This window comes from Seriola aureovittata, chromosome 23 (genome assembly GCF_021018895.1).
Source record: "Seriola aureovittata isolate HTS-2021-v1 ecotype China chromosome 23, ASM2101889v1, whole genome shotgun sequence".
NCBI classification, from domain to species: domain Eukaryota; kingdom Metazoa; phylum Chordata; class Actinopteri; order Carangiformes; family Carangidae; genus Seriola; species Seriola aureovittata.
This window is the reverse complement of record NC_079386.1, coordinates 11956914-12101092: the sequence shown is the minus strand read 5'-3', so window position 1 is coordinate 12101092 and position 144179 is coordinate 11956914. Positions and strand designations below refer to the sequence as shown.

The window sequence follows — 144179 nt, the reverse complement described above, 5'->3', positions numbered from 1 at the left end:
GAGACATCAGAGTTCTTGTGCCTTCAGGGGTTGTGTAAATGTGAGTCATGCCATGATGGGGCGACTTGTTCAGGGTAACATGGCCCTTATAACTTTCATTTCGTTTGGGGAGTTCAGACATTTTTGACTTCCTCGTTCCTACTCTTTTCTGAGTGGCAAAACGAACTGAGATAAAAATACAAAAGGGGGCTGAGATTAGATATTAAGGGGATACGAGGTGACGTCTAGCTGTGGAATTTTGGAAAAACATAACAAAATTGAGACGAGGGAGAAACTGGATGGTCCAGTATGTGATGTAAGTGCACTGCAAACAGAACATACTATCACCAAATCATAGCAGCCAGTGGCTTGCTTCACCATACCAACTTAAAAGGTCCCATATTTTACACTTATATGTAAGTGTTGATATCCATGAAAAGATATATTTGTGGTTTTAAGTACCAAAAACAGTCTCAGTGTAATTGTACATCTTCTCTCTCAGGCTTCTCTCTGGAGCTCTAGTAGCAACAGGTTGGTGAGCCAATCAGAAGAGTGGTTCTGAACCTCTCTTCTGATTGGCTGATTTTCTGAGTGATCGAATAAAAATATAGCAGATTTCAGGTAAACACTCAGAGAAACCAAATCCTGCGAGGCTCGGACGATGGGTGCGGGTGGGATGGGTGCGGGGCATAGCTAAGGAGCGGTGACTGCTTTGTTGTGACATCACAAAGTTACAGACGTCCTGATGGCTTGTGTTAAAGCTCTGTTTCTGAATACAGGCCGTGTGTATTTCTCTGTGGAATGAGCACTTACCTAGGTACCTAGACCTGTTTTATAATAAAAAAAGACATGGGAATCTCACTTTATACAATATGGGACCTTTAATAAGGTCATGACATGTCAGTTTTGTATTCACAGTTTGTTTCCACTGCCCCTAGGGCTGTCACGATACCAGATTTGAATTCACAATTATGTTTTTAATGCGATATCTATAGAAAATTTAAAAAAACAAAATAATAATACTAGCGGTCAGATTCATTTTTACCTTTGTTTATTCTGTGCTTTGTCTTCTTTTTGTCAAATGAATTAGACTCAAATACAAGTGTACAGAGGTGCAGAGAGAGTCTGTAACCATAGACCTTGTGCAATAAGAACAATTACACTGAATGGCTAGTGAAAAGCCAACCAGATGCACTAATAAACAAAAAATCCACAAGGCCTAACATCATATTATCATTTGTGTATCAATAACACTATATCAATATATATATATATTTCAAATATCACAATCATCACCTCAAGAAAATTTCTGCAAGGTGAATTTCCTATTGTACTAAAACAAATGGAGACCAGTAGTTGCCTGAAGGATGTGAAATCAGTCTGAAAGCGTGGTTTGCTTTGAAAAATTGTTGGCAACAATGTAGCTTGCATCATTAGTAGTTAATGGGCTAAAACATGCAAAAGCTTCAGTATGGTCCTTTAATTGGTTTTTGGCGACATAATTTATTTCATTTTTGTGCTATTAATCATTTTGCAAAAAGTTTTTTAAACCATTTCACAAAGAAGACGGAGAGGAATAAAGTATGACTCCTCTCCTCGAGTGTTCTGTAACGCCCACTTTCAACACATAAAGCCGTTTCCTCGCCCTAACCCCATAATGCTTTTGACTTCAACAGTGGAAAGTGAAGCCAATAGGAGACTAGCCACAAACCACTAGGGAGAGATGGGAGTAAAACCTTTGGGTAATGCACTCCACACAATGGCCCTATTTACTGAGGCACCTGAAAGAGAGCTCCATGGTGCAAAACAGCACATTACTGTGTAGGAGGACTGTGTAGGATTTCAGACCAATCACGCGGTATCCTTCACGCGGCTGACAATAAACGTGCGAGAGGGAAAGTGGATAGTGGCAATTCTGGGGCGTGCATGTGCGTAGGTTTGTGTGTGTGTGTGTGTGTGGATGAGAGGGAATCTGCTTCTTTTTTTTTTTCCATATAGATCAAAGACAGTGTGAGGATATATGTGTAGGTATGCATGTGTTGACAGCTGCAGTCACCCTGCTGCGCTGTTACATAATGTAAATACCAAATAGAGAAACTGTACACCTAAAAATGGCTGTTATAGTAAAACAACATTGTTACTTTACTTCGAGGAATACTTTATGAGTAGAAAGCAAGAAAATCAGTAGTCCATTTAAAGACTAGAGGGTTTTTATGAAACGTGACAGAGGAAAATTTGAACCTTGAATACATTTCCTCAACTTGGTAATTGTTCACCTCTTCTTATCTGCACTTTCTCGCTACACCTCAAATTTGGCAAAGTAATCGAAAATGAAGCAAAATTAAATAGACCGATGGAATGCATTTTCAAGTAAGCCACCCAGCCCTATGCATGTGTGTGTGTGTGTGAGTGTGTGTGTGTCTGTGTATCCATTTACTTGTCTGTATACCTGCCTGTCCCTTTGGTTTGTCTGTCATTGTGTGCCGTGGTCCATTTGGCCCCACACAGTAAGAAACAGAGCGGTTGGTGTTACAAATCCCATCTGAATTCCTCAGTGAAAGGGGATTGAGTGCCCACCTTCTGACCGTGCATTCCAAAAAGCAGTAGGGTGCCCTCTTTGATATCTGCCCGCAGAACAAAACACAGCTCCTTTGCCTATAAGGTGGCATTTTCTATCAAAGCAAAGGCCATAATCCGGACTTATACACTAAATCCTATGTACACTGACATAATGCCCCCTAAGCTGCCTAATTCCTTCTAGAGCCCTCAATGTTTTCTCCACTGTCGCTCTCTTTTTCTGTCTGTCTTGCTCTTTTTCTCTCTCGTACTCGCACTGTATCTTTCCTTCATGTCTCTCTTCTCTCTATCCCTTTTCACATGGCTGTCAGTTCACCCACTTCACAGTATTGTTCTTGTTTTTTGTTTTTTTTTCCTTCCCTCTATTCATCTTCCGCTCTGGCCTTCTCTTTGTTTCCCCAGCACATATTTATACTCTTCACCCCCTTCCCCCCTTTTTTCTCTATTAGTTTTTTTTTTTTTTCCCCATCTGTAGTCCCATCACAACAACAACAAAAACAACACCACCAATATTCTGTACTTTCCCCCGAACAACTATTCAAGTGCTGCTAGGTTGCTAGGATACCCCGCGGCCATTGTGATTGGTTCTCATTATAGCTGGGATTTGCGTTTAATCCAGGCTATGTAATTGGCCTGCTCTCCAGTGTTCAGGCAGGCTTAACTCCTCAGACGAGCATGCATTTAGCAATGATGCAGTGCTATCATGTATCAACAAATACAACAAGCTAATACAGATAGAAACACACTCAATTCCAGCTCTGTTATTGCGCTCTCTCTGAGCAACGGCGAAACAATCCGCCCTTTGTTCGGCACCACCAAACCCCGCTCGACAACAACCACGGTCAAGCGCGTACGTCACAACGACGCTGAGAAGTCAAGTACCTCGTGACACGTGGTCGGATTGCACTCACTTCCACGTCACGTTCTGCAAGTGGTGGGGTGGAAACGGGTGGTCATCGTGACCACACCGCACACACAGGATGTCGAGGCGAGACGTTGTCACATCAGAGCAAGCTGACGTGTCACACATACGTGACCACGCGCACACGTACGGGCAGGGGTGACACATGTGAGATGACTGTCACTGTGGCAAAGTGGTGATAAGACATTAAAATGCAGCAGAGTGTGTGTGTGTGTGTGTGTGTGTGTGTGTGTGTGTGTGTGTGTGACAGAGAGACAGCTTACGTTGACAGATATTGACTGGCTTGACAGAGATCATTCTGTTCTGTGTTATATAAACCTAAAGCTGTCTGATGTACATGAAGCTATATTGTTGCACCGCCCAAATCAATTATCCAGACCTGACATGAGAGCCTGATGTATTCACACAGTTACGTGTGACACAACATGAAAGCTGTGTTATATGACAAGCATTAAAGGCCTGGTTCGTTATCTGGCCTTAAAGACAGCTTTGGTACCTACATTTTTAGATACGGGCCTCTCAAACTCCTGTCCCCTCTCGTCCCAGTGGAGGTGAATGGCATCTAAATGATGAATGAATGGGCTCAAAAAATGGCATCTGAAAAACTCAACAGTGACTTTTCTTTCCAGGAATAGTGTTCTGGTTATTATTTTAGTGGAAAAAGAAGTTTCAGAGAAAACAAAGATTACCCTGAGTAACCTGAAAAGAAAAACTACAATTGAGCTTTTCAGATATAAGTATTCCATTCACCTGCATTGTGTTGAGGTGGAGGCAGAAATATGACTAAATCAGAAATATTCATATTTGAGAAGCGAGTACCATTCATTTTTTTTAAATTTTTGTTTAAAAAAAAAAATGACATAAATGATTAATCAGTTATAACAATGGTTGCCAATTAATCTTTTGAAAACTTTTTTATTTTAAGGATAAAGCTAAAACATAGTTAAATTGTTTTTTTTTTTCTTAAATAATCATATTTTTTCACCAAAACTATACTGTTTTGCAGATGATTTGACAGCCCACTTGCAATACCTTCATGGCTCACCAGGGGCCTGCAGCCTTCAGTTTGGGCACCACTTAACTAATCATTTCAGTTTTTGAGTACTGATTGTATTCTGGATGTCTGAGGAAATAGTAATGCCATGTAAAGTGGAGACCAAAAGGGATCCAACAGGAAATGTTTGCTCCGGGGCCTCCTAGAAGGTTATTTGTAGGTATTTTGTAATTTGGGTGAACTCACCCTTTAAAATGATCTTTTATTATATCTCACTATAACAGCATCTGATTTGATACTATGGAAAATTTATGGCTAATTTGGTCACAGATCATGTTTTCAGCTAAACTCAACCTTTAACTGCCACTGTTAATCTGCTACCACTTAAATAATGTACTTGCAGCTATATTTATCTGATCGTGTGTGTGTGTGTGTGTGTGTGTGTGTGTGTGTGTGTGTGTGTGTGTGTGTGTGTGTGTGTAACGGTGTCTGGGTTTGTGTCCCACCCAAGTAAGCCTAGCAGACTATTTACGTGCTAATGGAGTTATGGCTCCCATATAGCAGCCATCATGGTGTTGACTAGTGCTGATACACACATGTGCACGTAGACATGGCTTTGCAAACGCACGCGCTCGCACACGCACACACACACCTAAACACACACACATAGTGACAGCTGCTGGTTATAACGGACCCAAGCGCAAGAATTTTTATGGGACCCACCCTCACCCTGAGATGTATGCATCTGCACTGAAACACAACTGAACTGCACCAAACACTGTGAAGAAAATGAAAGAATGACATCACAGCCCTGGCTACAAATGATGCTATGATCCAATGCAATCACAAAACATCAGCAAGTTAACAAACCAACTAACTACTACTAAAAAATTGAAATCACAACAGCTCACATTGTTTTTTTTGCATTAGCTTCGCCCACATCAATATGTAACCTTTCTAACACCAAGGGGGGAAAAAAATGTATTTCCAGGCAATTGACTTTCCCTCCACAGCAGACAGAGATTATTGGGCACAACATCCAGCATGCATCTGAATATAAAATGGGAGGAATATAAAGCATTTGCATTTGTATATATATTACACATTTACACTGGTTATCATAATTTCATGGGTTACAAAAAGGTCTAATAAAAAATAAACTTTGAATTTCAACTGGAAGAAATTATCTGCTTTTGTAAGAAAAAATAAAGTAACTGTCTGGAAACTCTTTTAAGTGTATTAAGTACAACATTTCAAGCCAAGAAGGAATGAATTTGGAAGGATGAATAAACATCCAGTTATTTACCAGTTGTTATGCTGTGTGCATATTCAGCTGAGCATGTGGAAATACATGTTTTGTATGCTAATGATTAGTACACAGTACAATATGCGTACACATCTAGGCTCTTGTGTGATAAATACTCCCCCCATACAACCTTGATTAATAGCTCTGAGGATGCATGTGGTGATGATGATGGTGGTTCCTAAATAAGGATTAGCCCGTGATGGCCACATTAAAGCTGCTAGTCAGGCAGAGGAGCACTGGGTCATGGCGTCGACTGCGCCTGCCATTCATCTTCATTCTGCGATTTTCACTCCATCATCGCTGAAGGTCAAGCTGAGAGATACATGTGAATGAAACGCTCCCCTTTTTGCAGTCAATTATATGTTCATGTGTCAAGGACGTGATTGAGAGGATGTGAGAGTGTTGGATTCTGGCGGCCCTGTGGCATTTTTCAATTTTAAGGTGGGGGCATCACGCTGGCTGATATGGAGCTATATCATGTGAGGTGTGCTAGTGGGGAGATAGGAAAACGTATAGCCTCATAAAATGGGCTTATCCTGCTTTCTTTCTGTCTTCTCAGTTTTTGTGCACAAGATAATAAGACATAAGAGGAACCTGCTTTGTGTGTATCTGGCCGTGCCTGTCAGTGATGAACACACTTTTCTTTTTCTCAAATTACAGTGGTGTTTGAGAAAGTAAACCTAATCACGATATAATAAATGATATCTTAAAGGATCTGTTCAACTAAATAAAAATATGAATATATTCATTACATTAGCCTTTGGTGGAATCTAGTCATGCAGATAGCAGAAGTGGATGGAATTCCATTTGTGCTGATCAAACCGTTGAGAAATTACACTCGAGTCAAGATGAGACAATGTCCTAGCGATACTGGCTAATCAACAGAGCACTGCACTAACAGCATTCAGAGGGACTATTTCTTCAGGAGAATGTAGAAGCTGCTCAAAGCGAGGCCGACTGTTTGTGGATCGTTTCTGGAAAGATGAGAACAAGAGACACACAGTCCCAGATGCGTCGATAGTTGAAAAGCTATGCACTGTTCTTAATTGGAGGTAGGGGAGTTAACCAGAAGTGCAGCTGGCGGAGCAACCAGTTAGTCCTCACTATCAAAGCCTTCTCTCTTGTAAAAACCAAACCCTACTGTGTTATAAAACACTTCCGATAAAACATGAATCCCTTTCTGCGGCTTCTTCACATTCTTTTTTTTTGATGTGGACTAGGCTCATTTCTGACCCCTTGTGGCCTGATGACATGTTCTCGCCATCAAAAAAAGCCTGTTTTTTTTTTTTCCAAAGCTTTTCTGAAATACGTTGCCCCTGACCAATCAGAGCTAGCTAGAATGGGGTGGGCAAGGCCAAATGGCTGTGGGATGTGTGAAAACAGACAAGGCTCAGCTCTGTTTTGAATGGTTCCAAAAGGTTTCTTTGGCATCAAAATGCTTCAGTATCTTTTCTATTATTTCATATTAAGAGTTAAAGCACATTTCTCCCAGTTTTCCTTTTAGAGAGGTTTATGGGTGCCAGTCAGAAAATGAACTATGACGGCCTACTAAACTAAAGTATGAGGCCTTGAAGCTTCACAGAGCAGTTTTGGACAGATGTAGAAGAATTGTGGAGGTTTTTCATTGTTCAATTGTCATTTAATATGACAAATGTTAAATACAAAAAAATACCAAGTATGAGCTGATGTAGTTTAGGTTCAGTTGTAGTCACATGCGAAACAAGAACTAGACTGTGTTACCTTTTCGAATGAGGTCTCATAAATGCATTTTGGTCTTACAGTTCTTCTGTTATAAGCTTATTACATTTACATATGCAAATGGGTGCAAATTAGGTCTAAAACAGTTGGGCTCTAAGAGGATAAATATGTTTGTGTGTATTTTGGTTAAACTGACCCTTTGGATATGGTAGGAAGGAATTTATCAAACATCATGTGACAACCCTTTGACACAAGTGTTTCCTCATGGGAGCACTTGCAAAATCAGGTTGTGACCTTATGAAAAACGGCAGCACTTCACCTCATCTGCTTGACTGAGGTAGTGCGGGGCAACTTCTAGGTTCAAATTCATGTAACTATGTTAGAGTGGAGCAGAACCGCAGATAGAAAAAAAAAAGAAAGAAAGAAAAAAAAAAGAGTTCACATGCTCAGCAAACCTTCCAAGAGTGTGTAAAGGTTACATCAAACAGTGCTGCTGTCCATCCAACTCCCCCACCGCAGTCTCTTCTCAGCACAGCTCAGTTGAGTTGCCGTTTTCATGTGTCTGACTTGTGTTGTTGTTGTTTTCTCCTGTGGGCTGAGTTTTACACAGTCTGTCAATCTCCTGAGCGTCACACATTATAAGGACCAGTGGAGTGAGACACCAAGAGTGATCCCTCTGGGGAACAACTCTTCTCCCACCACCCACCCTCCACCCCACCCACCCCCCCCTCTGTTTGTCTGTCTTTATCCTCCAGCCTTTCTCTTCCTCTCGCTCTCATCTTTTTTTTTTCTTCTTCTCACTGCGTATCCTTCCTTCTTCTCTTCTTCGTCCTCTCCTCTTCCTCCGACTCCAATCGGCAAAACTCCCCAGACTCCTGGCCGAGTTTGAGCGGAGGCAGATCCCCTCTGTTTGGAGAGGCTACGCTATGTGTGTTGGCGCGCTCAGTGCTCGTGTGGTCGGCCAAGCCCAGCCAACTTCCCCCAGCATGCATCACAGCGAGTGTGCAACTAATGAACACCACTGAAGGAATGTGCCCGTTCCCGTACCCTGCTTTTTTTTTTTGATAAGTTTCATTCTCAATAGGGGCACTGTTTACAACCATCCCGCCCGGAACAAGGAGCGGAAACATCGACTCAGATGACCGTGAAATGTTTGTGGAAACCCTTCAAATGAAACTGGGACACACTCCAAACCCTCCTCTGACTTTTGAGGAAGAGCAGTCAATGAATCATATGAAGACCCCAAGTGAGAGAAACAGGAGCTGATAAGACTTTAAAAACACAGAGAGCATCCTGACCCCCGTGAAACACCCGACGGGAATGACTGCAGCCTGAAAATCTGAGAAAGTCAAATGAAAAACAGTCCAGAGTCTAATGTGGAATTGCTCTTACAAGTGACTTCATTTCGAAGGATTGTGTCTGTGCACGAATATGGAGAGGGGGGAAATGCGGGGGAGTGGGAGTGAGAGTTAAGGAAATATAAAAATGCATGGCTTTTAACTCGAGCCTCTGTGTGAATAGCCCCGGCATTCTTCTGGATTTAATGAAAGCTCCCAAAGTGAGTGAAAGCCTGAAATAGCATTACTCGGAACACAATAGTAGCCTTAACTGTAGGTATTAAACCTTAACAGCCGAGACCTAATTGGCTGACCAGTGAATAGGCCAATGGGTGGCTGACTCTAAGGCAGCGATGTCAGAATGCCTGAGCGGCCAACAGCTTGCCCTTGTCTCCTTCTTTCTCCCGCAAATGAGAAAAAGTTGGACGTCCCTCTTGATTGAACATCCGTATCGACTTCACATCTTCCCCCATGCCCGTTCTTTTGTTTGGGAGCTTTTCTTTATTGAAGCGCCTGTGAGATTCTTTATTGAACGTGGGGGACCTCAGCTTCATTTTTTTGACAAATGTGACCACTATCAGTTCTTTCATCTATGTACAGCGCCAAGTTTAGATCTATTCGGCAGCAAACTCTTCTTGGTTGCACATTGCCGGCTGCATTTAACTTGCCTTCAAAACCAACACAAAAACACTCAGTCAAGTGGAGAGAGCATCAGACTCTTGGATCTTTTACCGCAGAGGGTGGAAGGGGGAGGGGGGGTCCAGGGTGCATCCAATCACTGACTCCAATGAAGTGAAGTACTCCCTGGCCGATAGAGGAAGAAGACAGTGGAATGGTGGAGTACAATCATGCACTGAACACCCCTCCCCTCCCTCTCCTCCCCTCCCACCCTCCGTTATCCAGCCAAGTGTGCTAATCAAAACCTTGTGTGCCTGATCAATACCAGTGGACTACAGATTGCACTCCTGGGGAACTGGTGGAGGCTAGAGGGGTGTATCAAAGGCCAGGGGAGAGGGGACAGATAAGAGAGAGTGTGAGGGCTGGGGGGGGGGGGGGGGGGTGAGCGATGCAGTAACCAGGGACAAGTTGAGTGATTTGAGCGGGTATAAAGTCAGACACTGCCAGGCCCAAGGAGGGAGAAAGATCATACACACACACACACACACACACACACACACACACACACTGGTAAGTCATTGAAATGGGACAGGCCTGGTGTCTCTCCTGCTTTACAAAGTTCTGTTAAAATGCACTTTACCTCCGATTTAACCTCCTATTCAAGTATTTCTGACCAGTACAAACTAAGCCTCTTGAAAATATTGGTCTCAGCGTGTGTTGTGATAAAGGTCACAAACGTAGCTGACGTACCTTTGCCAGCCTTTTTGCCAGAAATGTAAAAACCCCCGAACTCCCCAACAAGTCCTCCAACCTGAAAAACCATAGAGGTCATTTTTTTCATCCCTCATCCCCATAGGACTGTCTCCTGAAATAGCGCCCCAACGGAGGAATGCGTACTGGGACCTTGGTTGTCATGGTTACAATAATAAACACGCCGACCGTTGCAGTGGCGTATCTACCTTCGTCGCCATAGTTACTATAAAAAAGGCCAAGGTTTGGTTAGGTTTAGGATCTACAAACAATAAGAAAGTGGTTAACTCTGTCGAACTGTCATGGATAATAGAAACGTTTCCAAATTTCCACGTGGGAATTGAAGATCGCTCGCCTGTGTCATATTCCTGTGTTTTGTGGACCCATCCATCCACCACAACTTCCTTCAAACACAGACGTCGTACTTTTCACCGCACTTTTCCTTTTGCTGCTGTCGTAATTACTACAAACTACAACAATACGTTACTATCGGTCATAGTAACCTGCTGCACAAACGACCTATGGGCTCTATTAGAGGACAGTTTCTAACTCTCTGTTCATGTTATCATTCAGGTGATCGCACATTAGTTGATGACACTGACATATCTTTTAATTGTGCTTTTAAGATAATTACACAAGCATAACATAGTACAAAATACTATGGCTCCAACTAATGACTATTTTCATTATTGATTAATCCACAGATTATTTTGCCAATTAACTGATTATACTTTTGTGTACAGACTGTGTGCAAATAGCAAATAAATAGCCATCAGAAGGTCTCAGAGCCTACGGTGACTTCTTAAAATGTCTTGTTTACCTCCGCCATTAATCTAAAATCCAAAAGTATTAAGTTTTCTGTCTCATAAGACCAAAAAAATCCAGAAGATATTCACGTTTCAGAAGCCTTCGCTTTAAAGAAAATGACCTAAACATTTAATCAATGATGAAATGGTTGCAGATTAATTTTTCTGTCCATCAACTAATTTACAGCATCTTATTGAGAGTCTCAGTGCAAACCACCCAGGAATTGGTTTTGATAAGCAGGCAGCATTTAGACCATATGCTTTATTTATGCGCTTGTCTGATAACCAGAACAGGAAAGAAGTGTGTTATACTGGAAGACAAAATAAGAGACCACAGAAATGACCTTTATGCTGAAAACCAAACTGTATTAGTTTAAAGGTTCTGTCTTCGTACGCATAGTAAAACACTGAATGTATCCTACAGCTCCGGTTCTACAGCTTTTGATGATATCATCAGTTTAATGATGATTTTCATGATGTTTTCATCAAAATTTCCACGACAACAAGGCAAACCAGACCAAAGATTATGCGATCTGATAAAGAGCTCTTAATCGACCGCAAGTGGTGGCATTATTTTGTCGGCCGCTGAAACTCACCATTTTGTTGCCTGCCAAAAGATGTTACAATGGAACAGGGCAAAGAAAAGCATTTTTCAGCGTAGGGGCGGCAAACACTTAGAGAATGATCTGAGGAGATGGGAAACTATTGACACAAACATTTTCAAAATATTCTGCGTGCTCTGGGACGCGGTCTAACATTCCCCACATTCTAAGTGGCCCATTATGAAACGGACATGGGAGGACAGAAAGAGAAATCGCTGCGGAGAGATTCAAGTATGAGTCGACAAACTTTGGCCCCAATAAACACACTTTTTACTCAGTAATTACCACTTAAAAATGTTTTAACACAGTGCATTAATTGATCAAAATCCAGCTTCACCGGATCCAACTGCATTCCTCAGCTCCAAGTGTGAAGTACATGGATGCCAATTTCCATAACTGCACACAGGATCACTTTTTTTTTTTTTTTTACAATCTCGCTGCCAAAGCTGAAGAGTGCAGATTTGTCTTCTTCATGATCTGCTGAACACTTTCTCTTATGAATGTATTAATACTAAACGGTGTAAGAGAAGGCCTGGCTGTAATTGATGCACACAGATCTACAAAAATTAACAATGTTCTTTAATCCGTCTGTCATCTTTGTGTGCTTTGAAACAAAAGAGATCATGGAGGGGGATTTAAAGCATTATACCTTTAATTCTAATCACATCAGTAAAGCCGAAGCCTTTTATCCTTAAAATATTCCTGTTGCTATTTTCAAAGAATTCAACCTCATATCCTGAAAAAAAAAAAAAAAAAAAAAAACGTGCCGCTTTTTGATGTTAACCAAGTGGCGTTCGCTACGTTTGTGGATAAACAGGTGCTAAGTGCGAAGGTTTGAGATTAACATGAGTTTGTTAAAAAAAAAAAAAAAAAAAAAAAAGTACAGTTGATAATCTTTGCAATGTTTCCAGAGGCATGTCGGCGTGTATGAAAATCGGGGGGAAATATAGCAGGCAGCTTTGGAATGAAACATTAATCTAAAATAATCTATTGATCACTCCTGATGATCACATTAATCTGGACAAATCACTGTCATTGATACCACCACATAATGGATTAGGACCAGCCGAGCCGAATATATGCCAACGTGAATGTAACTGCACTGCGGGGGCTTTAGAGGAGCCTAATAACTACTGTGAAGTATTGAAAACAAATTATATAGATAATTACTGATATTAGGTGATAAATGGCTATTGAGATTGAATTGAAAGGCACTTTTTTTTTTTGCAGTCCTCGCATTTGAGCCAGGAGGAGGGAGAGAGAGAGAGAGGCTCGCTTATCCGCTAATGACACAAACAGGATGTTGACTCCCTAAATGTGAGTGCCAAATAAATATTCAAGCTTTCCAGAATTTAATTTTTGAACCAGATCCTGCCACTTTGTTGTTGACAGCTGTGTCCTCAGTGAGACATACCACCACACAAACAATAATAACAGCGAATATGAACACTGCAGGAATTATTATCTGTTAGTTTTGAGCCTCTTGAACGCAACAAGGACTTATCTCCTAATTAGTTGTAATAACAGCAGCTAGTTTTGGCTGCTGTCTGGCATATGTCTGTTTTATCATGCCTGGAGCGGATGCATGAGACGTGTCTCTTTGGGGAGAGGGCACACCATTTTCTTTTATTTTCTTTTCTTTTTTTTTTCTTTTACTTTACTGGCAATCTTAGGCAGGGCTGCATGCTGGTTTGGGGTGTTATTCATTGAAAATCAATATTTTCCATTTCTGAGGATGCAGAATGAATTATTACTGAGATGAGCATTGTGGAAAGATTGAAGGCTTAGTCTGAGGCATCACTCATCTGAAGACTTTCACAAGGACATTTACTTCTTTTCCCTCGGAGTTAACGCGGCGAACATGGATCTCGCTTTTTTTCTCACCACTGTCAGGGCACATATCACCCTCTGTCCTGAAAACTATATCTCAAAGCAGCAGCAAGAAACGATGCACAGTCGAATGAATAAACCTCTTGAAATTCCCCGGGTTTTTGGACATTAAATCCTTTCTGTGGATAGTCCTCAGGGTTAGGGTTATCAGATTTTCTAAGGGTTCTTATTTTAGGCCGGTTGGGGGGCGAAACTGCCATTTTTAATGAACGTCTCCCAAGAATGCCAACCGTGTAATTCGACAATGACCTCAAATCCTTTTTGGAAATGATGAGCTAAGCATAGACACACTCTAATTAACGAGCCACTCACAATAGAGACGAACAAATTATGGAGCCAGTTGGAAATGTCAAGATAACCAATTATCAAATGAAAATGGCCATTTGGTAGTTCCTTCTGGCCACAGGTGATGAAGCCACCTGAAATAATGGGGAAAGCAAAGGCAAAATGGGTTTTTAGACACTGTCATCGGAGAAGTATTAGATTAGCCATAAATGTAAAACACCTTAGGGGCCATATTTGGCAAGATAGATTTCACAGGTATCCATACCATGAAATTAATGATCATTGGCTTCTTACGTGACAGATGTGCTACACTTGTAATGATATTTTTGGCACTATTTGTCAGGACATTACACTGACCCCTCCAAATTCTCTAATCCATTGTTATGGTATATGGCCAAAAGTATGTGGACAATGATTTTTTAGACGCTGGTTCACCTGGGGGTCAGCACTCAGATCTGCTGTGTGCAGCTTGATGAGGCTTCCGTCAAAAATTAGACTAGGCACGATGCTGGGATGCGATGATGGGTTCCTGGATGTCCCCAGCAAAAAGGGGAATCATTTATTTTCCACGATAGTTTCATCCATAAGTAACACAACGACAGAATTTACGGCTATTTTGGTCATGGGTTTCAAACACTGCCATGTCGCGTCCCCAGTGGCATCCAGGGGTTATCGTTTACAATATCTGCTCCACTGCTGTTGTTGTGATGCGCCTACTCAGAGATTAATGAAAAAAATTCACACAGCAACAAATATTTGTTATTTATCATTAAAAGTTGTCTCATATTTTACCATGCATGTGATTAAGTCCGATACAGAGAACAGTAAAAAGAAAAGCCTAATGTTTGGCAAATCATTCGATGGATTCACCTCGTAATTGATGACACATGATTCTCCCCAACATGATAATACAATGTAATAATAAAAACTGCATGTAATAATAAAAACTATTGGTATCGATACTAGAATTGGATCGGATTGGATCAGAATTGGTATTGCCCAACTCTACTCTGTAGGAGTAACCAGTTACCAAAATCTCACAGAGGCTAATATGGCTGCATGTTGATGATCATGAGATGTTGAGCTATTACACATAGGTAAAAATGTTCAGATTTCCTCGTACTTTTGACTTTTCATCAAATGTAGCCCTACAACATTTAAATGCCCATTTGTTAATTGACCCCAATTTATTAATTCTATCCTCACTGGTTTTGTTTGCAATTCTGTTGGCTACACAGATCATAATCGCTCCTGACAAAGGTACCAAGACCTGCACTGTTCTACAGACAGGACCCAGGAGATAGACATCATGTTTTAGTGAAGAATGGACTTCTGAGTGACTGGCAGATACCTCACCGAGACAGAGAGCTCTGGCGGGGCTCCAGAGAGAGAGAGAGAGAGAGAGAGAGAGAGCGAGGAGGAGAGTGTTTTTCTCAGAGCAAAGGTAGCATTCAATGAGAGCTTCACTGGAGAGGATGAGATGCCCTTTCTGTGTGCGATGAAGGATGGACAGAAGGGGGGGCAGAGAAGTGGAGGAAGAGAGAATGAGGTAGCAAGAGAGAAAAACAATGAGGAAGAGAGAGAAAGGAGGAAACTTTTCAGGCTGTATTTTCCATTCAAAGACATTTTGACAGGGCAGAGCCCACTCTGTGGCAGGGAGTGGAGCCATTTTGAAGTCTCCTACCGGCAGCTTGAGGGAAGCGGGGAGCCAGAATAGATATATCTCGGGCTGCCTGGGTGTTTTTTTTTTTTCTCCCACCACACTTTCTTTCCTGTTTTTGACAGCCAGCTTCGAATCGCCGAGCAGGTGTCTTCTTATTTTCTGCCGAAACAGTGGGACAGTGCACACAAACACTCCGACGCTGTTCATAAACAGATAAACACACCCGCAGACCAGACAGGCAGGCAAACACACACACACACACACACACACACATACATATAAACATAGCAGTAGCACTCAAGAAGTAACTATGCATTGGAAATGACTACTCTTCACACATAATGTTTTCCACACGGCTGCTGGAGTTGAGGGAGGGCGCGAGTGAGGGGGGGCAATCTGTGACACAAAATGAGTGTCACAAAACAGAGCTGCTATTTTCACTTTAATGCATGCAAATAACAGGCAGCCATTGACACAGGGGCAAGATTTAGTAGGCTCTGCGATTTTTAGGTCAATGCAAAGGGAGGGGTAATTCATCCTTTTTTTATTCCCTCAACACATCCTAATAATGTGGCTAGTGTTGCACGCTCCGGCTGGGTATTTCTTCTGTCATTTTTGCTTTTTCGGAGGGTAGGTTGGGGGTGAGGAATTAGAAGGTTTATTTTGCCCAACTTCCCTTTTAAGTGTCACATTTTCAAGGCTCTTTTCTCTGTGACAAGTGCCGAGCTCATTGAGGATCAGCGGCGTATAGGGAGGAGTACAGAGTGTTGACACTGGAATTATCACAATACGAGTTGCCTCGGACCACATTCGCTCCCAATCAGTCCATTCATAGCCGCCACAGCCACCCTTGTCCCACTGAAAAAAGGTCTCTGAATGGCTGCTTTCAGCGGTCCCCCTTTGAAGTTTGAGGGGCCTTTTGAAAAGCAGTGTGTCCCTTGTGTCACTAGTGTCAGTGATTAAGTTGTGACTGCGTGACTGACTTGTCTGGGTGGGGGTGACTAATGCCTACAATGTATATGCCCCTTGTACTGATGGGAGTGATAAGAGGGCCAGTACTTGTAAACACTCAGTCCTTTTGAGAGCTCTCAATTACAAGAATAAAAAAGGAAGTAAAAAATATTTTGATTATCTTAAACATATTTAAAAAATTCAGCCCATTTTAACAGCTATGTGTTTATATTCAGTGTTGTTCAGTGTTTCCCTTTTCTCAGTAATTAAAAATGAAAGGGATGAAATTTATTAATTACATTACAGTTACTAATTCACTGGAGAGACTGGTGTGAAGCATGTCAGCTTGGCGCTGGAGACTGTTAGCTGCTACCAAAAGAAGAAAAATGCAACTCAAACGTTGTTTTAGTCACGTTATGTCTTATCAGCTAGCTTGCTAATATTAGCTACTGGCAAGTGAACATTTGGGGAGTTATCCGAGTTGTTTTCGGGTTGGAAAGTGTGTGAACCCTGAGGCTAACATTACTGAGCTAGCTGTAGATGGTCAAGAAATACCTCAAAAAGCATAAGCTGTGATGTAACAGATTACTTTAGTTAGTTGGTTGTCGATGGTCAGTAAAGACCTTAAAAACTGTGGTCTTGGGGCGTCGTGTGGTGTAGTGGTCTAAGCAGGCGCCCCATGTGTAGAGGCTACAGCCCTCGCTGCAGTTGGCCCCGGTTCGAGTCCCGCATCGGACGGCCTTTACTGCATGTCATTCCCCCTCTCTCTCTGCCTCCCCATTTCCTGTCTCTCTCCACTATCCTGTCCAATAAAGGCCCAAAAAAATATACTTTAAAAAAAAAAAAAACTGTGGTCTTGCTGCTTCTTTGGAGCTGGTCCGAGTATAAAACTAATATAAATAGTTAGTTATGTTGATAAGCGATTAAAAACGAATTACATTTTCAATAAGTGATTTATAATGAGTAATTGATTACATATTTCAAATAATGCCTGACACACTGAGCTTGTGTTAACATATCTGATGAGTAAAACTGATTCTGACATATACTGTAGCACTTCAACATTTAAGACTGTCTGAATGTGACTAACAGGACCATGTGACATTAGGTCAACTGTCATGAGTTAAATTACTCATTCCACCATTTCTGAAAGCTTTGTGTCTTGGTTCATTGCATTATTTGCATGACTCAGGTGTGTTAATTCTCTAACATGACACTGGCTTCAGTCTGTGTTCTTCCATGAGTGCGATTTCTAGCACATTTTTAGCCATATACTCATATTCTGATTAATAATGCAAAACCAACAAGCTGTATCAATCTTGCTGTCAAATCAATGGCAGATATGACTCATAAAATGCAGCAATGTTCTCACTGGATTTTATGTTCAGATTTTTTTTAAATGAACAAGAACAGTACACACCGGTTCCTTTTTTTTGTATTTAAATGGAGCCATCCATTTTACCCCCTGTGACTAGCTGAATGATCTGGGCATATTGAAACTTTCTGAACCAATTCTATTGTGCATTGTGATCTCCTCAGCAGTTCTCGCAGATCCCAGAGGGAGAAGGCAGAACAAGGCGTCAGGAGTCTCAAAATAGCAACTCGCCAGAGGGAGTTGGAGAGAAAAAAGGCTTGTTGAGCTACACCGCCACAGTGTTGGACGGACGCTTCTTCTCTGGGCTGTTGAGTCACTCCTTGTTGATGTTTCTTTCTGCCGTTCAAAGTGGAGGATGCCATGACATATTACCTCTCGGGCAGCACTACAAAGACTTGCCTAAGTGTGGCCTGGCTGGCTGCCCGCCATCGCCCGACTTTTTACACATTCTTGACGGATGGTTGTATTTCTCTCCTGAGGGCCAGAGAGTACACGGCGACAGGCTCGATGCAGGCTCAACCACCAACAATGACAGACACAGCCACACAGCGCCATACAAGGGAAGACCTACACATATGCATCAGAAATGTGAACCAGTGTTTGCATCCACATACAGTATGCAAAGGCACATATGGACGCAAACAGGAAGGAAGATAAGGGCAAACACATACATAGACAGTATGTTAGGGGGTTAGGCTCCATCCTCTAACTTCAGGGGGTGTACTACTGCAAACACACGCGCGCACACACACACACACACACACACACACACACACACACACACACACACACACACACACACACACAAAAAGCAGAAGCAGTAACAACAGCAGCAGCCAGGTCTATAAAACAGACTACTGTAATGCTATTGCACAATAATGCCATAACATTGCAATACACGTCCAAAAACCCATTGCGAACGGCACAGAAGAACATATCCAAGTACGCACATTTTTTCAGCAAAGGTATATCGGCGTGATGTTAAAAGTGATTGACAGCTGAATATTAAACTGCTGGGCGGCAGCTAAAACCAAATAACTTACCTTGAGCTGCAGATAATGTGCTCCAGTAGTTGTAACAATCCAAATGTGGCCTTACGCTCAGGTGTTGTGGAAAGTCTCTCATGGGTGTTGAGTGAGTTCAAAATGTCATGTGTGGACATGCATCAGAGAGAAGCGAGTTTGTCTCTTCTGGGTCATGGTGTTGCCATGTTTTCATAGTCCGCTCAGATGAGGCCACAGAGATGGGCAGGCACAGACTTTCTCAGCTTCTGTAAACAGAGCTCTTGTTTGTGGATGGAGCTTAGATAGACATGTTGCTTCATCTTGAACTGTGACAGAGACTCTCCGGTGATATCGCCCAGAATTTTGAGCTGGAGATCAGGGCGTCCTGGGTCGAGCTCCTCGGCAAGGTGAAGGGGAACCAAATCAACCGGTTTCCCACTGCACACAACCCGACCACACTCCGCTATGTAATGAAGCCACTTCCGTTTAGCAAACCAAGTCGGTGAAAATCCACGGCTGAAAGTTTTTTTCCCCAAAACGTCTGGCCGGAAAACTGAAGTTGGGTGGCTGGAGAGGCTCCTCAAAGTCAGTCCTAGCCTGACACACCTGTTAGCAGCAGGCTCCTCAGTGGTGGTGACACTCCGGCGCGTGTCGGCTGCAGTCTCCGTCTCTGAGGGAAAATTACTCTCCTGGACTTCATTTGTGCTCTCGTTAGCTGGTGGTTTGCCCCCAAAAAAACCTGCAGTACGTTTTTCCTCCATTGTGACTTTATTCTTCGATTAGCTTTCAATGGTACAGCAGCCGGAAGTAAACTTACGAACCCTACCGTAGAGTTGATATGACCCGCCCTACACTGCGTCTGATTGGCTAACGCTCGTTGCCTTCGCTGATTGGACTGGTTAGGTTTAGGCATGAGGAGTGAGAGTGGTCAGGGTCAAGGTAAGAAGTCATGCTGAGGCAGATTACAACTGGTCATGTCAAAACTTTAACATTATGCTCTCACTACTTCCTGTGGCCACCCATGAGCGTTGATAGGACATAGAGTGTAGTGCGATTGTCTGTCCTTAGATAACTCCACCATTAACCAAGAACTAATGTCCAAAAGCTTTCAAACCACATCACATCTTTCTGGCTGCATTTCTCAACCTTGCTTTATATGCTCACAGATACACACTGGAGTGCAATGTCCTAATTAATTGAATACATTTGCCCCAAGTCCCAAACACCTGGTGGCTCAGCGTCAGTGACAGAAGACACACCGGTGCAATCAGTCAAGCACACACTTCAAAACAAACACAGTCTATTTATTGTATTATTAACAGTTACACAGTTGGCTGTGGACCTGATTTTACAGTTACACTCACGTTTTTTTCTCACATTTCTCTAAACTAACTTTCACACTTTCAGAGCAGTAAACAGGCAAAACATAATAGACTCTTGTTCTGATAAACGGTCCAACTTCATTTATTTTCAGGTGAGCTCTCTATGGAAATCAACATGGGTAAAAAATTCATTCCACAATTCATTTTTTAAATATCTGCTTTAATTGAGCTGTATCTCTAATGTCTTATCTGTTTCTGTTCAATATGCAAAGCCTCTACTTGAACATGCAGCATTTCAAAGTTAAACTTGAAAGAACACTGTCAATTTTGTGTCATTTGAAAATTTGTTCAGAAAATAGACAGACAAAAAAAAAAAAAAATTGACACCTCACTGGAAAACACCGTGGTAACTACATCACCTCCGAATGCCAATTAGCAGGATATTTCAGCCACAAAGGAGGACTTGCAATTGCACAGTTTGGATGCGAGTTTTCAAAGCAACATGAGGCGTAAAAGAGCTCAACAGTTGCCAAATCACCTGCATTCAAAATTCAAGAGGAGCATCAGACACACACACACACAAAAGAAGCTGGAAATTTATTTTACATTTTGAGTGAAAAGAAACATCAACAAAGACGAAAAGAACTGACAGACATGTGGAATTAGGTGTAAGTTCAGTCATGAAGAAAAACTCTGAGCCGCACCTTGTCTCCTCTCCAGTCACGTATCACTCAAAAATTTAAGAAGCAACCGCGTCCTGGTTCAAACAATCCAATCAATTAGCTTAAAGCTAATAGTCCTCTTACCTTAGTTTAAGTAAAGTAAATCACTAATCACCATCCTCTTCACCAATCCACTTAGCTGAATCTGATGCTGTTACCAACATCCAACCACGTTCTCCATCATCACCAGCATCACATCGTCAGAGTGATAGTTGCCACGGCAATGCTTCGTTAAATTCATAGATATGTCCCTCTTTTCACTTCACTTAAATACTACAGATTCAATTGACAACCTTCATGAAAAAGTGACTGAAGTGATCTTTAATAAGGAGCTTTTTAAGCGTTTCAGCAAAGTTCTTGTACATCACGATGTCTTACTGACAGAAAAAGTAGGATCAAAAACTTGTACTCTCTTTATTAAAGGTACCCTGTGGAGTTTTTTGGCCGCTACTATGGCGCAACGTTTTTGTGAGTGGGTCCCCAGGCGAGCATGCACCGCACAGGCAACATGATGCAGATACCGGTTTCACACGCTTCCTCTGATTGACAGTTGATGCCGGTAATGTGAGAAAAATATCTGCAGCAAGACAGTGCAGAAGAAGAAGAAGAAGACCGCAAGCTAGCGAACACGGATGTAAATACAGCGCGACATTAAATAAAAACAAATGATTTGCCAATGTCTTATGAGGTTGCAAATACATTCAACACATTTGTGTGACAAGGATACACACAATGTGTTTTGGTAAGAAACAAGAAAAGCTCCACAGAGCACCTTTAATTGTGATAATTTTTTTACCTAATGAAGATCTAATGATTAAAATGTTGTTAATGAAGAGAGTCCAAGTGACCAACAGTGTTGAAAATTCTTTGGTTGCTTCTCAATCAAGAAGTTTTGTGTGTTATGTATGTGTGTATAAACAAGTGCCAGTAGCGCAGTTGCCAAAGCCTCCTGCTTAGGTGTAAAATATGTTTGCTATCAGGTAAATATAGTAAAAACACCTACATTACAGCTCTTTTATCATCTCCTCTTTGTCTCTGCTTCTATGAATTGCTGTTCTCCATCATATATATGTAAATATTTATGTAAAGACATGTGTTGTTTTCAATCGCCCCCGTATGGATTTTGATGGTTGTGTCCGTTAAAAAAAAATCAAATACAGAAATGAGTTGAATCAACGTAATAACAATAAGGTACAGTCTCATACTTTAACAACCAATCATTTCAATACCTCTATCCTCACATCACTGGACAACAGAAGTGTCATTTCATATCAGCAGCTGACATAATTGCGGCTGCCATGCGCACAGTGTCACAGAACTACAATAAGCATTAACTAACAAATAAATAGGACAGGCGGACATTTCTGCTCTTATTATGTTTATAAAATGGAAACCATTAATTCGGCAGACTGTGCAATCATCCTAGTTTTTTCATCCATTCATTTTCATTTTCTCTTCCCACATTTCATTAACACTTCTGGAATGTCTGTGCATATTCTAAAGTTTTAGCCTTTTTTTTTTTTTTTTGCTGTCCACTCATTACCTAATATTTGCATTATATATTTAATATGGAATGGACTCAGAAATAAAAAAAAATGCTTTTTTTGGGCCAAAAAAAAAGGGAACGATGTATCATCTCTTATCAGAAATTGTTTTAATTTTGTGCTATCAGTCATTGAGTGGGAGTATTAATCACTCTTTTTGAACATCTCGTTTTCAAAAACACCTCGCTCCCACTGATGAGGTCTTTGTAAAGGCGTCGAGTGCTTTCCCTGGCATCGTTTTGGACCACTCATCCACTTGAGAGCAAGACCGATGCTGCACACAAACTATGATAATGATTTTCAGTGATGATTTTTTGAGATGATTTGGAGCCTTGATCTTTTTGGTTCTGATAGTAAACACCGTCTGAGAGATCACCTTCAATGCTCAATTCCACTTTGTATCCGGTTGTTCTGATCGCCTCTGGACCCTCTGGAGTTGTTATTGTTATTCTTCTTTTTTTTTTTTGTGAATTCTTGTTTGATCCAGTGGACTCATGCTGGTTAGCTGAAAATCCAACGAGCGATTAATGGATCTTTTTCAAACTAACTTTCAGGTTGATTTGACTGAGATTTTCAGTAGGGGGAGATGTGTGATTGTGTGATTGTGTTTCTTTGCTTTTCTTTTTTCTTTGTTTTACTGATACACATACCTCAGTACCTATGGATAGAAAACCACCCAAAACGAGGGGGTGTTGTACAATTCTTTATTTTTACTGTTTGGATATTTACCCTGAAGTAAAACAGGTATAGCTGTGATGTTTCGCACTTTTTAAACTGACATGCCACTATTTGTTTCTTACTGTAAATATAATTAATATGTGAATCCTTTGCAGTTGTGAATGTCAAATACGCTTCATTTGCTTTTTACTTGGACAGTTTTAAGGTGAAACTTGAACTTGTTGTGTCTACTGGGTCAAAAATAACATTTAACCTTTGACCTTTCTCTTCATAAAAGGTATAATACTTAAATTACATAACATTTCCTGAACCAAACATACTCATATTTGTCATTCTGATGTAGCATTTTATAATTAATCTTAATGCATTAAAATGTTCTATTTTAATACTATTTTACATTCATTTAGGCTTGATCTTGTGAATTATGTGTAAATATAAATGTACCCCACCTATTATTGAATATTATTGAGCGTGGCACTATTCTACAGAGTTCTGTCTGAGAGAAACTAATCAACTAAAGGATAATAATAACTCCCACTGCCTGGAGTACATGTGCAGTATGACTGGATTTACCTTATCGCTGCTGTACTCTCCCACTGCAAGCCCTTCTGGGAGGGTTTTGGTTTTGATGTGACGATAGAGGGCGCTAGGAAGCAAGGATAAAGCCACTGCTGGAATTCAGACAGCCGTCTGAGCGAGATGCAGCTGCTGAGACTGTCTGCCCCCCCCCCCCCCCCCCCGCCTCCCTCCCTCTCTCTCTCTATCCGACTCTGTCCCTCACTCTTTCACTCACTCATTACACTCGTTCACTGTATAATTTCACAGACACACACAGCGCCGCACTGTCCCTATATTAAAACAGTAGAGCATCCCCACATCTTAAGTTGGAGAAGGAAATAAATACATTAAAAGCACCGCATTTCCTATTCATATATATATATATTTATATATATTTTTTTGTTCTTAACACAGCGGTGCAAATGCTCATACGTGCTGTAGTGGATGAATCCACGCAAGAGCCGAAAATGTGCCCATTTACCTGCCTTTTGCACTGCGCGCCTCTGGAAGGAATCTCAGCGTGATGCTGGACAGAATGCCCTCCAGCATCACAATGAATGTGTTGCTCCACACTGTACCCATCACAAGCACTCGGGTGGCAGCTGTGGTAGGACACACACCGCGCGCACACTGATCTTACACAGGGAGTTGGGTTTGCGCAGTGGCCGCATAAGAAAGAACCCCCCCCACACACACACACCTCCCGCTCAGACCTTGCTGAAAAAAAAAAGAGGGGCCATGCAGAGGAGGGGGGGAAGGGGAGGTTGTTTTTTTTTTTCTGTCTTTATTCCTCTTTATGCAAACGCGTTCATGGTCACAGACTCAGATTCCTGGATGCTGAGTGGACTGAACGGCGTGCACGGGCGAAAGGAGACACCGAGCCCCGCCGCCGCCGCGCCGGAGAGCACAGCCACTGGCGACCACACGCATACATATTAGTAACCACAGGGAAACCACGGCACTGCGCACACAACACCCCCCCAACCCCCAACTCCGTCCCCGCGTCTCCGCGTCCCCGTCCCATCCCGTCTGTCCTGCAGCGGCTTTGTGTTGCGCGCTGCTGGGTAAGACATTCGCAACCGCATCACATCATAGCGGAAAGACAGACAACTTATGTCAGCCTCGGAGTGCGTAAAAGTTACACTCTGAATGTGTTTTGTCGCACATGGAATCTGTTGCGGCAAAAAGCCACATAAGCCCCGCATCAAACTGCACAGGCTCCACCATCCAAAAACCTTTACTACACGATGCCTGTTATTAAATAGTTTGTTGTTCTTCTTTTGTTGGTTTTTTTTATTTATTTTTTTTAAATAGGACATCTCGTCATATCGCGCACGGGATCATTAGGCAGGAGTGTGGTGGGTGTGCTCACAAAAGTGTCGCGCCACGTCGCGTGAAAACACCGGTGAAAACGACCGCATCAAGGCATCTCCACACCTCCTCTGTCCCCAGTCCTCCTAATATTGTCTGCTGGCCTCTGGACCCGGCGATCAAGACCAAAGTCCGACCCTGTTTACGTGCGCCGCTGGGTGAGAAGAAACCGGAGGGGGGGGGGTGGAGAGACGGAGACTGAGAGAGAGAGAGAGAGAGAGAGAGAGAGAGAGGGGAGGGAGAGAGAGACTGCAATATCATTTGTGAATCCCTCTCACAGTGCTGCAGATAGGGGCTGCCAACACATGCGGCGCGTCTGCAGGTGAGAGGAACAGGCAACAGAATATGCTGGACACACTGAGGAATTCAACCAGCGTTTTCCAAAAACAAAAAAAAGAAAAACTGCGTCGGATATACATCTTTTTTTATTTAAAGTTTTTCTTTTCGGTTTCGCTTTCTTCATTTGAAATACAACCCTGATTTTTTTTTTTTTTTTTCTCAGGGGGTTGTGCATTGTGGAGTTGGCTCGCACACACATACACACACGCACACACACACACACAAAAAAAGAACTATATCCACTGTCTGCTGGTTGCAAGTGACTTGGAGGAAGAGAGCAGGAGAGGCAAGCCGGACGGGTCGTTCGCTTCGCATTCACATCCTCAGGATCGGAGAGTTGACGGGCAGCCGCGCAGTCAACGCTCGCCGTATATGATGAGTTTTGGAAACTGCACGGGCATTTAAATGATCCTCTGACATATGTTGGACATATCACCCAGAGAGAGGGGAATATTGCAGCCTCACCCGAGAAGGAGATTCTTACCACAAACTGTGAGTAAAGCGGCGCGCTGTGGACTCTGATCATACTTTCTTGGTGATATGATGTTCGGACTAAATGACATTTTGGCTTTTACGCGCATGAAATTCACATAGGCCTATTGGTGGCACCTTCCAGAGCGCACGGAGCCTCTCTGGTGTGCGTGCGTGTGTGTTTTTTTAAAACACCATTGCGGTTTTTCTTTTTTTTCTTTTTTCTTTTTTTTTTTTTACAAAAACAAGGAAAGAGCAACTAACATCCAGTGCCGGAGGTGGGGAAGCAGGGGAGACAGGGAAGCCCGTGCACTTGCTGCTTTTCACTGCAGCAGGAGCGATGTAGGAAGTCGTCCGGAGGATGAAGTCTCACACATCCCGAAACCGAGGGCTTTGCTCTTAAAGAACACGATATTCCCCCCCCCCCCCCCCACAGTCGGACTTTCCATCAGTGATTAAATCGTTATTTTTTTAAACATTTCTTTTTTTTTTTCAAACCTAAGTGGACATTTTCCAGGGGAGAACAATGAGGACTACTGGTGCAGTGGACTATTTGTACTATTGCATGCTCATCCTGCAGCTTGTGCATCAGCCCGCTGCCAAGCAAGTGCTCCGGTACCGTTTGGCTGAGGAGGGACCCGCTGATGTCAGAGTAGGAAACGTAGCCACCGACCTGGGCATTGTTGCCGGGTCCGGCGAGGTGACATTCACGCTCGAATCGGGCTCAGATTTTTTCAAAATTGACAACATAACAGGTGAGCTCACCACCAACGAGAGGCGGATAGACCGTGAAAAATTACAGCAGTGCCAAATGATATTTGATGAGAATGAGTGTTTTATAGATTTTGAAGTGTCAGTCATCGGACCAGCCCAGAGCTGGGTCGACCTGTTTGAGGGAAAAGTCATCATATTAGATATAAATGATAACACCCCGTCTTTCCCTTCCCCTGTCCTGACACTGTCTGTGGAGGAGAACAGACCCATTGGTACCCTTTATCTGCTGCCCACTGCCACAGACAGAGATTTTGGCAGAAATGGAATAGAGAGATACGAGCTTATCCAGGACAATGGGGAGAACTCAAGGCGCCTGGGCTCCTCTGGGGATTCGTACTCGGGGAAGAGGAGGTTTGAGGAAGGCGCAAGCAGGAGCAGTGTCTTCGAGCTGCAAGTTGCTGACACTACTGATGGAGAGAAACAGCCTCAACTCATCATTAAAGGGGCCCTTGATAGGGAACAGAGAGACTCCTATGAGCTCACACTGCGTGTTAGGGATGGAGGAGATCCCCCTCGCTCCTCCCAGGCCATTCTGAGGGTGATGATCACTGATGTGAATGATAACAGCCCCCGATTCGAGAAGAGTGTGTATGAGGCTGACCTACCAGAAAACAGCTCCCCGGGCGCCCCCATCCTACAGCTCAAAGCGGCCGATGCAGACGTGGGGGTTAATGGTCAAATAGAGTATGTGTTTGGGGCAGCTACAGAGTCAGTGAGGAGGCTGCTGAGGTTGGATGAGAGCACAGGGTGGCTGAGTGTGTTGCACCGCATTGACCGTGAAGAAGTGAGCCAACTGAGGTTCACAGTAATGGCCCGTGACAGAGGCCAGCCGCCCAAAATGGACAAGGCCACTGTGGTGTTGAACATCAAGGACGAAAACGACAACGTCCCCGTCATAGAGATACGGAAAATTGGACGCATTTTCTTAAAAGATGGTATAGCCAACGTGGCTGAGGATGTGGTGGTGGACACACCCATTGCCTTAGTTCAGGTGTCAGACCGTGACCAGGGGGAAAATGGCATAGTGACCTGCACAGTGGTAGGGGATGTTCCCTTTCAGCTCAAACCAGCCAGTGAAATGGAGGGTGAGCAGAATAAAAAGAAATACTTCCTCCACACGTCTGCACCGCTGGACTATGAAGCCACACAGGAATACAATGTGGTCATAGTGGCTGTGGACTCTGGAAGCCCCAGTCTGGCAAGTAATAACTCTCTTATCGTCAAAGTGGGCGACACTAATGACAACCCTCCCATCTTCAGCCAGAATGTAGTAGAGGTGTCGTTTCCGGAAAACAATGCCCCAGGCGAGAGGGTGACAACGGTGGCAGCCATCGACGCAGATAGTGGGAAGAACGCTGAAATAGCCTATTCCCTTGACTCATCAGTAAATGGGATTTTCTCTATCGATGCAGACAGTGGAGACATCCGAGTAAACAGCATTCTGGATAGAGAGCAAACAGAGCGCTACGAATTCAAAGTGATAGCCAAAGATAAGGGCATAAACACCCTTCAGGGCTCTGCAACAGTGGTTGTCCTTGTGGCCGATAAGAATGACAACGAACCAAAGTTCATGCAGGATGTGTTCACCTTCTATGTCAAAGAGAACCTTGAGCCAAACAGCCCAGTTGGCATGGTTACAGTCATTGATGCAGATAAAGGCCAAAATGCTGAGATGAGTCTTTTCATTGAAGAAGAAGAGGACATTTTTTCTATTGAGAACGACACTGGGACTATTTTCTCCACCCTATCCTTTGACCGAGAGCAGAAAACCACATACACCTTCCGAGTCAAAGCTGTGGATGGCGGTGACCCTCCCAGATCCGCCACCGCCACCGTTTCACTCTTTGTCATGGATGAAAATGACAACGCACCAACGGTCACTTTCCCAATTAACAGCTCCTACACCCTCCTTCCTCCTTCCAGTAACATCAGAACAGTAGTCAGAACGGTCTTAGCCACCGACACTGACACCGGCATCAACGCAGACCTGAACTACAGCATCATCGGGGGAAACCCCTTCAAGCTGTTTGAGATTGACGGTGGCTCCGGCGTCATTTCGCTGGTGGGGAAGCTGGAGCAGAAGCACTACGGCCTCCACAGACTGGTGGTCCAGGTGAACGACAGAGGGCAGCCATCACAGACCACCACCACTCTGGTTCACGTGTATGTAAATGAGACTCTTTCCAATTCCACAGTCGTGGAGGCCCAGGTGGCTAAGAGCCTGAGCACGTCTCTGAACACCAACATTGCCGGTGACCCCAACTACGACCTAAGCAAACAGCGGTTAAGCATTGTCATCGGAGTAGTTTCGGGCATCATGACGGTCATCCTCATTATTCTCGTCGTAGTAATGGCCCGTTATTGCCGGCCCAAGAATAAGAATGGCTACGAGGCCGGCAAGAAGGATCACGAAGACTTCTTCACACCACAGCAGCATGACAAATCCAAGAAGCCCAAGAAAGATAAGAAGAAACAGAAGTCCAAACAGCCGCTCTATAGCAGTATTGTCACTGTAGAGGCCTCCAAACCCAACGGGCAGCGCTACGACGGCGTCAACGAGAAGCTGTCGGACAGTCCAGGCATGGGCCGCTACCGCTCAGTCAACGGAGGGCCCGGGAGTCCAGATTTGGCCCGGCACTACAAGTCCAGTTCGCCACTCCCCACTGTCCAGCTTCACCCGCAGTCGCCAACAGCTGGAAAAAAGCACCAGGCAGTTCAGGACCTGCCCCCTGCCAATACCTTTGTTGGCACCGGAGATAACATTTCCCTTGGATCTGACCACTGCTCTGAATACAGCAGTCAAACTATCAACAAGTACAACAAACAGGTAAGAAGACACGTCTCCATGTTTTTTGTTTTTTTTCCCCTTCCACTACTCTTAAATGTCTTCTGTTTCTTCCTCTTAGTGTTCTCTCTACCATAATGCTTTCTGACAGGGCTAGTCTCAGTAGTCTTGTTGCCTTTATGGTGCTAATGTGTGTCAAGTTAGCGGTATTGATCTGTTTTGGTTTGGAGTGCCATTCACATGTAATATTGAAAAGAGAAGAGAAAGGTTTAGATTAGCTAAGGAAGGGGTATTGTTACCACTTGAACAAACACGTCCAACTTTTTCACTTTTATCACGGCGTTGAGGCTGCTTTTTCCGTCAGGGGGTGTCACAGCTACTAACCTTGGCAAATATGTGTCGGAGTGTTCTAGACAGCTCACATAAGGGTTTGGTTTGCAGTTATTTTATCCCAGAGGGGAGCGTGGCGGGGGCCGGCTACACACCCCCTTAGCCGTGTCAAGCCCTGCCCTGCCCTCTGTCTGTGACAAGGCTACCTTTTCTTCTTGAGGAAAGGGGAGAGAAGAAAGAACAAAAAGCAGAAAGGAGAGAAAGGTTTAGATGCAGGCTGAACGCAGCACAAACATGGCTTTGTAAAGGTTTGTGAGTCAGTTTTACAGTCTTGGCTTGAGTACGAACATCTGGCCAGGAGGTCATATTAACATTCCTCTGCACTTCGGGGTCTGCGTCACTTCATTGACCCTGCAGTGAAATCGGACATTTTTATACCCTCTCTCATATTGTGCCTCAGTTTCTTTCACCTCCTTATCTTTCCCCTCATATATAAATGTCTTCCATCTTCTACCTGCTCCTCCTCTCCCCCTCTCTCTCTCCCACCCTCCTCCACGCTTCGTCTTACCTCCCTTTCTGTTTTTCTGCTTTTATTCCTTTTCCCCACTCACTAACTCTTTTCTTCCATTTGTAGTGCTGGAAAAAGGTGTAGGTGGCGTGATGTGATATTCAAATTCCAGGAAATGTGAGCTTTTATCAGTTCAGTCTTTAGATTCCTTTTTTTTTTTTTTGTCTGTTTTTGTACGGTTAGGTGCAACAACAGCGAGAAACAAAGTTAATACATAATGAAGTCAGCTGATTTGCGTCAGGCAAAAGAACACTGTTGTTTTATGTGTTTTCTACGGCAGTCTAATGAATTATTGATCTTTCTTTTACTTGGTGTCAGCCGTTACTCCTTTAGAATTCTGGTGTGCTGTTCTGGATTGTTTCTTCCTTCTTTCTATTTTTTGTTCAACTTCCCGTTTTTGTTTTTCTCTCGATATCTCTACGTTCATGTTTTTGTATTCTGTGCCCCCCCCCCCCCCCCCCAAACTCTCCTCTGGCCCTGTGTAATACACTCTTGCATGTGTTGCAGCCACCCGTGCTGTCTGTTCTCCCCCTGTATTCCTTCTCCTCTCTCAGTGTTTTCAGCCTCCGCCACATCATACCCCTTACAATGCTGCTCTCTGCCTTGCCTTTTTTCTTGCAGTGGTTTCTTTTTTAATCTCCACTCTCATCTCTCTATATCCCTCTCCCCTCCCTCTTGCTATTTCTCCTCTCAAATCATTTCACTCCCCTTTTTCTTCTCTGCCTTCTCTTCCTCTGCTCTGTCTCTAACAGCTTCTAATATGGTGTATTCACTGAGCTGCTTCCCAGGGTGTGAGGAGTGCTGTTGCTTTCGGATGTCTCCTGCATAATTAAAAGGGCACTCTATTTGCTGCTGCGGCAGCAGCATGTATTGTGTGTCACTATGCTCCACTTATATAATTATTTATTTACTCTCTACATTAATGCTGCAGTAACTTTTATGGACTGTGCGTTTGTTAGAATACAGTGTCTTGGACAAAACTAAATCTGCACTAAGAATAAAGAGTACTTCTTCTGATTTGGGGCATGCAGTTTGAATACTTAAATTGTAAAGAAAGTGTTTAGTGGCCTACTGGGCAGTATCATCAATGTTTGCTGTGTGATGTAGCCTGTTAAGTTTTTAATATACAATAGCTAGCAGACATTAAAATTGCCTTTTATATCCCACGGGCTCAGTAAATACTCACTGTTGAGACATTCAGTCGGGGTAAATAGAACGTAATTTAATGGCTTGAAGAGAAGGTGTGTGTTCATGTGCTCCAATTACAGCATTAAACAGCAACCTCGGTATTAGATTAAGTGGTGAAGCGGTCATGCTCTTGATTTTAGGGACGCTGCGTCTAAAAATATTCTGTTGTCAGGTAAGTGCCACGACAGCTAAAGAGATAATAAAACACTCAAGGACACTTGTGTGCCTCAGTTAGGGGAACGATTTCTTCAAAAATCTGGATTAGTGGTAGAAGATTATGACTTCAAAGAATACCATTAACAATATATATATTTTATGATGTTTCATTTCTCCTGGAAGGTAAGGTAATACTGTTTCACTTCCTTGAGAATTCCCAGGGAGGACTCAGTTTATACCACATTTAGCCACAAATGAGGTGGAGCCCTTTTAAGATTCATGACAAGGTAATGATAAAGGATTATTTTTCATTGTGCGTTTTCTCACACATAGACAGGCACTGCATGCATGTACACGCCCTCACCCACAAACCCTTCTCTTTTACTACTCCCTCTCTTTTTGCCAATCTGTGGGAAGAGATAGAGACAGGCACAAGAAAGACGGCCCTGTTAGCGGTGTAGAGAATGGCCCCTACTGTTTCACAAGGGACTTTGGGGTCGGGGTGGAGAGAGAGAAAGACGAGGAGGGGGAGAGAGAGAGAGAGAATAGTGCTGACCATTGACTGTAATCTCTGAGGTATCGGGTTCCGTCTTCCTCTCCCCTCGCCTACCTGATCTTACAATAACTGCACAGGCTCGGGCAGGTAACCAGGCAACTGAGGGAGTTTATCGGCGAGGTGAGCCCTTCTTCTTAGCCCCCCACACATTTAAACAGTCATTAAGCTGAGCTAACATAAACGCCAGCGAGACAAAGGAGACGGTGATAGACTTGTGCAGGTGAAGATGCCGCCAGACCACAGCGGTGAACATCCAGAGGGTTGGGTATTGACATGATGGGAATGGAAAACAAAAAAAACTTCCCTTCAGGAATAACTTGCTCAGGTCAGACGACACAGATGGAAAAAGGGGCCAAAGTCGTCTCCGTATGCTGAGGAGACCGAGCTCCTCTGGAGAGTGCAGGACACTGTTAAGAATAGTTTATGACACAGCGGTGTCTTTTAGCAGTGGTCTGCTGGGGAGGCTGAAGCACAGAGAGGGACAGAATGAGACTCAATAAACTTGGTTTAGAGGGCTAGCTCTGCTCTGGACTGTCCTCTAGATTTCCATCCCCTGCATGACACTGTTGGGGGCCCTAAGGCCTTAAGCAGCTTCAGGGGCGCTAGTGCAGGCCCTTCATCCAGAAGGCAATCGGGCTTTTTTAACAACAGCAGACTGTAACACTGTTGTTGTCTCTGTATCAATCACCCCACCACTTACAGCATCACAACTACAGTCAGGTCCCACCGCACTGAGCACAACATATCTCAGGCAACATATCTTATCCATTCATTTACTGTTATATCTATTTTATGTTTCCACCGCAGGTCACATCTGTAGATGTGATAGGTGCATATATGGTGCATATCATTTTTATTCATCGAGCACTTGCTCTTTTTTTTGTCTACTTTTGAGCTGCTCTAACAAGTGAATTTCCCATGTGGGGATCAATAAAGATTCATTTTATCTTATCTAACTGTTGGGGGGAGGGGAAACCTGCATGTCAGCCAGCAGCTGTTGAGTGCTTGAACAGGAGGGAATCAGACCTGACATTTATTTTATCTTCCTGTAACCCTATTGGTTGCAGCTTGTGCTATTCATATTATTTTTTTATAATATCATGCTTGCTCTATCTGCTCTTTGCATACCTGTGTCCAAACCTTGCATCGGAAGGCTGATGAGTGGTGTATGCACTTAACAGAACACTTAACTTTATTACTTCTGGCAGTAGCTTCTGTTCTATGTGGTGCCAGAAAATAAATGCTGTCCAACCATAATGTAGTGAGGAATGAAATCACTTAGCCATCAAATTAGCACAAGCCATCAGCTTTTGTTTTATCATTGCACTTCAAAGCGCCACTCGTGCCCAGGTGTATCACTTTTAATCAAAGGTGAGCCACAGCAGCTTGTATCCGACGCTCACGCAAAGCGTAGCCCCCCTCAGGGCAGGCAGAGCCCCGGCGCACAAACTTATACCAGGTTATCTCGCCTGAGGGCTGATGCAGCAAGCATAACTGGATGTTGCCCTTAACCCCCCCCCCCCCTCCGCGCGCGCACTCCGGCCAGCTGTTCCTCCTGAGCAGCAACCCTTTCCCTGCGCAAGCTGACTACGGCCTCGATAAAGCAACCGCATTTGCATAGGGCTACAACCCTCACCCCGGCGCTCTTGCACAGGACAAACAATATCACCATGCAAATGGAGGGTCACCTGGATGCTGTCTGTAGCCAAAACATAGGATGTGATTGCCCTTCAGGCTCCGGGGGCACATCAGGAAACCAATATGCAAATGTGGTACTTTGCCTCCAGCCTCATTTGTTTGAACCCTATAAAACGTAGCTGCCTAAACACCTATGAGAAGCCACAACCGACCTAATTTAAACTTCAGTCTTATATGAACATCTGTATGTAGGATTAAGCAGCCTCGCCACCATGTTCTCTGGACTTCTGGGTGCTTTTTTTTTTTTTTACTTTTAGCATTCATCACCACTTGAATTTCACCAGGCACCAGGGTCCCTCGCCGACTCTCGTGTGATTTTTATCTGTGAAATTGTCGAGGCAGTCAGTCACTCATTGAGCTCAATGAGGTAATTAGTTGATAAGAGGTTCCACAGGAGCTTTCACATGTTTGGTCACCCCCCCCCCCCCCCCCCCCCCCCCCACCACCACCACCACCACTGCCCCTCCCACTGTTGCTGATGATACAGGTCAGCTTATTCTTAGCAAAAGCAGAGTAAGGGCCACTTGTTGTCACTGCAAATTAACTTCATTTAAAAAATAAAAATAAAAAAAATGAAATTAGATTTGAATCCAGCTAAGAACTTTCTAGTCAACTGCAACGTCATGCAAGCAATCAGCTGATGATCACGTCAGCAGAAGAAAATAAAAATCTGGCAATCTTGTGTCTAGTAAGAAATGAGATTATGTGCAATGAGCTGGTTTGTTTATTGTCACATTATTATTAGCGCTTGTCCTTTGTGTGTGGTGCTTGCGTACCGTCGACTGTGGCTAATTTTATCAAAATTGTTTTGGATCTATTACAGCTTAATTCAATCTATGGCTGCTCAGGCTTTTGTTGTTTATGTTCTGAGAGGGAAAATGGAAGGAGTAAGAGTGCACAGTAATACTCATGAAATTGCAGCGGGCAGCATTTTCTGGTATAATTTGGTTTGGTGATTTGAATGCATTCGCTCCAAGGCAATTACTAATCTAAGGATTAGACTTACCTGATACGCAGGCAGAAATGGTGGAGACTGGCAGAGGAAGTCAGGGAGATATTGCTACAGTTTCTCCTATATTACTCTGCATAATATGTTAATACTGAGGCCTTCCTTTACCTATAGGGGAAAGCATGAAACGTATTGCTTCATTTCTATGTCTCTTTCTCCTTTTCCCTTCTTCTTTTACCCCCTCCCCTCTACACACAATAAATGCGCCACTGAGCTCAGTTGTCTTCACAAGAAAATAAATACTCATGATTGAATAAGCTGAAGGAGGCCCGGACTCATCCGCAACATTTGTCATGATAAGATGCCGAAAGACAGAGGCAGGAGGAGAAGGAGGAGGAGGAGGAAGCGAGGGAGGTGGGGAGGGGGGTTTGGGGGGAGGGGGCAGTGAGGGAAGAAACAGACAAGAAATTTAAGCCGCATGCCACCTTGATTGCTCTCCACGCCGCTGATTGTAAGTGGCAGTGTCGAGGATGCCACCTTCTTCTCGCCGCTTCTTTCAATTTGATGTCATCGAAAATGGAATTTCATTTCATACCGGCAGCGATCGCATTAGATAGGGCTCACCAGGATAAAGCCGATTCATATTTGCAGATTTGCCTTTCCTGTGGCACTATCAATCAGTGCATGCTCACCATATTGCAGACTTGTTTTTTTTGGGGTTTTTTTTTTTTTTTTTCTGTGGCAATTGTTAGGAGGAGTTCGTACAGCAAATTGACTTTTACAAGGCTCCCAAGGTCTGTGATGCGCCGCGCCAGCCTTGTTGTTTTCTCTATAGTTGTCCTCTTTGTATAGACTCCAGAAACTAGAAGCGGCTAAATGAGAACACCACTTCGCTCCACTGCCGTGTAAACCCTGGGGAATAGTGTGTCCCCCCCCGCCCCCCCACCCATCGCCTATCGATGAGCCGGATCGCAACACGTATCAGACGTGAGGCGGCTGTATGTGAGACTAATAGGCAAAAACAGTAGTGTTTTTGTCATCAAACTTGCTTAAAAAAAAAAAAATCCATATAATGATGTGATTTGTTTTTGTTGTTGCTGTTTTGCAGAAAAGGTCACAGGGCACATTTGTTGTGTTGATGTCGATTCAAACAGGTGGCAGAGGTGTCTTTGCGTCCGCGCTTCCTCTGACGGGCAGAGTTTCCGTCGAGTGTGGCCCTGCGTGTTTTCTCTCCGTCTTTTCCCGCTTCTTACCCCCCCCCCCTCACTGGGGAGACGTCGAGCGATGACTCAGATGAATCACTTCGCTGTCGGCGTTGCTCACACGGGGGCCCAAGGATGTCAAGGGATCTGCCGACAGGGGTCCGTGCACCTTACGTCCAACGATTTAAACACACACCCCCCCCCCAAACCAGCATCGGCCATGTTGTCACGCACCGGCCTTCGTGGTGAAGATGAGAATGAGAGCCGCCAGACACATTGATCCCCCCCCCCCCCCCCCACCTCAAATGCCACCTTTTGCTCTGGTGGGGCCGACTGCAAAGCTCCTTAGCTCAAAGACGAAGTTGTCTATTAAGCAGCGCTTGACAGGTGACCAAAAAAGACACTTTGACTGACGTGTTAGATGGTCCGTAGAAAGACACCGGACTGGGGGGGGGTGTAGGGGGGTCTACACATACATGGTCTACACAATGGTATTGACAGGTGGGGGGGTGGGGTGGGGGGGTTAACAAGTTCAAGAGTGTAATTTGAGCGTATTTAATGGTTCAACCTTCACCCTGGGTTCAGGTTCACATTGATTTCTTTTTTTTTTTAAGGCTCTGACAGACGTGTACCTGTTCTCTCTCTTCGCACATACTTCCCCTTTTTGACTTTGACCTCCCCTCTTTCCTATTAAGGAAACTGCTGAAATATTAAGATGCGCTGAGATCTCCTGACCGCGTTAGACACATTAAGAATTGTCCAGGATAAATAATGCATCTGAAAGCTTTGTGTTTTTTTTATTTTATTTTATTCTTTATTCAAAGGACATACCTTTCTATTAACAGGCTGCAGTCATACATATTTGCTAAGCAGCAGAGTATAATGGATATGACTTGACTTGAGAAGAGGGGGGGGGGAGTAGGACAGCTTGACTGCTTCTATTAGCCCTGTTTTGGTGCGGCTCCCACCATGTGGCCCCCAAATGAGATTATATGTGTATGAAACAGGAGGTAGAGCACTCACCGACCATCCATCAAAGCCTGGGGGGACCTGTGTGAAAGTTTGTGCATGTGTACTCGGCGGGTACACTCGTTGTGTTGTTGCGTGTGTGAATGTGTAAGGGTGTGATAAAGTGTGTGGGTGTACAGTAGGAATATATGTGTGTGTGTGTGTGTGTGTTTGTGTATCCTGTGAGGGCTAGAGAGGAGAGCAAACGGGGGCTCCACAGTTCAGCCTCTCCATCATCCTGCACGGCAGGCACACGCGCTGCGACATGCCTGAGAGGGTTTCAATATCCTGTGTGTGTGTGTGTGTGTGTATATGTGTGTGCGCCTGTGCTGCTGTGTTTACCCTAGGAATGCAGTTCATTATATCTCTGTGTGCGTGTGTGTGTGTGTGTGTCTGGTTATTACATATACTTTCAACACACATGCATACAGAGGCAGATGGAGCCCGACGGCTAGAGCAATACTTTATCTTCGCCTGTTAAAAACCCGCGACAAGCTTGAGTAGCCTGTGATGCGATGCCTTCTTTTCACTCTCAACAATCACAAGTGCCCTCCAGCAAGGCACTGGGAGCTCCTTTGCCCCCACCTGAGCTATTTATTAGACCCTGCTGTGACTAAGATGTGCACTTTAACCCCTATTCTACTTCTTTTACATGCCTATACCACCTGTATTAAACTCTAGATGTGTGCCAAATAAAAAAAAGTAGAAATATTCATTAGCAAAGCACTGGCAGGGGCAGGAGGAGCCCCTGTATCGATGAGGCCTTACCTGGCAGAGAGCAGGCTATTAGCCAGGCCCGATAAATCTTGTCAGAGGCTGGGAAGAGTCCGCCTGCCCGCTGAAGAATGAAGGTCACGGGGCAGCTGGAGTTACGAGCGGCCTCGCAAGGTAGCTGCTATCAAATCAACTGAAATATGAAGTCTGGCCTGCCCTTTTTTGAGAATGCTAATTTTTCAATTTGCTTCCTTACTCCTTGTGTACTTTCCCCCTGCTCGCTCTCTTAGTATGCAGCGTACAGCGATTAAATTAAAATGTGAATAAGGTTACGGCCTTGGTATAGTTTGTGGACACCGTGAGGGCAGATGAGGATTGCTGGCCGCAGCCTTACAGTTTATTGTATTATTCCATCCTCTGCTGTGTGTGTGTGTGTGTGGGCGGGGGGGGGGGGGGGTTCTGTGTGTTAATTACTTGACATACAGAGAAAATATGGAAGAAATTTGATGAAACGTAACTTTGTAATAAATCAGCTCAAGTCTTAAAACTAGATTGTGACTGTAATGTGCTGCCAGAATGAACTGCGTAGTGTATACAGCCTTACACCAGGCCTCATATGTTGAATTCCCACAGGCCCGCCATGTTGGAAACTGCAATATAAAGTGGAGATGACTGTAATGCTGGCTTTAGTTTAGACAAATTCTACTGTGGATTGAGGAGCTCCAGACATTTAATATGGTTTCAGGTATTGATTTGCGGCACCTTGCCTCTATAGTCGGTTTATTATGGAGCTTTGGTTTCACCTTTTACTCTTTTTCTAACTGCATCTCAGGAGATGGAGTCCTCCTTCTCCTTATTCCTCCCTCTCTCTCTCTCTTTCTCTCTCACTCTCTCTTTCCTCCCAGCAACAATGTCCTGAGTAACAACTACAAATAGTCAATCAGAGCGGCCACTGGCGGAGAACGCGTCGGCCATTTTGCTCGGCGAGTGAGCGGCTGAACCCAGGTGCTCGGGTAATAGCGGGTTCTGATCCGTGGCTTTTCTTTTTTTTTTGCTCGGTTTCCTGAAGTTATGGAGGAAGGGAGAGGAAGGAGGTGGGTGGGGTGGGGGGTGGGGGGGGTGTAATCAAGACTGAAAGACTGATCTTCGACATGGTTCATTTACCCCTGAGTTGGTCCGATGCAACACTTGGGACACAATAGCCAATTGTAAATTACAGAGTAGATTCAAGTGGTGAGAGGTGCCTTGAGGGGGAGCTAGCTGCCGTTTGGTTCTGGGTTGATGAGGTCTGGGATTGGGGGAAAGGCAGGGATATCAATCAAAATGACAAGTCTGGGGGCGGTAAAATGATTAGAATAATGGTAAACAAAGCCGCTTAAACACAACCAGCCATTTTTTTTTTTTTCATATTTTACCTCAACTTTATTCCAAACCAAGCCTTTGCTTAATAAGCTTCACTTAACGTCAGATTCGTCACCATTAATCTGTCCAGAATGATATATTAATAACAGACTTCAGTGGAAGGAGGCAAACTGCTGGGAACATAAGTGCATAAAGGAAGCCTATCACACAGTGAAGAGCTCTTATGAACTGGTGACGTGAAGGGAGCTCATAGCGACTTCTGACAAGCAGCTAAGTGCCTACATGGGTGACATTTACGAGTGTGTCGTGGGAGATCCCCAGCCGGACTTGGAAGGGGGGGGGGGGGGGGGGGGGGGGGACAGTTACTCACTGTGTAATCACCATCAGAATTCTGCGGCGGCTGCAGCGGCAAATATTTGAGTAGCGCAGATTACTTTTCCCCCCGTGAAGCCAATCGCGGGGCGGCTCATTTGATGTCTACGCAAATGTGCTTAAACGCGCTAACGGCTCTCGCCTCCCGTCCTCTTCCTCTTCCTCTGTACATTTGAAAGATTTACGTCAGGGGTGTGCGCTTTGTGTGTGCCTACTCCTTTGAATCTCTTTGAATAAGCTCTTCTTCGCCGTGGCAGCCTCTTCTCTTAGTGAATTGGGGACATGACATGACAATTGGAGACCTTGTAATTTATGTTTAAAATGTCAGCGTTATCTGTGCCAGCGTGATTTTGTTTGAGCAGGGAGGCACGCTGGCGAGGGTCCTCAGTCGCTGTTTAAACCGTATGCCTGTGTTTGCTCAGGAATCTTTGGTGGGCTATCCATTGTTACTATGGCAATATACCTCCGCCGCCCGCAACTTCTCCCATGGCCAAACGCCTGGAGTTTTTCAAAAGGTTTTTTCGCTGCTCTCTCATCTTGCTTGTACCCAGTAATTCAGACACATCACTGCCAAAAGCGGAGCTCAGGGTCGACATCCTCCCCGAAAAAAAATAAAAAAAGTCACGGTATTCTAACAGCTTTGGCCCGGAGTTGGATGAGGCGTGGGAACGTCATGTTCCACTAAACTCTTTTGATAAAGCCACCTGGGCGAGCGGGGAGCATTTCAAAGATGAAGGTCCCTGAACACTAAATTGGCAGCAGTTGCTTTACTACAATGGGCTCATCTCTTCCCTGTGTCACAGCTCCTTAGGGATCCGTAATTTACTGCCCTCCCCACTTTGAGTTCTGGATTCATGAGATCAAATTAGACAGCGAGAGAACATCAGTGGCTGCACAATGCTTTGCTCTTTAAACTCAAGGCCAGTATTTCATCGCCACCCCGCAAGTCTGGTTAGGTTGCTGGTTAACCATTTCCTACTTCTATTCCTGCCTGGGAAACGCCGACTACAGAGATTCGAAGTACAATATGCGCGCCATATTTTTTTTTTGAGCCAGTGGAGAAGAATGAGCTAAACAAATGCATTTTAAAAGATCTGAATCACATCACATCCAACCCCCCCCCCCTTTGAGAAAAGACATGCCTTGCAAGGTCAAAATCTTGTTATTGATGTGATGCGCCACATAGGAATTTTGTGTTTTCAAACATTCCAGAGTATCAAATAGCCCATGAATCTTAAAGACAGATGAAACAAGTCCTCTATATTTCATCCCATATCTGAGGAGCATGACGGCTGAATAGCAATGAATTCATTCAGACAGATTAAAAGAGAGCTGGTGTCAGGGATCAAAAAAAGGAGGAATGTCGAATAAATACAGTAAAATGCCCGAGCATAAGGAATGGAGTGAATGACCAAGTGATTGGACGGCAGTGAAATGTAAAGTGCTCCAGCTTAAAAACCAGAAGCAGCCATGACAGGAATGAACTCGAGGGGTGGGTGGGGGTGTGTGTGTCTGTGTGCGCATATTGTGCATGTGCAAATCCAACTGGAGAGCGTCTCTTGACTGTAATAACTCTTGGCATTCGTGCGGCCTAATGAAGTGGGACTTCGCTTATGCGACAACATGAACGTGTCTGATTGTAAGTTGCTGTAGAAATTCCCCCCAGGCCGCCCGCAGCGCTTCGACATGTTTGCTCTACACCTTAATGATAAACACCCACCTTTTTTTTTTTTTTTTTTTGGTTGTTTTTCTTTTTAACCCTCACATTCCTGCTATCATTTCAGGGCAGTGTGAGCAGGTGTCATGCTGAGGGATATCAATTTCAACAAATGAAAATGTGAATCAAACATGAAATATTAACCTAAGCCTAAAGAATATTCTTTAAATACAATACCCCCCCCACCCCCCACCCCAGTCTACAGCGGTGACAAGGATGCCTTCAGGAACATACAGAAGCTCCTGCTTGATTACTAGCCTCAGCGTCTCTGTGGACTTTGTGTCAAAGCTCATAATGAACACCGTGGGCAGTGAATGGTGTATACCTTTGTGTGTGTGTGGGTGTGTGCGCACGTGTGTGAGAAAAAAGGGTCCAGGCATGTGAGTCTTTGCATGTGGCAGACATGTTCCTCAGGCGTCAGAACCACACTAACACTTGCTATTGACTACATTTTACCTGCCGCGCCTGCAGCTGCCCCGGCCTGTGTGTTTTTTTAACGGCTTAGCACGCAGCTCACTGTAGGCGAGGCAGCGTCTGAGGCTCAGCTGTTTTTATTAGAATCCAGGAGGTGTAAAAAGGTTGAGACTGAGGAAGACAGTGAGGGGGGGGGGGGGGGGGGGGGGGGGGGGGGGGCGGCAAACAGCTTCCCTCCACACACTGCCACTGCTGAACTGACAAGGCAATGTGTACAATTTCCACTTCCTCTCCTTCACGCATTACTCAAGCCATCGTCGCCTATTTTCACAAGTCATACTTTCAGGCGTTCATGTGACCCCACCCCACCCGCACCCGCACCCCACCCCCCCCAACACCCACTGAAATATGCTACGTGGAATATGTGTGTGTGCTTCTTGTCAGAACCCCCCCCCCCCATGTCCCACCTGCAGTAATGTTTTTGTCACCTTACAGTGTATGTGAGAGTGATGCATTGTGGGAGTGGGCGGGCGGGGGGGGGTGTCGGTAGACGACACCGCCTCACGTGTTTACCTTGCATCGGCACAATGACAACAACAATAGCGACAGCACTAGGAGGAGGCCCCCTTTGTGCGGCACGAGCTGATACACCGAGAGGGAGTGACAGGTTTGAAAAATTGGCAAACAGTGCTCGCTGGAAGGCTTCCTTGGGGCTTGGGTACCTTTGGAATCATGTGCGAATGCAGAGGAGTGTGAATGAAAAATAGCTGTGTGATCCTGCCATGTTGCTTTTGTCAAGAATGCGTGATTTTTTTTTCTCTCTCTCTCTCTCTCACTCCCTCCTTCCCTCCCACCGCTTTGCTGTCATCCTCATCATCTGCCCCTCAAAGGTTTTTTTTTTCTCTCTCTCTCTCTTCCCGCTTCTCATCATCTCTGTTTTAACACTCAATTCTCTCACTCCTCCATCTCTTTCTCTTGTGTTTTTTTTTTTTTTGCTCTCTCTCTCATTCTCACACTCCCGTCCTCCCCCTCCTCTGTTCTTCCAGCTTAAGCGGACGTGGTTATTTAAGGCTTAGAATCCATAAAACCCGCCTTAGGTGTGTTTGCTTTTGTTACTTTCCCAAAATGGTGCACTGACTGCCACATTGTTGAGCTGCTGATCCTTGTTCAGCCACTGCCCGTCTGAGGAGAGTGTCATCTGGTGCAGGGGGCGACTTAAGCCCAGGTGGAGCCCTGCGATCCCATCAGCAGGTTTTTAAGCCGTGCAGCTGCCACTTAGCGGGGAAGTCGGGAAGACATTCTCGGGCTACCTGTGTCCCCCCCCCCCCTTACACCTTCCCTTTCCCTGAAGGTAAACTGTCAGGGACCCACCCTGCAGGGCCGTGGGAATAAGCTCTTTAAATGCTGAGAAACAGATTTACAGCAGCACTTGCAATTCTCACAACACCATAAGTGAAACGGACACATTTTGGCACATGTTTTCCAATATTGTTCTCTATACAACAAGTGCTGGAATTTTCTTGTTTTGCTCTGTCCGCTCTGTTTTCACGGGGCGCGTTTGTGCGCCATTATCAACATAAGCTCCTTAACAACACAACAAGATCACGCTTGCGCACCAGACACGTCATGAATGTGCGTGTATGTGTGTGTGTGTGTGTATATAAGAAATTGTTTGAAACAGTTAGTTATTTTTGTCTTTCTGGAAGCACGAGAAATGCTTCCTCTTTTTCTAACTGCGACACAAACCCAAAAACAGTCGCAGCGTGATCCCTCCTGCAACAACATCTGTCCCAGATTGCTCTAGCCTTCCTAATTAAACCCTGTTTACCTCAACATTCTTAAAGCAGACTACCGACTAATTATTAGGCACAAGCTCCTCAAAGCCCTGTTTAAATCTCGCACGCTGATGAGAGCGCTGGTGTCGTAGCTGCTGAGCGAGCGTTAGAAATTACAGACAGGCAAACTAACAAGAGTCTTTCCCCTTGAGCATGCCCTCTGTCTTTGTGTCCATGTCTGGCCTTGATGATGCAGAGTCTCCAAAAGAACGTATTGGTCTTTCACATCAAAAAAAAAAAAAAAAACTTTAATTAATGAACCAGGAAGGCTCTGAACAGTGCTTAAACATTGTTTTCGTGTATTCAACGGAAGGCGGTATGAAAGGAGACAAAAAGAAAAAGGAAAAAAAAAAAGAAGAAATTTAGAACTTGAGGCAATTTCCAATCATACATTTTTAATGTTTATTCCGCTGTTTCTTAATTAAATCCATGCATCAGAATAGAGTAAAAAGCCGAGTATCAGAAGTGGGTGTCAGGGTGGGAAGTCGACAAATTTATAAGGCATAATTTCCCAGGGAATGTCCGGGAGGGATTTTAATAGATATTTTCTGAAAGAGATTCTCATGACCTTTTAGAGCCACTATATATTTGCCCCAGTTGGTTTTAGTGGTGGTGGTGGTGGGGTGGTGGTGGGGTGGTGGGGTGGGGGGGACTGGTGGTGGGGGGGGGGGACTGGTGGGTTGTTGTGTGTGGACACAATATTCCCAGTCCTTTCACATGTGAAATATATTGGATGGTTATCTGAAGCTAGGGTCACCACAGTAAGACACTATTTCAACGATTTTAAACCTGGTTTAACACACACACACAGACACACGCCTCCACAGTATGTCTCTCTCTCTCCCCGCACACACACACACGCACACGCACACACAGAATTATCCTGGGCAGCAGCCTGATTCAATTAGTATGAGGTGAGGAGCAGAGAGATGAGGGTCACACTTGCCATTCCTGCCCAAATGGAGATGCTTCCTGGGAGACCCAGCTTGTCTCTAAATTTGGCAGCTTCCTGGGTCATTGTTTCATCACAAGCCCAGAATGGCTGCAGGGCTCTCTGCGACTCTATAAGTCTGGCTATCTATACATCTTTGATGCACATTTCAATTTAAAAGCCGCTCCCCTCTCGCGAGCTTGTTTTTCTTCCGATGTTCTCCGCATCGCTGCAGCCGCAGCCCGGGACCCCCTGCAGCTACCGGGAGACGTGATGGCTTCCCTGCGCTGGCATATCAATGAGGCAGGAATTTACAGAACTACAAGTTATGCATATATGTTTTGCCTGCATATTACAACACTCAGATAGTGTTTGTGAAAATGATGCAGACGGCAGAGTAAAACCTCTAGAAACCCACCCATCTTCAGCTACTCCTGAACAAATAATGATAACTGCTCCTCTGTTATTGAAATTTTAAAATGAGCATTCATAATAACAAGGGTATTAGGTATAGGTATAGATTTCCTGTAATGGCAGTTACTGACGGCGGTCCAGTCCTCCCAGCGAGGTGTAATGCATAGGAGGGATCAATGGTGGATAAACACCAGGCCTTCATATTTGAAAGTTATTCAAACAAGCGCCGGCTCCAATCTCTAATGGGAGTGTTTATAAAGACCACCTGGCTCTCGACCCACCCACCCCCCCCCCACCCCCGCCCGCCGGCCCGCCCTTGTCTAGACGGCCGTTCCTGTCAGCCTCACAAGTCACAACGACGGAGAAAACTGTTGGCTCTGACAGAACAGACAAAAATATATACCTTTTTTTTTTTTAAATCAAAAACATTTTCTTTCGCATTCAGTCCATCTGAGATTGATGTAACCCCGGGTTCTTGTTGCTATGTGGTGCCGCTGCCGTTACCTTTTTCTAACACTCTCCCGTGTGGACCTGTCCGCCAGATGTGTCAACAGCACTTAAACACAAATTCATGAGGCACAAGTTTTATCCACCTTTGCACCACCTCCTCCCCACACGGTGTTACGGCTGCTTTAGGCAAATTATTCCCCTTCTGTACCTTGTAAAATTCTGTATCTTTAAGGATGTCTTCGCCTTATTTTTGTTTGTCAGTGAAACATTCCTGACCTTTCACTTCACCGACAGTCTAAAAAAGCTTTTCTTCCGTGCTGTTTTCATAGCGTTTTCTGAGAGGATCTGGATTTGATAAACAATAACTCAGGCCAGAAAACATCTCCAGGAGGGCCAGCTGTCTGAGTTACTGTAGTTTAGCACAGCTCTTATAACACAAAGAGCGGAGATCAGCTAAAGATACGCAGCAGGAGAGAGCGCTGGCAGCGGGGCGCCTGTATTATACAGGCTGATTTAAGAGTTTTCTCCTGTTCAGTGTCATAGACTTTTGGAAAATCGTGATTCTTTACCAAGGGAAGTCTCAAGTTGCGTAACATGCTTAATGAATTTAACTTAATTTAACATTCAATATAGTGAAAATAAAATGAATGCTTCGAAACACGTGTTTTTTTCCACACATATTCAAGATTTCAGCCCTCTGTTGGTGTCACCTCTGTAAACAGTGATATATATATATAATATATATATATATATATATATATATATCAAAGCACAGAGACAAAGGCCTTTTGGAAGTGAAAAAAAAAGAAGCTATTTAGTGTTTCATCCACTCCACGGCCACGTTGACTTTTATTAATAGCAGAAATCTCACAAGGTTGCGAGCGTATATGGGCACGAGTCTCCAAGAGTTAACGTTGTCTGAAGTCAACTGCGGCTCCGAATCAAATTGCGTGCGAGGCGTCTTCCCCCCCTCGGGGGAGAAAAAGGAAGACGGAGAGAAGCAAGGAGCTCAACAAAAACAAGCCTTTCTTGTTTTTTTGATTCCTCTCAGTGATCACTAATTACAGACTGACAAGGCTCTTGTTATAAAAGTACAAAAGGAGGAGAAAAAAAACATGAAAAAAACATTAAATACCCAGTGTAATTGCATTTATTGTGCTAAGTTGGAACAAACACATTCCTCTCACCCTCCAGGGATGTCTGTGTGTGTGTGTGTGTGCGCTTGTGTGTGTGTGTGTGTGTGTGTGGATGGAAATGAATCTCTTTTATTTTATTAAACAAACAGTGATATCTGAGTAATATGCAGTAAGTCTTTGAAGTATTGAATTGTGTCAAAGTTGAGAGCGTCGCTGGGAGTTTGCAGTCGTTTCCAAACCCCACTAGAAGATGGTACTGGCACGCAGTTTGGGAAATGACGTGCTGTGAAAATACGACGTGCGAATGAGCAAGGTTGCTTTCACGTTGACAGAAGGTTCTGACAAGGGTAATGGTTCCCTAACTAGGCCAAGCTCGGTGCCAGGTTGGAGAGTGGTGCAACCACTAAACCCCCCTCCCCCTCTCAGCATACCTGGTTTAACTGGAACTCCTCACAGGCTGGAGGCAGATTATCACTGCAGCGGTTGTTGTTGTGAAGCTCACACCTCAGAAATAGTTTCAGGCTTAACATCTCTTAAAATGAGCTGTGATGGCAGGATTCACTGCTGCTACTGTTTCTGTGCTGGGTTTTTTTTTTTGTTTTGTTTTTGTTGTTTTGAGTTTGAGAGGGCGCGTCCATCCCGTTTGTGTGTATCAGCGCCAAGTGTTAATGACGTGCTGTCAAAGTGGAATTCAACGGCGGCGGCTTCTGTTTCTGTCATGTGGTCTGAAGGTATGCACACGGTTAGCATTAGCTACCAAGGCACCTTCAACCTCTCTCTCTCTCTCTCTCTCTCTCTCTATCTTTGCAAAGCATGCAGCTCGTCAGTATGTGCATCTGTAGCTGTGGCGCCTTCCTTTCATGAGTGCAACCAGGTCAAAGCGCGCGGCAAAGTTATTCTGTAGAGGCAATTTTGCTCTAAGGTGAGAAAAGCAGACAACAATGAGTCTGTCAAGATTCAAAGATTTATTACTGAACACTATGTCAAATTAGAATGAACAACCAGCAATCAACACAATGATCATAAGCAGAGGCAAGGATCAACACATTACTATTTGGCCAAATAGGGTGCAGCCTGGAGTCTGGACACCTTCCAATCTCTAACTCAGCTCTTTTACACAGTGACTATCAAATACAACATGTTTAAGCAGACAGTTCAACTTTCATCCAGGGTACAAAGTATGTTTATCTTGCTTAATCATTAAGTGTACGTTTATTTGCGGAGATCAGTTCATACAGTTTGTTCATACATTAAAAGAGAACATCCAGTCCGATTAAAAGAAAATGTTACATGAAATAAAAGGAAAACATTACACATTCCACTTCAGAGGTACAGTATTTCTAGTAACTGGGATGAGCCAGGAGTTGAAAGCTGAGGAATTGGGGAAGGGGGCGTTGGGCGCAGGCAGGCTGCTCATATCATAATGTTGTTTGTTTTGTTTTTTTTTTTTTTTTTTTTAATTCCAGACATTTCTTTAGCCTTTATAAACGTTGCTTCAGAAACGCTACAGTCAGAGAAGAAGTATGAGTCACCTATAAATTTTGGTGCTGCATATTCTAAGGAAAAGTGATAGAAAATCACACTGTGATAAAAAAAAGACATTCTCCTTCCCAAAAGAAATAAGATACAGGACATCTAAAGGAAGTGATGTCTACTCCTGTTGCATAATTAATAACTACTTTATGTCTGATATATAGTTATTTTGAAAGTAAACATTAGTTCCAGAAAAGACTGGAGACGCTGTCATGAACTCGAGCTGAACTCTTCTTTTTCGGCTCATATCCTCACATCTTTGAGGCCACCCATGACACTCGGCTACCTGTCTCTTTTTCCCTAGATTTATGCGATGCTACAAGGAGATGTTAGCTTCTGTATACAGACATAATTCAGTTCATGTCTGGGGCTCAGATGAGCACCGTCTGTTGGTCACGTTCTTAGTGTGTGTGTGTGTGTGTGTGTGTGTGTGTGTGTGTCCCCCAAAGATCATTAAAATGCCTCTGGCAGCGTACTCCTCACGTAAGCCGTTTCTTGTCTTACACTTAGCTCCAACATTTCAGTTTGGCTCAGCACGGTGGGATCACCTCAGAAAATTCCAAATAAGGTGTTTTCTGCACAAACATCTTTTTTTTTTTTTTTTTCACTTGTCTCCGCCCCTGCTCTTGCTGCCCCTCATTTTTCTAAATCAGCATGCTCTGTTAAAACAAAGCCAAACAAGGAGATGTAAGCAAGGCAGCAAACTTAGGAAATTCATTAGTCAGGGCGTTGTTTTCCCAAATTAAACATTAACTTTTCTTTCTTCTTCTTTTTTCTTCTCCTCCATGCCTCGCATGAGACACGGTTGCCCGGGTGTTGTTTGTAGTGGTTTCATTCGCCTGGGATAATGAGAAAAACTCTGCATATCAATATTAGCCGAAGAAATCTCATATCCATACTAGGATGAGGTTGGTTAATTTGAAATTATACCATGGGGTTTACAGTCTCTCTCTATGCTTTCCAAATAGGAGAGGCAGAAAGAAAAAAAAAAAAGGGGGAAGAAGGAAGAAGAGAGGTTTGGTTAACAAATTTTATCATTGGAGTCCACATGCTTGACACCCTTTTCATGGCTTTTTGCCCTCTGTCTGCCCAGTAGGTTTTGTGCAAATAAATGATATTAAACTTGCTGACTGTGTGCCCAGGCAGGATGTGCTAAGATAGGCTGAAAAAAGAAGGACAGAGGCCAGCGGTCTCTGTCGTGAGCCGGGTCTTGGTGGAAGGAAGCAGCTGCCTCTTCTCTGTTGCTGATCTCAGGTCAGCTGCTATTGTAGCTGCCAACCTACACAGCTATGATACAAGTCTGTTTCCTGGTTAACTGCGCCGTTTTGTTTTTGTTAGTCCTCTTGCTCCAGTTACTGGAGTTGTACCATGATGTAATATATTTAAATGTAGGTCTAACACTAAGGATGGATGACTGGAGAGACCTAGATCGTGCGCCAGAGCCAGAGCACATTAGCACACTCATCTTGTGTGGATCAAAAATAACTAAGTGTGTAAATAAACAAAATAAATAAAGAGAAATATGCAATCATTTCTGCTTGGACATGTTTTCGGGAGGCGATCCCGACCAATTAGTGAACTAAATTATGTTGGACTTGAATTATTAATCACTGCTATGCTACTACTAGAGCATAATGTACTGTGCTGTTAACTGTATTTCTACTAGCACTGATAAAAATAAAGAAATAATGAAAAAAGAGGAGTATTGATGTCTGTGAGGCTGCAGTAGATCACGTGGGGATGTTCTCCATTGGCTGCCTCGGGGGTACCGAGAGCACTGACAAACATAGCACGGCGGTTATTGATCAGATTAATATTCCTTTAAACATTAACATAGATTCTGCTGTGAGGTGGGTATGAAATGTTGCGGGACGAACAGCAGCATTTGAAAAGGTTCTGACGTGCACTAGCAGTCGCAGCGTCCAGCGATGCGGGTGACGCGTCCGATAGACCCGCTCATGTAGCAAGAGGTCGGAGCGCGCCACCAGCCCTTAGCGAACACATAAATTGGAGTCCGTGGGTCAAGTCTCATTTTCACTTCATTACTGGAGGTAACTGAATACATTAAAGTTACCTTTGCATGCGGAAAATGTGTTCGCCTCAGCATTTTAATCCGTAGAAGGCCCCGTTTTAATGAGGGAGATTTTATACTACAGTGCATTATTCAATTAGAAAGAAGAGTAAAGACAGGCCTGCTGTAAAATTCCCCCACTGTGGGACACGCGCCAGGTGGCTGCAGGATCACAGAGAGATGGAAGGAAAGAGAGAAAGAAAGAAAGAATAGATGGATGAGGAAGAGAGGAGTAAAAAGAATGACGGTAGAGAAAAAGAAAAGGAGGGAAGGGGGGGGGGAGTGAATGAGCAACGCAATACACGATGCAGGTTGCGTTGAATACATTCAGTCCCGGCCAGCTTAATAATGTGAGCCCACCTACACACACACACACACACACACACACACACACACACACACACACACACACACAGGCAGCCATAGCCTTGCCAGTGGCGTAGTATGCATTAGCACTGATGACAGTTGTTGAATTGCAAATGTCCTAGAAAGCATGTTCTTGCTTCGGTGGATTATTAGCGCGGCTACTTAGCATTTTACTCCATTTCTCAGAGTAAAGAGAAAAAAAGTGAACTACTGAAAGCTAACATGTTTTCTAGGTTTGTTGTGTTCTTCGCAAGAAAACTTTAAGGCCATCTCTGGCGGGCGTTCGAGCTTGAATGATGGGGGGGAGGGGGGGATATTGAACATGGAGGACATTGTTGCTTTATGTTTTAACATATGCCGAGCCATATTTGTGTTCTGTGCTGACAGAAGCACGTTTCAAAAGAATAAGAAGAAAAAAAAAAAAAAAAGCAGACAGGTGCACAAACATACTGCGGTTGTGTAGAACAGCACTTATCAATGGTTCTGTCCCACTCTGTCACTGTGAAGCAATAAGCTCAGTTTCTCAGGGTCCCCGAACAAATGAGCACTGATTGAGCCTGATGTTTTCCAAAATGCTTCAGTGCTTTCGCTTTCTCTCGATCTGCACGCATACACACACACAAACACACACACACACACACACACAAGTATGCATACACGCAAACAGGTACACACATACAGCTAGAGTTCTGTAAGATTACCAGATTGACCCCCTCGACCTCACACAGTTGGAAGCAGAGTGGCTAAAAAATGATATATATATATAGAGTGAAAATGAGAGAGAGCCGCCAGTTGGCGTCTGCTCGGCAAGATTTGGTGTGATTTCTCTCCCAAACAATAACCTGGAATCAGAGAGGCAAAAGCTGGGACACAATCTCGCTCAGCGGCCAAAGCGGGATAAGAATACAAATGCCCGTTTTGTATGTGGGAGAGAAAGCGAAGCAGGCTGGGATTGCACACAAAGTCCTTCAAATCCTCTGAGGCGCTAGGGGCCGTCATGTACCGAGCGGTAAATTGATCATGACATAGCACCGTGGAAAAAAGAACCCAGAACGTACAAGCGTGTCAAAGGCACAAAAGATGAGGCAGTGGATGCAGGGCTGGAGAGAAAGGGAACACACACAGACCGCATCATTTTTACATCTTTGCTGAAAAGCGGCAGCGGAGCTTATGTGTCGCTGTCTTTATATGGACACACACACACACACACATGTGCGCATTCGCATGAGCCCAGATGCCGCTGTACCCTACATACAGAGCTCAAATCAACCCCCTTGGAGCTCCCTGACAGTTGTGCTGTCATGTGCCCACCTTGCTTCCTCTTCTAGTTTTGAATTTGCGTCCATAGCTGAACCCTAGGCTGTGCAGACAGAATCAGATACATACTTTTTTTTTTAAAACTATCCATTTTACTGAATTGCTGTATTTTCTAGGTTAAACACACCCTTCCTTTGAAGTGAGTTTCTCTGTCCCAGAGCATGCAAGTATTATGTTCACAACCTTGAAATATTAAAGGCAGAGAGCTGCAAAGATATCTGGGTGAATCCGCTCTTTGCCTGTTACTGCCTTTTTTTTTTCTGGACTGTCACACACACTGGATAGTGACCATCTGGATAAACCTTGTAGGATTTAGTAATATATCCAAATGGCCAAAGAAAGTAAATCTACCAATGAAGTATTAGGTGGGAGGTCAGACTGAGTGACTGGCTTAAGCCAAACAATCTGGCATTCGGAGAGTGAAGGAAACTGCAGAGATGTGGCTTTCAACCTGCCAGGGTTTGATGCTAAAATATTCATCACGAAAATGTTTCATGTCACAAGCTGCTTTGTTTTGGTGATGTGAGGGCTGAGGCCTCAGACAAGACGACAAGGAGTTTTTATGTCAAAGCAGTTTTTTTTTACATGTAGGTTTTAATAGTTAATCAGTGGCCTTTGTCGCTAGTGGGAAAGGAAGGGGTTGCTTTATTTGGACTGGACTGATTATCACTAAATAAGAAGCTCTTTCCCTGCAGGTGGAGTTTGTTGTGAAGAGATGATGTCGCTAGTGTCATTACATAAATGGACTGATTTGGATTGTGGTCTAAATGGGAGCGTAATCAAACAAAAATGTGTTAATTTGACGCAATTGAGCTTTTAGTCAAACCTTCAGTAACCAGCAGTGCCAGCCTGGTTAAGTGTCCTGTTTGCTAAGCTATTGTCTGACCTGCCTCCATACAACTGGCCCTTTGAAGTGATGCTCACTCCCAGTCTGCTCTTTGATCAGCTCGACTTGGCCTCCCTTGAACTCTGAAGTCGACGCGTTCCAACGCCGCGCACTACACACAACATGGGAATTAAAGAGCAGGGCAGGCATGAACAGGGATAAATAGAAGCCATCACCCTATCATCATTAGTTCCAAAGGGGCGATAAAAGCATTGAACTCGCGGTCAGTGTCTCTTGTAGGCAAATGTTTTTGTTCCACACTAGAACCTCCTACTGAGGTATAGATGCATTTCCCCATGCAAATAAGAAAAAAAAAACCATTGTGTTTCAAAGAGTGAACACGTCGCTTCCACCTGGCACATCTTGCTTTTGACCACACAATTATGTTGAAATATTTCTGTCTCTATTCAGAAGACTCCCTCCCCTGTTCCCAGCAAGTGATTAGGTTAACCATTCAGCAGCTAGCGGTTACTCTTTATGAGTCATGCCAACATCTTTTTTTTTTTTTTTCTTTCCCTCGTCGCTGTGGGAGGGCTACCATTTTGTCTTTTATACACCCCAACAACAATAGGAAGTGCTGAGTTCTATTCCCCTTTTGACATCAATACTGTTTTAGAATTATGCTGTTGAGGCGCGGCTCCTCTGCAGCCGACCTGGCCTCTCTTTGCCTGGGGCTACGGACGACGCGTGTAGAATACCTCAACGGTGTTACACAGCTGAAGAACCCCTCGCCCTGGTCCCTTCCTCTCTCCAGTCCCCTTCTCCCCTGCTCTCCCGGCCAATTACCAATTCCCTTTTGAGGTACAATGACATTGAGTTTTGACAGCTGAGGGTTTTTTTTTTTTTTTTGTCATTGAACTTTTTTCGCCAACCCTCTCTCTCTCTCTCTTTCACCCCTCTTTTTCTTTCTCTATCTATTTTTTTTGAAGGTCTTTAATCTCAGCTCAAAGACAGGTGGGGTGGTTGAGCTGAGCGCTAAAATGAAAGCCCATGGAATTGTAGTCGCCTCTTTGACCTCAGGTTCTCCTTCCTCGAGAGCGGGCCTCGTTACTGGCAGCAGGATGTCACCTCGGCGAGAGCCAGATCAAACGGCGTGTGAAGTGCGTGCTTGCACACACACACACACACACACACACACACACACACACACACACACATATATGAGCCGGGATCCTATTAGAACACCTGATAATGTCAAAAACTGACGGGGGAAAAAGAGAAAATGGACACATTTTAACAAACTTTTCGGGGGTTCAAACTTATCTGACAGATTTAAAGTTTCAGCCGGGAGGATCAAATTCCCCTCGGTTGTCATTCTATTTTCTGCTTGTCTCCTGATAACCATCTGCAATTTACAACCTAAAGGTCAAAGTCTGCATGAGGAAGACTGAAGCTAATCCATCCGCTGAGGATAACTCTTTTCTGATGACACTTTGTGATGAGTATGGCGACATCCTGGGCTCGGAGAAGATCTAATATTTGCAACATGCTGTGTTATTGAAAATGAGATTTTCCATTGTGGGTAGAAAAAGCCTCAGTAGACAATAAAACAGTTTCAACTATTTATAATATTCTTCCCCTGCAGTTGCCTTGTAGTTTTGATGCCTGAAGCAGCATCTTCCTCTCTTCCCTTGTTCTTTTTTTCTTTTTCTTCTTCCTGTCTCCTGTTTATTTAGTTTTTTTTCTCCGCTCCCCTCATTCAATCTTTTCTCAATCTGGTGTTTCTGTCTACTGGTGCGGGAACAGGTCAAGGGCAGGAAAATGATAACATTCGCTCATTCTCTGGTCAAATTAGGAGAGCAGCAACCTGCGCACAAACAGGCGCGCACACCAACACACGGCGATGATGGATGAAAGGTCGGACGCCGAGGGTGTAAACATGATTCATGGCTCCTTTGTGGGTATTAGTCCTACACACATACACATGAATGTTCGCACGCGCTCTCAACTGTACATGTATTTGAGAAATGCATTCTTTTGTCAACACATTTTCTTTATAATGCCAGACGGATTCCACCTCTGGCACTTCACTAGCAACAAAACCTACTACACTGTTTGAATGTCAACAACAAGAAAGAAACAGAGAGCATTCAACACACTGCCTCCAGTCAGTCACGGCAGGTGGAGGCAGGTTCAAGGAGGTGTGTTTATACCCAGTCTCACTGCCACGCACACACACACACACACACACACACACCCAGACACAGATGTCAAATGCCTCTGATAGTATTAGCTGTTTACGCGTGCAGTCACACACACTTCAAGTGAAGTGACGAGGCAACTCTTTGTTGATGAATGTTCTTTTTCCGTCTCTTAAACAGCCTCACATCAGTCTTCACAGAGTCACAAAGGCTTGAGTGGGAGGAGAAAGAGAAAGAAAAAGAGAAAGAGAGGCAGGCAGAGATGAGGAGAGGGATGTTTAAAGCAAGGATGACATCATGAAGGAGGCTGATGAAGAAAGAAATAGAGGTGAAGAGACAGTGAGGTTGAACGATACTGATGAAGGAAGAAAGAAAAGGAGGGGGGGGTATGTTTGAAGCATTTAGGGAAATGCCTTCTGGGTAATTGTGCTAACATGTTCCATCTCCTTACTGCCCTCTGTAAGTAGCTATACATGACGCATTGGATGATAGTTAGCGCTGCAACATGGGGAAACTAGTCTCAGAGTCTACAGCCATGCTAGCAGCTCTGTGAGGCTGAAATGCTAACACCAGCATGCTAACCATTTTCACAGCAACAATGCTAACACCCCCTGACCCTTGTGAGCGTGCTAGCATTTAAGCGCTACGTACAACGCTGAAGCAGTGGTGGACCAACCAACCACCATTCAAACTTTCCATCACTGTCATATATAGTGTAGCCAAAAAAGTGGACACACACACTCACACTCACACACACACACACACACACACACTCACACACATTTATAGGTATGACATAATTACATCACTGTAAAAAGCTCAGCAAGCTACTTTACGCTTCCTCTTCTTCCGTATCCCCACATCTCTCTCTTTTTTATCATCTCTTTTATCTCATACTTTTCACCTACTTTCATTTCTTCTGTGTGTCACTGTTTCAAGTCACCACCACCACCACCATACACACACTCTTTCTTCCTCCTCCTCCTCCTCCGTGTGCCTTTTTATTCACACATTACAGAAGACGGCTGTTTTGTCCCCGTGCTCAATGCAAAAATTTGACCTATTTCTGCTGAAAGACTCAAAGGCAGGGTTTTTTTTTTTTGCTTTTTTTTTTTTAAAACTCAGGCCAGTTCCTTCTTTAAAATCCCCACCGCATCATCTATTGTGAATCCCCTCTGCGAGAGTTATTTAAGATGACTGACCAAGTTGATGTGGATAAATGTTCCCATCAGCGCTAAGTGAAACCCGCTGCTCGCTGCTGATTTGACGCGACACTGACAGCGCAAGACGACTCCTTCTTTCTCCAGACAAATTGAATTTTATTCTCGCATACTTGGAAGTTTTTTTCACCAACCGTCGCCGCAGAAAGTGAAAACCGGCCACACTTTGCTCTTGCCGCTTCTCTCAGGCTTTCTTTCCCCAAGTTACTGTCGTCTGTGACCATGGGAAGGCTCATGGCTCACCCATTGGGTGCTGTCCAACGGATTTGATCCCCCCCCCCCCACCCCCCCACCCCTGCTATGGCCACGGCCATCTGTGTCTGCTGGCGATGTAATGAGAGAAAAACGCCCGCTGGTTCTCTCTCCTCCAATCCCCAGCCTCAGTCCTTGTGCATGTGCATGTGCATGAGCTCGGGACAACAGTAATTTGGTATCAGCCTTTCATGCGTTCGACCTCATAGCCCCGTCTCTGCTCATGCTTGCATAACCTTGCAGATGATGAAAACTGGATAAAAGGATAAATATATATTTGGAAAATGTAAAATGAGCCAGGCACAAACAAGTACTATTTTGCTGTCTGTCTGCTCAGTTGGGCTAAAGAGATACGGGAAACATTCTGCTTATCCCCTGAGCTAATCCCTTTAGACAAACGTCCAATCCCTCAAAGCATGGTGCTCATTGCAACACTAGCCAATGTACTGCATTATCAAACGATGATTGTTTACAGCCTTGAATTTAAATATTTCATTTTTTTCTTCTTCTGATTAATCCATTTTTCTTAGCGTTTAAAAAATAAAATTCACTGTCTTCTCTTGCCACAGGGTTTTAGCTTTGGATTATTATTATTATTTTTATAAAATAAAAAATATCAGATGTTATGCTTAGTACAAAAGGTCACAGCCATGTTCAGGTGGAAAGCATTAATGGAGCCACATCCAATCCACTGTGGATCCTAAAACCTTTCAAACAGCACAGATAACCCACATCTTCACTCCAACTACGAGCAAAGCCAAGGTTGTTACTAAGCTAACAACTTTCCATCAATCCATAACAGCCTTCTTCAACCAATTCCTTATAGTGGACAAGTTCAGTCATATTTCTATTTCTATTGCCCCCCTAATGCCCCCCCCCCAAAATGTTGAGTTATTTCCTAAATAATTCTTATTTTGTTGAAAAAAATGTTCATGTTGGCCAGAAAATACCTGAACATTATTAGCCTTTGCTGATAAATGGCTCTGTGATACGTAGCATTGGGTGAACAAGACTTTAAACTGACTTGTGCATATGTGTGTGTGTGTGTGTGTGTGTCTGGCTCTAAATCCCATAGTAGGTGCCTCCCCATAATAATGATGCTATTAAACCCTGTGCTTAAGCTGACTTTGCTTTCCTTTTCCTTCCTCCTTTACTCCCCCCACCTCCTTCCTCCATCTCTCTCACTCTCTCCCTCTCTCTTTACACTCACTGCCCCCTCTCACACTTTCAGAACACTCAGTTGACCCCCCCCCCTTCCACACGACGTGCCCAATCCCTCAGTTTCTTCCCCTGCTGCATTATTAGTGCGTATGGCTCTCTCCTGGCTCTGCAGAAGCCATTAGCTGAGATTAGCAGCGTAGGAACCAGGCTTCTCTCTCGCTCTCTCATTCTCTCACTCACTCACTTTATTTCTTCTTCTTTTTTTTTTTTTCAAGCTAGCCGTAGCCGCCACGCTCGCTGAATGATTACCATCCATTATAGGGCCTTATTGTGCTGACAGAGGCAACTTCAGGCCCTGGTCGTAAAGGAAAAAAGAAAAAAAAAAAAGAAAAGAGAAAGACTCATAATCTTAGACACACTCCCTTTAAGTGTAATGTGTGTGTGTGTGTGTGAGGGAGAGATGACTGTAGAGAAAGGAGGGAAGGCTGTTAAGGAGAGGAGGAGATAAGGCGAAAGGGAACCGGGATGTTAGCATGAGGGATTTGGAAGCAGGAAGAGGCTACGGGGAGCGCAGCCACGAATGCGAAACCAGGGAGAAATTTTGGCAGCGATCGGCGCGGTTATTACTTATTTGTTCAGGTTTGATGGATGCCACAGAAATGCATCCACGTGCACGCCTGCGCACACATACATGCGCGCCCCGCACGCCCACCAGCCGCGCACCATAGGGAGTGATGTTAACCTTCTCGGCGAGGCATGGGGCACGTGTTCCCCCGCTATGATCTCTCAGTCAGAGGCTCTCACAGGTTTGCACCTTTAGCTCGCAGGAGTCAACACACAGCTGCACATATACCAGCGCTGGAAATACTGTGGAGAGGTTGACGAATCAGCTGTCATTTTTTTATTTATTTATTTTTATTATTTAGAATATATAAAATGAAATAAAACCAGAAAGAAATCTTCTAACAAAACAAAACAGGCTCATTTCCTGGCTGCTGGCGTGGGTTGTTAGAGAGACACAGAGAGAGATAGAGAAACAGCGAGAGGAATTTTGTTACTTGACTGAAACAAGACGGGGATGGAATATCAATCATTTCTCTCATTTTCTACCCCCGTCTCTCTCTCTCTCTCTTTTTTTTTTCTTCTTCTTCTTTTTTTTTTTGTTCTAACTTCCCTCTATGTATAAAAGCAGAGGACGCTCCCCTGTTGACTGCTGTTTCGGCCCACCAGGCCTGCAGCGAGTAATGCACAGCTCAATAAGTTCCTTATCATCAAACATCATTTTTGAAATGTTTTCTGGAGAGCAGTACTTGGTAAGGTTGGTATCGGTGGGTGGGGTAGAGGGTTAAAGAGTACAAATCTGTGTGATTTTACATAACGTGCGGAGGGATTTCTTTTCGAGGCACTACACTCCCACCCCCCACCCCCTCCACATCTCCACATCTCCACCCACCCTCCCTTTCTCTATCTATCTGCCTGCGTCTCTCTCAGCTTCGTCTTTGGTGGTTGGCTGTGCTGCATTTCAATGAGTCTGTCCCAAAATGCCCCGTCAATATTCCTGACAGATCTTTACAGCATGATACTGTAAAAACTGCAGAGGAATGACAAATGGTGGTGGAGTTTCACCTGAGTTTAAATCTGTATTAAGATTTTTTTTTTTTCATGTATATGTTTTAGAGCAAAGAGAGAGAGAGAGTAAGAAGAGTGTGTGTCTATGTGTGTGTAGATAACTTGCCTCTGCCATCCATCAGCTCATGGTCGTGACCATGTCTGTCGCACAAACCCTGGCCCTCTTTACAAGGCCTGGATTACCATAGCGTCAAAATGTGCCGCACCCCTCTGCTGTAAAAGAGTGTGTGTGTGTGTGCGCGCGGGTATCTCTTCATGTGTGCTCATATACGACGTGACAGGTTGTCGCTTGCATATACACCGCCCCCCCCCCCCCAGCATTGGTAAACATGAACTTCCCAATATTTGTACCCCATACATTAGCACCTTCCACGACTGCATCACCTTCGTCTCCGCTTCCTCCTTCCCTCCCTCCCTCTCTCCCTCCCTCTCCAGACGCATCACTCTCAATCGCATCTATCTCTTTGGATCTCTCCTCCCATCTTCCGTCCTTTTTTTTTTTTTATCTTGAGCCCCTTATTTATTTGTAATCTATTTTCTCTCCTTTACTCAACCTTTTTTTCCTTGCCAATACCCCTGCTATCTCTTCCACTTCTCCCTTCTTTACTACTTTCAATCTCTCCCCACTCAGCCATGCTATTCTTTTTTTTTATTTTCCATTGCGTCTCGCTTACACCCCCCCCCCTGTCTCTCTTTCTCTGCCCGTGTTTCTCACCAGTCAATAATGAAAATTGCTTGCTACCTTGAATGGATTATGGGTGTGCGCAGGGGCCCTAGGTAGTTTGTTTGAAGGCGCAGCGGTGTCAAATGAAAAGGCCCGGGCCATTTTCTACCTGCCACAGGCCCTCTGCCTCCATCACACTATGCACACACACACACACACACACACACACACACACACACACTGGGCAAAACAACAGACACACACTAAGTCACACAGGTGCAGAGACACATCCGCAGCCACATGATGGAAACAACCAGAAATGAACACACTCACACAAACAAACACACACACAAACACACACATCTGATCAATGACAGCGGATCAAGCATTACCACTCCTGCCTCCACACTCAAATGTTCGCCTCTACCTTTCTTCTCTCTCTTTCCTCTCCTCTCCTCCCTCTCTCCCTCCGGTCATGTATTATGAATGTTGCCTAATTACGCAGCCCAGAATTCTTCATACGGGCTGGCACATTTATTTGTTTGCTTTGTATCTCTTTGCCTTTCTCTTGTATGCAAAATCCTTCTGTGATAGAGTTGTTTATTCTTTGGCTCTGCCTCGCTGAGATCAAACAATGAGCAGATTGAACGGGGACGGTGTGCGATTGATGGTCAATTCTCGGGTTGATGCACACCGAGAGGCATGGAAGAAAGTAGTAAAAACGTGCTAGCAGGGGGATGCGCCTTCTCTGCGTCTGTCGGAATCCAATCCAAAGCACATATGCGTGTGACTGTGGAGGCAAAATCTAAGTAGATGTTATGTGCTCCTGTCTCAATTACGCTGCCCAGTTTGCTGGAAGAACCCCATCCGTGTGTGTGTGTGTGTGTGTGTGTGTGTGTGTACATTTGAGAGTCAACATCACGCCACAGTTGTGAGTCTCGTGTGTGATTCAGCAGTGCTGCATTTTTTAATTCTAATTTGTGTCCCCCCCCCCTATAATACCACAGTAATAGCCTCTAGCTGTGACTCATAACAACTATTGAGTGGACCCACGAGTGGGTGGGAGCGTGTTTTGAAATTCGGTGGAGCTGCTGTGACTGACAGCTGCTGCGTGTCGCTGATGAAAACAGAATCATCATAAATCTGTGAAGACGTCAGGTTTTTTTTTTTTTTTTTTTTTGGTTTTGTCTGTCTTTCTTTTCTTTTCTTTTTTTCCCAACGTTGACACAGAGAGCGAGAGAAACAGAAGGGAGCGTGATTCTGAACCAGCCGCAATCTGAAGGGATTCTGTCTGTTTTTAATGTCACATCCATTTAAACGCCACGTCCGTCGCCGGCTGAGAGCGCGCCCATGCAAGCTCACCTTGTTTTGTTTTTTTTTGTATGTGTGGGAGTATGTGTATGTGTGTGTGTGTGTGTGCTGGTATGCGTTGCTTTTTATAAATGTATGAATGTTTGTACATTTGTGTGCATGTGGGCTCTTTCAGAAAAGATTCTTCACTCGGGTGTGGAGCAGCTCATTTCAGAGCCGTCCAAGCTCATTTATTTATTTTTTTTAGGATAATGAAGCATCAAACTGAGATAGAAACAGTGGAAGAGACCTTTGTCTGGCCACAGCATCACAGCGGCCTAACCACCTTGTGGGAGGTGAACTTTCCCAACAACTCCCATTTACTGACTTTAATTGCAAATTTAAATGTGCTGCTCTCAGTCGGTTCCGCCAGTGCACTGAGTAAACTTGTGTGGGATAAAAGAGAAGCCTCCTAATCTCTGAGAAAATACTACGTCTGTTCTAATGCTTACAGTAGCAGTAGTTAGTGGGAGACATCCGTGTGCTTACACCATTAGATTTTGGACATAATGCTGCCTCTCTTCCACGTCCTTCCCAGCTTTCACTCCTGTCTAAATTTTTTTTCTTTCTTTTTTTTAGCAAAACTTCTTGCAAAAAAAAAAAAAAAAAAAAAATCCTCTTAAAGAAAAGCAATGGTGCCTTCTTACTGAAGCCTGTGAATGCAAGAGGAGCTTTGGGGCGAAGATTTCACAGCCACTAATAAGCATTCAGCCTCATCTCCTCCTCTGCCTTGTGGTGACTTGGCTGCTAATGTGTGACTGACAAGCCTCGGCTTCTGTGTTGATTGGGGCAGTTTTGCAGGTTGGCTAAACACGCGGCTGATGGACAGATCTGGGCTGCGTGTGGGATGGGTGTGTCTCGTCTGGCGTGCGCCGGATCACACGCGCTCGTATCAAAGTTTCATCTGGTTGTCGGCCGTACCGTACACACACACACACACACACACACACACACACACACAAAAATAAATAAAGAAAGGGAGAAAGAAAGGTGCACACTCTGCCCTCTCATTTGAATACTGTGCTCGCTGGCTTGCATTATAAGGTTTGATTGAGACTGTAACTCAGAGAAAGAATCCGTGGATTCCCGCCATTTCTCTGTGTGATGGCCTTGGTTAGCTGGCTGCCTCTCTTGTTTGCCTGCTTAAATTAGCTCAGCAGGGACCTGTAGTTGCCAGAGCGATTTTTTTTTTTTTTTTTTGTGTGGTCAAATTTTAACATTAATTCCGTCCATATCTCCTTCTCAGTCTCTCCACATGCTCCCTTCCCCAACAAACGATCAATACTTATTAGCTCTAAGCAGGCTAGCAGACAGGAAAGGTCACGGGGTCATGTATTAGAGTGCATCGCAGGTCAGGCTCTGAATGGTCACCGCTAATAATCACAGGTCCCAACTCAGCAAGGCAGACATCCCTCTGACCCATGTCAGTGGCCGACGATTGCATTTAACTGGTCTTAAGTAAGAACGCTGATGATTGTTTAGCGGTCTATAAAAGCATGATGAGCCATTCTCTGTGTTTATTTAAAGTCTACTCAGTATCTTAAGCAGATAAAGCAGATCTTTTTTAAATCCATTCCACAGCTGCTGTGGCGACTTCCTAGCTGAAACAGCGGCAAATGGCTCATTGATCACATCTCTTATCGCGTCCTACATTTGAATTACACTACAATACAGACTGGTGAGGACCCCCCCCCCCCTTCCCACCCCACCCCTCCTTTTTACATTTATTCACCACTGACCCCATCGTGTTTCAGTGTTATCGCAGATGTGAACACGACCAGGCACCCTATTGTTAAGCCTCCTAATGCAGCAAAGATTCATAGGCGGGGTTAATCAAAGATCTCGCAGTGAGTGAGGCTTTGTTAATCCAGTTCCAATACTGTATCTGGGGTAAACCCAAAAGAATCCAGCATGCTTTTAAAGACCCTCACAACACACACTTAATGCGCGGACGTAATTACACACAACAAAAAGGAAAAGGCACACAAATTCTCATTATTAAAAAACGAACAAATACGCATTTATCTCTGCACAATGAAATATTTAATTCTCTAAATCACAGAAACTGGAGTAAATGCCACCGGAATTATCCATGGTTTCCGGTTCATTGTGTCTCCAGCAACCGTGGCGATATCATGTCCTTACTTTCCTAAACGAGGGATTTGTCCGAGACCAAAGAGAATCTGTGCTCAGCAAATGACTGCGGTCGCTTCTCATTTAGCCGCGCACCACTTTAAAACCCGGAATGTTATTTTATTCATGCGGATTCGGGTGGTCTCTCTCCCCTATCTCTGCCTCTCTGACTCTGTCTCCATCTCTCTTCAACCACCACCACCACCAACACCCTCCATTCCTCCTCCTCCTCTCATCCCCCAGTCGTCTTCTCTCGCTCCTCCCTCCCCCTACGCCGCCTGCCCTCGGACAACTCTCGCCGATTGCGCAACGAGGGACTTCACCAAGGTCCTCAAATTAATTTCAACTTGTTAATTCCCTTTGAAAAAAAAAAAAGGGTGGGGGGGGATGGGGGGGCAGAAGGGTGAGGAGAAGAAGAAGGAGAATTAAAGAAGCGAGCTAGGTTGCTGTTTGAGTTTCTAATTGCCGAGGCCCAGAATGTGACCTACAGATGTGAAATTCCCGACATGATGAAATATTAACTAGATTGTAGGGCTTGACTGAGATCAGCTGCAGTGTACAGAGAGAGGGAGGGAAGCAGAGAGGTGGCATCGCAACTCAACACGACTGAGGTTGATAAGGTCGTGCAAAGGAATGTGGGAATGAAATGGAACTCATTAGTGGAGAGAGGGAAGGATGACAGAGACCTTCATTCACGTGTGTGTGTGTGTGTGTGTGCGTGCGTGCGTGCGCAAGACGCCTCAAAGTTCCTCCAAGGTCTAACATGGCATAAAACCGTAATGTGAAACATACTCCTCACCTTATCTGCGGATTTACGGCCCAACAAGCCATTCGTCTTTTCTCTACCTTGTTAGTATTACGCCTCACCTCCGAAAGTAGCGAGATAAGCAGAGCGGGAGACACGAGAATTAGGGAGTGGATTGAGTGTGATGGATGACTTGGTGGGTAATATTCTTGACAGATGGATGAGAAATGAAAAGTTGTTGGTGCTGAAAAAACAAACTCACTAATGGTGATGATCACATCTGGATGGGCTGATACCTGGCACACGTCGCTTAGGGGGAGAAAAAAAAAACAAAAAAAAAACTCCTTGACAACAACTTGATAACTTCTGCAAAAACACAACTTCAGCGTTGTTATGCAGGACCATGGTGTTTCAGCGAGACACTTGAGGACATTTGGTGTACATATGTGGGTTTTTTTTTTTTTTTTTCTTTTTTTTTTACAGCTGTGACAAGTGTTGTCAGATGTTACAGCACGATTATAATACCACTGATGTACCACAAAGACTTATCAGATGCATCTTGGGAAAAAAAAAGGACAGCCACCTCCCACCCAGCCAACACTCTTCAAACCCACTCCCTCGGGAGTGCATGTCAGCAGTTAGAATTACTACAAAGGCGGCGCGTGCAGACTTCCAGCACCTGAAATAATATCCCGAGACAGATTTGCATATTTTGCCTCATAGTGGTGTTGTGTTGCATGCTAACAACTACGGCTACCACTCACTTTTTTTTTTTTTTTGGTGTATTATAACTTAGCCTATTGAGTTGTCATTTATGCCTGACCTGCTTTTCATTTTGGCTGAAGAAGAAGACCAGAGGCACAGTGATGGGAGGGAGGGAGGAGGGAGGGAGGGAGGGAGGGTTGATATGGGAGGGGGGGTGGTCAAAGTAAATACATGGGGAATAACAGAAACTGTAGCCTTCTAAACAACTACTCTTCCAATGCCCCAAATTCATAATAATGTGGTCTGCGCTGTAGATAAATAAAACACACCCAATTTTCTTGTTAGCATAGAAATGTGGGCCAGGCGGCTGTTTTTTGTTTTTTTGGGGTTTTTTTTTTGACTTTTAGAGAACTGATTATTGTTTTAAGCTCAAGCTGCTTCAGCTTTAGATGAATTGCAGCCCCCATCCCCCTTCCACTGACCCCTACCTCTCAATTTACACTGGGGGTTCAATTAGCCCGCCTGATGAGGGCCATCATTAGTGCGGCGGGGTGCTGTGCCGGGCTGCTAGCGGTTGGCTTTTGCTTTACGGAGAGAGGGGAGAAAACCTGCTCAGCAGAAAGGAGGTATAGCTGAGCGGGAAAGGTTTGGAAACAGCCAAGTCTGAGGCAAATCCTGGCCATTGTTCTTAGATCAAAGAGAGAGAAAGTGGCAATGTAATACCAGCTCAAATTAAATGGATGTTATGGATTTTTATGTGACAGCCTCAATTCGGTCCTTGAGTGTTGATGTCAGGTTGTTTTTTTCTGGTTTTTTTTTTGGGGGGGGGGGTTCCTTTTTCAAGCAGTTCTGTTGTGGCTCGGTGACAGAGGGAGGAAGATAGAGAATGTGTGAGAGAGAGAGAGAGAGAGAGAGAGAGAGAGGGGAGGGAAGTAGAGAACTGCATCCCTCTTCTGTTCTCCCTGAAAATTCACAAGGACGCAGGAAAAAGCCTATTCATATCAGCCACAAACACACGTATCGCTGACCTGCCTTCATGCCTCCATATTGATCCGGCATTATGGATCCTTGATGATGCGGGCACGTGACGCGCGGCGCCCCCGTCCGTAGACCTCGTCACTATTATCTGCCATGCCGATGTCACTTTAAATCAATAGCCATCTCGGTGGCATTGACCCCTCGCCTCTACGCCATACACACAAACACACATACACACATACACAACACCACCAGCAGCTCCTTCATGGAGTCAGTGAGCAGAACGGGCGCTGTCACTGCAGACACTGTGTGTATGTTAGTGTGGTATGTCCACGCATGGCGGCAATCTTTCTTCGGTAGCTTAGGTTACTTCAATAGCCGCCATTCTTCCTCTCTGTTCTCCCTCAACGACTCCCTCCCCTCTCTTGATTAGAAGTATGGGTAGGAAGGGGGAGGAGGGTCACGCATACAGTTAGGTGCTTTCACCTGCAACGTGTGGAGAGGAGGGGTGGGGGTGGGGGGGGGGGGTGGCGGCAGCATTTTCAACGTGACACCAGATCCGTTCCATCTGCTAGCCTCCATGCATAACCCGCCGCCACCACTCTCCCACCCACCATCCTCCTTGATCCCCTGCCTCCGCTGGCCATCTCACTGACGATTCTTTTATTCCTAGGATACCAGCTGCCGGTAAGGTGATAGGTGACACACACACACACACACACACACACACACACACACACACACACACACACACACACACACACACACACACACACACACACACACACACACACACACACACACACAATACAAACACACACACACACACACACAAACACACACACACTTGTAGGCGGGGATTGATGGCACAGGGGGGCATTTGTACACTGGTACAGAGCTCAGTGGAGAGCAGGCACAGGTGTCCAGTAATCATGCCTGTTTGACCTCAATGTAACCTTTGGCTAAATTAAAAAAAAAAGAAAAAGAAGCGATAATATTTTCTGCATTCTGCCTGTTTACTTAACGTCTTAACAAAGAACTTCATTGTTGGCAGTCTCCTATGTAACCTGACCACGTTTTCTTCCCTCTTATTTCTAAGGGGGAACAGCTTGCAGCTTAGAGAGGACAAAAACAGGCCAAATTGAACTACGCATGAATTTCTTTTGTACTCCTTCTCCAACGTTTTGTTGTTTTTTTTGTTGGGGTTTTTTTTGCATTATTTTGACTTATTGGGCAGAAACACCAGAGGGAACAAACGAGCCGCACTGTTAATTGTGGTATTTTTTTTCTCGACATTCCTGTGCCCCCTTAACAAAGTGCCACCGCGAGCGGCGAGTGCTGTGACAGTGGGGACCAAAACAACCTGACGCCATTATCAAATTTCCCATTAGCTGCCCAAAATGGCTGCCCAGTCAACAACTGAGTAATGAGATCTAAAAGGGCTGAAGCTGAAAATGAGACCTTAAGAGCACATTGTGGATCTTTTTTCTTTTTTCTTCTTCTTCTCTCCCTTCAGTGGGAATAGTGTCAAAGAGAAGGCAAGAGTGAGGAAAGGATCGGAGAGGAGAGAGACTGTTAGCTAAGTGCACTCGAAGAAGTGCCTTGGAGGAGAGGACTATTTTACATGCGGATTAGTGTGCATATCGCCGCCATCAGACAGTGATACGGGGCCTTGATAGACTGTCTGTCTTTGATGCCTTCTGAAGCACGGGGGCCTTATCCCTTTCGCCGATCTCCTGTAACACGCTCCTCAAACACACATACACTGATCCAGCCCTTCAGAACTGCAGAGATGGGGAGGAGGAGGTGGCGGCGGCGATGGTGGTGGTGGGGGGGAAGAAAGATTGGATTGTAAGATGTACAGTATGTGCATGAGTGTGCCACTTTTTTTTTTTGTAAAAGCAGCTCACGATGTCTTTGAAAGTCAATGCAAATATCCGGATAGGCACATATCAATATGCAAACCCACGCTTTCACACACACACACACACAACACACACACACACACACACACACACACACACACACACACACACACATAAACAAACACACACACACACACACACAAACACACACACACTTGTAGGCGGGGATTGATGGCACAGGGGGGCATTTGTACACTGGTACAGAGCTCAGTGGAGAGCAGGCACAGGTGTCCAGTAATCATGCCTGTTTGACCTCAATGTAACCTTTGGCTAAATTAAAAAAAAAAAGAAAAGAGAAGCGATAATATTTTCTGCATTCTGCCTGTTTACTTAACGTCTTAACAAAGAACTTCATTGTTGGCAGTCTCCTATGTAACCTGACCACGTTTTCTTCCCTCTTATTTCTAAGGGGGAACAGCTTGCAGCTTAGAGAGGACAAAAACAGGCCAAATTGAACTACGCATGAATTTCTTTTGTACTCCTTCTCCAACGTTTTGTTGTTTTTTTTGTTGGGGTTTTTTTTGCATTATTTTGACTTATTGGGCAGAAACACCAGAGGGAACAAACGAGCCGCACTGTTAATTGTGGTATTTTTTTTCTCGACATTCCTGTGCCCCCTTAACAAAGTGCCACCGCGAGCGGCGAGTGCTGTGACAGTGGGGACCAAAACAACCTGACGCCATTATCAAATTTCCCATTAGCTGCCCAAAATGGCTGCCCAGTCAACAACTGAGTAATGAGATCTAAAAGGGCTGAAGCTGAAAATGAGACCTTAAGAGCACATTGTGGATCTTTTTTCTTTTTTCTTCTTCTTCTCTCCCTTCAGTGGGAATAGTGTCAAAGAGAAGGCAAGAGTGAGGAAAGGATCGGAGAGGAGAGAGACTGTTAGCTAAGTGCACTCGAAGAAGTGCCTTGGAGGAGAGGACTATTTTACATGCGGATTAGTGTGCATATCGCCGCCATCAGACAGTGATACGGGGCCTTGATAGACTGTCTGTCTTTGATGCCTTCTGAAGCACGGGGGCCTTATCCCTTTCGCCGATCTCCTGTAACACGCTCCTCAAACACACATACACTGATCCAGCCCTTCAGAACTGCAGAGATGGGGAGGAGGAGGTGGCGGCGGCGATGGTGGTGGTGGGGGGGAAGAAAGATTGGATTGTAAGATGTACAGTATGTGCATGAGTGTGCCACTTTTTTTTTTTGTAAAAGCAGCTCACGATGTCTTTGAAAGTCAATGCAAATATCCGGATAGGCACATATCAATATGCAAACCCACGCTTTCACACACACACACACACACACACACACACACACACACACACACACACACACACACACACACACACACACCTGCGAGACATCACACATGAATTCCACGTTTCATCTTTGGATGTCACACACACACACACACACGACACAAAAACTCCTGTGCTCCTGAATGGCTGTGTGGATTCCTACCTCAGACAAAATGAATACTGTTTGCTGAAAGACAGAAAAAAAAAAGGCACCGCCTTTCCACTTTCCCCCCCTCAAACGCTATTAAAATTTGTGTTATGTTTTCCACTTTGGCCCCCTGGTGAAAATAACACATGGGGATTGTCTGGGCTCGAGCCAAACACACATAAATTTCAATATTAATTTGGTCGGCACCTCAGCAGCTTCCCCTGCTTCCTAATCTCCCGCTGCATATCTTCATTATCTGAAAGTGTGCTTTCATCTTAATTCCATTTTCATCCATCAAACGTCAGGGAGGTTTGACCTTGCGTGATCTCGACAAAGATAGCGAGGTAGGGAGGGAGAGGGCGAGAGTGACAGAGACGGAGATAGGCGGGGGGAGAGAGACAGAGAGAGATAGAGAGAGAGAGAGAGAGAAGTTGGGAGATAAGAGGCAGAGTTGAGATGATGAACGAGGATGGAGGGATGGGGGGGCATTACAGAAAGAGACGGAGGAGGAGAAATATCTTCCGTGCCGAAGTTACGAGGTCTGTTAAACATGTATGTTTGTGTGTGTGTGTGTGTGTGTGTGTGTGTGTGTGCGAAGCCATTCCATCTCCCATAATCCTTAGGTTGCGCCAGCAGAGCGCAGCATGTTAGCGACTGCACATCTCTCTCTCTCTTTCACTTCCCGCTGCTCTTTATTCATTCCCTCCCTCACCCTCCACCCGCCCCCCTTCATCCTCTCCCTTCTCACCGTCAGTTTATTTATCCTGACATTAGCATTTAATTACTCATTTGTAATAATTGTTTTCATAATTGTTTACATCGTAATCGTCCTATGCTTGTGTTGTGAGGAACAGGTGGTGGTGGATGGGACCTGTAAGGGAAGTGTGTGTAAGTATGTGTGTGTGTGTGTGTGCGTGTGTGTGTGTGCGATCTAATCATGACAATACAATTGGCGTTCGTTCCATCAAGGCAAAGATTCGCCACCTGGTGGTGCTATCCTGATCATATGAGCGGAAGTGCGGGTGTTTTTTTCGGAAGATGACTCGTGGACACACACGCGCACACACACATTGACATGCACATACACAGAGGCATGGACAGGCGCTACACACTACTTATCCCACATGAATGATACGTGCCCGCATGATCATACTCAAATAGAACGCCTCATTAGCGGATAAGCTGGATACGCTCTCTAACCTCCCCGCGATCCATCTCTCTCCTCTCTCTCTCTTTTGCCGGTTTGGATGGCGGCCCTGATCCCCTAAATATAGGTTATCTGTCATCAGTGACTCAGGATGGTAAATAAAGAATCATTTATCAGCCTTATTAAAGCCTCTACACTGTCTCTTTCTCCCTCTCTTATCTCCGTCTTTGTCTCTGTCCCCGTAGATCATATCACTGCCCCCCCCCCCCCCCCCGTCTCTGTGATGACATTCATTTCTTTAGATACAGCATATGAGGGCTTCTAAATCTTCCATCTGTGCTTGTGTGTGTGTGTGTGTGTGTGTGTGGGAGAGAGAGAGAGGTAAGCAGAAGAGGAGAGCTGCTGTTTCTCATATCCGTGATGGTAAAACACTCTAGCTTTGGCATTTGGCCGCTTTGCGCCGACTCGGGGCTTCGTTGATGCCGTGTCATGCTTTTCTGCTGACACCCGGACCTGTGTCACAACAAGCTAACGTTAGTGCCAGCCCCGGGCTCGTCACAGACTTGACAGTAGTAGGCCGTTGGTCAGACGCAGCGCTGCCAGTGCTGTGATGGATCCCCCCCTTCCACACACACACACGCAACACCTAGACCCCCCCACCCCCTCCTCCTCCTCCTCCTCCTCCTCCTCCTCCCTACCCATGCCAGAACTGGGAACCTAAGCTGATGGCAGGGTGACATGTGAAATGACATGACAATGCCAAAGACATGACACACACACACACACATATACACATCACAGATAAGACAAGAGGCACTTGCATGCCCGAGTGTGCGCAGGGAGCGATTCGGCTTGATACGTGCACACGTGCCTGCGCTCCGTGAACGCTGTGCTTACGTCATTCAGCTGTCAGTGTACAAACAAGGGCTGAAGTTTGGAAAGATAAAAAAAAAAAAAAAAAAGGTAGGGAAATGCGATCTCAAGATTTTCAAGTAGACTTCTTCTATGTAAGGAACACCGGGGTCAGGGTTCGGGTTGACACTCGTTCCCAGCGTCTGTCAGCGCTTGTGTCAGCGGCGGCGGCTCTAACACGGCGACACAGGAGAAGCCCCCATCCATTCGTAATGAGAGGATGTAACATAATTCGCGATTGACAGCTGCGGATGTCGCTGCAGAAATCCACAAAAATTTAACCACAGCGTAAATGGGAATACATTAGTTATTTGGTCGACAATGACATGCCTCCCTTTATGAATCATAAAGCTTTCATTTATCCTATTTATTTATTTATTCATTTTTATGTCCTTTTTAGCCTCATGCTATCAGTTACATGACACGAGGCTTGGCTATGATGGTGTTCCTGCAGCCCAGCAGAGAAGCAGCAGAATCCCACAAAGGGTGTTATTTGTCAGCTTGAAGCTAATCCACTGCCACTCAAAACCCAACGCCCCCCCTCCCAGGCCCGTCTTGGCCCCCCGCCCATCGCATCAACCACAAAAAAAAAAAAAAGAGAGAAAAAAAAAGGCAAAAAGAGGCACTTCTCCTTTGCCATTCAGAGCAGGTCAGGGGTTGGGCTAAGCTTCTGAAGATGTTCAAACGCATCCCCCCAGAATAGTATCTCTGTTTCACCAGTGGCCTAATCCGCCACTTGAAGAGCAATTAAAAGTTTAGCCCAGACTTTAAGAAAGTAACCATGTGTGATCTTTTTTTTTTTTTTTTTTTTTTCTTTCTCTCACAGTTTTTTTTTTTTTTCTCTTCCTGCGGGTCTGTCTCTCCGGCTGCGCGCATGGGGTGCATGCTAATAGGAAAGTGCTAGCTGTGGCACTCTTCCAAAGGCATTCCAAACACACTGGGAAAAGAAAAGACTAAAGGGGGATGTGGATGGAGTAAGAAAGAAGGGATGGAAGGATCATCCTTTCTTCTCTTTCCTTATCATCTATTTGCCTCCCTTCTTTCTTCCCTACTCTCTTGTCTTATACTCTCTCCAACTTTTGCCTCTTTTTTTAAATTTTTTTACCACTTCAATTCCCACTTCCTTCTTCTCAATCCAAAGTGTTTCCCAAAGCACAAGCTCTGAGACTCCGAATTTATCCCCACAGAGTTCCTTCTAAGGACCTCTTGTGCCTAGCAACAACTTTTGCTTTTTTTTTTTTTTTTGGTATGGCACAACCCCAACCACAGAATAGTCAGCAGCATCGGGGAGTTCATGTTTTGGGTTTCCTGCTGTCTTTTTGGATTTGTTAAATGGTCCTCTCCTTACCGGAGCACATATATTTATACAGCTATTTCTCCCGCCAAAAGTAGTGCAATAAAGGGTCAATAAAGACTCACGAGAACGCCTGTAGACAAGCACCGAAGGACATTCAACTGATTGGTGCGCTGACAGATCATAAAGCGGCCACATGGTAAAATGAGAGGATATAAAAAAAAAAAAATACTCCCGATTTCAAATATCGACAAGAGAGCGCTAATAGCATCATCAACTCTTAACAAGGCTGTGCGCTGCGTTGCCCGTAATGTCTGCACCTCCTGTAATAAAAGTACTTTTAAAAGGTGTTTAAAAATGTTATTATCAGGCTTTGTGCCCATGTGGATTGCATGACCTCGCAGCTCTCTGACATAATTTCAAATGAGAGAGACAGGCATTCAAATCTACTTTTATCCGTTATTGTGTGCACAGTTAAGGTGAGGAACTGGCAGCTGGATACCCTTATAAACCTGGCTGTTGTAAAGGATGCAAAAAAAACTCAGCAGACTAGAACAAGAATTGGAAAAAACCACACTTTGCATCTTTGTTGGCTCTGTAGATAATGTTGGAAAAATCAGACGCTGAACTTGCAAGGGCCTCTTTTATCTCAGCTTTGTTTTTCCTTCTTTTCTCCTGGAGTCTTGGGTGTTCTTTGGAAATGTTACCCCAGTTTCTCCTTCTTTTTTTTTTTTTGCTACTTCTCCTTCTTTCTGTTCTGGGGAAAGAGGAGTGACCTGGGAGGAATGTGTGCGGAGGAGTAAAGTTTGAAGAAGGGGAACGTGAAAGAAGTGAAGAGGAGCGCTGGAGCTTGACAGGGGCCAAAGCTATCAGTCAAGGCTAGAGAACACGATACCTGAGACTCTGCAGGCGGTGGAGCTAACAAAGCTGCAGCCGACTACTCTGCCAGCATTCCCACAACTCACTCGGCCTGATCCAAAACCCTCTCCGGTCACTCATGGGTTGGGGGTGGGGGCTAGCACACCTGAGAGACCATCCACATTTGGCTCTTTGTTTTTGACGACCGGGGGCCCGGACAGCATCAGCATCGTGTTCTTAGGTGCGCCCGTGAGTGCGACCGAGCAGCACCCAAACAGAACCCGAGTCCACCCGGATCGGTTTTCCGATTGATTTCCAGTCAGACATTCACCTCGAGGGCATTTGTCTCGTTTACCGCTTGAACATCTCATGATCTCTTTAATTCACCGCACTGGAATTACACCGGCGCTTCAACCTGCATTGCAAAGCAAAGTAACCACGATTGGGTTAAGCCAATTTAAGATGCCAGCGACCGTGTTGTTTGGTGTACCGTGGCTATTTGGCAGTTTCTGCGCGTCTCAGGTGGCTTGTCACAGGTCACTGTCTGGTTGCCTATTAAAAATGAAACATGGCTTCTTAATTACCGACTGGCACTTTTGGCAATCATGAGTCCTACTCATGTGTCACCCACTTCTCTCACTCTCTCCAAGTCTTCACCCCCCTCCTGTTCCACCGGCCTCCTTATCTTCCCTTCCATCTCACTTACTCATACTTCCTTCTCCGGATCCCTCCATCTTTCTCGGTTGACTGCAATAAGACACTGGCCCTGCAGTTTATGTTTGCTCCCCTTGCCCCAAGTCCGGCCCAGCCACAATTACTTCCTGTGGTTCACGGTAGTGGGTCACTGCCATCCGCCAAAAGGTATTTACAGCTGACATTACACACACTGTGTTTTCCAACCAGACCCACCTCCACGCTTCTATTATCCTTCCAGAGGTTCTGGTGGAGGTGGGCTTAATTATAACTCCAGACATCCAGAGGGAGAATGGGTTCAAACACAGTCACCACTGTGTGTTCTGTACATATACTGAACCATGTGAGCACGAGAGTGACATGAGGGATGCCGACTGGAGAGCTGATGAGAGCGCTGGCATTAAAGCTACTGTATAGCCTTAAGTAATGCGTCTTGACCGTGTTCTTAACTGGTGTCATTAATCAGAGCAACTCAAGCAAAGGCAGAGCGCTCTACTTCTAAACAATGTGTTACCTGTTCAAGGTTTGCTGGGAGATGAAAGAAGAAGAAAGAAAAAAAAGTGTACAGCTCAAACAGAGTGCTTCTGACAGCAGCTCAGCGTTTAGTTTGAGGGCGGAGGAAATGAAAATCAAATCCAAGAGGTCACACATTATTGACAATGAGTGGCACGGTCCTGTTTTTATTGGCCCCGGCTCGGCTCGAGTCGGGCAGCCCCATGTGTTTTCCCTTTAGCGTCCAGGAAATAGGCCGGGCCAAGCTCGGGCCAGAGCTCCACAATAAAAAAAAACCTGTGGCTTGTTTGCGTTGTTCATTTTTCGGGATGACGGATTTGCTCAATCACCCGTGGCTGTCACAGCTGGCTTTCGATCACAGGCACGCCCCCTCTCCTGCCCCAAAGAGGCCTTGTTGGGGGAGGGGGTGGTGTCCCAGCATCTGGTAAAGATAAAGTTAACAACTGCTAACTTGTAATGAAATCCATACATTAAAAAAAAAAGAAAAAGAAGAAGCTTGGCTACTTTCTGCCAGGGCGCAGCATGGGGTTTAGCCGTGTAGTGATGCAACAGCATCGGTGGAACAATTTAGTGAGATTCTGATTTTTTTTTTTTTTTTTCTGTTTTCTGAATCCAAGGCTATAAAAAACCATCCATCATATAATAGACTGTAACGAAACTGAACTGAAAGTAATTTTTTTTTTTGGGGGGGGGGGGGGGGGGGTGGGGGGGGGGGGGGGTGTTAAGCCATATGTGTGCGCGCTTGTGCTTCAGGTTTGGTCACTGGTTGAATTGATTGGCTGAGTGGACCGTGAGGCCAGGAGGTCAGGGTATGAGGTAGAAAGGGGACAGCATCGAAGGGCATGTACTCGGGTCGGGCTCAACAGACTCAGCGGGTCTGAAAAATGGCCAGTATCTGGTGAGGGGTGGGGCGGGGTCAACTGACAGTGATGGGGATACACTTCCACTGTAACACCCACAATGTCAAAATCTCCCTCGCCATTGCTCATGCATTGAACATATCTTCAGGGCAGCAATACCCCCAATCGTCAGCTCTGATTGCGTGTGTGCGTGGCGGATAATTTTGCTAATTTTTTCCCTGTGGTTTGGCCATGTGACAAGCCCTCAAATTGTCTTCCCTATGAATATTGGAGAGAAAGAGACATGAGAAAAAAAGAAGTAAGATTGGTTGTGACATCCACAAAGCCATATGTAATTTCACATGGCATGTTGGACAATTCCTTTTTCTTCCGCAGCTACCACGGAGACACACGCGTAGACGTCCATACACACACATACACACACAAATAGAAGGGAAATATGACTTAAAAAGAATCACTTTTTATTTTATTCATTTATTTAAAAGACACAGAATGAAGGGAGCGAAGGTCGCTGTGCAGACGGTGCTTGCTGCAGATTCTAATCCAAAGCCTCCGGCGATCTCTGCATGAACTCCATTTCTGGTCTGCAAACAAATTAGCTTTTTTTCCCCCCTCTCTCTTCTATCTCGCTCTCCCTCCAGTGAAAATAAGGGGAAATTCAGGTGAATAAAATCCATTTGTTCATTTAACTTTTATTTTTTTCTTCCCTTCCTTCCCGTCAGCTTCTTTTCTTTCTCTCCCAAACTCAATTTTCCCTCTGTGCGCGCTTGCTCGGGTGTTTCTTTTCTTTGCGGCGGGCTCGCCAGCAATTCATTAGGCAACAGTTGTTTAATCTGTATCATTAGAACACTGTGTTTCCCAAGGAGTATGGCACTCCACTAAATCCGAACCAGACAAAGTACTTTTTGTTTTCGACCACACGCAAGCTGTGGGGGCTTGTTAACACACACCTCACACCAAACAAGTGAGAAGAAACAAACAAATAAACAAAACAAAATAGATATATATCTATATATATATATATAGATATATAGAAAAACGAAACATGGTTTAATATCTTAACATCTTCTCAAGTGTTATTACACTTACAGAGAACGGTTCTCCTTCTGGGTCCTGATTTTAATTATGCAACAAATGTTTGACTATCCAAGTGAAATTTGCATGAATATTTATACCAATTCATTTGTTGAGTGTTGATTGTAATTACATGGAAACATGATTTATTGCCAAGATTGCTGTGTTAGCCAGCCAGCCAGAGAAAGAGAACCAAGAGGAAATATATAAATAAATGCAAATTTTTCCACTCAGGCACACACACACACACACGCACACACACACACGCACACACATACACACTAAAAAAGAAGCCCTTTTTTTCCCCCAATGGCTTGTGGGAAATTTCATTATCAAAAAGAGAATCTTGCTCTGTGCGCCTGGCAGAGATTCAGAGGTGCTCAAAAAGTGTTTTAGGATGACAAAATAACAGAGGTTCACCTTTCCAAGGTGACCGGTCAACACTCGCTCAGAATGCTCCCGATGTGTGTGTGTGTGTGTGTTTACGCTTCATTTGTCACTTTTTCTAAGGATGTAATTTCATACGTAAGGAATATCAGTCGACACCATAAGAGCTCGACATGATGTTTTGACGTCTGCGTCTCAAAAACAAAATGACAGGGCGGATTATGACGGTGTCGAGGACAGATGTAGAAAAATTTAAAAGACGCAAGTTACCAATCAGACAAGCTGATAACCGATTTCACTTCATCAGGTGAGACAACTGGGGAACAAATGGAGGGATAGGGAGGGAGAAAGAGAGTAATGGGTCTCTGTCCTGTTTAATATTCTCATGATGGAACAAGGAAAGAAGGACAGAGGGAGGAGGAGGAGGAGGAGGGTGTCGGGAGAGGAGGAGAAGAACATGAGGAAGTGATGAGGTCCAGCAAAGGGGCAGGAAGAGAAGATGCGACCGTGCAACAGAGGCGAAGCTCTGACTGTGTTTGTATCTAATTAATGAATGGCATTAGCCATTTGTTATGCCATTTATTCTGGTAATGACCAAGCCTGGTCTTTCATTCCTTGTCTCATGCTCATTCTCCCTCTTTCACCCCCCCCCCCCCCCCCCCCCCCCACTCACTCTCTATTACCTTTTGTACGATGCTCAGGCAGGGATAGATTTATGAGAGAGAGAGTGAGAGAGAGGAAAGGAAACAAACTGATACAGTGAGAAAGAACAGAGGCCCGGGCTTTTAATGACATGCTCTGTTACTGTTTAACGCGGGACACTGTTCAATAACGTGTTCGCGCCGGCTACACATATTGACAGTGTGAGCCCACAGCTCCTCTCGCAATGTGTGTGTGTGTGTATGTGGTAAAGGGTGACGTGTTTGTATGTGCTCGTCTTTGCCTTGGCGCTTTTGCTCTGTGGCGTCAAATCTGACCTCCCGCAGAGCCCAGGGCTTGTTCGCCTTGTCCTCTCTTTCGTAGGCAAATAAAAACACGTGGTGATGAAGAGGTCATTTTGTTGGCTGTTGTGAAAGAGCAGTTGAGGTTATGTGTCTTATTTTTTTTTTGGGGTGAGGGAAGTGACGTCACAGCTAGCTTGCAGATTTAAGTGTACCCTAATAGTTGTGTCCTTAAAAATCTAGCTAGCACACTTCTACGGCTCCTTACCCCCTTTTTTTCTAACCTATTTTTCTGCCACCCTGACCCGAATCCCCCTTTTCTAAAATCCAGAGGACCCAACTCCCCTAACAGTACAAGAAACGTAGAGAAGTAAGAAAAGTAAAGTAGAGAAAGAAAAGTAAAACAGTCCCTTTTATAGTGACCCCCGGCCGTTTGGTTTCTCTTGTAGCCGTTTCGCCGAGTGACCTTCTCGGTGGTGAGCCAGCCCCAGGACCCTCACCAGCAGGGATCGCTGCAGAGCTGCTACGACAGCGGCCTGGACGAGTCGGAGACGCCCAGCAGCAAGAGTTCGTCGGGCCCCCGGCTGGGCGCCCTCCCCCTGCCCGAGGACAGCTACGAGAGGACAACGCCGGATGGCAGTGTCGGTGAGGCAGAGCACATGGAAAATGGTAGGGGCAAACACTGAAAGGAGATTAAGAAAAACGCTAAGATACAGGAAACACACACGCACATACTGCCTTAGAGCATTCACGTAGCACGGCCAATGGTAGACAGCCTCACTGACATGCAGGAACGTGAGGTTATCTCTCCTCTCTTGTTAGTATTTCTGTTATTTTTCTAAATTATTTTTGGCTTGAGGATTTTTTTTTGGCATTGGCTATTTAGCTCTGTGGCGTGTCAGCTGTGATGTGGTGCGGCGGTTGTAGCCGTTGCAACTCTTATGAAAGCTAAAGCCCTTCCACCGATGTGCATCATGGGAAGACGAGGGGGCGGGATTTAATGATGGAGCCTGTGGCTCCGCTTCAGAAGCAGCAGGCTTGTTTGATCAAAGGTGCTGCATGTAACGCATTGTTTTAGATTAACACCTTTCAGACTATTTTTTTTTTTACTCCTGTTAGTCGGCAGCCATTTTGGATATCTTTCAAATTCCCTTTGAATTTCATTTGTGCCCCCCCCCCCCCCCCCCGCCCCCCCCCCCCCCATTTGGTGCCTACGCTTCAGCTTGACTGGGGATAGATTTCCTATAAGATCTGGATGTCTTCTCTTCTATTCTTTGAGATAAAGTTTAAAAAAAAGTGAAACGACGGGGGGTTAATACTCCACTTGAACAGTGTAGAATCTATATGGAGAGCTGCCGTGCTGATTTGCGATGTGTGTGTTTGGCTTGAGGACCTTATGAAGGAGCTCATGTTGTTCCAGTTGGGAGATAGAACTGATGTTCTGTAGGTTGTAATGTGAAAAGACTGCAGTTTAGAGAGAGTGAGTGGGAGCAATGTAAAAAATAAAAGAAAGAAAAAAAAGGCCCATTGTAAAAGCAGTCCCTCGGTACAGTACTGCATCCTCCCTTGCAGAACCTTCTCACAGCTAGCCTGAGCTACTTTCCTACCAAGGCTAATATATGTGTGTGTGTGTGTGTGTGTGTGTGTGTGTGTGTGTGTGGATCTGGGTGTGCAGCGAGAGATGGGGGTAATGGTCCCATTCATAGTCTCGGAGTCTGAGGCGATGCTTAACAAGGAGGAGCTGTCTTGAGAGTGCTAAGCCTAAGTGCAGAGGCTTTCCCATTGCAGCTTAGGATAAAGATATTCAAATGGCTTAAAGATTCACATCCTCTCTTTTTAGATGGAGTTGTTTGGTAGATGATGTCTTAACTTATATCGGATCAGTGTTATAGTCACAAGGTGGAGCCTGGGCGTGAAATGGTCTCGCTTAATGTGATGACCCTGTACGGCAGATAGCTGGGCCAAGCGGACAGATGTCCACATCAAACGGGCAGTTACACAGGTGTCCACAATGACCTCTCTCAAATTCTTGGCATTAATGCAGATTAAAAGGGATTTTAAAACACTTTGGTGTGAGCCGATAAGGCTACCTCGTGGATTTAAAAAAAAAAAAAAAAAAATCTGTGGATTGAAAAGGTACCCGTTTACCTGCCAAGTTAGAGCCAGTTAAAAAGGCTCATTTCAATTTGTTGCTACTTTCAACACAGACCAGACAAACCCAGTTAGATCAAAACTGTGATCAGCCTGTCAAGCGAATCCACCTGGGAAACAAAAACACAGCATAAATAGTGAAACGAATGAACCCCCGAAACGGAATACTGAATACCGAAAAAAAAAAAAAAAAAAAGCTCATGTATCATAAAATATTGTCAAATTTGGAATATTTTTTACAATTACAACGCTGACCCAAAATATATGCTAATGTAATCCCAGTCAATTTCGGCTCCAGCTCAGTGCGCCCATGTTGTTAATTCTCCTTTTCCACGCTTTCAGAGAGTGCTATCGCAAAGTATACTGCAGCTTTAGAGGAGAATTGTTGGAGGAACAGAGTCAAGGTCAATTCATGAATCAGCCTCCATCCAAGAGAAACAACATGCTCCGCTGCTGCTCGCTATCTTTAGTGAGATCAGCTGAACTATTGTGTGTGTGTGTGTGGATGTGTATGTGTATGTGTATGTGGATGGAAAGGCAGCTGTACAAGTGAGATTGGAAGCAAGCGAGTGCATGCGAATGTGGGCGCCGTTTTGTTCAACGTATTGTTTTTAATCTCAAATCTCAAAAAGCTCACACCTTCGCAGCACATTAAATACAGCGATCCGAGTTCTTCCAGTTTGTGCTCGGAGGCTATGAGGTGATATGATCTGGATTTAGGTGGGCAACAGGGTGGCCTTGTTGTCTGAGAGACTGTTATTGGTCTAGATCTTGTTATTCAACCCAAGAAGAAGAAAAAAAAACATCTGTATATTTTCTGTTAATCTGCCCTTCAGTGCGGACGCTGGGACCCTGCTCGCTCACTTATGCAAGGTCGCTCTGGATGAGGGCATCGGCTAAACACCGGCGTGTAAAGTAAAACGCAATCATCTAAGGTTAGGGCAAATATTGGCAAACTGCTCCAGCCTCTTGAGGGACGCTAACTACAGTCATTAGCGCTCCCTCTTGTTGTAGCCAGGGTGTATATGCAGACACCGTCAGCGCCTGCATTTCGCTCTATACATGAAGCCTGAGCTCTTTAAGGAAAGAGGGAGAACAAAAAAAAAAAAGAAAAAGTTAGCAGATGGCCTGCTGTGGCGCTCAGTGGCATCATTAGCGACAGGTAATTGCAGACATTTACGTGCGTGATGTGATGATGATGATTCCTGGCGAGTCTTTTTTAGAAAAGAAAGGGGGGGGTGGAAAGATGTAAGGGGGGGGTCAATTCAAGACTTTACAAATCCTGACCTTGCTGTTTAGAAGTATGAGTGTCAGTCTGAAAACTGTCAATCGGAAGATTTGATTTCTGTTCCTCGTTCACCGCGGTACTGACTCATCATGTTTGATTGCCGTCGCTTTGTGTCGGGGTGAAACACGGACAAAGGCTAATCTGTCCTTTTTTTTGATTCCGTGCTTCTACCCCCCCCCCCCCCCCCCCCAGCTCTGACTCGCTTGTTGTCAATCGATGTTCACACAATGTGCAGGAACAATCGTCCTCCACTGCAGCTGCTCGTCTGTCTCGCACACATGAATGCACGCACACAAGAACTCCCTCTGCCCCCACACATACACACACACACACACACACACACACACACACACATATGCAGGCATCCGTACTAACATCGACTCAGACAGACACACATGAAGACAACACACACATACACACAAACTTGTGTTTTTCCCTTCTCTGCCTCCCGCTCCTCATCCTTCCTTTCCTTCCACCCTGCACAGATGTGCCGGGGGACAGTGTTTTCTTTTTCTTCATCTCCTTCATCAAGGTCAGGTTTCGAACTTTATTATTTTCTATTGGTTGACTTCTTTCCATGGGGAGTGTCAAAAGAGAAAAAGAAAAGAAAAAAAAAAAACAACCTCTCTGTCCAAGACAGATTCTTCCAGAACCAACTCAGAACAGGGAGTGTTTGGGGTCACCACGGGAATATCAACACATTCTTGACCCATTACACACAGCTCAAACTACCAGACAAGACTCCTCTGTAGTTTCATCTTCATAGACCTGGTTTCAGTAGGCTGAAACAAGACAGGAGCCTATGAGGATTCCTGCTGTATCTTTACAAATATAGCTGAAATACCTTTTTAAGAAGAAGAAGCAAATCAATTTTGACCCTAATTCTTGAACAGCACCTAGCTCCATGTATCGCTCAGCTATGGCACTTTTCATGAAGTCTTGATCTTTTTGATGCACAGCTGGGCCCCTCACTTATTCATGAGCTTACCCCAGCGCTCATCAGATATTCATAAACGCTGAGTGTTTGGAGTCAAACACCCGATTAGGCCGTTATGGATGGCAAAGAGCTCTCTTCCAGATGTACAGTGTTATCGGTGGGTCAAAGACTTGTGCTCCATTATTGATCTCTCTCATCGCCGGGGTGGGGGTTGGGGGTGGATTTTTCCAATTTTTTTGCCGTGTTAGTTCAAGTGCACCTCAAAATAACATGCTTCCACATTGCCCTTTCATCACTGAGTGAGGTGTCTGAGGTGTTTTCATGTGAAACCTCCGCGCGAATCAGAGCAGCTCCCGGCGCTGGAGATGTAATATCATTGTTGAGTACATCAGTGCAGCTACGCGGTGTGCTGTGCTTCCTGCTGTAGGTCATGATGTCAAGGATTTATCCTATTTAATCCATAGCATGAATCATTATTTATTGTTGGGTTGTTTTTTTTTTTTATATAGAAGAAAATGCTAATATACTATAGCCATAACCTTTTTACTTTAGCTTCACTTTCTTGAATTCCACCATGAGCCTATATATGATGATACGTGCTGGGCTGCCAGTGGCTATGCTATACATAGATGAGCAAAGCTAACATGCTCTGTGTGGGCATGTGTGTGTGTGTGTGTGTGTGTGTGTAGAGATTAAATAAATCAGAGTCTAGCCACTTTAAATTAGTTTTAAAGAGAAAAACTTTACAGGAAAGGGGAGTATTTTTTCTCATATGGCAGGGGCCATTTGTACCGCTTGATGATCACCCACAGACAGGAGGCTATACATTAGTTTACTCAACTTTTTATTTACCACTACATCACTGAGTGCATCACACAGCGGCTGACGCCTGATTCCGCTCATGCTGGCTGCAAAGACAGATGAACAGTGCAAATTTATTGTAGCTTCTAAGAGAGTAATAGCACGTCCTACTGGCTGCTAACGTTAGCATGCCTCCCACGTTTCTGTGCTTTGGCTGCCAGACAAACCCCCCCCCTCCCAGCACACAAACAAACACACAGCGACACAGACACACACACACACACACACACACACACACACACACACACACACACACACACACACCAGACTCTATCTCTCTCCTGTCTCTCCTGCTGAGAAATCTTGGGGTACCACCATTGGATTACAAACATCATCATTTAGTGTTGGCTAGCCGGCTCAATAGAGTAGGACAGACAAGTGGCGCATCACAGCAGTTATCAGTCAGGAAGCCGGTGAGCACAGACGCTGTCAGAGCTTTTGCTAACGCACACAAACACACACACACACACACACACACGAGCTCGAGGTACAAACAAAAGGTGGACAGACGAGAGTGAGTTGTTGACAATTGTACACGCAGAAACCTATGTTCAGTCACATAAAGAAGTCACTTAGCCGTCCTTCACTCACACAAACAAACACACACGTGCACACACACACACACACACACACACACACACTCTTCATTCAGCACAATGAGGCACTGCATCATTTTCCAGCTTTGTGAAGCACCTCACTAGATCACTTCATTGTTGTTGTTTCTCTCCATTTCTGAAGCTTCGCCCGTTGGAATGCTGCTTAGCCCGGTTAATAATGTGTGTGTGTGTGTGTGTGTGTGTTGTGTGTGTGTGCAGCGCGGTGTGTTTGTGTGCAACTCTGTTCATTAGGCAAGCCCAATTGTACGGCCAGATGGCAAAGCGAGTTTGTTTAATTAAAACCATTCATATTTCAAGAGCAGAGCGGCAGCAGCGCTGGTCTTAGGTCTGATTTCCCCCAACTTGGTGGAGAGATGGGAGTGTGTGTGTGTGCGCGTGTGTGTGCGCGTGTGTGTGCGCACGTGTGTGTGTGTTTGTGTGTTGTGCCCATCACCACCCGGCAGAGAGCGGTTTAGTGAAAAATCACCCAGCGGAAGGCGCTCGTGCTATCAATCAGCATGTTACACATGCTTTTCTCCCCCTCGCCTTCCCCCAAGGTCACAGTCCATGTGTGAGCACGAGTTAAAAACACTACAACATTTATTAGAGAATTAAAATCAGGACAGAAACAAAATAATAATAATCAGCCGCATCTGAAAAGTGCATAAAGGCGTTGGATGCTTGTATATTTTGCAGCAGGGTTTGTATTCTGTGTTTGCCCGCGGTCCTCTGCCGTGTCTCCCTCATATATATTTCCATCTGTCCCTCACCCCCCTCGCCCCTTCTCTCTTCATGACATCCTCAGGCAAGGCGACAGCAAGGGAGACAGAAAGAACAAGAAGGCCTGGTGAGATGATGTGAGAGAGAGCACTGAAGGGAAAGTAGAGGGAGGGAGGCATGGTGAGGCAAGAGTAAATGAGTAACACACCGCATGGGAGCCCAGAAGAGGATCGAAGGATAGGAGTTTGGAAAGAGACCAGGAGATAGAGAAAATTAATAAAAAAAGCAAACAGGAGAGAGACAGAGAATGGGAAACAGAAGGAAAAAGTGAGGGAGAGGGGGGAGGGGGGGTTACATGCATGGAGAAGTTGCCAGCAGGGAGTGGCGGGGGTTGACAGAGAGATGATTGATCACTGCTCAGCCAGAGCGGGCAGGTATTCAAATCATACCCCAGTGTCACATCCACGGTCCTGTCTTCCTCTCTGTCTCTCCACATGGGCACACATGAACTGTAGAGCCCACCCAGTGCAGTCCTAACTCCTGTAACACGCACCACACTGACAGAATTAAAAGTGAAGGATACCTGCTCTCGACAGGAAACAAGACAGGCCCAGAGAATCTGCGGGGGATTTCAAATTTTATGTTTCCCGTTAAAGGATCAGTTCATCCAACTCGCCAAAGAAGCTATTTCACATTCACCCGTATTGGATTTGCTCATACAGAGAGCTCTGGTTTTATTTATCTAGGCTTTTTCTAAGTCAGCCAACCCGATGCAAAGATACATAATCAATGAATGTAGCAGTAAATCTGTCCAGAAACAAAGTCCAGTTTTGGTTGGAAGCGGTAGAAATTTCACTGAAGATTTTTTTTTCGTGATTTGGGCGAACTGACCATTTAAATCATCTTAAATAATAATACAGAAGAAGGGGAGGAGACAATTGTTCAACATCTCATCTAATATCACTCTTGCTGCTGTAAGTTCTAGAGGAAACTGCCAGAAATAAACTAGAGCTGATGTATGTATGTGTATGTGCAGACACACAAACACACAGACACATTGTGGAAAGTCAGAGTGTAGATAATGGAATTGTTGCTGCGGTGTTTTGTGTAGCTAGAGGCGCACTGACACCCACTCCTGACAGAGATTAAAAAAGCCATTCAGCTGGCTTACACGGAGAAGCATCGCTCCGCCATGACGGCCATTTGGTTCGACAGAGAAGAAGTGCACTCGCTTTATTTTGCGCCGCATATGTACATTCTTACAGTGAAGAAAAGCCAGTAAATAAGAAGGTGTTGCTGTGAAGTACTTGCTACACACACACACACACACACACTCAAGTAAGGCGGCCATATTGTTTCGGAGGGGGAATGCCATACGTGTGTCGATTTTCGCTTCAAAAAGTGCCCTGTCTGTTGTTTTTTCTGCATTGTTTTCTGCAATTTGGATGCACAGCTGATAAAGCGCGAGCCAGCACTTGTAGGAGGGAGGGAGCGGGAAAGCAGAATGGCTTTTCATGGCGCTGCAGAGACATGACTGTGTTTTCAATGAGGGCCTATAGTCATAAGCGCTGCCATGTGCATTTTGTGCCTTTTTAGGTGCAATGAAGCGGCGACTAGCAATTTGGCTCGTCTCCAAATGGCACAGGCATTTGTTATGTTCGGAATAAAATCGCTTTCTTCGACAGCTGTTAATTAGGAAAGCACCTACTGTTTTTTTTTTTTTCCATGTCTTTTTCGTTCCTTCCCACACCCCTCACGATGTAATCAGTTCTTGGCTGGGGAATGTGTGTCAGGTAGCATTTCTGTGTGTGTGTGTGTGTGTGTGTGTGTGTGTGGGGGGGGGGGGGGGGGGGGGGGGGGGGGGACTTCAATGAAGACAATTAAACACCTCCAAGGCACTCAGCCAAAGCCTCCAGCCCTCAAGCTCCCTCCTTCCCTCCGTCCCTCCTTTCCTCCCAGGCATTCTGTCTTCTTCTTGTTTCCCCTCCTCTCTCCGCTTCCCACCTCCTCCCCGGATCTGTCCCTCCCACGTCTCCCTCCCGCTCTCCCGTCTCTTTGTAACTTTCCTCCCTTTTGTCACGCCGTTTGGATTCTGCGTGTGATCGAAAGAAGAAGGAAGATGAGCCGAACAGGTTGCGCGCAGAGAGAGGAATTACTCTCGGTGGTGCGTGCTGGAAACATCAGGTGTGCAGCACTGGGACACAGTGGGTGCCATGTCTGTCCCAGTGTGAGGTCTACAGCATGGGAGGGGCAAGCTAGCGAGGGATGCCAATAATCGTACTTGATGACTGCAAGTGTTTATTTATTTATTTGCACATTTCCTGATCCCTGAATGTGGGCTGAGCATCCAAAGAAGACCACTGTGAGGGACAAGTGTGTGTATATGTATGTGCATATGCTGCGGCATGAGTATATCTGAGAGGAACACTGAGAAAGCCAGAGAATGAAGGCATTCTTTTTTCCTTTTTTTTTTTTTTTCTCACTTCAAGGAATTTGTTGTGAAAGCGCAAACAAGCAGAATTCTGAAAAAAAAAGAGGAAGAAGAAAAAGGAAAAACACACATTCAGGTGTTCACACATTCTGTAGGCTGACACCAAGCTGGGGCCGCTCATGCATTCATTCATGTGTTCGCCAAACATACCATACTTTATGTGCAAACGCCGTCTCTCACTACCACCAGATCCTCCTCCTATCTCACAGTTGGGGCACATACACAAATCCATGCATAATAACTCCAGCGCTGGAGCACATTCTTTCCCCATGTCCCGAAAAAAAAAAAAAAAAACTTGCCGGCAATTGAATTTTGCACACAAGGAATGCTGCGCCTGATTATGAAACACATCACATTCATACGATTACAGACCTTTCCGAGAAAATGGTGAACACATTTTTGCCAAACCCAACTGAATCAACTGGAACCAGATGTAACCTGCTCACAGCCAATATACATAGATGTGACTTCATTTTAGCGAAGGTTTGCCAAAGTTGGTAAGAGATATCCTTGTGTTTCTAAGTGTGTGTGTGTGTGTGTGTGTGTGTGTGTGTGTGTGTGCTTCGGTTTGAATTATAAGCAGTGACACTCTTTTTGACCTTTAGGAAGGTAGGAATTGCAAATTGTGTACATTTTACAGGCTGTGTTTGTGCATGAGCGGATGCATGCATGTTCTAGGCCCTCTCTCTGTTTATCTTACACATTATAGATGTGTGGCATCTGGCCCGGCAGCAGATTAACCTTTGACATTTCCGATACTTCACATTGTGCTCTTCGACCGCCCACAACTTTGTCCCAAACACAGATTTTAAAACTTGGGAACGCACACACCAGCAAGACTGTACATACTTGTTTTTGTAGCTTTCCTTTTGCCACCCATTCACCCACATGTGCCTATTTACAGAACAGCTTGCTGTGCCACATCTCCAGCAGGCATGGCTGTATACTGGCATTTCTTCTGGGAAGGGATTTTGCCAGCAGCGGCGGCTGCTACCACTAATTGATACCAATTAGGTCGTATTATTTAGGAATTTGACATCATGTTCGTCTTTAATCAGGGTGGTTTGATGACTCAGAGACACAGCTAAATGCTGTAAAACTGTCAAAACACATGCAGACAATCGCTTGCTTGCTTGCTGCAGGCATTATGTGGAAAGCTAATGATAATCAGTGTGTTGCGTGGGCTATGGGGGGGAGGGGGGGGGGTGGTACAGTAGCATTAGCTTGCACTGTGGAACATTCTGTAACCCGACGGGGTCAAAGACACTGACCACATATCAAACATATTAGCTTTAGCATCAATAATAACACTTAAGGTAAATAATACAACGTCCAAGGGGGCAGCTGCACGTGTCAGTGGTAACACTTTATTCTAACCTCTCAGTTAACATTTATATAAACATATTATAAGTGGTTTAAAGCGCACTGTTACACAGGGTAATGTAGTTCTAAGCAGATATAAGATCATCTTAACATCTTAAATGTTTACTTGCGTATTAATCTGCCTGTTATTCTATCGATTGATCAATTAATCATCTGGTCTGTAGCGAATTCTCACATTTAAGAGGCGGGAACCATCAGATATTCGTCACCAATGACTTTTCCGTCAGTTTATCGACTAACTGATCAAATGCCATTCGCTGATGAAGGTCATGAGGTGTGGCTGAAAGCTTTGGAAGAAATATAGTGCCGATCTGGAGGTTAAGAATGAAGCTGTCTCGTGTGTATAAAGCTTGTGTTTTAAACCTTCCTGGAAGTGATTTGTAACAGGCGCCAATCATTATCATTATGTCATTCTGTGGTATCAGCCATTCATACACCAGTTGCAGATGTTTCATTGGAGGCAATATAGTTGTTGACTGCTGCAATCAAATTATAGTTTATTAAAAAACATTAATTAATTTTAAACGAACTGCATAAAGCTAAATGGGTGAGTTTAAGCTTTGTCTGGGACAAGTTCTGCACAGAGGGTGGTGTGGATCAATACTTACAACTGAGGAAAATGTGTGTGAGTGTATTTAAGCATGTGTGTACATTATCTATATCTTAGTGTGTTTGCGTGTGTGTGTGTGTGCACATGCCTGCATATGCGTATGAATCCGAGCGGAGATGCATCACTCTCAGTGGTGCAACAAGACTACTGCGGCCCACCAGAACTTATTTTTACTTCCCTCCTTCCTCTACCCCTCTCTCTCTCTCTCTCTCGCCCCTCCACTCCCTCGCTCCTTCGTCTTATAAAAATAGATGAAAGCATGTAACAATGGAAGAAGGGGGATTATCCTCCCTGCTCTCTCTCCCTCTCTCGCCTTCTCTCTTTGAGGACACAGTTAATGTGTCTCATATGGAGGAAGAGTGGGGAGGGAGGGAGGAAGCAGAAAGGGGGGTGTGGGGGGGGGGTGAAATGAAAAGCTAACACGCTTTAAAGAAAAGGGGGACTCTCTTGGCCCGCCTGTGGCTGAGCCGTGTTAGAGGTCTCTGAGTGGCACGCAATGCGACCTTTGACACCAGGGATGCTGGAGGGTTTTATAACACGCCACACACATGCATGCACACACACACACACACATACATTTCTCCTCATAGAGAGGGCTTTGACACAGACAGAAGCACTCACAAAAACCTCCATGTATAGCTGTATGCATGCTTGCACACATGTGCACGCTCCATTCACCTGGAGGGACAATATCCTCCTAAGTTCCTCTAGCTGAGGAATTTCATTATTTTCTCTCTTCTTATTTCCTCTTGGCTGGATTTGTTCAAGGAACCCTGCTCATGGACACAATTACTCAGGGTCATATATGCATTCATGAAAAAAAAAAAAAAAAAAAAACCCTCCCAAAGCAGATGTGTGACATATATATATATATTTTTCATTTTAGGGGAAAGAAAGGATGCTCATTGTTTCCCTTACCCTGAACAATCCCTCTGTGGTTCCTTCCATAGGTCCAAAGCAAACAGAGGGAAGGTTTGTCTGTGCCGTCAACGTGCGCTGCGAGTAACTTAATGCATTTTCTAAGAGACTTTTTGTTGTTGTTGTTGTTTTTCTTTTTACAAAGGCTTGTCCATTTAGTCCATCGAACCGGTTTCCCTGGCGACTGCGAGGCAAGAAATCCTCATAATGGTCAGCATTAGCGCCATACATGTTTTATGAAGGCCGAGAGCTCACCCTACTTAAGACGAACACTCGTGAAATCGCTGTGGTACTTGTGTCTGTGTGCTCTTTAAGAGGAGGAAATTGTGTATGTATGTATGAATGTGTGTGTGTGTGTGTGTGTGTGTGTGCTGCTAATATTTGCACTCTCCCTGCTTCTCTCTTGTGAGTGTGAAGCTGCTTGCTTATGCATTGTTGACCCATTTAAGGGCTGTGGCGTTTTTTTGCTATTGTGCTGTCTCTCCTAGCTCACAGTGTGAACAGTTTATCCTCATGCACGTAGCACTCACATAAAGCAAAGCAAAATACTTTGTACCTTTGTTTCTCTCGCTTCCTCCCTCATAAATGCATCATCTTCCTCATTCTTTCCTTCTTTTTTTTTTCTCTGTTACCCTTCTTTCCGATCTTGGATTTCAAGGATTTGAAGTTGTCGTCAGCAGTAGTCGATGTGTCGTCAGCAGTACGGCCGAGCGGGGAGGAACGCACTGCCGCGTTTCGTGGTGAAATAAAACAAACCGCTGACAGCCTCCGGGAATTATTTTGGGGAGGGAGGGCACCACGCGCCATTTCCCTCCTCACAGCTAGGATGAATATGCATTGGCACCCGGTAACTGAAGTGCCGCCTCAACTTTTGAGCCCTCGACTTGACAAATTTCACCCGAGTCTCTCTCCATCATCGAGCGACGCTCCCTCTTCTGTGGTGTTTGTAATTTCGGTGCACCTGGTCGTGAAGGGGAGGAAGCGTGCATCCAAACATACAGCACACACACACACACACACCACATCTAACCCTCCCTCCCTCCAGGTGTGGATTCTTTCCTTTATTTTGTGACCTCGAGGTAAAAAAAACAAAACAAAAAAAAAACATTAGAATCCTCCTCTCCTTTGTGGGCCATTCGCTGTGGCAGCTGTCTTTTCAAGCCTATAAAATGCTGCAATCACCTCACAAAGCTGCAGCTCAGCCATGCACGAGCTGTGATGACTACGGCCCTATAAAGCACAAAACTTCCTGTGAGGGACGAGGAAAGCCAAAGTGGCAGTCAAAAGCTTCCATTTAAACCACAACAGAAAAGCACCCGAGAGCCAAAACACATCAGCGGACACAATCAGAGCGAAGTAACTTGACACTGAAACCAAACAATGGAGGTAAATGCGGTGGGGATTTGATGAGGGAAAAGCCAGGTGAGTTGTTTTTCTTCCCCCAGGGCTTTTACAAAAAGATTAACCCTTTTGAATGAATGCAATGGGGTGGGGGTGGGGGTGGGGGGGCACACCTGTGTCTGTGCATTTGCAGCCAAGTGTGTGACTCTTTGTGTGCTTCCTGCTCTTTTTGTTTGCTGTCCCGCCCCGCAGACTAATGGCTACCTTGAAGGCTAAAACAATAGCATTTATCTTGTCTGTAGCTCAAAGTAACCCTCAGGCAATCACTTTAGCAGAGGTTGTGGAACTGGTCACATAAGTGCCTCCACAGGGCAGACAGGATTGGATTTAAGAGCAAGAAAACTAACTAATGAGCAATGGTCAACAGAGAATTGAGGAGTTGTTTAAAGCGAGCTGCTTCGCAAGTCACACGTCTTCCTTCTTATTCCTATTTTCTGCTCTTTGATTCCTTATGTTAGCTTTTCTTTTTTCTTTTTTTTTTTTTTGTCGCAGCATGAAGTAACCCTTTAACTTTTATCAGCCACGAGGAGAGAGAGAGGGAAGCAGGAAGAGACTGAATAATGACAAAAGACCCCCCCTACCCCCACCCTGCATGCGCCCCCGCCACCGATGGGCTGACAAAACAGAGCATCCTAATCCAGATGATGTGCCGGCAAATCCACTCACAATGCCCCACAAACACACACATTCATAAGCACACACATAAATACATATGTGCAGGACTAGATTTAAACACATGTTAAAATAAATAAATAAATAAAAATCTCTCTATCTCTTCAAATGAATGCCCTGAGATCAGCCGTTTGGCATCCTCGGCAAACATTGTATTGCCTATAACTCACTCGCGAGTGGATGGGTTTGTGTGTTTGTCGGAGGGGTGCTACCGGGAAGAGGCTTACCTCTGGCAAAGAGTCTGTATACATAAGCAGGAAGGAATCCTTTGTGCTGCAGGTTTGCATGCCGCACGGGAAATTTAGAGGAAAAAAAAGGAAAAAAAAAAAAGGATGCTCTGTTTGGTTCAAATTGTCACTACAGGTCTCGATGAGGGCTTCTAGGTTGCGCCAGGGCTACGATATCATTGACTGCGTGTACTGTACACAGAATGTAGAGGAGAAAACTGTTTAGCTTGCCTCCTACACACAATGTACGGCACGGATTTGAAAATCTCCTAGAAGTGACAGATTGGGTTCACACACTGCACAGGGAAACAAGTTGCAGTCATTATCCAGTTCTTGCGGTTATATGATGAACTTGTTCTCATACAGCTCTTTGGGTAATTGTCTCATGTCAAGACTGCCAAACACACACACACACACACACACACACACACACACACACACACACGTTTGTTTGCTCTTACATGGTTTTCTTTAACTACTATTTATCCCAGTCTCAGGAGGAGTGAGACTACATATCTTAAGAAAGTGAAACCTAATCAACAGCCTCGCGTGATGTCAACATTGGAGTTGAATGCTACAAGTTTGAAAATAACAAAAAATCTGAGCGTAGTGGACTTAAATGAGCTATTTCTGAGTTTTTATTGCTACTGCTACAAAGCCAAAGTTAGCATTAGCAGCTGTTTACTTATCAGTCTAGAAGAAACATTGCTAGTTCAGCATCAAACTTCATCCCTTTACACGCCAATACCTGTCTCCAGTGGTAGAAAGCAACGCTAATGTTAACACTTGTCTCTATCACGTCTTTTTCTGATACTGAAGTTAGCACGCTAAGCAGCTAGCCCCCAGCCCATCTCATCACTTTCAGATAGCGACTCGCTTCAGCCTCCAACCTGCCCTGAAGACGCAGCGCTGCTATAATCTCTCATATTATAAAAACAACAGCGGCTGAAGCCACAGGAACCAAGTTCAGCGGCAGAGAAAAATGACCTAAAGCCCCTTTAATGAGCTCACAAAGAAGTTAGCATACTAGGCCTCTGCAGCCTTCTTCTTGTCTCTGCGGTTAGCAGCTCAAGGCTCCATCTGAATTGTCGATGGTCAAGGTGCACTGTGGGTAGTGCAGGTGCCAGGTTTTTGATAAGGAAGGAGAATGTGTTGAATAGAAAAGAGATGATATCTCTGGTTCTGCTGAACACAGTTAGCTAAACACCTGATATGGCAAGAACTTCTTAAACGAAACAGTTAAAACTTTAGAGGAATCACGTCTACAAGTTTGATTTTTACTGACAGAGAAGAGAGAGCGAGAGAGAGAGAGAGAGAGAGATGAATGATGGTTCCATCACCCCAGACATTGTGAATGTGAAGTCACGCCAGGGCAGCATAAATCATCTTAATCCCTGAGCGATTGCAGACGGAGCAAGGTCATGCACATGCACATATATGCAGAAACACACAGCCCTCACCTTGTTGCCAAACTCCTTAAATCACCATTCAAATCACTCATCTTTATTTGAAAAAAAATAATAAAATGAAATAAAAAATAAGAGGCTGCACTCCTTTAATAGCTCAGGGGGCTTGAGCTAAATTTAATCTTAATCAAAAACAACCTCAGATTATGAGCTGCAAGAACAGATGGTTTCTGGGTGAAAATTGCATTTTCCAGACATTTCTTGATTGTTTACGCTTTTTTCCCTCCCTCCTTGGTGTTATTATTATTATTACTACCCCTGCTTTTGCTGATTTCATTTTGGTCTTATACGCATTATCTGGGCTTAAGACCCGCTGACCAATTCCCAAAAATGCTCCCGTCAGGACCTTTCATTAGCGTCAAAGTCTTAATCCACCTCAGCACATACATGCAGTAATCCTCCTCTCCTCTTGAAAAGACCATAGCTGTCAAAACTCATGTTCTTTTGGTTGAACTCGTTGCGAGGACAAAGCAATTTGTTTCTAAAGCGTCTGAGGAGGAGCGAGGGGAGAGGTAGGGGAGGGGGTGTGTAAGAGTCGGCTGGAGAGAGGTGAAAGTGTTTACAGTGTATCGGTGTATAAACAGATTTTTGCAGAGAAGACTGTGGTTCTGGGCTTTGACAGAGCGCCTGCGAGCCAAAGACTTTATCCTCTGGCAAAGGTGATGGTGGAAGAGAGGATGGAGCGAGAGACAGACAGAGAGTGAATGTGGGAGTGTGGAGACGCGATTGTATTCTGTTCAAGGTTTTATGCAACCCGAGCATACTCTTCCCCTCCATTTCTTGTGATTAATTGTGTATGTGTGTGTGTGTGTCTGTGTTTGTGTGTGTATCCTCGCACTCAGGCAGGAGATTGTGTCAGTTTAATCTGAAGTGCTGATAATGTGCATAGGACAAAAAAAATAATGAGGTAAAAAAAAAAAAAAAAGAATGTACAGCTAAGATCCAGAGAGCACTTCCCCTAATGAAATGCAATGACACATTTTCATACACACACACACACACATTAAATGGAGCCTTGCTCTCTGGAGCGGCCACACATAAAACACAACAGATACCAGCTACACTTTATTGCTAAACTGTGTTTCTTTATATATTTTGTGTATGAAACCAATTTAAAGAGCAGGACCAGAAAACACTGTTTAAGTTGGATCCAACAGACCTAATGTGGTTTGTTGAAGACAGGAAGTTAATTGTGTTGCGTCTGGTGCCAAATTAGAAACACCACCCCCCACCCTCAAAAAAAAAAAAAAAAAAAAAAAAACCCACAAAGTTTCCCACTATTTCCAGCATGAAATCACTTGTTTATGTTGTAGTGAAAATGAGGCCACAGACTAATGTGCTCCCCTGGAAAAAGGATCGGCGGCAGGAATGCAAGAATAAACTGCAACGAGCCGATTCAAATCAGGCAAAAGGCAAAATGTTCACAATCCACTCAGTGACACCAGGGTTTTGATTTTGTAGCGTGATGTGCGTGTGTGCATTTGGGTGTGTGTGTGTTTATGCGTGTGCAGACTGTAAAAGTCCACTGGACAGGACTCTCTTTACTCACCCTGACAGGCAGAGAGCTGTAAAAAAATTGCACCATATTTCCTCTCAAGTCTCTTCTGATACTGAGAAGCAATGTTTTCACAGCTGCCTCACTTTCTCTTTTCTCCAGTTTCCCACTGTGTTGTGTGTAGCTATATGTGTGAGTACCTCTGAGTGTGTGTGTGTTTGCATACTATTTTTTTCTCTTTTTTACCCAATGTGAGCAGAAATGAAAAACTAGGTGCCAACTGTCTGAGGCGCAGAGAGACGGAGAAGAGAGGGTCCTTCTTTGTTCCACAAACTTCTCCCCCTCCCCTTGTTGTCTTGCATCCATCCATCCCACCCCCCACCCCACCCCCCTTCTCCTCAGACATCTCGTTGTAATCATCTGTTTATGCAAAAGCCTCAGTATGATTTACAGAGTAATCAGCTTGCCACCTCCCCGAGAAATGTTATTGCTGGCATTTTGGGGCTTATTTAATTGAAAATTTGATTCTCGCCACTCGATGGCCGTTCACAGCGTGTGAAACATGGATACGGCCTCCTCTGTATCCAATTAGAAGCCAGTCATCTATGATGACAGCGCTGTGTCGGCAGGGAGGGAAGGGGGTGGGGGTAGCCGCTACTCAAGCTAATAATAGACTAATAACTGACTATGTCTGGTAGCAGTGTTGCCATGTTGCCATGAGATGTTCAGCATTGTAGGAAAGTTTTAGCTTATTATTGCAAGTGTGTCGGGCTGATGTTTCCATAGGTGTGTTAGTATGTGTGTGTATGTGTGTGTGCACGTGCATATAGAGTTGCAAAATTCACATTTTGCTTAAACCAAACGTCCCCTTCCATCTTTGACTATCCACATCTTCCTCTTACTCATGCGGAAATACAGGGAATGTTTTTTCAGTGCTTATGTTGCTGGGCAGCAAGTACGAGCAGAGATATCGATCTAGACGATGTAGACAACCTTGGCTGTCCGAGGGCTGATATTTGTGCTATATACATGGCTCGACCTGAAGTCGTCTCCGTCGGGTTGAGTAGACAAAAGCTCTGCAGAAAAAAAGTTGTTAATGATGTATTTTCCCCCTGCCAGAGAAAACAGACGTCACTTGCTCTGGTCTCCGTGTTTGCGAGCGAGTTAATTGTGTTTCCCTGTGAGAGGGAGGGCGGTGGTTTTTTTTTTTTTTTTGCAGGCGAGGTTGTCGCACCTGCCCACCGAAGCTGCCACAAATGAAAATCAAAAGGAGTACCCGTAGCTAGAGAGCCCTTCTCTAATAATAGAAGTTAAGGTCTGGGAGCAATGCAGTGTGAGAGGAGGTGTTTGCATAATGGGAAAAGGGAGAGTGTGTCATAGTTGTGTGTGCACAGCAGAAACCGAAAGAAAACATACACTTTGCCCCACTCTTATTTCTCTCTCTGTCACACCTAAACCCTTTCCACCCACATAATGTACATCACATTGTCTTAACTGTCACCTATATGAGCAGAAGGGCACAAAGCCACTGAATGACTGCTGTGAGTCCAAAGGATTAGGAACCTTAGCGTGTCAATGTCAACCTATTTAAACAAGTCTCTAACCTTGGCTGCCACTCTGACAAACGGTGCCCTTATTCACCTCACATACGGCCAGTGGATTAACACTGAACTGTCAGAACTGTAGACACAGTATAGAAATACCAAACACTATATCTCTATGTATCCTCTCAGTGACTGCGTGTATCGTATAAAGCACATTATTTATAATTTGCTTATTGAAAAGTGAAAATTGGATTGTCCAAACTCAATTTTTTTTTTGTTGTTGTTGCTGTTGTTCTTTTCTGCAGCTTAGTAACTCAGGCTGACTCATAAATAGCAACTCATGCGCTCTCCACCCATTTGCCTCATCCATTCCATGACCGCAGGCATTTTTCTTAGCTGTCGGCGTTGAGGGAAGAAGTCATTTACTATAAACCGCTATAATCAGTGTCCTTTCAATGGTGTGTTGGGACAAAAGAAAGAAAGAAAAAAAAAAGTCCAGGTGAGACGTGTTTGAACTGATCTGCACCTTCACAAAATGTGGGTCAGCGGAAATATGTTTAAAGAAAAAAAAAGAAAAGAGAATGGAAATAATAAGCTTCAGTGAGAGTCGTGTAATTGTGGTTGATTAGAAGGTAGAAGACTGAAGGAGGTATGACTAATGCTACTATTGTGGCTGTAGTGATTTCATGGAGGCCAGCACTGTGTGCATTCGCTGACAGGGAGATGATTTACCGTCTGTGGCAAGTGCTGTATGACAGTAAATGTCTCCCCCCCCCCCCCCTTCTGTTTACAGTCTTAAAGGGATTACAGTCCATGGGCAGCTCCACGTTAACCTGCACATGTCTGCTCCCGGGTTCACATGCGCCTCTGTGATGGGAAAGAGAGCCCATAACTAGCATCCTTCACAAGCGCCAGGCGTAGTCTCTTGTCCGGCGCTTAGCGTGTCGCTAATCACGTTAGCATCGATCATTTGAGTGCCCCAGCTCTGACCTTGGTGCAATTGCATTCACTCTGAACTTGAAGACTGAGGTGCGCTGTGGCCCGAGCCGCACCTCTCACGAAGCAGTTCAAAAGTGTCAGTGCATGAAGAAGAAGAAGCGCTAATATGTGGAAACCGTGTCGGAAGCCATCGCTCGCTCACATTTGACTGTTGTGGCGGTGGTGGTGGTGGTGGGCGGGGGGTGGTGGTGGTGGGGTGTTTGCGAGAGCTTACATGTTTTTATCCCGCCTGTCAGCGTGATGTGTGTGGGCTGCTGCCGCGGATACCCCTCTTGTAATACGCTATTATGCATTAGAATTAAGCTCATGCCTCCGAAAATGAAAACACCGGAATTAGCCGTCAAAATGAGAACCAAGCTGAAGACAGTTGGAAAGAAGGGGGGGGGGGGGGGGGTATTGGTGGTGGTGGTAATATCATGAATGTAATGTTTCTTTTCATAAAGTCAGGGATGAGGTCGCCACAAATGATTCCCCTCGACGTAAGTCCGGGAAATGAAGCTTGCTCTTTTCAGCGGGGATAATTAGCCGGGCTGACAGTCGATCCCCATTTGTGACACTGATTTGCCCCCCCCACCACCACCACTCTAGTTTGGGACTATAATCCCTCCTTTGAGGATGTGCAAGTGACAGAAGTATTTTTTTTTTGTCCTTCTAGAATATTCCAGCAATTAGAGAGGCCGCAATAATACCCATCAACTCCTTGTAATTAGCGAGCATTTGAGATGATGCAAGAGAAACTGAGAGCCCTTTTGACCTCGACAGGGGCTGAGCAGTAATTCATTTTGTATCTTGCTGCGCATATGTGTGTCTTTGGGTCTCGGTATACACAAGGGAGTCAAGTTAGGATGAGTAAGCAGTGTCCCCTCGGCCGGAGCACAAAGTGCACCCTTCGCCCTAAACCGTGGATTCAGCATTAATGCGCACGCACGCACGCACATTCAAAGAGCGGCGTCGTGTGCGAGGTTGTAACTAAAAGCCAGGCCGAGGCGTGTGCCTTTGAAAAGTTCTCTTCACGTCTGTTGTTGTTTTCAGCTGCCAACTTGTTGTTGACTGTCTGTGTCCAGCGATGGTTATCACAGCTGATGATGCCCTTCTCTGTCAGGCCATGACCCCCTTACTCCCACTGAATTATCATCTGTCACAGACAGGGAGGGAGGGAGGGAGGGAGGGTGAGGAAGGGTACAGCGAAAGAAGGGACAGAGGGAAGATTTGGCTGAGTGCCTCCGAGGTGTTTAATTGTCTTCATTGATGACCGCCCCACCTGCTCGCTTGACATGCATTTCCCAGCCAAGACATGTCACGCATAAACAAATAACTCATGCACCAACTGCATGGGTGAGATTTATGAGGGCCAGCCAAGTCCCAGCCTCTCATGGAAAACAGTCCCCAGAACATCTTAGTTCAATCTGGAAGATAAACGGAGGTTACGGTAACACCACCGCTAACTTCTTCCTCCAAATTAGAAAAAGGGATTGTGGTTTCGGCGTATTTGAAGCTGCAGCATCGGTCAAAGCAGCCAAAAACATCCGTCCCCAATCCAATTAAAAGCATCTGGTTTTGAACGGATGATGGACACATGCGGTTGAATACAGATGAAAAACATTCAGAACCATCATTTTCACTCCTTGCCCACCCCCCCACACCCCTTTGCTCCTCATCTCGGATGAATTAGAGACTCCTTGGAATGAATGAATTACAGAACGAACGTTCGCAGTCATTAAATTATGTAACACGAGGAGAAACGTGACGTCTCGGGCCTTCGACCTTGGCCCTCTCCCGCTCTATTTCGCCAGCGCGAAAGCTAAGTCACTTCAAACGATTTAGACAAGCGCTCGTGTCATTAAATTTAATTGCGCAGAGCAGAGAGTTGAAAGAAAAAAAAAAAACAGAAAAAAAAACGTGAGCTCCAAATATCACCCCTCTCTCCCACTCCCACACTTGCAGCAACCTAGATTTGAACATAAACACATAGCAAAAATTGGAAGTGCGGTGGTGGTGGGGAGGTTTGCTGAACAAAAAAAACAGAGTCAAAACAGAGCCTACTCCTCTTTTCATTTTCCCCCTTCCCTAGAGTTTCGCTCAAGTCGGAAAAGAGTTGAAAAGTTGGTAAATTAGAGGGAATTCGAGCCGTGGCAGTTTAGCGCTCCGTCTCTTCCCCCCTCCGCTCTCTCCCTCTCTCCTCATCGCAGACAGTAGTTTGTAAAGGTCAGCGCTGTCTGTCGGCTTTATTTGAGGGTGTCTGAAGACCCATTTAAAACTGTCTTTAACTTCAAATGTGCTGACCTAGACAGCGCTGATCTGCTTGAGCCCAGGGTAGCATGCTGTGATTTCCCTCGCTCTCTCCAGCCATCTCTCTACATTAGTCTCTCTCCCTGCTTCATTCATTTAGATCGCTTTCTGAAAGAACTCTGAAAGCCCTTTTAAAAGTGCCTAAGCAGGCTAAATACCACATATGGAATTTAAATATTTTTTTTTTGTGAGTAATCACTGATGGACATAAATTATAATAGCTTTACTCATGCAAAACATGGATTATTGGATGTCTCTTAATCAAAATGTTATACATTTAAGAATATGCACTTAATTTAAAGCAAAACCAGACACAGACCGCTCTTTAAGAGAGAGAGAGCTTTTAGAGAGCCCGTGACACTGCTTTAGTTAAAATCTCAAGCAAAAGCGGGTATTATGTAGAAAAAAGCAAAGCTCGCTCACGACTTATAGCATCTAGTTCTGCAAGGTCTGTGCAAGTGTTAAAAGTATGTGTTTGCACTGAGTAAAGTGCTGAATAATGCAAGCCCTTGACACACAGACAGATCCGCGAAGATGAGCCCCACTTATCGACAAGTGATGTGATGAAGTGTTGTGAAGACGGTCTGGACACGTTGGAAATAGTAGTATATTAGCATTGAATTTGATTTGATTCATATGCACTCTGTGAACCTGCTACATTCTGTAAATTACAGAATATTTTTGGACACACCTGTTTTTTTTTTCTTACAAAGCCCATCTTGCAAGAAGAGATTACAGTTAACACTGTATATAAATATATATACATATATATATATATATATAAAAGCTATTGTAAGGCACTGAAAGGTACACCTCCCCCATGTTTTAACCTCATAGACACGTATGACACTAATCGTTTCAGACCAGGATGGAGGCACCAAGGGATGAAAAACCGACATGAGGGGGGTCGGGTGGTGTAATGGAAGGTAAAGAGTCAAAGAGTGTGAGTCGTAAAATGGCCAGAGGGGATGCTGTTGGCCAAAGAGCGCCATTTGTGTGTGTTTGCGTGGCTACAGTAAATACATGTCAGGCCCTATCATCCTTGCCCGCTTAACGAGCCATGGCACTCCCACTAGGTGAGGCCATGAGGGTGCACAGGTTAGTAGCTGTTACAGTGGCACACGGGCACACACACACACACATGTTACATGCGATCCAACTTTTCTCCCTCACACACAAAAATGCTTTGCCCCCATGCAGACATGCTTTTAAAATCAGGGCAAAATAAATAAATTAGTTGTCTGCTTCAGAACCTACGCTCCCCTGATAAAGCATGGGTGCAGAATTCTAAAATGCAATAACAGGAAGTAGAAAACTCCCACATTTGTTAGTGTTTTGGCTCATAACCTCAGGCCCACTGGGTATGATTAAGCAGAGGTAAAAAATGTCCGGTTAGCTCCTTCCGAAAGCAAAACGCCCTTAAAAAAAAATCCAAATGAGAGCTACAGATGCTGCTTGTGCTCATCTGCCATGAGTTTTTGTGTGTGTGTGTGTGTGTGATTATTTTGCACGGAGGACACTGAAAATGTCCTGCCCCACTTCTCTCTCCTCATTTCTTGGTGAGAGTAGAGAGGGAGACTGCTGTCCGTCCCTTTCTTTAAATAGCCTTTCCCTAGGGGCACCGCTGGACACATGCAAAGTCAACCATGCTAACCCAGCCACATTCTGCAGCCCATTTACCCTTCACAACACAGGAGGCCCTTTTTCAAGTACCGGCGGTGTTAAAAAAAAAAAAAAAAAAAAAAAAGTGCAAGTTCTACGCCTGAAATTTGTCAAATCAACACCCGCTGTCCATTTCCACACACCACAAATCTCTTTACCATATGCCTCCCCCGTTACGTATCCCCTCACTTGTCTTCCAGCCCTGCTCCTTGTCCATCAAATCCTTCCGCCACTCGCTCATTCACTGAGTCCTTCTCTTTTTCTTTTTTTTCCCTCCCACTATTGTTGCTCTCTCCCCTCACTCTCTCGTTAGAGCACATCCAATTTTCAGGGAGTGAGTTAGAGGGGGGACGATATGAATCTTATCTCACCGCTGCTTTAATTATTCCATCTTCAAGGTGCGTTCCTTTTTGAGGGGGCCAGGGTTATTAAATAGTGTCCATTTTAATCAAGGCATGCTATAGCCCCAAATTGAGCAAGTAATTAAAGGTGGAATAATGAAATTGAATTGGAGAGTCTACTACATTTTTCTCTGAACTGGGTTTGGTTCACTTTGCGGTCGGCAATTGGTCCTCACTGACAGGCAGCAGCCTCATGGGACTGAACTGGATTAGTTTCTGAAGGGTCTCTCTCTCATACATCTAGTCATCCTGTGCGCCTTCTTCTTCCTCAAACTCTTTCCTTCCTTTTACTGTGTTTTGAGACAAATGGGCCAGTAATGATAGCCCTTCATCGCCTACTTTCCTCCTGGTCTGTTCTCTTCTCCTCTGTGTCCTCAGTCTTTCCTGTACTTTGTAATGAAGCATCACTGTCTCTGTCTCCCAGGCAGACAGTGATAATTACCAGCAAAGTGAAGTAGAGCGCAGTGCAGCACCTTCATATACCACAAAGACACCTTTTATGGCATTAGAGTGTCCCCTTTTTTTTTTATTGTGTACCCATCAAGTGTGCGTTTGTGTTTATGTGTTTAGGTTTCCCTAGCAACGTGACAAATCATAGTGTCCAACAGAGTTTTGCTGTTTGCCAGTCACTGCTCTGGCGGTTGTGTGCTGCTTTGAGCGTAAACAAAATCTTTTAAATGGAGCCTGTTGGTTGATGCTTGCGTGTCTGCATATTGTAGGCTATATGTTTTTACTCAAACTTCTTGCCTGAAACTTGCCTCTTATTTTCACAAGGCAAAGCATTTCCAAGACCAAAACATGAAATCTAGCTATCTTAAAGTAGGTATTTGTAAGTTTTGCTACTGCTACATGGCTAGCGTTAGCATTAACAGCTGTATACCAGTCTAAAAGAAATGTTGCGAGTTTAGCATCAAACTTCATTCCTTTAAGCAACTCTTGTTTTGCTTCTGTTTCTATCACTTCTTTTCTTCTACTGAAGTCAGCATGCTAGTCAACTAGCTAGCTCTGGCCTGGTCAAAGTGTCTTGTCACTTTCTGATACCGAGTCACTGTGGTGCCCAGAAGAAGTTGTGCTGCTCAGAGTGTGTATTATAACCTCTCGTATTGTAAATGTAACAATGACCAAAGCTCTTCACAAGACTGGCAAGTAAATTACTATTAATGCTAACGTGGCTATGTAGCAACAGCAAAACTTACAAATAGCTCTTTTAAACTTACTAACCATGCTTCTAAATGGCTTACAATGAAAGTATATTCAGTTATTTTATCCCACAATTCTCTCACAATATTATTACATATATAAATTACATGATAGAGGATTTAAACCATATTGCAGGCTACAGCCTTCTCTGGCAGTATATTTGGTAGATTGGTATCTTTCTTGTAGAGGTGGACAGTATGTCACCTTGACTGTGGGATTTGGAAACGTTTTTTCATTCGTTTTTTTATTTGTGTAGCTCCAGGGTAGAACATGGCAACAACTAAGGATCAAGAGTTCTAGCTGCACTGGTGTCACCCAAACTTCAGTTAAAAAAAAAGTCACCACCTAATGGTGTGAACACACTCCGCTTCATCCTCTGACAACCCACAACTTCCTTCTCTAAGTGTGCACACAAACTGCATCGTCGCAACCATTCTCTCCCAGTTTCCCTTCACCTCATATGCCTCTATCCGTCGCCCTTCGTCGTGCCCAAAGGTACCCGTGTGCCCTATCAACTGCACTCCAAACACACAGCCACTGGATCAGTCAGGCTCCCTGGGATATGCCTCAGGGAGAGAAAGAGAGAGGGAGGGAGGGAGGAAAGGAAACAGGGAGGAGAGAAGTAAAAGCAGATGAAGAATGAAGGAGGAGAAGTGAGATGCACGGGGAGGAATTGCAAAAGTGACGAAACAGGCGTTGGAGAACGGGAAGCAACAGGGGAGGGATGGAGGGAGGCGGAGGGAGGCGGAGGGGGCTAGCATGTTAGCATATCATGTTTGTGTGAACGTATCTGTGTGCGATATGCTCGGGGGATTGGACTGCAGAGAATGAGCTCATTAGTCCTTAGTGTACTGTGTATTTCTTCTTTCTTCCAGGTAAACACTCAACACTGGGTCATCTCACCTTGGCGTGATGAGTAATATATGTGTGTGTGTGTGTGTGTGTGTGCGGTATATATGCACATACAGTACAAACCTGTTTGTGTTGTTTTACCGTATCTATTTGCATATTGAGATTCATGGCTGCATGCATACGAAGTTGTTTGTAAGCAACGCCATTTGTGTGTGTGAATCAAACAAGGAATGGTTCTGTGTGTGTGTCTGTTTGTGTGTGTGTGTGTGTGTTTCTGGGGTGGTAAAGCATTCTTCATAAGCCCAAATAACATGGATGACTCTCACTCTCTCTGGTGCTGTATGCCTGTTGGTGTCTTGGCAGGCCTAATGCAGAGCCTCTGTAAGCAGGTAATTAATTGGGGGGGGGGGTGTTTGCAGTTATGGATGGAAAGCAGAAGCAGGAGGGGCTAGTTTAGAGGAAAGCTGAAAAAATGAATTCCGAGCAGTGGAGAGATTTTCACTCTGTTGAGGAGCAAATACGCCGGCCTCAACTTGACGTCGTAGATGTGAAATCAAAATGGCTGCCGTGGAAAAGGCTTTTGTGCTGTGAATGTGCTGTTTGCTGAGTCACAGCTTAGCTCTTTAGCAACGCTTTATTACTCATTTCACACATTTGAGTTTTTCATCTGTCAAAGGCAGCGAAGAAAAGAATCAGGTCTGGGGTGGGGTGGGGGGTGGGTGGGTGGGGGGCACCAGACATTGATTGACGTTCAACCCGCTTCGTGTTAATGCAGGTGGCCCCCGCACGAATCGACCAGCGGCCGGACAAGGCGCGCCACCGAAAAGGACGAGTCATTTAAGCTTAATGATGCGACCGCGTACGCCGCCACCGCCGCCGCCGCCACCTGCATCGGGTCCAAGTTGCAAGCCCAGAGCTCACTTCTGTCTACACTCTGGCATCATTAGCCGGCTTGTGTCCACTTCCCGAGTCAAGGGTCACAATGACAATTCGCCAGTACCGTATTTAGGAACATTACCACCATCACTCACAGCAGTAATGAGGGAGCAGCAGATGGATGCCATTCTAGAAACCGCTTTTAATGACCGAACAGGGGATTGGGCTCCCGTCTCCAATTGGACCCTGCAGACTCTCACTCTTAAAGGGCAACTGCCAGATATCCAAGCCAAAATGGAGGCAGGAGGCCTCATTTCCACCCTTCTCCCTCTTTTTTCTTTTTCTCCTCTCTTTTTTAGCTCTGTCTTGCTCTGGCGATTATGCTCTCCCTTATGCTTGTGGCGAGTGGAAACAGTAGATGAGAGGCAGAGCAGCATTATCCTCGCTTTTCTATTTTCTTTCTGCACAGGCTCAGTGAAGCTGGCTTTGGTTTGATCCAGTGTCGGCCATTTGGGAGTGCCTTGTGTTGCCTTGTACACCCCCCCTACCCCCCAACCCCTTCCAAAAAACAATCCCTGATTCCCACACAATCCTCTGTTTTGTAAATGGATGCTTGTGATGGCCAATCAATACTGGCAGATTAGGAATGGGATTTTGCTTTACAAAGGTGGTCCCACTACATTGTAATCCCCCGCCCCCTTTCCTCCCTCACACTTTTGTTAGGAGACAGAGAATACAGTGTATAAATAGCTTTTATCAACATAGACGAGCTTAAGAGCTCTTTTCTGTCTCTCTTTTTTTTTTTGTGGTCTTTTTTGCTTTCGCCTCTCTGCTGGCACATTGATCATTAATGCAGCCATTTTGCAGACTAATATTTCAGGTTTTAATTGCCGCACAGAAAGGCTGAGCGCTAGAGAGAGTAACAACGTGGCCATTTCCTTCCTACTTGCTCACCCCTGTGTATTTTTCAGCAAAACCCCACAACAGCTAGAGGCCTGAAAAATAGCTGTTTAGAAACTTGTGGTGAACCTCCCAGGAGGAAGGTGATGAGGGGTTGCGCCAGGGAGGGAATGCAGTCAGGGGTGCGTATCCCAGCCCCATGGGGCCCTCTCGATGTTACCTCATTTCCCCTGTTTGTAATTAGCGGTGTGTATTAGCAGTTAGCCGGTGTTGATGAGGGCCTTTCAGGACATCCAGGGGACCACCGCGGGACGGCTGCAACAGGATATCAGGGCCTCTCTCTCTCTCTCTCTCTCTGGTCCCAGAGGGTGAAGCCAGGAAAACAGCTTAAGCAAACAGCCTCCCAGGTAGCGTCCTCATTAGCGCTATGATCGCTATTAACAGCATTAGTGCCAATGTTTTGATTGCCGTCATTATCATTAGCAGCTTGAGCAGCGCAGCTACCTACCAGGAAGGGATTGGCAGTGGGGTATGACAGGTGTTTTAACGTAGCCCTCGTTGACAGCCCGGAGCCAACAGGTTGTTGTTTGGAAGCAAACAAGCCAGTGCATCCTCCTGCTGTGTCACACGTCCTCGTGAACAGCGTTTACAGATGATCTCTCTATTCGAAAGCTCATTAACCTGCACAGGAACTTCAATAAAGTTTGACCGAAAACTACCAAAACCTGTTGTGCAGAAACCTGTTTGCAGATGACAATGCGACAACTTGTGCAACTTGTGGGTGTTGACACTTTTTTTTTCTTTTTTTCTTTTTGGTAACAGTGCAGCATTAAGTGAAATCTCCAGGCAGTGTGTACTGGTCTCTTAACTGCTCTCGCCTTGTCCATATTGGCTTGATTCATGAGGCCATTGAGCCTTGCCGCAGCAAATTGCTTTTTCTCCCATAATGCCCCGCTGGTAACTGCATGGCATTATGGTCAGCGAAATCTCATGCAGCAGCTGATGTTCAAATATATCTAATGAGATTCGGGCTGCACATGTCACCGGCCTGCCTCCCTCTCACCCCGGTGTCTGAGTTTTAAATCTTAACTAATACGACAATGTGTCTTCAAGACAATTATCTGCTGGCAACCAATATAGTAGGTACATAAAGAAACAAGTACCCTCTTGTGAAAGAGGGATTATAGTATGTTCCAAAAGGAGGATGAACAAGGAGACAGGACAGAGTGTCTGGTAGAGGCAATAGCAGGGATGATGGAGAGCGATGGAGGGAGGGGGGAGAAAAAAAGGGAGATAGTGGAGAGAAGGGGTGTCTACAAGCTGCACAGAGGATTTCTATAATTTCCAGCTTGTTGCTGTACTGACACAGTACAGTACAGTGGGGGGGGTGCATGGGGGAACGGGGGCGTGCTCGCACAAATGTGTAAGTTGTGCATTCCCATGTTAACGCGGTCCGTTTTGTTGCTGACCGCTTGGCGTTGTGCAGCACGGTTGGTCAGAGACAGCCACACGGGAGGGGAGAGGGAGCAAGAAAAGAAAAGAAAGAACAAATGGGGGGGGTTTGCAATAGAGATGGAGAGAGCGGAGTCAAAGAGGTAACCAAGTGGTACAGAGTGGCAATTCACAGGATCTCCAAGCAGAGACTTCAGCAAAGTGCCAAAACAAATCCCATGGAAAACGAGCAAGATCAGAAAATGCATCAAAGATGGCAGCCACTCTACAGCCCCCCCCCCCCCTCCATTTTTGTTTCAAATGTGGCTTTTGAATCATGATCAGGTGGTGGCACTAACAAGCATTCGACAGGGAGAGATTAAACATGTGACTGTCAGACGCCACACCCGCAAGCATTAAATTACAGCTGCTTACATGTGACATTAAGGAACCTGCCAGTATGAGACGCATCAACAAAAGAGATACAGAGAGAGAGAGAAAGGGAGGAGGAGGGAGGATGGAGCGCTGGATGTGATGTCAGAAGAAATTAAAGCCTTTCAGCTACTTATTGACTATTATTCTGGACTCGGAGATGGAAGCGGGAGAAAGAAGGGAGCAATGCAAAAACAGTGACTGCCTCCAACTTCTTGACAGGAAGTTATTTACCCTTTGAGCAAGTTTTAGAGTGTGCATACACAGAGTTTTCCTATCCGGCATCCAGGCGTTACACGTTCAAAGTGGGCATACCTGTCAGAAGCGGCGCTTTAACACCTCGACATCTAAATGCCACAGTGCATTAAACCCCAAGCATCTGTTCCTCGCGAATCATTTGCGAATACTCACCGAAGTCTAATAGTATCCACCTTTTCTGAAGAGCAGATGTTGACATTTGTAGACTGTACACTCTGGGAGTGGGTCTGAAAATAAACTATTGGCTTCAACCCAGGTCGTCAACATCTTTACAGTCTAATCCTTCATCGAGGCCATTGTCAAAACCACGGGGGTGATATCGATTGTAATCCAAAAAGAGAAATCTATGGTTTTTACACACTCAATGGCTGCTTCCCTGGTGCCTAACATTGGAGATGAATCACGCTCCCCTTAAGGCCCATTATTCAGCCATTATTGGCAAGTGCTTGTGCTCACTTAATTGGACAACTTGTCTGCAACTGCCAACCCCCTGGGCTGGCCAAGACAGAGCCTAAGCCAATCAGCCTAATTGATCCCAGCAAATGGTATTAGTCACCGCTCATGGTTGCTGATAGTGGAATCATTTTTGGAGAGTGTACGTGCGCAATGAGTTAAGGCTTAATTTCCAGCAGCTCTTGTTGAAGAAGAATGTTTGAGAATGTTGGCAAATTTTAAAGTTATGTTTTAATACCAACAGAAATTAAAGAAATTGTTTATTTACTTATTGATCTGGCAGCTCATTCCTCAGGAACCTCGCCAGTTCCTACCAGTTCTTGTGCCACGATCGGCTCACAGAGAAAGAAATCCTCCAATTAATGTGCAAAATATTGGATAAACTTCAGCTTTATGAGAGAGAAGCTGGGATATCTAATCAGCAGATGACAAGACAACACCCGGAAGACAACTGGGGATGCGGACCTTAATCCCCAAGGGAGCAATTTAGGCCACCCAAGCAGAGGTGTCCTCTTCTTAAAGGCAACAAAGGGACTCCACCAAAAAGATTTAGTGTGGTCTCTGTCAGCAAACATCATTCCATGTCAGTAGCTTCCAAAGCTAACACGTCTCGATCGTTTGGAGAATTACAATGTTCAGATGCACCTCCAAAGACAGAGCCGTTATTTCCAACTCATTTCATTTCTGTGGTGCCGGGGAAAAAAGAGGGGTGAGAGTCTGCACTGGGGGGGGGGGGGGGGGGGAGCAAGGGAAGAGATTTGCCCCGGAGTCAAACTTCAGACTTCCAAGGCTCCTTGTGTTTCTCGTAAAAGCGCTCACAGCAAAGAGTGATGCACTATTCATGGGTCCTGAAGGGAAAAAAAGAAGGCTTTGGCCCAAATAAAAATAAATAGCGTCCGGAATGAAACGCACCAAGATAGAAGGAGTATTCGGATCAAATGAGCTCATCTTCTTTGTGAGATGTCAGAGAGGTACAAGCGAACTGTTGTGCGATAAGGTATTATCTAATGGGTGCGGGGGGGCGCGCAGGAGTCTGCAGCAAATGGGTTCAATCAGCTGAACTAGAGTCTTAATGTTGTGTGTTCTGCATATACATCAGCAACAAAGTCAGAGGACAGGAAAGGGGAGTGGGGGGGGGGGGGGGGGACACTGCAGGCATTTTAAACACTTTGGTGTTAAGCAGACACATACTGATTCTGGTCCTATCACTCCAGCTGGAGCCAAAGACACATTTACATTCAGCTACTGATTAGAAACATGAAGAGGAATGTCGGGACAATCTGTGGAGTTTGAGATTTCTAATCACACACACTCCTTTTTTTTTTTTTTAAGCGTACCTCTTCAAGTAGAGAAGTTTATGATGTAAAAGAGTACCTTTGAATTCGCTGTGCTTTTGATCCAATCTGGCAACTCCCAAATATATTTGGGAGGTGGATGGAGGGAAGGGTGGGGGGGTGGAGAAAAGGGAGATAAATAAATGAATAAAAGGGAGAAGAGGAGTCGGGCTTGTGTGTGGACGCCTGCTGTCAGGTCCTTCTGTCAGTGTGAAATATTGCTGATCCCACCACACTTCTAGCGGGGAGGTGCTTGTAATGATTCAGTCCTTGCGGGGGGTTCAAAGTGTCATCTGTCTCACCTACACTGAGTGCACTGGTGTCCTCTAAGCACAGACCTCTACAACATAAGGATGCTTATCTAGAGGGATGTGGGTACCGGGGGATTTATTTGAGGAGGTATTTAAAGCTAAAGCTATTATTAGCACCAGCAAGATAGCGCATCAAATGCCGTATTTTTATTCATAAATGGCGGCCGGCACCAGAACAGCACATTGCAGCCTAATGCGGTAGATTGACTTCTGCAGGGATACATTAATTCTGTAAGTGCTCGTGGATGTGAGACCATTCCCTGATACAAGCAAAATGTTGACTTTGCAACAGCCCTTTTCCATCAGTGGAGAAATTGACCGCACTTCAACACGTTAATTACCAGTGTCAGGGATCACGGCTGCAGCTTCGCCTCTTCCAACAGGCCACATTCCAACTCTTTTTTTTTTTTTTTTTCCCACTCGCACGCCCCGACCCCTCGCGCACCCCCTGCTGCTACCTCCTCAGCTAATCGATAACCTGCCCTGATGAGTGGAGACTCCCTGTCACCAGCTCCTCAGCCAATGGAAATCAATAAAAAACAATACCCATCTACATCCATGAGCTCAGAGCCCATTTGTTTGTTTTTTTTTTGTTTACCAGTGGCGGGTGCTATTCTATCAAAATGCTGCGAAGAGAGAGAAAAAAAAAAGTTTGAAGAGGGGGAAAAAACAAATATGAAGCATCTTTTGCGGAGAGATCAGTGGCACAGATGGCAAAAGGTTTAATTCCTGCGTTGCAGAACAGATCTTGAGCCTTTTGACCCCTGTACATTGAGAGTCTGAACAGTCGCTTATTTCAAATCTCAATACATTAATGTTGTCGTCAGCTTTGACCATGACAATAATCTCCCTTTTTCCGCGAAAACCGCCACCGCCGCAGCCATCCTCGCGCCTCCTTATATATATATATATAGTCTAATTTCACATTCATATGCTGGCACTGAGCAGCGTGTATCTCTGTAATATGCTCCCTAGCTTGTTTGTGTCAGTAAATATGTGTTCACTTTCAGGAAGATGGGCTAATCCATACTCAGCTGTTAGCGGCTGATATGTTTGTTGTGTATTAAATATTTGGTGGGTTTCCCTGCTCTTTGCTATGATATCCATAGCTCCAATCTATTGGTGGAGATTTGGATACCCAGGAATGCTTCTGTGTGTGTTTGAATGACATGATGTGGTGCATGGTGTTGAGAGATTGGTTGGCACGTTGGTATGTCATTGCACTCCTACTCATGCAAAAAAGAAAAACCAAAAAAACCACACAAACGCTTTGTTTCTGTCAATTTAAAGGATGACACAATACGCCCTATATAATGCATTGAGGCAAAAATAAAGAAAGATAAATGAGCTAGCACTGTATGTACTATAGCATGTATCCTTAAGTAGTGTACTTTGGCTCTGTGGAGCTTACTGGTGAGAAATGCTTGTCATCCTCTCTTTTTCTTCACAGAGGACCGGGCCTTTCATACGACACAAAATCATTTCAAAAAGCACACTATAGCATATTTATTTATTTATTCTATGCAGCAACACAGAAACTCCCAAAAATATAGGACAAACACAATCCAAGAATAGATGACGTTTCATAGCCTAAGCTCATTCCTTTGATTCTCGCCAAGGCTGCCTCACAACTAAATCCAATGAAAATGTGATTTATTCTCCCCTTCCCTTTTCTAATTTATTTCACAAGCGTCATACCAGACAAGTTGTCTCAGAGCTTGGTCAGCTTTAAGCAAGGTACGGGGATGAAAATCAACTTGCATGGAATATTTAGTGATGAGGGAGGGAGGGACGGGGGGGTAAATAGTTTTGACACATCAATGACTACACCTCCCCGGCGCTGAAATGGTCAGGTTGACCCCGCAGAGACAAACCAGGCAGTCATTATCTCCTGAGACCAGAGTCGGCTTTTTTCCTCCCCTTAGACTGTGTCGGATTCACATCAATTTAATACGCTACCGCTGGCGCTCGCACAGCATCCCCGTTTCTTCTGGACAGATTTGAAGACTAATCTCATACTTTAGGCCTAATACAATTAAATGGTATTGAACCGATGCGTCGTTCCATACATCAGTTCCCATCCGGTGAGTGATGGAGCTCGCTGCTCGCCGCGGGCCCGGGAGAGACATATGAGCTGGGGTGAAAAGGTTTGATTGTGGCTCGGGGTGGGGCCAAACAATGAATCTTGCGGTGCCCCGGTGTAAGAAACCCACCACTATTCCAGAACATGTATACATTACATTCATCTGCTGGTAACAATCTGATATTTTCATGTCTGCTCTTGCCATTTCAGCAGGACTGATGTCGCTGATTCATATGGTGAAACCATATAAACCTCCAAGTGTCTCATAAAACATGCATTGGCTTAACAACAGAGATCCAACAGTGCTTTGTACTACGCAGTTGGGTTTAAAAGGCCACGACCAGCTTGTTTATGGGCCTGTAGACCTGCGCTGTCAGTGTCAGGACAGATAGGAATGGTGGGGTTAAAAGAGGCAGGCAATGGGCACCAAAGAGAGTAACCAAAGTATTGTGGGAAATATTACTGATTTGATGCTATCAACAGTCCATCAAACTAATAGAAAGTAAATGTCAAAAAGCTTTGCAGCACTGACTTATAACCGATAACATGAGCTCCAATGACTTTCAAAAGGGAGTCTTTTGATTATTGCTGGTAAGGTGTCGCTTTTAAGGTTGTGTTGCCCAAGTAGCTCAGGTGGTAGTGTATTCTTCTATGTCCTTAGTTTGAATGATGTGACCTTGCGTTCACCTCAGTATCAAAGCGGCTATTAATAGATGACCATCCGCAGTTGTCTGAAAGATTTAAAATATGACTTGGAGACTGCAAAAGTGGTCTAAGTCTGTTTTCAAGGTCTGTCCACAGGTCCGGCAGGTGATTTTCAGCCGTTGGCAACGCCACGCACAGGCCCTCCATCATTTTGTGCCTGCTGTCAGTGAGAGGCCGCACACTGTGCCCTGACAAGACAGAGAACATTCATAAAGTTCCTGCAAACGTCTCACCAACCTTGACAGAACGCAGTGCGTGTGTGTGTGTGTGTGTGCGCGCACGTGTGTTTTATCTCCAAAATTATCTCCAGAGGCAGGAGTTGAGAGGAGTTCCGCTGTTCACTAGTAGCCTAAGAGCACCTGCCACATTCACGGCGCAAAGACGTCAATAAATCTGGCCGCTAATGTACCGCAGAATCTTCTTCTCTCACTCACTCGCTCTTCCTCTGCCTCTAATATTAATGAAAGGCAGCTCAAAGCTGCCATGGGCAAAGATAGAAACATGTTCTTTCCACTATGCTAACATGAACAAGGTTATAGCTTCTTCCTTATTCTGAGTGGAATTGGAAAAGAGTACACTTGGCTAGCAAAGGTTTATTGCAGAGCCATGTGGAAGCATTAGCCAAGTGAGAGGCAGGAATTAATGACTTTATCCATTCAGGATGGTTATTATTGAAAGCTGAGCCAATGAACATCCCGGCTCCCGGCAAGCAATTTTAGGCTAAATGATTAAAAGCTGTAATGAAGAGAAATAGTCCATATAGTGGCTGAATAATAAGGAGCGAAACCAGTATGAAAATATACTTCTCCACTTCTTCCACCCAGTCACAAATGGGTTTACAGCACATGAAACCTTGAGGCTATTTTTAGATTCCGCCTTTGCCTGCAACTCAGCAGTTGTAGCAATGAAAGAAACTCTCTATTCTGTATTCTTCCCCCAGAAGAAATTGTGATAATGAGGCTTCACCAGTGACCATGTGCCCATTAATACTTGATGCATACGAACACGCGCACACTCACACAGTCACACCCAGCCTCTTAAAATACTGTACACAACATGCATGTATGAGGGAAAATCTCAAAGTTGCCATGTACTGTGTAAGATGTTTGATAGTTTGTGTGTGTGTGTGTGTGTGTGTTTATCAGTCTTCTTCCTCATTGCTCATTTCCCACTACTCCATCTCTCTTTAAGAAGGAACGTCAAATCATCAGGGAGTGCGTGTGTGTGTGTGTGTCTTGATATACTTGGCCTATATCCTGTTGTGATAGTCACATGGCTTCTCTGAGACAGCAGTCATTTCTTACTGTCCTTTTAATCATGCTAATGCAACCTCTCTCTCTCTCTCTCTTTTTCTCTTTTCCTCTTTGTGCTCACAGTAGCCGACCAAACTTACACACACATATATGGGCGCGAACACACACTCACATGCACGCAGACATTAAAGAAAAGAAAGAACGGAAAGCCCAAAGTCCCCCAAGGCATATGAATATCTTAAGTGGAGAATTCTATAACTCTTTGCATGCCTGTGGGCACACTTTACACACAGTCGTACACATATTCACATAAATTGACGCACACGTTCATGCACGCAAACACGGGAAGAATAGAAAATAGAAGATGCTACAGTATCGAATCAAATTAAGTGGTAATTTTGTAGCACCAGAACGCTACCACTGTCTTTTCCTTACTCCTTTTTTTTTTTTCTTGAGTGCTTCACTTTATTAGTATTCCGCTCAGACGTTACTCCGCTTTCTTCTCCTCCTCTCCTGCTCTCCCCTAGCCTCTCTCTCTCCTCCTGGGAGTTGAGCCCAGTGCATGTTAAGTGATAGGGCTTCATAGTCTTACAGGCAGGGGCTGTGGGTGCCACATAGCACGCTGTGTAGGAGCCGTGTACCGCGGATGAGAGAAGAGAGGAGGGGGTGCGCCTTTTAGTAAATCCACCCACCTGTGTAAAAAAAAAAAAAAAGAAAGATCAATCTCATGAATTTGCCAATAGGGAGTCGTTGGCCGATCAGCGGAGACAGAGGCAGATAATGAGAGAAATGGGGGGCGGGAGGGTGGGTGAGGGTAACAGGAGAGGGGGGGGAGGAGGAGTGACTACAGGGACAACAGGGACGAAATATTGAAAAGGTATTGATGGGGGGGTGAAGAAAGATTGAGCGAGCATGAGAGAGCGGATTACTGAAAACAAAAGAGCAGGTGAGCCTTGATAGACAGAGTCGCCATGAAAGAGAGAATGTGAACATCAATGTCTGCTCGGATAGGAAAACAGGGGAGGGAGGGATGGAGAGTGAGAAGAGAGAGAGAAATGGGCCATGTTTTTTTTCCCCTTTCACGCTTTGTGTCCCCCGTCTAAAAAGCCAGCGACCCGTTTTTTTTTTTTTTTTTGGTGGCAGTGGAGCAGGATACATGTTTGCGGTTCTTTTTGTCAAGCGTGAGCAGGTCCCGGTGAGGTAGTGACAAGAGAGGTGGCAACTGAAAAAAAAAAAAAAAAAAAAAAGCGCCTGTCCTAAATTCGAGGCCTTGGTACAGCCTAAGGGTGGCTCCTGCACTACCAGACAGTGTGGTATGTAAATGTCATAGGACCCAACAGAGCGAGAGGCCGTCTTCCTCTGCTCGTTTTGACAGGACACGACAGGTCATGGGGCTGCATTTCTTCGGTCGTGTTGGTGTCAACATGGACCCATTGGGTTTTACATACATGAGTGGGGTTGCGCTTAAATACAACCCAGGTAAACGCCGCAAAAAGTAACGCAAGAGAATTCGCAAATCGAATGTAATGGGTGTGTAGCCAAAAGTATGTGGACGTGGCTGGTTATGGTTATGTTCTTCTGAAGTTTTGGATAGTGTGAAGAGGAAGACTGAGAAGTGGCTTCTCTGTCCAGGTTATGGTTTAAAAAAAAGTGTGCGTGAGTGTATGAAAGAAGCTGAATTGGCATTATTGGACACAGTAGCTGAAGTGGAAACACTTAACAGTGGCCAGCTCAAGTTTGTCAAAACATTTTGTCGTTTGGAGCTGGTCTGGAAAATCCAAATGCTGCTATAAATGATTTCTTAATACGCCTGGGTGTCTGGGTTCATTGATAAGCCCCACCCATGAGCAGCCAGCCAGAAAGAAACAAGGAAACTCATAACATGCGCCTAAGAATATGAGACTACTACTCAATTGAACACCAGGCCTCTTAGTTCCAGTTAAAGGAAACATTAATGCTTTAACATTTTAGACAACAGTGAGCTTCCTCGGGAAGACCCTGTCTTTCTTTAAGCATGACAATGACCCTGTGCACAAAGCGAGGTCAATGCAGAAATGGGTTTTCTGAGTGTGGTGTGGAAGACTCTGACTGACCTGCGCAGAGCCCCTGACTTTAACACCATCAAACACCTTTTGTGATGAACTGGAGCATTGACAGCGGTACCCAGCATTTGTGGCCGACCTCACTATAATGCTCCTGCGGATCAAATCCCTGCAGCTATAAAAGCCTTCCCCAGAAAGAGAGGAGGCTGTTATAGTAGTATATTAATGTCTATGCTTTTGGAAGAAGACGTTTTTCAATCACACACATGGGTGTCCACATACTTTGTTCACTTGTCTGCATACTTTTGGCCATGTAGCGTATTTACCAGCACTACAGTTTAAGTAATCATCGCCCCTCACTGTGGAAACTACGTCTCGCTCTTTTGTGGAGTTTATCATTCACAGAGACAAAGAGCTGTGGTGCCGTGACAAATCTTACCGCGGTTTTCTTGCACATTCAACATGGCTGGACAGGAAGGAAAACACAAACGGGGAGCTCTCTTAAATCCACCTCCCGTGTCCACTAACAATTGTGTGAGTAAAGCTGACACTATTCAGCTGGAGTCTGAATAAGTATGCAGCGTGTGTGACCTTAAAGAGGGGAGGTTTGGAGAATCGCAGCATAAGGAGAAGAAAGTGAATAATTCTTTAAAGTGTAGCCTGGGGCACATTAGCATGTGTGCTAGCTATAGCGGCGGCGCTTGGCTGTTTTTTTTTTTTTTTTTTCCTACAGCGCTTTTAGCACACCCCGTTTGTCAGAGGGAGGCATCATCCTTTATCGGCACATTTCATGTTTCCCAGAGGACTCTGTGAAGCGGGTGATATTATTGAGGAGCGCTGAGCCTTATTAAATTCCCAAGCATATTACCAGTCTCTCTCTCTTCCTCTCTCTCTCTCTCTCTCTCTCATACACACTTGCATCTCCCACTCACTCTATACCACTCTCTGATTATGTTTCTCTCTCTCTCTCTTAATTTGGTTGCACACTCCACTGTAGCTCAATGAGCCCCCTCCCATTCCTCTCTCAAGAGGAAACAAAGGAAGTAAATACATATTATTACTTCTTTTCTTTTTTTTCCTTTTTTTTTTTTTTCTCAAATGACGCCCATCAGGTACTAACACAACATGCCCTTCCGTAGCGCCACCCTTCATATGACTCACTCACTACCTCGCTGCATATTCCGTTGTGTAGCCTCATCTGCCCTGTATTATTCTTGGTGATTTCTTTTCATCAAAGGACGGAGACAATGCTAATCTTTCAACCAGTGAACTGGATAGAAAGCAAATTCTCTGTCAGCTTTGCTAGGATTAAGTTGGGAGTCATCAAAAGGATTTTTTTTTTTTTTCTGAAGCGCTATGCATAAAAAGTGATAAACCCAGTACTATTAGTTTAATATCATTTTAATACAACTACAACCTCTTTTTTGAGAGCGTTCTCCATGTTAAGAGTTTTAATGGATGGATGGGTGGGTGGGGTTGGGGGAGCAAAATGAAACAATGAGTTCTGGTCAACATGACAAGGGAACACACGGGCGTAGGTACTGCGAGGGTGATTATGAGGATGATGCGTGCGTACGTCTTTATTGTCCCCCTGTAACAGAGCTTGAAACTCCCACAGCGTCTCGCTTCCTCATATACTATTTGCTCAGGCCAGAAGGGGGGGGGGGGCGGGCGATTGTGCAGCAGGCGTATTTATCAAACACGGCTTTTGCCATTTTTTTTTTATTTTTTATTTTTTATGATGCTGACACGGATGGTGATGCCTCTGTCTCCCTTGCTGCAAGGGGAAACCTATTTACATATGACCTTGCATGCAGCAATCGGTGGAACGGCGATGCGCGGAGTTTTATTTTGCTGGAATGATGTGCTTTTAGCTTGGATGTGACAGCAGAATATGAATATGAAAATATGAAAAGAGCAGTTGAGTCAGCGCGGGTCGTGATATTCATGAGGATTAGACATAATGTGTTTACTAGTTTGGTTGCCAACTGTACTGTATGTTACGTCAGCGGGCTGTACAGTACCTGTGGGCCGCCGACTGTTTAAATGCACCTGTCTGTCACTCATTCTACATACAGCTCACATATTGTTCTCTCAGTTCAAATGACAACCTGTCACTAGATACCAAGATGGCTGTGAGATCTCTCTCTCCTGCCAACATTGGGAAAATAACTCACTCGGGCACATTTCGTGAGTCTATGGGGTTTTCGCGTATGTACACACACAGGAGAGGGAGTAAACAGTGATGAGAGTCAGTGTTGAAGGTGTGCATCTGGGGGATAGCATGCATACGCAACCTAAGGCCCTTGAGGAATGCCACTCTCCATGAACCGTGGCACAACACTCTTGTCTGCATCCCTCATACATAAGCCACAGTGCGTTCATTCAGAGAGAAAGGAGAGATACATAGGCTTTAAGAACTTCATCATTGTTACGTCTGAGTGTGTGTGTGTGTGTGTGTGTGTGTGTGTGTGTGTGTAAGACGGAGGCTGTCGAGACTGCTTGATGCTATGAAAATTTGATGCGGAAAATATCCTGTCGGCGCTGCATTTTTAATAGGGACCACGCAGATGCAGGAATTATCATCGGCTCGCTCCCTCCAGCCATCGGTGCCACGTCACGCACAGCACTCAAATGACTTCGCACCCGCTAGGGCCGAACTTGTCCGGATCTGCCTCAGGTGTTTCTATCATTGGCAGAAAAAGTTCTATTTGTCTCTTAGAACAGTGTCTCTGAGCACCAACAGCTAATAGGAAGCATCACGGACTACACAAACACTCTATCACGGGTCAGACTATTGGTGTCTGGTGTATATTTTTCTGTTCTCTATTCTCTTTTAGGAAAATGTGTCTGGCCTTTGGGGCTTTATTGCCCTAATCTGCAGTCCGGCCCGCGCTTCTCCCACTGGTGATTGATATTTGGAGACATCGGTGGGACGAAAACAGTTTGAGTTCTGACGCTCATGAAAGACCCATCAGCTCTGTCGTCGATCAATGTGAATAAATATTTCCCATAACCCAGAAGCATTAGAATCAAGGGCGGTGGTGGTGGGGGGGAAGGGGTAGACAGAAGAAAGAGGAAAAAATCAATTGGTCGAGAGCTTTGCTAAAAAGGAGGTGGGGGTAGAAGGGGTAGAAAGGGGGGGGGAAATAGGCCTGTCAAGCTGGGTGAATAATGAAGCGTGCTTTCTGTGCTTCAAAAGCCAAAAGAGAAAAAGGCATGTTACGCACCCGGTGTCATCTAATGTCATATTAATATGAGTATCATATGAGAGATAAGGTGCAGAATGCTGAGGTGAACATGAGGCTGTCGGACTCCTCAAGTATTAATTTAAGATCCTCAAGTGTCTCTTTAAGGTGCAATCAGTTATATTTTGCACAAAATATCAGTAGGGTTTTTTTTTTCAAAGTATTGCCGATCAATGTCAGATTAATGCTGTTTTAAACTTCTGGCTGCAGAGGAATTAAAGTGTCTGAAACAGCTAGGCGGGCTCAATCGGCTCTGTGTATGTGCTGGAACCCGCCCCTTCCAGCCGATGACCCAGTGCCCACTGGACTAGCCTCTCAAAGGGGTGCCACAGTCTCTAGCATTTAACCCAGTCACTGACGACATAATGTAATCCACAAAAACGATGCTAGCCACATAAACTAACGGCTTATGTTTGCTGGCGATGCAACATAGCACTTACGTTTATCAAACAACCGATGGTTCTCTGACTGCGATGAAACGGAGACGTGCTTTAGCTTCAACTGCTAGCTTAGCTGTTCGGATGTCAGTGTGTGTTTTGTGGGTACGTGGGAGACGCAGGATGCAGATACAAGACGTGAAGCTTCAGTCTTATCTTTAGAGTACTGTATCCGTTACTTCACACTTAAATTCTTTAAGAATTTGATAAAAAAGGGGAGATTTACTTTTGTAATGCTGTTGTAGTTTCATACAGTCTCCACTCGATGTTACTAAAGAGTCCTAATTTATTGAAATTCACCTTTAAGGTAAAAGTGAGTGAAGCCATGTCCAAAATGGACACAAAATAGTGGACATAGAAACAGCGTACACACTTATTAGCCATCATAGAAATAAACAGGTGAGAAACTACACTGTCTCTGCCGCACACTGCTGTTTTTACACACTTAGTCCGAGCGTCTAACTCCATTTAGCTGAGAAGTGACTTCAGCTCGACTACAGTGACGGCATTTCTGTCCTATATCCTACAATTTGCAGTCAACATAAGAGAGGATGAGTGCCCATATTCCCTAGTTACTGCCCACCTGTCCAAACTTCACCCACCCACGATATGAATCTCTTTCTCCCCGTCTATCTCGCTCACTCACTCTTGTTATTTTGATAGGGGATCCATTTGGTTTAAATTGACTCATTTTGTCAGTGGGAATCGGAGCAGGGAAACTGAAGAGGGAGAAACGGGCAAGGCTGCTGCTGCTTTGATCCCTCCGACAGGCAGCGTGAAAAGTGCATTTCATAAAGGATGTTCGCCTGTGATGAGCCCGCCAGAGTGACAAATTGGGCCCCCGGTGCTTTAAATAATACACTGTGTATGGCTCCAGCCATGGTGCTGTAGTTCTATATTGCTAAACTGGCCTGTTAAGAAGGGTGTGTGTTGTGGGTTGAAAGGGTTTGGGGGGGTGGGGGGGTGGGGGTGGGTGTTGGTTAGTGACTCGAATCCAGAGCCGATTTCACTTCCAATCATCTCCCTTTCTTGTTCATCCGTATGATACATGCGAATGTTAATGGGAAACTTGCTTTCAAGTGTCCACTTGCATTCAAATCTAGATTTGGTGCTTCAAGGATAGGAAGCGACTTTTGAGTGATGACTGAAAAGAGGCTTGTTGTCTCCCTGTGGCGTTTGTTGCTGGAAACAGAATCATGCACTGATGAATGTTTAAGATGTGGCATGCCACTGTCGCTGACACCCCCTTAGCTGGTGGAGCAAAGCGAGGAGGAGAGGATAGTGGGAATGTTCAGCCTGCATAATTTGACCCAACATGCAAAACCTCTTAGGGATGGGAATGATGGGAGAGAGGACGTGGGTAGCGCTCTCACAGCTTGAACGTCCTTGTGTTGACACATACATGCATGCATACAAACACACACGGGCAACGCAGAAAAATAAAACTTGATTTAATGTGTGACACATTTCACATCAAAAGTGTGAATAAGGTGTCACTAGCTCACATTCATCAGAAATCCTCTTAGTAATCCTCCTCATTCTACAACTGTTCAGTTGCAGATGGTCTTTGCACCACGCAGCAGATCTCCCAACCAGACTCGTATATACACCTCCTCCTCTCCTCTTACGAATGCATCGCATTATGGAGGAATCATGGGGAAAAATCTGGAGGTGGCGTGACCCGCCGTTGAGTCTCAAGTCAAAAGATAGAGAGTGAATAAGGAAAGGCGACAGAACAGTGCCTCAACTGCAGCAGCAAATCCAATGTACTACTCCGGCAGGGAACAAACTGCGGCCTATCTGCGAGATAGTCTATAATCCAGGACACCTTGGCGTTATCAGGCTGTATCGCTCTGAGCTTCTGCCTGAGCAGGAGTGGCTGGATAGCGTTTAAGGCACTCGAGAAATCAAAGATCACGATTGTCACCTTGCTCCGGAGCCTCTCCTTGCGGAAACAAGCCAACATTTTGCGGTATATCTGGAACATGTTTTGTCCATACGAGCGGTCTATAATTTGAACTGACCGAGACTCCTGGTGTAGGGTGAGGCCTTCATGCTGTCACCAATGCCTTTGCTTCTCTGTTCTTAAACACTCCGACGCTGTGGGAGGTTTTACACAGCAGAGGCACCCTGGTTAGACTCAAGGATACATTAAAGAGGTGCCGGAGAACCTATTTGCTGACTGGCACATCCTTTTAGCACTTTCATCAGGGGCTGCACTGTGCAGAGCCATTTGATGCGGTTTGTTTTTAACCTTCCCAGTAGGTGTTCTATGTGTCCTGAAGGGAAAATTCTCTAAAACCCGTCTGATCGCTTGTTTGGTTTTCCCTTGTCGTTATACTGTAGAACGGTGTCTGAGAGTGTTGGCACATCCTGATATCCTAATTATTATGCCTGCGGGTTGAAAACCAACATAACAGAGAGGAAAAAAGGACCCAAAACTAAAAACAAAAGACCCAGTTAAAGTGTTCTTTAGTTTTTTGTAACGGATGCAAGGCAACTGCAACAGGTGCCTCATCTTGAATCCACAGCGCAACCACTGTAGATTCTTATGACATTTTTTTTCCTGTATTGTAAATGAGCTGGTCATTTTTTTGTTTTTTTAAATTTGAATTTGCTAAGTAAAAAGGAAACATTTCTTCACCCACATCAACAGAGATCACCTCAGTTCCCCCTCACAGTTTTGTGGTCGAACACAAAAGTCCATCACGCTCTTTGAACCTGCTGAAACACAGAAAAAAAACAAAAACAATCCCCTCTGGAAAACATGGGCCCCGGATAATTTGCCTTTTTCTCTGCCCTGGAGTGGAGCTCCCTGTGCCTGTTTATGAGCCTACATGCTGTAAAAACTGAAAGCCTGTCCCTTGAGGTCAGCATAATTACCCTCCACCACATTTCCACCACCAGCTTTCCATTAAGGTCGTGACTCACCATGCCCAGCTCACGCCGGCCTAGGATGTGCTAGCAGCTGAGATCTAATTGCTACACTCAGGGTGACAAGCATGGTAGATAGTAGGTGTTATTTGGCTGACTCACAAGCTAACTAGCTAGCTTGCCACTGCTATCGACTTACGGCAAGTGGAAGCTTTGTTTTAGACATTAGGTGCTGAGAGAGGACAATTTAGCGCGGGTGGTTATTACAGGGTTTTCTTTTATTTTGAAATAATAATTATGCATTGCATGAACACAATTTTCTGGTATGTAGGTCACAGTAAATCAGATCCGGTGAGCAGGACGCAATGAAATTCTGATGCAAATTTGCTACCAGTGTTATATGAGTCCCTTTGCCAGGTAGTATAATAATACTTTTTTTTTTTTTTTTTGGTCATAGCTTCATAGTTAATGCGCTGCAAGGCTGAACATGTGCTGAGCGTGATGTATGTCCTGAGCAGTCACCATTCATTTGAACTATATCAGATTTTAAAAAAAGCCTCAGTTGCTATCATTATGTTCCTTGACTGTACCCCTGTAACAATCCTTACTTCTTGCCCCATGTAGACCCGACAGTCCCCCCATACAAACCTATGATTTAGATGTTTTCTCTTATTAGTACGATCTGTAAAAAACTCAAATCACAGACCTTTTTCTTCCCCTCTCTTTTTTTTTTTATTTTAGGGAGGATTTAATTGAAATTGTATTTTGACAAATAACCATTTAATGGTGTAAAACAGGCTATTGTGTGAGTGCGCCTGGGAGTGTGCGATAAGAGTAACAGTGGAGGAGAAGCAATGACACTTCTTTTTCTAAAGACTGGAGAGAGAGAGACAGAGGCTGAGGGATGGTGTGAATGTGTGTGAGGGAGAAAGAATTTAGAGGAGTAATAAACAATAAAAACACACATACAGACACACACACATCTCTTTTTAAAAAAAAAACTTATTTAACCCCTCGCTCACACGCTCACAGTAGCTCAGTAAGCCCTACCATTTTCTACACACACACCGCTCCTTCATCTGTATTCTGTGTTTTGTCTTATCAAATAATGCTGTGTGCTTGTCTTCTTGTCCGTGGCTGGGAATGCGGAGTGTCGACACACACACACACACACACACACACACACAGTCTGCACGGTTAATGTAAGGTTTTGCTGCAGCGCAAAAGTGGCAGTGTCTGTGTGGAAACATGAAAATGAGCTGAAACTGCCATATTGTTTTATCGGTTGCTAGCAGTGTTGCATGTGTGCACCATAGCAGAGCAGCTAAAGCTAATCCTTACGGGGCTTCCAGAGTATTCTGTATAAGCTCAGACTGCCATGCGGAGGAAAGCACACATAAACGCGCGCATGTGTGTGTGTGTGTGTGTGTGAATGTGAAGGGGGGTGGGCACGAAGTACTTTATTTCATACTGTAATTGGGTATTTTTTCAAGCAGAACTGAATTGCATATACAAAGATGTGAGTCGTAGCTTGTAAAGGTGATTAGAAAAGTTACGCCTGAAGGATAATATGAAAGCCTGATGAGAAAATCCCTTTGTTTTAAGATTCTGCAGATTTTTTTTTTTTTTTTAGTTAGGCATTGTGTCACTAGTCGTCGTGTGTGAGGCAGGAAGCCAGAGCCATCATTCTTATTAGCAGAGTGGATGAGTCACTCTGCTTCTCTCCTCTCCAGCTCACCCTGCTGTTGTTCCACTTATGGACGAGGTTAGGGGTCAGAGGCGCTGCGAGGACACGGCCTGTAGTGTCTGCATTTATGCACCTGAGAGAGAGAGAAAGAGAGAGAGAATCTGCTTCCTGTTAACACGACAACCACCTGCTGCGTGCGCTGCGAGCAGAGGAGCTTCGCCTGCAACGCATCTCTGCACATGCACGTCCACGAACGTGCACATGCAAGATAAATGAGGGGGCACGGTGTGCGGGGGGGGGGGCACTTTATTTATTGGCGGGGCCTTTTGGCTTTTGAGTGCTGACTTGTTCAAATGTGCAGAGAGAGGCAGGGACCCAGAGAGAGAGAGAGAGAGTGAGGACGTGTGCAGAGGGGAGGTAGAGTGCAAGCCGCATTTGATAATTGGCTGAGAGATCGTCACCAGAATGAAATTATGCTAGTTAATCTCTCTTCAATTAATTACCTCAGGAGCAGGCCGCAGTACATTCATTATTCCAGAAAGAGTATTGACCCTGCTGAAAGAGAAAAGCAGCCATATCATACCCATAATGCCTGCCTGCAGTGTGAGCAGAAGCACTGGGAAGCATGAAAAGGAAGTGATGTCATCTACCTATAAAGTACTGATGGGCCTCGTGTGTATTTTTTGATGCCGGGCCTTTGTTCCACGCAGAGGTTGGGCGTCTCGAAAAGCGAGGCAAAAGGAGGTGACAGCTCATTACAAAACTCCATCGAGGGCTCTGTATCTTTTCCCCTCACTCACTCTCGCCTCTCCTCTCTCTCCGGTTTTGCTCTGAGCCCGTCCTGCACCTCTTGAGGCATGTCGGGGGGGCGGGGGTGGTGGTGGTGGTGAGGGGGTCCCAGATTATTCCTTTAGTTGCCCTTGCCAAGGCAGTAAATACTTCAAGAAGCTCAGAGAGGCAAAGAATACATCACCTGCTGCCACTTTCAGCAGCATTCCTCCATTCCTCCTACTGCTGAAGCCAAAATAAAAAAAAAGGTTTACTGCTATGGGGAAATATGTTAGTTATGAAAAAGGGCAAATGTGGATCAAGCAGGCTCAGGAACGGAGTGCGATTTGCGTTAAAACACTACTGATAAATAGTCATTTCTTATGTGTAGAAGAGTAATTAAGAGGGATGGAAAATTCCTTATTTTCTACTCCTTCGATTAAATTGGCCCCCCGCTTGGGAGATCTTAACTGGACTAATAGGGGTTACATGTTTTGAGGTTTGGATTTAACTGGCTGTGCCACTGAAGGAAAAAAAAAAACAAAAAAAAACCTCCACTGCTGACGTTAATGCCATCAATTAATGCCGTTGCTAGCGGTGCGCGGCATGACTTGCACCGTTTTCGTGAAAAGGTCATCGCTCTCCAGGACCCCCCCCCCCCCTTGTGTTCTCATTTTCCCCCTGCACCACCCCGCGTCTCTCTCTCCTCCATCCCCTCCTTAATTGTCTGGCAAACATCTCAGCAAGAGAAAGACAAATATCGCTTTTTCCTGTGGATATTGTTCTGTCTGAACTCGCCGTCACGGCCTTAATAATTTAGCAACCCATTCCTTTTCTCGCCGCTCCTTTCTCTCAGGAACACTTCCTCCCTCACCTTATTTTCTTCTCTTAGGCCATTCTCCCTCTTTCTTCTTTTTCTTTTCCCTCTTTCTCTCCATTTTTACCCCCCCCCCCCAGACAGCCACCTTTAGTTGTGTGTGTGTGTGTGTGTGTGTATTCAGTTGCATTGAGTGTCTGTCTGCTTGTCTGTCTTTGATGCGGAGGACCTCTCAGCTGCGAGGCAATGCCACAGGGGCCCTGAAAAAGCCAGACAGCCAAACACAGGGAGTCTCGCTCTTGCACCATCATTTGTCGGCAAGTTTCACCTAATTAAATGGGACCTTATTAGAGGCGAGAATGTGTAGAAAGGGAGAGACAAGAAAGACGACTGCAGAGCAACTACAGCGGGAAACGCAAGCCCTCTTTGGTGTTGTTCTTCGTTTGAGTTTCATCCCGATCTCTCTCTCCCTCTCTCTCCTTATTTTCATTCGCTCCTGTCTCCTTGTACCACTTTTCATTTGTCTCCTTTCTTTCCCCTCTCACTCTCCCTTTTTCTCATGAAGGCCTGAGTATTTCCAACAGCTGTTTTATTTTATTTTTTTTTTTTTTCAGGATAAATATTTCATTTTCTCTCCCTCAGCTGCACGGAGTAATCTGTGTGACACCCAGCAGTGTACACTGTCATCCTCACGCTGATTGCTCCGCCGTGCGAAATAGATCTGTCTGTACAGGGAGGTCTTTGATGAGGGGTGCAAGGCAATCACAAGCCCATTTCAAAGCTAGGCTCACTCTTCTCACACGGGCGCCCTCTCCTGCCTCTTTCTTTTTCTTTTTTTGCCCACGCCTTAAAAACTTTCTTTTCCCTTGTCTTGATCAAGAATAAGATGTTCTACTCTGGCTTCAAATTGGAATCATGTGGATGGGTGTAAATGACATTTGGAGGTTAAAGTGTTGTTTTGAGCTTTCTTAATGTGGGGAATGTGATGGAAGTAAATTAGATTGAGTTAAAGGAGAGGTGAGTGGCGCCTGACCTTTCCCTGGACACAGGACTTTATTGTTGGAGAGATAATTTGAAACCTTAAAAACAGGCTAAATCGAGGTTTTTTGGTCTGATAGGTTAATGTGTGCCGGTGTGAGAGAACACCGACTGACCTGAGAAGCACATGCTACCAGGAGTTATTTACAGTACAGTACATGTGCTGTTATCAAGGTTCCTCATGTCATCACTCTTTCTCCTTCTGTGCTCTTCCTCTGTCCTGTCTTCCCGTCCTCTCTCCTCCTCCTGTCTTTGTGAATGTCCTCGATTCTTTCTCCTCTCCTCCTGTCTTCCTTGCTCTCCTCTCCACTGCTCTCTTTGGCAGTGTGTTTGGCCTGTGACGGCCCAGAGGCAGCCATGCTGTCTTCTCCACTCAATCTGCTGTTTCCCTTCTCCCTGGCCCTGACCCTGCTATACTATGCACACACACTCTCCCTCCTCTCGCTCTCTTTCTCTCTCTCTCCTATATTTTCTACCCATCCCCCCCTCTCTGCTCTGACCCCTACCTGCCGTCCAGCCAACTGCAATGTCTGTTAAAGACAGTGTAGACACACACATAGAAATCCATGCAGGATTCACCTGTTTTGTTTCCTCAACACTCTCAGACTTTTTGTATTTTCCTCCATGTCTTTCTCTCTCTCTCTCTCTCTCCTGCCGCTCCCTCCATCCCATCCCTCCCTCCCTCCTAACGTCTCAGCTGTTTGGATTGAATCTGCCGGCCGGAAAAGAGAGGGCAAAAGGTCACGGAGCTTCAGTCTGTGTAGCAGTGGTTCGTAGCGAAATATAGAGAGAGGAAGGGGAGGAGGCATGGGAAGAGCGGTGGTGCAGGGGGGGGGCGGGTGGTTGGGTGGGTGGGGGTTGGAAGGGGGGTACAGCTCAAAAGTGAAAGCGGTGGTGACGTAGATGAATGCGGACTGGCAAGTGCACTTCCTGACATGCTGCAGTGAAAACACTGTGTGCAGTACCACAACACAAACAAAACATATGAAACCATAATTGCCCAGAAATGCCCCCACAACAGACATTAGCGCGCATATGCCCGGAAGCTTTGACAGTCTAACCCTCCATTTCTTTCCTACCGCTGCAACATCTTAGCGAGGGCTAAAGACACCGCATCGAATTGCTACTGTACCCCGGCAGCGGAGGCTCTTTGAAATATCCCACAGTGTAAGCTAGTCAGCTGATAGGGTGGCTGACTAAAGCCAGCTAAGAAAAGCCACAGCTCAAGTAGCGCAACCACTGTCCCACTTTCAGCCTGCTTTCTTGCACAAATGAAGAAAGTCCTCACTATACAGACTCCTTAAAGTCAAATCAGCAAATGCACAAATATCCGGGAGCTCTGCCGCACAGTGGCATCTCGGTGGGTAATCACTGCTGCAGCAAGTGCGTGACTTTCTGGTCCATATCTCAGCCAAAGCTGCCGCTTTACCGTTTCGCCTCAACTGCCAATCACTCTCTGATCCACCCCCCCCCCCTCCCCCCCTCCCTCGCTCTTCTTCCGGAAGCCTCTTTTCAGTAAATGTAAGAGAGAGCTAATGGCTATTATGAGCGGACTCAGCTGAAAGCTCTTCTCTTCCAGCGACTGGAGGGGGGGGGGTTGTCACCTGCCCGTGGCACCCAGCCTGTGTCACTGTTTCCTGGCTCTGGATCTCCTACACAACAAAGCTAAAGCCCCCCACCCCCACGCCCCCCGGGAGGGGGGCATAACATGGGATGGGATGGAGAGGCCTCCTTGTTGGGCTCTCAGTGTTGCAGGGAGGCTTTTCTACACAGCAGAGTGACCCACTTGTATTGTGTTATGTTGTGGTTGGTAGTGAGGGCTCGCGGGATGTTTGTGAATATATATAACAAAAGCCTGCTGCTGTGCTGCGTGTGCTCTGAGGGCTTGAAGATATTTTCTACGTCCTGATTCCTGAACTGGGTCTTTAAAGGGCCTATGGATATGTATGGAGCAGCGGTGCATGTCTCCTCCATAGAGATCCTTGAAAGTTTTTCCCTTTTTTTTTTGTTGTAATGTTTCACCTTTAATTAGTGAGTAACATTCTTTTAAATTAAGTAAAGTTTGAATTAAATAAGGCAGTTCATAAAGCACTAAAATAATTTGTTGATGTTGAGTGGACATTAAAATTAATTTACCAGGACCCACAGTCATCCTGAGCCTGTAGGTTAAAATACTAGTCCAGGCTGAAGCGTGGACAGATGGATTTAAGTGGTTTTAAAGTACTCATATTGATGGCCCAACCTCAGGGGGAGGTGACACTTTTGAAGAGAGCAAGAGGGGGAAAAAAAAAAAAACGGAGCATTTTTTGCTTTGGTTTTGCAACCCAATTTATTAGCTCAGTGGGAAACGTCTTCATTTTGAGGAAGCCTGCAGAGTCAGTGGACCATGGCTTGGAAATAATCAGCCTCCTTCCAGCGCGCACAACACACAGAGCGCCGGCTAACTACCTCAGCACCTCGCCGTGCAGGGCAGCCGAGATGTGATGCTGAAGGCTGGCTGCTTCCCCCGTGATAGCTGGAAGAATCAAGAGGTCCTCCCTGCTGACTTCCTTTTTTTTTTTTTTTCTTACTAGTTTGTCTGAATGTGACTGGGAGGGAGGGAGGGAGGGGTGAGGAGGCAATTGGATGAGCATTCAGGAGCAGGGCGCAGAGGCCTCGAGAGACGAGAGCGAGAGCCGCTGTGCATTGTGGGTAGCCTGATGGCTCAATCGTAGGTGTAAATGAGCAAGGCAATCAGTACCTGATATCCGGCTTTTGTCTCTTTGATGTCTGTGTTTGCGGAGCTGCGACAGAGGAAAGAAGGAGGGAAAGGGAGACAAAGACGTTTCTTTTACTCACCATGCCCGTGATCCATCATCATATTCATCACATCAGCTGGCATGTTAACTGTTTGTGATTGCCATTTCATCTCTCAATTCCCCTTTATTTTTTATAGCCTTTCTCCTCATTTATTTAGCTATCTACAATTCATTAAACAGAACTATTCAGTTGTTTGGGCTCACTAATGACAAAAAGTTATTTGATTGTTCTGTCGAGTGGCAGCTACTCCCCGAGGCGTTGGCTATACATTGAATGGCAATCATTAGTTGATGCTTTACAAAGGTAATTTGTGACACAAAAATGGATTCCACGAGGTATTTAGCAGAAATAAGGTGTCTAGCAGCACAGGAATGGCACTCTCGGAGTAATACCGAATGCTTTGCTCAGAGGCAAAATCGTAGTGAAACAAGTGATTCGTTTGCTGATCTGATTAAAAAACATAATCAGTAGGACTTTAGAGGACTCTCATTTTGTTTTCCCTGTCTCCTCTTCCTTTGCTGTCCTTGTCTCCGCTGCATTGTCTCCTCAGTCATGTGTCTGCTCTGCATAACACTTTTTTGGTGCTGTTGTCAACGTGACTTTTAGTTACATCCTCGATGCTCCTCAAGGTCTCTCATACAGTATATCTATATACATATATTTTATTGCATAAGTGCAAAAATAAAAAGAGTGATTTCTGTTCTATTTTTTTCTTTTACAGGAGAAAAAGAGCATTAAAAGTAAGCCATGGTCCAAACTCTTTGTTTTTCTTTTTTACTATGGGCAAAGGCATGCTTGGCTTGGTTTGCACTCACCCTCGCTTCTGCTTGATTTTGGTTTTCCATACTTTGCATCAGGTCATGAATAAATTACATCTAATATAGCATCTCTATAACACTGGCACTCTTATTAACTTTGGCACGGTGTAATGTTTAAGCATTCGGTCAAGGCTGTGGAGTAGACTCCTCTTTTCCCTCCTCACTGTTTTTTTTTTTTTTGTATTTATCCGGAGCCAATTCCTCAGCTTTGGTTTTTGCTGTATTTGGGATAATTATCTTCAACATATTGCACTGTCTTGACAGTAGTCACTGGCAATGGGGGCATCTGTCAAACCTGTTGTCCTGGCGTAGCATTGTAAGCACATAATTTGCTTTCCACAATAATACAGTAGACGTAGTTAATCTAAGGCCGGCGCCCAGCGAGGTAATTGGTTAAGACCCCTATTAGTGGATTTAAGAGGATATCAGGGCGCTAGAGCCACGCAAAGCTATTAAGCTACTTAGATTAGAACGTGATTGCCGTCTGTCAATCACCAGATAAGAAAAATAGGGTGTTGTTGGCGCTCCCATCTCACAAACATACTCGCCCACACACATTACAGACACACACGGACACAACAGAGCAATGCCCTAAAGGTGCAACTCAAATTTTAGATCAAAGAGGCTGACCTTGTCCCGACTCTCTCCATCGCTCCCCCCCCCCCCCCCCCAGCACAAACACGTTTTTTGAAGCATGACATTATTTCAACTCTGATTCACGCCACTGTTTTTTGAGTTTGGAGGCTGTTGTCGTAGCCAGTGGAGTCTTCTTTTCATCGTTGTTTTTCTGTTCCAGTTGCAGTCATGTGGTATTGGTTCTGCATGAAAAAAAACAAACAAATTTTATCCGTAGAACGCTTAATTAACTATTCGCTGGTGATAAAATTCTGACTCTTACATTAGCTGTTACAATAGGTGCCTGGTAACCATTGTGACCAGTTTTTATTGTTTTGTTGTTTTGGTTTTTTTTATCTCTTCCATTAACATTCAGATGCGGTGATGACCTCATTAGGGAGAAAACTCAGACTCACGCATCTAATGAAGGAATTCATAACAGTCAAATCATGTAACACATACCACAACAAACACTTTTAGCGTTAGGAGTTTTTTTAGTCAAAAATGTTAGTTTATCATTAAATATCCCATTTTAGTGATATAAACAGTATCACTTATTTTCTTTCTCTTCTCTGCCTCCTCTAGACTCCCGGCCCTTGCCTGACGTAGCCATGACTGGCAAGTGCACTCGGGAATGCGACGAGTACGGCCACTCGGACTCCTGCTGGATGCCTGTGCGCACGTCGCCCGAGCGACGGCCATCCAAGTCAACCACCAACCCCCAACAACCAAAGCTTTCCACTTTCATGAGCGGCAGCGGCAGCGGCAGCAGCAGCGCCGAGCAGCCCGGCAGCCAAGAGACCCTCGCCATGGCCGCCATGGCCAACGGAGACCCCACCGCCGCTCACATGATGGGCGACCGCAATCGCAACCTGCTCAACAAGAAGATGGCCTCCTCCTCCTCCTCCTACGAGGCCTTTGGCTCGCCTTCCTACGGCTCACCAGGAGGCGGGGAGGAGGCGCTGGGCCACCCCACCGAGGAGATCCCTCTGGCACCTACTGGGGAGTACAAGCCCACATCCTGTGGCACTCTGACGCGACGGGAGGTTTACCTGTGAGCTGGGGGGGTTAGACACACCTGCTGTGCCACAACACATGGCATTAAAATACAACACTAAGCATAGCTGCTTACCCACCACTCTTACAGCTCTAGAAGCTTTTAGCCACCCTTGTTCTGAACAAGGTAAGACTAAACTTTCTCCAAAGACTTTTACGACAGCTCCTTAATGAAAACTCCAAGTGGATAGATAAACATAATTCCATTTTTAAAGTGCTAATTCCGGCCATGACCTGGCAGAAAGGAGGAGGAGGAGGAGGAGGAGGAGGAGGAGGAACTGTTGTGGGCACTGACTGAACTCGGGATGAGGCTGTTTTACTGGCGAGTCGGGCTCTTGGGACACAATCTGCTGCCTGACAGTCAATCTGTACAATAATCAACTCATTTTACATATACCGTACATGCATGCATTACCCCCTGTCCCCCATGAAGGCCTCGTTCCCTGAAGATGACTATACAAAAAAGACAATTTCTTTTTTCTGTTTATGTTTTTTCTAGAAACAAAGCTGTACATGTGGACTATTTTGACTGGTTTTGCCTTTCTCTCTTTTTTTTTTTTTTTTAAATTTCAGACCAGGGCAACACTCTGGCCGTGACATTCTGTGGCTGCAACAATATACTGGGCGTAATGGTCTGTTATTGTGCTGAGCTGTCAACGGACTCTGCCATCTTGTTTGTGATAAAAGTTGCTCAATAGCAGAACAAAACTTGACCGTATTCAATTCCTATAAGGACGGAAAAGACTAAGCTTTAAATACTCAGCCCGGAAGACGACATTTATTTCTCTTGAAAACGGATTGGAAAATGGGAGCCAATGGAATTTGCTGCAACAAAAAACCCATGGTTCGGACTACATCCGGCTGGTAACACTATGATGAACAAATGATGACTGATTCTAACTTACCAGTGTGTAACGCTCTTCACAGGTTGACAAAAGTTCACTCATTGTACATAAACATTGGACCACGGCAAACGACACTAACCGCTCTCATTCCCTTTTTGTCTCGCTACCTTTCCTCAGTCTCTCGTTCTCTGTCTTTGATTGGCGACATTGAGACCAAAACCCTCTTTAAAGGGATGCAAGCTCTTAAGAGCCATGACCTATCACCGCGATGGCTGGGAAAGCATGTGTGTACATTGGTCTTTTGCGTATTTTGGATCAACCTCAGTGGGATGCTACTGTTTCTATCAACACTTGCCCTGTTTTGTCCTCAAACACACACATAGACAGCTGCAGAAAAGCAGATTCATTTAACTGAAGCCAGTGGCACTGCTGTACTGACTGAAAATCTTGGTTAAGCACAGTGTATGGCATGCCGAGATAAAAATTATGGAGGTGCAATTGAAATCGTATGTGTGTATGGGCCAGATATGCAGTATATAGTATGTGTGTATAGGCCATATTTAGTGTATACTGTAGATGTACACCAATAATAGGCTTAGGAGGGCGTAAACATGGCCAAGCTGGTCTGAAAACAGCTGCAAGGACAGCTTTTTACTGTTATTCCTTTACTTTTCTGTGCGTGTATGTGTGTGTGTGTGTGTGTGTGTGTGTCCGTGTGATAGACTGAGCAATAAATATCATAATGTACATGTGACCAACCAGCATCAACTTCTTTTTCACTTCTTCTCAAGGCCTTCAAGGTGACATTAACCCACACACGGCTGTCCTAGAGTCCTCTTAGCACTAGTAGATGTTGCTTTTTCCATAGTACATGGTGATGGCATCTTTGAGCACGAATGTAAGAATCAGCTCAATGGAGAACAATCAAAAAAAAAAAAAAGGCAACGTCGGAACGAGCAGATACCAGGAAGATTTTTTTTTTTGTTTGTTTTTTTTTTTGTGGGATTTACATGCTGAGAAAAAATATGGAGTCAAAGTGAAACCAAAGCTTCGCAAGCAGGATGAAGCATTCCCCCTTATTTACACATAAAAATAGCTTTCTGGGAGAACTTTGCTTTAAGTACACATCACACGGAGAATTTTTATTTTTCATTTTTTTGTAAATGAAGGATTGAGCTTGAACGATAAGAATGTGATGTCTCAACACAACATCCATTACATCCTCAGAGCTGGCGCTTAAAGACCACTTACACACGTACATAACTATGTTGAGATGTTGTGCCTCCTTGTCTACAGTGATTTTCTTTTTCTTTTTTCTTTTTTTTTTTTCTGTTTCGCAGCTACTGAGGCGTAAAATCTCATGACTGTAATAAAGCAAAAGAATATCAGATGCAATGGAACTTTTTTGTATGTTAGCAAAACCCCTTTGGTTTAACCGGAGCTGCTTTTTCAGTAATCCGGCAATCTATAGTCTGTAAGTACTACTCGTCGTTCGAAAGAAAGTGCTCCTATACTTATCAACTGTATACATAAATATTTACTTTTTACTGCACGTTTAATGGGAACTTACTTCACTTACTGAGAAGGAAGAAGAAAAAAAAACTGTAAAACAAAATGTACAAAAAAATGTTATCCCTGTAAACATGGAAATCCACCTTGTTGCTTGCTTTCGTTATACCTAAAGAAACATTAGCCATGTATTAGCCAACTTAGTACATCAGTTAAGACTCTGCATACCATTGCTTTTTTTATTTTTTATACTTGATTTCATCGTCGTCTTTCATATCACCACACAGACCCAAATCTTTCATACGTTTCATTTATATCAACTTTATACCATGACATTTTTGCAAATTTTTTATCTTCATTCTGTATTTTTTTTTCTCTTTTTAATCCCATACATTGATTTGTTACACAATAACAGTCAAAACCGTGGAAATGATCATGACAATGTACTACGTGTTTTACTTTTTTCCTTTATCTGGTGCCACTTTGTATATTTAGAGTGCTTCTGAAAAAAGAAAAAAAAAAACTTAAAAAAAAAAAAAAAATACTAGAGTGAATGCAAATATGCAATTGTGCCTTTTTATACCAATTGGTATGGTTTAATGTTGGTTTGGAATGGTGCATAAACAATGACATGCTTACAAAAGTAGATGGGGTGGCATTTAAGAACGGACTGAAATACATTTGCATATCTTAGATGAAATCCCATGATGTCAAAAGCTTCTCGGAGGACGACCAGTCAAATGTCAGTGAGCCTATAGGTCTAATATTCAAATGGCTGTTGTTCACTGGGTACAAATATCTTGTTGAAATATCCATTCCTAGCATAGTGCATTACCGAATGAGTACAGGTACATTCAAAAGTTGCTTGTTGGTAGTAATAATAATGATATAATGGATTTTTTTGTCGTGTTCCACTCATGTACATGTATGACATCAGAGGTCAAGTAACCTTTGTGCATGAAACAAGCTCTAGGACTGAATATAGAAGCATAGAAAGAAAGAAAGAAAGGGGGAGAAAAAAGTTGAAAAAAAAAATGCTTGGAGACATTTGACTGCTCAGAGTTGAGGGAGCCTAGAGATAAAAATGCTAATGTGACGGTTTACTAGGAGTGGAAATGGGGGGGTGGGGTGGGGGGGAGAAAAAAAAGCTGCAAGGGAGAGTTGCTGACAGAACACACACCTCAGGAGGTGCCAAGCAACACAACAACAACAACACTCACACATGCATTTTTTTTTTTTTTTTTACAGTATATGCATATCAGTGGATGATGAAACCCTGTCCTACAAATAAGCGGGGTACGATGTTTGCTGTGATTCTGCGAGGTGATGCTTTTGAATTTCGAGATCAGTCGAAGCGAAAACAAAGACTCTGTAGCGTGAACCTCAGACAAAAAGAGGTAATGAAAGAAAATATGCCACATATTGGCGCTTACACGGAATACAGCACACACTAGTTCATTTCTGAGCACTGATAGACTCTGTACTTTTTCTTTTTTTCTTTCTGATATTCACTGAGATAAATGCTACAGAAATCTGGACGATTGCAGATGGTATTATGTTGTCTTCTTTTTTTTTTGACATGAAGTACACAACACCTGCCATCAAAATGTCTGTACCTTGTTGCTGCCCGAGGTGTGTGTTCAGTCTGTGCTCACCTCTATTCGTATAGCATTCACAGTGTGTAATGAGATTTGTAATATTAACCATTACTATTTGTCCTGCGACTTGGATGTTGATATAGAAATTGAGGAACCAATTTATCATCGTTTAATATGAGTCACTATGCACGCAGCTTAGCTGAACATGGCAAAGTGTATTGAACGCAAGTCCACTTCTATTTATGAGATATTTTACATAATTTAATTTGCTTTTGTACAGGTTTGTGTAAATAAATTGCTTGTCATTTTTGTCTCTGCAGAAATTAAAATATAACATGTTAAAACAAATTCTGTCTTTCAAGTGTATTTGGTTTAATTGATGTGTATGATTTAAAAAAAAAAAAAAAAAACTAATTTAAGAACATATAACTGTTAAAAGAGCAACACCATAATACAGTAATGCTCTTATTAAAACAGTTATGTAAACAAATCTAATTATTTGTTTTAAGGTCACTGCGGGTAATTTCCACTCATCGCTCTGAACTCCAACATTAACTAGGCGGTCCCAGTAATCTAAATACGGGTGCATATTAAATTCTTGTAAATATGTAAACACTGCATTTCAGCCAACTTACAGGCAGCATTTATCTGAGAGTGTATACAGTATAATAGTAATAATACATTTTTATTTCAAAATGAAAAATCCAACATTAAGAAAACTATTTGCTAAGTTATTAATCGATATTATCCACATAAGTGTTATTAAAGCTGCATTATTGATTTTTTTCCCCCACTTTTCCAAACAAAATCAGACAAATGACTGCCTCCTGAGGTAGTTACAGCTAACGTGTTAGCAAACAGTTGCCTATTTACATATAGCACAGCAACATTAGCAATCATTTGGAGTCCTATATCTGTCCACCTGATGAATGTAAGTCCAAAACTCACTCAGTTTTTAGCTCTGCTTTGGTCTCCACCACCTCTAGTGAAAAAATATTTCACCTTTTAGCTTCTAGGTGTTTCACTCTGCTCACAACCCGGTTGCTAACTTTGTCTGCTGTTTTCGCTAATGGGCCGGGTACGGTGGGTTTCACCAGAGCTTTTTTTTGCTAACTGCACGTTGTAGCAAAATCAAATGGGCTGAAAGAAACTTTAACGGCTCTATAAAACAGAATTTGGTGATAGCTTTCAATGGGTTTGTCACTATGAGCAAATTGCACATGGTCATTTGAGCAATTAAAATGTAAAAAAAAAAAAGTTAATTAGCGCAACTTTAAGTGACAAGCCAATGTAATAGGATTATAAAATGTATATTATAATAGAATACAGATTTTCAGTGGTGCAGAATGGGGATCATACTCTCAAAGGATAATAATATAAACTCAGTTGGTGAATGTGGTTTGCTGTTACACATCATTTATTGTGTGAAGCCATCAAGTGATCCTGATGTGGAGCAATCAGAACTCATTCAAAAAGGAACAATCTGCCTTCTAATAACCATGTCAGCTGTACATGCATGTACACACACGTGTGCATACATTCATATGTAGTTGAGTGTGCGTCTCTGTCTTGGCTGTACATCTGGGTTGATGTACGAGGCGATTACAGTTGAGGTGATTAGAGATCCATTCTACTCCGATCCCTATGCTCTGATTAACAGCACGCCGCAGCCTCTCCACACACCCTCAAACCACTAATGGCGTCTTAATAGAAAACTACAAATTACATCTCCAAAGTTCAATAATTTGGAGAAAGTTTTCCTCTGAACTGTCACTGGAATATTAGAGGGCTGTACGGTGAGAGCACATCACACGGGCTGAGAGAGACTATGAGCGATACTTTCAAATTACACATGGTCATTTGAGCATTGATAATGTAAAGAAATATTAATTAGTGCTGCTTAAAGTGACAAGCCAGGGTAGTAGGATCATAAAATGCATTTCAGGAGAGAATAAAGATTTTCACTGGTGCAAAATAGGGATCCCATTCTTGTTGAATCATATCATTCCCCAAATTCTGAACTGAAAAACATTGTTTTTCCACAAGGCGAGGAAGTTTTGTTTGCTTACAATTTCAATTGGAAATTCAAAAGTAATACAATTATGTTTAGTTTTTTTCTCTCTCCCCCCTGCATGTTTGTCTTCAAAAGATGCCACTTCTAAGAAATACTAGGTTTGAATCATGTTGATATGCAAATAGTCTCGCTCATTTTCTTGTCCTCTCTGAAGCATTTTGAATTGCCTGGCATGGAATAATCAGCGGGTAGTATTAATTTTTCTGTTGAGAGAGGGGGAAATTAAGACAAATTAGAATGAATTTGAATGTAATTAATGTTTAGGCAATGCATACCAATGAATTGTTGTGAGGGTTTTTTTTTATGTTGTTGTAATGAATAAAACAGTGGCTGAATACTTTGAATTCCATAAATAAGAATAAGTTGTGCAAAATTACAAGCTGCTTTGATACCACTGGATACCAAGAGTTATCAACAACAGGCAAAAATACCGTTTTGCATAAATGATTAATTCTTAAATTGTACGTATAATCTTTTTCTATTTCTTTTCCTGCAAGTATTCATCTCTAAGCACCGACCGTGACACAGGTCTCTTCAGGTGGGGTTACTATCATGGTTGGAATATTGTGGGCGTGAGTGTTTTTTGACTGTATTTCAACAACAGGTTCAGAAACACCTGATTTTTTTCTTTCTCTCACCCCCTCCCCCACTGGCAGCAACAAACATGTTCTGGCAGCCATCCCCAGCAATCATATCTGACACCGCCCCGCTATCATCGATCTCCATGCAAAGTTGCAAACAGGCTCAGAGGTCCGTGCCTCGCACTGACCTCCCACACAGGCTTCTCCGTCAGAGCAGGAGCCCAAAACGGAGGCGTGGGTGAAGCCTCGATAATAATCGGGCATTCGCCTGAATCAAAGGTCCGCTCGCTCTGCAGCGGTGTCGTGCTCAACCAGCCTATGAGGGAAGATAGTGGGGGACAGACGGGCAGATAGCGCCGCAGGTATGGCAGGAGAAGGAGAGGAAGAGCCTTAGCAAGGGAGAGCGAGGGAGAAAATCAAAGGTACTATTCCTTAAAGCTCAAATATGTGAAGCTAATTAATGAAATCATTGATCACTTCTCCAACATCAAACATGAAATATACCATTTTAATATAAATTCCATTCCCGTTTATGCTCACTGGTGCAAAATAACGACTCAAAATCACATCAGCAAAGGGAATTCGACCATAAACCTTCGAGGAAGCTATTTGATATCCACAATTTATGACTTTTTTATTGTCTTTAAATTTTATTTTTCTAGCGCAACCACAGGAAATGGCATCTGAGGAATAGCAGTTAGGGCTTTGTTAAATTGATTTCTCTTTCATATTTATTTTACGAATGCGCTGAGGGATTGAGGGCTAACTTTTTTATGTGTTGTGGATGGAACAAATAAACAAGTTCATAAGGAAACTCCTGCAATAACTTTGATTTAATTGTGATCACATAAATTCTATCAGCGTTTATATTTTTGCCAGGCGATCACACACTCACACACACCCCCAAGGATGATGTCATTACAGTTAATTTTATTGCTCTCAAAGCAGAGATGGACACACACATAGAAAATGCAGTCACTGCCTCACCCTGCGATGACATTTAAACTGCTTAAGTCAATGTTTTCTGATGGAAATCCATTCATTTGAGTGACTTTGTTGCAGTCGCTGTGCTTTCTTGCTATGCAGTTGTTTTAACGCGTTTAAACTAATGCTTATAAATTCGTCTTTCAACCTTTGGGCCACGGGACGCTCGCATGCAACATAAATGCACTGCGGAACCGCACCGCGAGCACATCACAGCAGTTTTTAAGCTTCCATCATGCATTGTTTTTGAGCTCATCCCTCCAGTTTTGCACATGATGAACTGTCTTCACCTGCAAGCTATAGGACACAGAGGAGGCAGGAGCTGGACTGGCAGAGAGGGAGGTATGAGTGATATCTCTCCAGTGTGTACAGGTCACTCGTTATTACCCACAAGTCTCACTGTGACCCCCAGCTGTCACATGACAGATTCCCCACAATGACCCGCGGCCACGACAGAGCCGCTCACGTGATCTCCCGCCAAAGACGAGGTGTGACGTGAATGCTACTTATCGTGAAGCCCCAAAACAAACAAACAAACAAAAACTGCAGTGGAACAAGCAAATGTACTCACACCCATTAATCACACATCAGTTGTGAGTTGAATGCACACAAATTTATATGTGCTAGATTTATGTGGCAGAAGCAATTTGACAAAAATCCATACAAGTCTTAGTAGTCGGGGCCGGGGCGGTGATTAATGAGAACTACTTACATAAGAGAAAGTGAGCGGGTGAGAAGAAAAGGGGGGAGACAGAGCTGGAGGAGGCAGAGAAATGACAAATAGATGGCAGTAGACTGTTTCTGTGTGTGTGTGTGTGTGTGTGTGGGGGGGGGGGGGGGGTCGAGAAAAAGGTGACTGCATGATTGACTGTCCGACACCCGACACTCCCCCAACGCTTTCCATCCAGACTTCATGTTCTAAAACATAAGCCTTTGACAAATACATTTATTTATGGCAGAAAAAAAAAGTCCCCACTTAAAAATTAGCTCACTTCTGGAAGTCGTGGAAAAGAGAACTCAAATTGAAATATCCCGAATTTTACGCCCAAAGACAAACAACTTTGTGCAAGCGGAGACTCAAAGGTGCAAATTTTCACACACACACACACAAAAAAAAACCTTCACCTTTGACATAAAACAACATTATAAGCTTGAGGCCCCTTATGAAAAACTCAAATACACTCCAAATGACTGCCAGGTATGCTAAAATAGCAGAAAGTGCTACGTGACAAAAACCTTTTCAGACTGCTGGTCCTCCTGAAAAGTTCTTTTTTTTTTCTTTTTTCTTTTTCTAATTCAAGGTAACTGAATTAAGTAGAGCATCCAATCTCAAGGGTCAGACCTAAACAGCGTAATGGTGAAGAGTACTTCAGTCCTGACGGTCGCATTGAAATGATTGATAGCAGAAAATTCATAAATAATCCAACAGGTGCCAACACGCTCTAAGTGCTTTTCTCTTTTGCGGACTGGACCCTCTCTTTGCAAAGGGCATCCTGAGATCTTTATTTTGTTTATTTCATCCTTTCAGGTCTCGGAATGAAACACTTCAACCGAGAGTTCTTTGAATTGGCATCTGGAGTGTAATTACACTGGGTTGTTGTGCAGAGGCAAACCATTTCTTGATTGAGCCTATCACAGGGTTTGCTGCCTTTTTTTTTTTTTTTTTAAATGTGTGCAGTGTAAATGCTATTTAAATGAAGTTCAGCGTAATTTGTGCCCTGACTAATGTTGAACATATTAAATGCCACTGTAAGAATAAAACATTTAAAGGACCCCTGTGGAGTTCTCTTGTAAACAAAGGCTTTCTCAATGACGATATCATGCTGAATGCATTTCCTTCCTCACAAAATCTGCAAATGTAACATGTTTATTAGCCTTCTGTCTTCTTCTTCCTTGACTTTTTTTGGCACATTGCTATTATGATAAAATTTCAGTGGGTACCTTTAACTTTTTTACTTTTGACATGAGGCCTGTTTTGTTCCCCTTCTGTATTGAACAGGTATGAATGATTTATTAATGCCGTAATGTTCAGGTTTTTGATTTAATACTCCAATATTCAATATATTGAACATATGATACTATTAGGTGTTTTTTCGAATTAACCTGATAACAGAAAATCTTCACTGTTTCTCTATTTATTGAAGCACTGTTGTATTAGACCGGATTACTTTTAGCTCGGTGTACTAACGAACTGGCTACTGAGCATACACGCAAATAAGAAACAGCTGCACCTGGTCAGTTATATACATTAGAATGAGCGCCATCGGTACAGTCATAAAGCTGATAGATGATGCACACTGCTGACACACAATCCCACTGGGCTTGGACATTTTCAAGCAGAATATGGGCCAGGAAGTCTGTTTCTTTTAAAGCCAGAAATCGTATTATTGATTTGCACCTCTGCAACCCACTTTATAGGAAGCAGCAGTGGAGCTAGAGTTTGTTACAGCGCACATAATGAATCCACTAATGCATGATTGGAATGAGTGTGAATCTTTACATGGAAATGATGACTTTGAGACTCTTAATGATGTTTGCAAATGCAACAGTTGGATTTTTCTTTTCTTTTTTCTGTTGTTACAGTGTGTCGCTTTTTCCTACAGCATCATGTCAAGAAACAAACTCTGTCTCCATTTCTTCTTCACAACATGAAAAAAGACTTTCAGTCAGAGAGCATTAGTTATAACACTCATACATTCATACTGATCGAAAACTGGTGCTGCTTATTTTGAGGGGGGAAAAAGCCACCGCATAGAAATTCTCACTTACGGCAGATGTTGTGAGGAGGATCATGTCTGACATATGAATCATAGGGTGATATCATGCAAAACTAGTCTGGGAGGTAATGTTTTGCTGCTTACACTTTGGCAGAAAGGAGTCATGTCTCATCTTCGCCCTTTCCACGTCCGCAGCTCTGCATTTATGTTTCGGATTCACATATTTACAACCGCGTACGGCAGCTCCTAGCGGGAGTGCTGCACGGCCGAATCCGACCACATTTATCCTCCCCTGAAGTCTGACAATGATGCAAGTGCCCCAGACAACATGACTGAACGCTGAACCCGCTGTCAAGCTGGTGAGACGATATCCACATCTGGTCTTTTTCTTTTTTTTCCTTTGTCTTTAACCCTTCGTTACTTTGTCTTCCCATTCCCTCTATTCCCCTATTGCATGTCTTCGGGGTTCTCATACATTTTCTACACATCCTCTAATTTTTGCATTGTGCAAAGCCAGAGGGAAAGAGGGAGCAGGAGAGATGAAAAACAGAGAGAGAGACAGAGAGCGTGCGTGGAGGGAGAGTTGGTTTTGCACCTCGCCTCATGCTGTTAACATGCACGGGGCACCAGCCATGAAAATGCAACAGATTATTTTTTTTTTTTTTTTGCTAGGAGAATGATCTTAGCGATCTCATTATTTCCCACGTGGACAAATGTATAATGTACAGAGCAGCTGTGTGTAAGGGCCAGAACACACACACACGTGAGCGCCCTCTCCGCCCTCTAGCTGAAGAATTAACCCCTTCTCAAATGGTTTCTGTTGTAATTTCTGTCGGGTTTCTGCCTCACGAATACAGGAGGAGTTGGGAGGTGGGGGGTGGTTGACTCAGCAGCGATTGTGTTGACCTTACAGTGTGGGTGTGTGTCAGTGTGTGTGCTGAATCCCTGACTCACCCCGTGGCTCGAGGCCAAGAGTGCAGCACAGCTATATTCCATTTTGACACTTTGATAGACACCTAGCCATTTCCATCCCACTGTGCCCGGCTACCTCTGTCACTCTGCTGCACTTCTCATTACTGTTAGACCAAAGGAAATCACCAAGTAGTACGGATTGTGAAAATGTGAAGCAAAAAGAGTGCTGTAGAGTATGTGGCCTTTATTAGTTAGCTGGACGTCACACACCAAGGTATCTTTCATTAACATATGTACCCTATTTTCACTATTTCACCTCTGGAAGGTATTTTACAGCTGCGCCGACAACGGGCCGGACATGTGCCGACCAAGGGGCTCTCTTCTCTCATTTCCTGTAAAATCTCTGCTGTCATGTGATCTAAAGGCATGGTTACATTACACTTCAGCCCCACACATATTTGCTCAATTTCTCATTCACTTCTATCGAAGCCCGAATGACGGACAGATTCAGGTATGCGTTTCCTGCTTCGGTGCGATGTCACGCCAGCTCCGGCAGATGCACACGTCAGAGTTCAGCTTTGACGAAGATGATGTATTGATGTCTTTAGTACATTATCACACTACCAGACCACTAATTGTGGCGTACTCTTGTTTACAGCCTGTGATCAATGTTCATTTCGTATTTGCATCACATCCTTTTCCGAAGCCGAGGCTTTTATGGCCCTGTACATCAACACAGGAATTTCCAGTTTCTCTGACTGAATTAGACCTCTAGTCATCAGTCTAACAATGGTCGGAGTCAGTGAGATGTCAATCAAATCCAGTTTGTACACACCCACATTGTCTTGAGAAGAGGTCTGATTAGTATAAGTGAAATCACCTGGTTAGGGGTTTTTAACTGTGAAAAGCCAAAGTCAAAACATTAAAAAAAGGAACATTAAAAAAAATTAACAGTTGATTGTTAATCCAATTATCCTTCATAACGCATTTGGTCAGAACATCATTTTTATTGTGTCTGTGTGCATTTCCATCAGCAATG

General features: G+C 44.4%; 1 protein-coding gene across 6 annotated transcripts; it reads left to right on the top strand.

Moving 5' to 3' along the window:
• Positions 1-24627: 24627 nt before the first annotated feature.
• pcdh7b (protocadherin 7b) lies at positions 24628-135283 on the top strand. 6 transcript variants are annotated; one of them, XM_056369270.1, is made up of 4 exons: positions 24631-29363; positions 77972-78191; positions 130153-130171; positions 131450-131588. In XM_056369270.1, the coding sequence occupies exons 1-3, from the start codon at positions 26289-26291 to the stop codon at positions 130167-130169; spliced, it is 3312 nt and encodes a 1103-aa protein (XP_056225245.1). In that variant the 5' UTR covers positions 24631-26288; the 3' UTR covers positions 130170-130171; positions 131450-131588. The 6 variants fall into 6 exon arrangements, with proteins under 6 accessions (XP_056225244.1, XP_056225246.1, XP_056225245.1 ...); XM_056369269.1 differs by lacking the exons at positions 77972-78191; positions 130153-130171; positions 131450-131588 and adding exons at positions 53424-53594; positions 53860-54361 and having other exon boundaries at positions 24628-29363; XM_056369268.1 differs by lacking the exon at positions 77972-78191 and having other exon boundaries at positions 131450-135283.
• Positions 135284-144179: the final 8896 nt, after the last annotated feature.

What these genes read in the sequence shown, in the direction of transcription:
- pcdh7b (XM_056369266.1), top strand. Translation starts at nt 26,289, where the DNA reads ATGAGGACTACTGGTGCAGTGGACTATTTGTACTATTGCATGCTCATC. An exon ending in TCAACAAGTACAACAAACAG is followed by an intron (nt 29,364 to 77,971) that starts GTAAGAAGACAC and finishes TTTCTCTTGTAG; the next exon opens with CCGTTTCGCCGAGTGACCTT. An exon ending in GGCAGAGCACATGGAAAATG is followed by an intron (nt 78,192 to 131,449) that starts GTAGGGGCAAAC and finishes TGCCTCCTCTAG; the next exon opens with ACTCCCGGCCCTTGCCTGAC.